At 43.0% G+C, this 128,016-nt stretch overlaps 1 protein-coding gene across 1 annotated transcript; it reads left to right on the top strand.

Annotated features, from left to right (window-relative positions):
- The first annotated feature begins 30,405 nt into the window (after positions 1-30,405).
- On the top strand, positions 30,406-107,741 carry TBC1D19 (TBC1 domain family member 19). The gene is made up of 21 exons (XM_083630531.1): positions 30,406-30,623; positions 35,507-35,579; positions 37,173-37,218; positions 38,515-38,590; positions 40,440-40,514; positions 40,686-40,749; positions 44,022-44,068; positions 46,694-46,804; positions 50,912-50,984; positions 53,893-53,931; positions 58,185-58,297; positions 72,183-72,257; positions 75,309-75,371; positions 82,557-82,641; positions 86,533-86,577; positions 88,802-88,834; positions 90,007-90,116; positions 95,098-95,189; positions 98,000-98,115; positions 98,977-99,047; positions 105,801-107,741. Exons 1-21 carry the CDS (start codon positions 30,525-30,527, stop codon positions 105,873-105,875), a joined length of 1,581 nt encoding a protein of 526 aa, XP_083486657.1. The 5' UTR covers positions 30,406-30,524; the 3' UTR covers positions 105,876-107,741.
- Positions 107,742-128,016: the final 20,275 nt, after the last annotated feature.

Raw genomic sequence — 128,016 nt, forward strand, 5'->3', positions numbered from 1 at the left:
ATTAAGTCTAGCATTTTTCATCCTCAGGATTCGCTCTGATCCCATGGAGACGTAGCACCAAAGTAAATGTTATAGATATAGATCATACGCATTAACAAGCTCCCATCATATTTTTTTCCTTTTAAACAAAAGGTTTAAGCTTCAGTTGGAGGTAAAAGGACATGGGTGGAGGGAGAGTTGTGTGATTCTCTCCTTTCCTGTCATTTCCGGCTCAAAATCACCACCCAGAAGCACTTCCTCACCTGTAGGGGGAAATATATCATTTGTCTAGGGATGCGGGTGGCACTGTGGGTTAAACCACAGAGCCTAGGGCTTGCCGATCAGAAGGTCGGCAGTTCAAATCCCCACGACGGGGTGAGCTCCCGTTGCTCGGTCACTGCTCCTGCCAAACTAGCAGTTCGAAAGCACGTCAAAGTGCAAGTAGATAAATAGGTACCGCTCTGGCGGGAAAGTAAATGGTGTTTCCGTGTGCTGCTCTGGTTTGCCAGAAGCGGCTTAGTCATGCTGGCCACATGACCCGGAAGCTGTACGCCGGCTCCCTCGGCCAATAAAGCGAGATGAGCGCCGCAACCCCAGAGTTGGTCACGACTGGACCTAATAGTCAGGGGTCCCTTTACCTTTATCATTTGTCTGCTGCAAAAAGCAAAGGAACATTTGAATTTGGTGAAATAGGATTAAGTGGTTCCTCCTTCTCACCTGCTGAAGTTATCTCACCTTTTTACCTGCTTTTCAGAGAGAGGGGGAGAGAGAGACTGTTGCTGCATTACATCCAAGTTGACCCTTAGAACTGCTCTTCACATTACACAGAGAACTAAGGTGATAAACTGATGTACAGTATTGGACTGTATCACTTCAGATTACAGGTGAGGGTTGATCATATGCAGTGCTTTTTTCCCTAAAAATATGTTTAGGGGTACTCTCATTTTGACTCAAGACAATCACCATTTTATAGTTCAAATCGGGGAAATAAATACAGTAAATGGACAAAAGTACAAAGATTCACAAAATATTTAGGGGTGCGCGTACCCCGCGTACCCCCAGAAAAAAGCACTGTTCATATGTCTGTATGTTGTCACATGTTGATTATATGTTTGTATGTTGCCACATGTAGTATGTTACCTTTATGAGATACTGAACAGCACTGTATCGCATGCAGTCTTTCTGCTGGGTGTATTAATTTACCATATACAGTACATGTCAGTCCCACTATCCTAACACTTTTGGCATACGAAATATTCACTTATCCAAACATGAGGAATTATTATCCAAACATTGTTATACCCACCACCAATTTAGACTGCAAGACCTGTGTGTAGTACTGAGAGAGACTGGATAAATAAATGTAGGTTTCTTTTCCTCGTTTGCCTTTTGTAAGGTTTTAGTAGGTCTTCTTGCTTCTTCCTTTTGTGTGTGTGTGTGTCATTTTGGGGTCAAAATTTCATGGTCAGGAATGCATTAAAACAGGGGTCAACAAACTTTTTCAGCAGGGGGCCAGTCCACTGTCCCTCAGACCTTGTGGGGGGCCGGACTATATTTTGAAAAAAATATATGAACGAATTCCTATGCCCCACAAATAACCCAGAGATGCATTTTAAATAAAAGCACACATTCTACTCATGTAAAAACACTCAGATTCCTGGACCGTCCGTGGGCCGAATTTAGAAGGCGATTGGGCCGGATCCGGCCCCTGGGCCTTAGTTTGCCTATCCATGCATTAGAATCTCCCTATAGGAATCAATGAAATTTGTCAAACTCATTATGCAAAGGGCTCCCCTAACGAATGATTCCCTGAGAACACATTGTGTTCAGATAGCGGGAGCTATGTGTATAAGGATTATTATTCTTTTGTAATAATAACCCAAAAACCATTCATTTAAAATCACCTGATTGTAAGGCAAGTGTTTAAGTCAGCAAGTGGCTCCTCCATCTTCATCTGGGCAGAAAACTGTAAAGTCTGTACTGGATCAAAGCTGCAAATGCTTTAATCAATTTAATTGGTGGATTAAGCTTGTAAAACTTTCATGGAGGCAAATTGCAATTAGGGTGGCTGAGACTGGAGGAAAAAACGAGATGGTTCATTTTGCTCTAAATGAAAATGCTAGACAGTGTTTGTGTCTGACAAGGAGATACAGATCTTTGTTTGTTATGTCAAATGTTAATTTTGCTTTAACAGAAAATACCAGACAGTGTTTGCTTCTAACAAGGAGATACAGGTCTTTGTTCGTGATGCAAAATGTTATCACCCATATTCTTCAGTGTCCATAAAAAGCGCTTGTATCAAAGATTTGGCAACATGCAAGGACATTTAAATTTAATTCATTCAGATGACTAATCAACTAAAAGACTTTGGGACAGCCTTAGAAATGTATTAACTGGCGCTTAGGGTGGTCACTTATGCATTGTCAAGAAAGAGGAAACATGCCACCAGAAAACAGGACAAATGAGGACACAAATTTACATGACAATGGCAATGTATAGATAGTTTTAAGACCCCTTCTTGTCTGTTTTGTGCTTTCATCCAGAATTCTATTAAAATCAAATGTCTCCAAATACAAGACTCAGCCTTTCAAAACACAGTTCTGTCTTCTGTAACGGATGTCACCAAGAAGTTCTTTTTTATAGTTTTTATAGTTTTTTTCTGATTTACATTTCAAGATATTCATTTGGACAACCTTAAATCAAGGACTTCCCTTCTTCTCTTTCTGTGATTCATTTTGCATACCGTACATCCCTGCGTATTTTACATGAACTAAACCATTCAGCATTCCATTATTACATCCATCAAAACTTATTTACACTCTTGAATTTATCTTCAAGCTACCAGCGTTTTAAAATCTACACAATGTTCACCCAAATAATCCATAAACATTTTCCGGTCTTCTTTAAATATATATTCTTCCTGTTCTCTTATTCTGTATGTTAAATCTGCAAGCTGCGCGTATTCCATCAGTTTAAGTTGCCATTCTTCTTTGGTTGGGACCTCACTCGTTTTCCATTGTTGGGCTAGCAAAATATGAGCCACAGTAGTAGCATACATAAATAATCTTTTTTGACACCGGGGAATTTCCCTCTGAATTATCCCCAACAAAAAGGACTCTGTGTTTTTTTTTGGAAACATTTTTTTCAGTTCATTATATATCATTTCCCTATACTCTTTTACCCTTTTACCACATATGATAAAACGTTAAACCACAGAGCCTAGGACTTGCCGATCAGAAGGTCAGCAGTTCGAATCCCCACGACGGGGAAGATCCCGTTGCTCGGTCCCTGCTCCTGCCCACCTAGCAGTTCGAAAGCACCTCAAAGTGCAAGTAGATAAATAGGTACCACTCCGGCGAGAAGGTAAACGGTGTTCCCGTGCACTGCTCTGGTTCGCTAGAAGCGGCTTAGTCATGCTGGCCACATGACCCGGAAGCTGTATGCCGGCTCCCTCGGCCAATAAAGCAAGATGAGCGCCGCAACCCCAGAGTTGGACACGACTGGACCTAACGGTCAGGGGTCCCATTATTTAATAATGATAATTTTATTATTTATACCCTTATCTGATTGGGTTGTCCCAGTCACTCTGGGCAGTTTCCAACATTCATAAAAACATAATTAAAAATTTAAAAACTTCTATTGAATATTTACAGATAAATTGTAGGCAGATAAAAATGTTGGCAGGATTATTGTAACAACCTGCAGTTTTATAAGAGTATATATTTAAATAAGATGGATAAATGAGTAAATTAAATTAATTAGGATATGCAGAAGATATTTTTTTTAAATTAAGGAGCCACAGAAAGAGGGAGAAGTCAAGTTTTGAAATATCAAAATGATTGTAAAATCAGTGAAATGTATAAATCTGAAAAGTATAAATAAAAATGTAAAATTAAAATTGAAAACTTCCCTATCAAGGGCTGCCTTCATATGTCTTCTGAAGGTTGTATAGTTACTTATCTCCTTGGCCCAGGGGTCACATAACTCCATATCCTCTAACATTTCTCTGATGAAAACAGGGACACCCTAAGGAAAAGTGGGGCATTCCAGGATCAAATCAGACACCAGGACAGCTTCTGTAAATCTGGGACTGTCCCTGGGAAATAGGGACACTTGGAGGGTCTGTATCTCCACATTATTCTGGATAGATCATATAGACCATTTAGTGGCCCTGTGAGTTCCCAGGCGCCATTGTGTGGGACACCTGGTTTCATGAACTGCCTCATTCTCTCTCTCTCTCTCTCTCTCTGAAATAATTTTTATTTGATTTTACAAGTATAGAATTACGATACAAAATACATATCCATATCTGGAGATTTCTCCGAATCTCTAGACCTCCCACCTTCCCCTCCTTGGGTCCTATTATAAACCTTTTCAACTGCATATTATTATTTCATCATCCAAATTTTATGTCTCTCCATTTTGTCCATGATATCTTCTCCATTACAACTGTTATTGCAATCCTGCTCATGTTTTCATCTGCTTACAGTGATCTCTCAAGTAAATTATAACGTTTCCCCATTCTTTATTGAAGCTTTGGTACTCTTAGTTCCTGAGCTTTTTGGACAGTTTTGCCATTTCGGCAGAACTGCCTCATTCTCTTCTCCTGCTCTGTTATCTCCTCTCTCTCTCCCTAAGTCATGGCCAAACTTGCCATTTGACCTTCTCCCTGACCTCTAGATAGACCTTGTTACCAGGCTGCTTTGCTGCCGATGTCCCTGGAAGGTCTCTACCATGGCTAGCTTTCCAAACAAAGACCTAGATACTTCTGGCAAGTCAATAAAGAGTCAAATCTTGCAAGACTAATTAACGGAAGATCCGTTTATAACAATCCTTTGGGTCGTCCCCTGCAGAATGTCTGCTTTCTTCTTAAGCCCAGCTTTTCTCTTGTCACTGACCGATGTCCATCTCACTTTGGCTGCTATTTAAAAAATGCCGAAACATAAATGAAGGCTTGCTAATGGGAACAAATATAACATTTACATCCTCCCGGTCCTACTTATTGCCTGCACAATATAATACTGTATAAACACAGAACACAGTCCAGATTACCTAGGGCTGCATTTTCTTAAGAATAATATTGACAAAAGCATTACTGTGGAGGCTGATAGTGTAATCTACAAAATTAATCCATAGCGAGAGTCTGGAAACTTTTGTTCTTGACAGCTGGTGGATCAAATTCTATTATGATGTTACGTGGAAATAATTTAGCCTGATTTATTTTATTTCTCTCCCTCCCACCCCCAATCCATGGGAACATGCACTGAGGTGGCCTGGAAATAGTGAAAAATTCCATCCTGAATATCTAGCCGTGAAGGTAAGACTGAAGCTGAGGGGGCAGGTAAACATTCGCCCCAACCTCAACTAACTTTACCACACATCCCTCCCCCCATAGCCCCTATTACCTCCCATTTTCTTCTCACTCTCTCCTTCCACTGCCCCATCACCATGGCGGGTTCATTAAGAATTCGGTAATGATGTAATGAGGTAGAGAGTAAAAGGTAAAGGTAACCCCTGACCATTAGGTCCAGTCATGGCTGACTCTGGGGTTGTGGCGCTCATCTCGCTTTATTGGCCGAGGGAGCCGGTGTACTGCTTCCGGGTCATGTGGCCAGCATGGCCACAGCGCCACCCACGTTCCATTATTAAATAGGACATCCCTATTTTTATCAGTAGTGATATATGGAAGTGAGAGCTGGACCATAAAGAAGGCTGATCGCCGAAGAATTGATGCTTTTGAATTATGGTGCTGGAGGAGACTGCAAGAAGATCAAACCTCTCCATTCTTAAGGAAATCAGCCCTGAGTGCTCACTGGAAGGACAGATCGTGAAGCAGAGGCTCCAATACTTTGGCCACCTCATGAGAAGAGAAGACTCCCTGGAAAAGACCCTGATGTTGGGAAAGATGAAGGGCACAAGGAGAAGGGGAAGACAGAGGACGAGATGGCTGGACAGTGTTCTCAAAGCTACCAGTATGAATTTGACCAAACTGCGGGAGGCAGTGGAGGACAGAAGTGCCTGGCGTGCTCTGGTCCATGGGGTCACGAAGAGTCGGACATGACTCAATGACTAAATAACAACAACATTTTCATCAGAGAAATGTTGGATGGTATGGAGGTATTTAGCACACTGGTGCCTCTAGGTAGAGTGACATGCCGCTGCCGCATTTTGTAGACTCATGCTAGTTTAAAAAACTGCTGCTGATACACTGAAGATGACACTGATGATGATGATGACTGTTTGTTGTTGACATGCAGAGGGCCAGGAGGCCAGCTGGCAAGCCCCAGCTGTGCTGTCTCCTTCCATCGGCCTGTGCTCCGACGTAAATCAGTGACCTGGACTTCAAAAGCCAGGGCACGCTATTAGCAGAGTGTACTGCACACACAGAATAGGCATGAGGTTTGTGAAGTCATGCAACAGCTACAGATTTATTAAACGTAAATCAGAACAAAGAAACATGTCGTATCTCTCTCGTGTCGTCTCAGAGAGAACAGCAAAAACAAAAGCTATACACAACGGAAGTTCCCAGCATGCTGTGCTGGAATGTAAACAGACATGTGACACGCAACAATTCCACATGTCTGATCCTTAAGGTGGACTGGAAATGTCAACACTCTTATTTGTCCTTTCCAGCTAAGTCAGGTGAGACAGAAGAAGTGTGGAAATGGTGCTGGAGAGTCCTAATGGACTTGAGCGATCAGCTTCAGAGATCATTGCACTTCCCTAAAGGACCGGGTGTGCATTCTGAGACTGCATTTCAGTTAATCTCTATGAATTAAAACTCAAGTAGTAGTCTTGGTGGCACAAAGGACTCTCAGTCTGTCAAGACTTACATGCTGACTGCAACCCTGACCTGGGCAGAGCTAGTCTGGCCACAGTTATCTATGCCCTGGTGTTTCTAAGTTGCAGATCTGCAAAGAGGTTGATGTGGATTTGCCACTGAAGGCAGTCCAGAAACGGCAGCTCGTCCCAGAACACTGCAGCTAAAGGCTAGTTATTCATTTATTCACTTATTCCATTTATCTTCCAAGGATCTCAAGGAGATCTACTTGGTTCTCTTCCTCCCCATTGATATTGATCCAGAGCAGATTCCAATGTATAGTTAGCAGAGTAAAAGCGTAGACACGTTGCAGGATTCCCCAAAAATAAGACCAGAGGCAATTCATATTTTATCCAGCAGAGCTTTACTGCTACTGAAGGCAAATGAGCATAATGGTCACAAATCCAATACACTCAGGATTGACACTGTCCAGTGATTTTTTTCCCCTTAAAAAATGTTTAGGAGTACAGTGGTACCTCGGGTTAAGTACTTAATTCGTTCTGGAGGTCCATACTTAACCTGAAACTGTTCTTAACCTGAAGACCACTTTAGCTAATGGGGCCTCCTGCTGCTGCCGCGCCGCTGGAGCACAATTTCTGTTCTCATCCTGAAGCAAAGTTCTTAACCTGAAGCACTATTTCTGGGTTAGCGGAGTCTGTAACCTGAAGCGTATGTAACCTGAAGCGTATGTAACCCGAGGTACCACTGTACTTTCATTTTCCTACTCATATTGAAATACTGCCCCTCAGTGAGGCCAAATTTAGATTTACAAAACGTTTAGGGGTATGCGTCCCTCCAGAAAAAAAACACAGGCACTGTCCGTAAGAAATCCAGTTGCAGCAGACTTAACTTAAATTCACAATAACTTATAATAAGATTAAACCTTAACACTATAGCGTACTATGTACAGAACACCACACCAGACGTAAAAGAGATAGAAAGAGAAAAGTGGAACCCAGGCTCCTTCTGGCCTCGTATTATAGTCAGCATGACCTTGACAGAAGAGATAACAGAACTACCGGTAGTTTAAGCCAGCTGTTAGTTTAAGCCAGTTTCTCTGAAGGAATAACCCAAACATCACGAACCTTCTGCTTCCACAGAGGAGCTTCCAGAACCCTCTTGAATTAATTAAAATAGGAAAGCTCTCTACACATCAGATCAATACTTTCTGCACTAAGAAATGCAAACTGACAAGGTTAAGAGACGGCGACTGGGCCAAGGTCGCCCAATGAGCTTCATGGCTGAGTGGGGATTCAAAACCTAGACTCCCAGGTCCCAGTCCAACTCATAATAAAACATCTCCCCTGTCTCCTGGTATGTTTCTGATTTCAGTTCCAAGGGTTGGTCTTAACCTTTAAGCAGCTTAGGGACCAAATTGGACTGCCTTCTCCCAAACCTCTTTTCACTTAAATAATTATGTGAGGCTGAAATACACTCGGAGTCGAGTGTGGATTTCATGCTCTTTATTCAGCTCAAGTAGTGAGGAATGAAAGTTCCCCCAAAATGTCTGCTTTATATACATTATTTACACAATGGGTCGCACGTGATTGGCTAATTCTGGGATTCTCCTGTAGGCCAATCAGGTTGCGGATTCACTTCCACCTGGAGCTGGATTGGGTGGCTCCTGAGGACCAATCATACTGCTGCATTGTACTAGGACCAATCAGACTGCTGCATTCTGAATCCTATTGTTCTAGGACCAATCAGACTGCTGCATTCTGAATCCTATTGTTCTAGGACCAATCAGACTGCTGCTTTTTGGATCCTATTCAACTCAGTACATAACAGAGGCCTTTCTCTGGGTGCCCTGCTATGAGATGTGGAGTCCAGAGAGAACCTTCTTGATGGTGGTTCCTTCCTAGGAGGTCCAGCTGGTTACGCCCTCATGGCTGCCAACAAAAACATCTCTTTTCCCCAGGCTTTTTAGAGCTGCTAATTTTAGATTTTTTCACACCTGGTTTTACCCTGTAGCTGAATGGAGTTGCTGCTTTAGTTTTACTTCTTATGCCTTGCACTATGATTTCCTGTTGTTGTTGCTGCTGCTGCTGCTGTTTTTAAATTGTGCTCTTATTGTTTCTTAATACAGTGGTACCTCTGGATGCGAACGGGATCCGTTCCGGAGCCCCGTTCGCATCCTGAAGCGAACGTAAGACACGAGTGCGCGTCTGCACATCGCGTTTCTCCGCTTCCGCGCATGCGCATGATGTCATTTTGAGCGTCTGTGCATGCACGAGCGGCAAAACGCGCTCCGTTACTTCTGGGTTGCCGCGGAGCGCAACCCGAAAACATTTAAGCTGAAGCATATTCATCCCGAGGTATGACTGTACTTAGCAGTGCTGGAAACTTTTTTTAAAAAAATTTTTTTATTGATTTTCTTTCCTCATAACAAATATCCAATATCATCACTTAGCATTCGTTTTCCAGTTTTTCCTCTCCCTGTTGACTTCCCCCAACTTCCATTTCTGGTTTGTTACACTAAATGTTACATTGTGCTGTTTATACATAATGTTCTGTTATCACCTGTTATATTTCTTGTTCTCTGTAAATAAAGTTGTAAATGTTTATTTAAATCCTGCCAATGAGTCCAAGGTGGTTTTTTTTTTTTTGTTTCTGAAAAGCAGTGCTGGAAACCTAAATCGATGTCAAAGGTGTGGGAAATAAATTATGTCACTAAATAAAGAAGAGTCGCCACAAAACTATAAATCACGCCAACTGCATGCCCGTTATTATCCCTTGGAGGGCACCGGTTCATACAGTTGGTGCCTCTGCATGATTCTGGCTGTATCTGGATGCTCCCAGAAGATTACTTCAGGTTGCCGCCAGCCGCAATTCTTCCTTTTCTTTTCCTCTATCGAACAGCTAAACACAATAAAACAAAACAGCCGTGAATGTTTGAAAATGAAGACAGGCTGAGAAGAGAACATCCTTTTTAGTTTGAGAGTTAATCACCTGAAAGTTATCATTCTGGCAGGCCAAATGCTACACAGAATCATAGAATTGTAGAGTCAAAAACAGCCATGAGGTTCATCAGTCTGACCCTCTGCGATTCAGGAATCTTTTTGCCCAATGTGTGGCTCAAACTCATGATGCTGAGATTAAGAGCTTCATGCTCTATTGACTGAGCTACCTTGCTGGAATAAAGGTATCGCAGCGTTGAGCCTCCCTTTTCACTGCGTGCATCGGATCACCCGCCCACCCTCCCTAATCTAGGGCTTGTGCATTTGACCTTGCTATGCCTGTCATGGGGTCGTCTGTTTTTGGGGCAGGGGTCTGGTAGGAATTTTCCTCACTTGGCTGATTGGCTGGTGCCATTTGGTTTTTGCCTACTGCGTAGCAAATCGTCACAACTTGTAAGGTTGCGGTTAGGCATTGGTTAAAAATTAGTTGGTGGAGGGGTAAGGATTGGCTGTGCCTGCCCCTCCAGTACTGCTGCTGCAAGGGTATTCCGTTAAAGGAATCCAGGGGCTCGCCCATAGCTGTCAACCGTCCCTTATTTGGGGGGAAACTCCCTTATCCTAGCGCCGTGTCCCGCTGCTGTCCCTTATTGATGATGTCCCTTAAATTTCCCGGGTTTCAAAGGAAGCAGCTCTTCTCCCTCCCTCCCTGCCGGCCAGGGAGGAGGGAGGCTCCAACTGTGTTGCTTGGCTGCGTTGCTCACCCAATAAGGAGTCTAAGAACGACTGGGGGGTGGAGCTTGCATGCCTTGTGCCGATCAAATCGGCCGCGTTGCCTGGGGATTCGCCTTTGCTCAGCGCTTCCCAGCAGAGAGGTGACGGTGGTTTTCCTTGCTGCATCCCCTTTGCTGGGTTGCTGCGCTGTGGGAACCACCGCTTGAGGCTTCGTTTGGCTGCTGGCTGGGCTTTCTGCCTTTGGCTCGGAGGGGCTCAGAAGCTGAACATACCTGTGCCCAGAAAATCCCTTATTTTGGCTGTTGATCCCTTATTTTCGAGGCTGCTGGTCCCTTATTTTGAAATCTGTAAGTTGACAGCTATGGGCTCGCCATGCTTTTGTCTGAACCCCTGGCATGGGGCTAAGGCCGTGCAAGAGCCCCTGGGAGCATTCGGGGAGAGGTGAGGGTCTGGTGCCCAGCTCCATTCTCTTCCAGAAATGTTTTCCCTTACTGACTTCCACAGGCGTGCGGATGTCAGTTCTGTCCCTGGGCGGGGACAGATAGTCGTAACCAATGCCTAAGCAACGACTCACATTATGTATTTTAATAAAGTTGTGGCCAAAATTATGCCATAAACCTTAAACAAAAATGTTGGTGTGAATTGTGATTTATTTAGGGGGTGGCTTGGGAACCTCAACACGCAACTGCTGCTGCTGGCGCAGCACGTCTTTGGTAAATGAGCACACAAAGTCAAAAGTCCTTTAGTGAAACAATAGATATACATTTTGGTAATACCTAGGTGTTAAGTTGTGGGTGAACATATCAGACGACACAACGATTCTTCAGACAGCTCTTGTTTATTCACAGGCCAGAACAGAACTGGGCTGAACGGTTCAGCCAGCCTGCTTATATAGAGCTCAACTACAAAGCAACAGTAACAACTTTCTGTAACTATCCAATCACTGAACGTCACTTTCAATTCCTTATTTGCATCTGTGGACCTGAGTGAAAACTATCTACAGTATCTCCATGCTGGCCCCGGGTGAGAACTTCAGTACATAACACTAGGTATATATGTATTTTGTTTTTCTAGCTTGAGCAAAATTACTTATTATTTCATGACAGGTAGATAGTTAAGAGCTTAGGCAGCTTCAGCGGTGGGCACCTGGCGCCCGCCAGAATTCGGCGCCCAGGTGCCCCACACCCCTTGCACTCCCGGGTAAAGACAGCCCTGGGAGGTAGAGCCCATGATAGGCAGCACCAACTAATTCTACTTTTGTTGTGTGTTGAGTCCCACAATGCCACCCCCCAAAAAAATCACACTTCACACATCAATTTTTGTTTAAGGTTTTTGGCATAATTTTGGCCACAACTTTATTCAAAATACAAAAAATGTGAGTGGTTGCTTAGGCATTGGTTATGACTATCTGTCCTTGCCCTCAAGGACAGAGCTGGCCTTCCGGACACCAACGGAAGCCAGCGTGGGAAACAAGTATTGGGTGAGAAAATGAAGCTGAGCCACAGACCCTCACTTCTCACCCTCATGTTCCTGTGGGGCTTGCACGGCCCAAGTCCGACTCCGGGGACAAGGACGAAAGGAATGGCAAGCCCCTGGATTCCTTTAACGGAATTCCCTTTCCGCATCATTTGGAGGGATAGGCACTTACCCCTCCAAGAACCAATTTAACCAATGCCTAACCGCCAACCTTACAAGTTGTGATGATTTGCTACGCAGTAGGCAAAAACCAAATGGCACCAGCCAATCAGCCAAATGGCAAAATTCCTACCAGGCCCCCGCTCCAAGGCGGACGACCCCATGACAGGCATAGCAAGGTCAAGCAATCAAGAAAAACCACCCTATAAAAGGGAGGGAGGGCGGGTGATCCGGTGCAAAACGGCCAAGAGGACGTCCAACGTCTGGCCCCTGTATTTAAAGACTCTGACCCCTCCTCCAAATTGGCAACAATCAAAACTCCCCAGCAACCCAAATTTAACCACTTAAAGGCTTGGGTTCCTTACCAAATTTGCCTAGTCACTGCAGGGTGGCCTGTTCCCCCAACCGCAACACGTGCTCTATGTTAGGGAGAACACGCTTTCTCATTTGTTCAGGAGGCAAGCTACAGCAGCCTCCAAAACAAGCCGAACAGCTCACTGGCTTCCCTCAATGATGAGTTACTGCATTTGTTGCCCAGCACTGAAGCATTTTCCCCAATAAGGGAAACAGAGCGCCTTCATGGAGGACTACTCTATTTAGTTATATTTCTGTTATTAAGTTTTACCTTTGAAGCAATCCTAATTCCCCTTTAAAAGATCGAGTGTAGCCCTAGATTTACAGCAGAGAATGTCTGGGAAATCTTGATTGCAGGAACAATTATTTTTGTTTTTGTCAGTGTTATATGACCTTTCAGACGTTTATGGAAGCTGGTCATTCTCCAAACTGCAGTGTGGAAATTGGAACTACCTAGAGAATCAATCAAGGTTCCTTTCTCGTCCACCAAAGGAGCATTAGAAATCCAGTGCTTGGCAAATATTTTGGTAGATTTTTTGAAATATACTCTGAGTCCTGTCGTGATTTCATACTCTTTATTGCAGCTTGTAAAACAGTGATTGAATTGCCCCCCTCCCAAACCTCAGGCTTTTATATACATTATTTACACAATGTGAAATATACTCGGAGTCGAGTGTGGATTTCATGCTCTTTATTCAGCTCATAGTAGTGAGGAATGAAAGTTTCCCCAAAATATCTGCTTTATATACATTATTTACACAATGGGCCGCACGTGATTGGCTAATTCCGGGATTCTCCCGTGGGCCAATCAGGTTGCGGATTCACTTCCACCTGGAGCTGGATTGGGTGGCTCCTGCGGACCAATCATACTGCTGCATTGTTCGAGGACCAATCAGACTACAGCATTTTGGATCCTATTGTTCTAGGACCAATCAGGCTGCTGCATTTTGGATCCTATTCAACTCACTACATAACACCATGAGTCCCGTCTGATTGGCTGATTCTGCTTCCCTCCTGGAGCCTGATTGGTCTTTTCCTGCAGGCCAATCAGTTGTTGCATTCTACAACCCTACCAGCCTAATAGGCTGATTAACTTCTTCCTGGAGCCTGATTGGTCTTTTCCTGCAAGCCAATCAGTTGTTGCATTGTCGGATCCTACTTGCCTATTGTTCTAGGATCCAAGCTTAGTACATAACATTATTATTCAGTAAAAATGGAAAGAAGGCAGACCCCTTGTCCCATTGAGTCCTGGTGTGACATTCACAGGGCCAAGCTAGACACAACAGTAAATGCATCTTTGTAATTAATGTTACATTAATGTATGTATGTATGTACATTAGTGTATGTTTGTACAGCTGCGTTGTTAAAAAAAAATGCAAATAGCTTCAGCTGCAGGAGAGGCAAAGGGGTAATTTAACTTTTTCCTCCCCTGCTCTTACTGGTGTTGTTGTAAACAAAAATTGCCCTTTTCCCTCATGGGGTATCCAAGAGCCCAATAGGTTCCCTATTGGTAGGAGAAACTAACAGAGGCCAGCCAGAGAAAATGGAGAAGCAAAGCAGCTAGTAAGCTTGATCTTTATTGATCTGTTGCAACAGGGTGCTCCCCTCACCCGCAGGAGAGAGAAGGAACCCCGAAAAATGGCGTGCAAGGCCTTATAAAGACTTTTGAAATTCCCACCCTGTAGATCAAGACCACCCCCAGAAACATCATACATACATCACAAAAAGGGCGTAACCTAAGACCACCCCTCAGATACATCACACCTACATCACAGAAAAGGCGGTCTAAACAGAAATTTGAATGTTGTTTTTCTCCTGTCTTTGTTTATCTCCTGTTTGGCAGGTTATTTGATTGGATTGCCTGGGTAGCCTGGCTAGTCTTTTGTAATGATAAATACTTAGTTCCTGGGCCATGTCACAGGCTCACACCCTATTCATATCTTAAATGTGGCCTTAAGACAGGATTTGTGAGGAAAGAGACAATGGGGAGGTTTCCCACTTTGACCTTGCAGAGAAAACAATTGGTCAGTTTAGGAATCAAAATGGTTCCAGGTTGGTCTTCCTGTGCTGATCTATGTACGTGCCTGGTTAGTACGTTTATGAACATTTCCATATATCTAAGACCTCAAAATTCCTATCACAATGTCGATGGGGAATTTCTCCCCAAAACAAACAGCAGCTTCAGAGAAGGGATGTTCCTCAGAACTGCAGCCAGGAAGGAAAGGATCACCTTTCCCCCTCTATTCTGATATTAATTATTTAATTCATTAATTACTTATTACCCTGCCTGTGATCAGTTGGGTTGCAAAATGGCAAGATGCATAAAACAAAGGGAATTAAAATGGGGGATGGGGCGGAATCCAATAAAAGCAGCCAGTTCAATCATTCAACATCAGTCCATCTCCGACCAAAACTGCAGCCAGGGTATACAGCTTGTAACAAATCAATCTGCAGAAAAAGCCTGGGGGGGGGGGGAATAGTGTTTTTAATTGGCATTGAAAGATGGCCAACTATGGGGGCAACTGGGTCTCAGGAGGGAGAAAGCTCCATAGCCAAAGTGCAGCATACCAAAAGCCTATGAACTGATGCTATTTGGAAATTTAAAAACCCGACAGTTTTTCGCTCTCTGATTCTGTTATTGTGACAGCACATTTATTCTTGTGGAAAAGATTCTGCTAATTGTCTTAAAAGGAGACCCAACACTTATTCCACTACAGTTTCTGCGATATTTTGAAAGCCCTGCTTGGTCAGAGAAGTTTTTGGAACTAAAAATGGGTGTTTGTGTGTGATAAACTTGGGGAGCAGGGAGCAGGGTTATTCTTCTAATTTCCTGCTTAATCGTCAATGGTTTTCTGAGGCAAACGAAATTCAATTAGCTGCCATCACTGCAGGATTTAAACAGGTAGCTGGAATTCACCTTATTAAAACCTTGATTATTTTTTATATGTTTTGGAAACAACAGTGGTGCTGATTGCGAGGCAACGAGATCGGCTGACTATGAAAATTGATTAAAATTAGTAAAAGGTTGAGAAGGTGATTAAAGAAGAAGAATGAAGCTGTAACTTCAGGAATGTAATGGACATATGCTTGTAGTGGGGGTGGGAAACCTTTTTTTTAAGTATTAAATTTAAATAATTTGGATGGATTTGTTAAAATTTGGAAAACTAATACACACACACCTTGATTCTTTGTCAAACATTCTAGTGGCATGTTTACAAAAGTGGGCTTGGGTGGACTTGGTATGAGAGGACTGAAGCTACTGGATTATAATAAAAAGGGCAATTTGAATTCATGTAGGTAAATCCAATTTATAGGGTGTTAAGAAAACCTTTTAATGAGGGTGAAAGAGGAGAGCGCAATATATGGTTTGAAGCTCAGCATCAAAAAAACAAAGATCATGGCCACTGGTCCCATCACCTCCTGGCAAATAGAAGGGGAAGAAATGGAGGCAGTGAGAGATTTTACTTTCTTGGGCTCCATGATCACTGCAGATGGTGACAGCAGTCATGAAATCAAAAGACGCCTGCTTCTTGGGAGAAAAGCAATGACAAACCTAGACAGCATCCTAAAAAGCAGAGACATCACCTTGCCAACAAAGGTCCGTATAGTTAAAGCTATGGTTTGCCCAGTAGTGATGTATGGAAGTGAGAGCTGGACCAAGGCTGATCGCCGAAGAATTGATGCTTTTGAATTATGGTGCTGGAGGAGACTCTTGAGAGTCCCATGGACTGCAAGAAGAACAAACCTATCCATCCTGAAGGAAATCAGCCCTGAGTGCTCACTGGAAGGACAGATCCTGAAGCTGAGGCTCCAATACTTTGGCCACCTCATGAGAAGAGAAGACTCCCTGGAAAAAACCCTGATGTTGGGAAAGATGGAGGGCACAAGGAGAAGGGGACGTCAGAGGACGAGATGATTGGACAGTGTTCTCGAAGCTACCAGCATGAGTTTGACCAAAGCTGCGGGAGGCAGTGGAAGACAGGAGTGCCTGGCGTGCTCTGGTCCATGGGGTCACGAAGAGTCGGACACAACTAAACAACAAAAAGGACAGAAAAACATTTTTACAAGATATAAGTAAGCTGCTTATTTGGCCTGTGATGCTCTATGGCCAGGGGGTTCCTCAGCTTACTTTGTTGCAATATATATATATATATATATATATATATATATATATATATATATGTATATAGTGCTTCCTTCTCACCTGCTTAGCCAACTTTCTTCCAGCCAGAAGGGCTTAATTGTTCCTGCTTGGCTGAAGCTTTCAAGTTGCACACACTGTCTTCTTAATGAAATTTTTATTATGTAATGCCTCTAACTTGCTTGAACATGCAAGCGTTCTACCTGGCACCTGGAGTAGAGCAGGCAAACGTGGGGTCAGAATGGAGCAGCCCAGTAGCAACAGAAGTCAGGGCCTTTTTGGTTGGGGCACCATAACTGAGGAGCATCCTCCCTCTGCCCCATTCCTTCAGCACTTCCTTCATAGTCTTTCTGCAACAGTTAAATCCATAGTTTATTTAAGCTTTTAAGGAATCTGAGGTTTTTTAGGCATTCACTTACAGGATTTGATACATCTTAAGGTTTTGAAGTATGCAGCTTCTGGTTTTGTTCTGTTATTATTTAGGGTAAAGGTAAAGGACTCCTGACCATTAGGTCCAGTCGTGGCCGAATCTGGGGTTGCGGCGCTCATCTCGCTTTACTGGTTGAGGGAGCTGGCGTACAGCTTCCGGGTCATGTGGCCATCATGACTAAGCTGCTTCTGGCGAACCAGAGCAGCACACAGAAACGCCGCTTACCTTCCCGCCGGAGCGGTACCTATTTATCTACTTGCACTTTGACTTGTTTTTGAACTGCTGGGTTGGCAGGAGAAGGGACCGAGCAACGGGAGCTCACCCCATCGCGGGGATTCGAACCGCCAACCTTCTGATCGGCAAGTCCTAGGCTCTGTGGTTTAACCCACAGCGCCACCCGCATCCCTATTATTTAGGGTAGTTTAGCAATAATAATAACACCAGTGCTTTCCCCCCCAAAAGAATGTTTAGGGTCTCATTTGGACTCAAGAAAATCACTATTTTCTCGTTCAAATTGGGGAAAGTAAGTACAGTAAATGGACCAAAGTACAAAGATTCACAAAATGTTTAGGGTATGCTTCCCCCCAGAAAAAAGCACTGATAACAACAACAAGACGATTATTTTATTATTTGTACCCCATTCTGGGCAGCTTCCAGAGTATCCAGAAACATTCTTTTGTTTTACTGGTATTACTTATTTTATAGATTTTTTTTTTTTAATTTTGTCAAAAGCTACCTTGAAAGCGAAGGTAGAGTGGTTTGATATACATATTTCAAATAACAAGTGATTCCAGTCCCTAGCTACAGGCACAGGTCTTGTGGAATGAGTCCAAAGCAGTTCTGCGTGGAGGCATAATAAGATGACACCTGATACTAAGAGTAATTACATTTCAAATCTGTGTCACAGTGACATTATTCCTGTTTCTTTCAGTGCTATTCTACTGGAGTATTTTGTGTGAGGCTGACCCAATTGCAATATCAGACAATGCACCTGTAGAGGTTATATTAACTTTGGCAAGTGAGTCTCTTACTAAATTAAACATCTGTGTTCTAAATAAGTATTTATAACTTGGAGAGATTATACAATTTCCTCCCTGCATCCAGAACTGAACTATTTTTGCCATAACCTGGTGCTCAGCTTCTACACTCAGTAGGGTTGCAATAAATGTGTAGCTGTTGAATCACTTATATTTAGTTTATAGCACTTAGCATGCATATTTAGTTGTGTGTCGAGGCCTGCCAGGACACCCCCAAATAAAGACACAGTTCACACAACATTTTTGTTTTGGTTTTTGGGATAATTTTGGCCACAACTTTATTGAATTACAGTATGTGAGTGGTTGCTTAGGCATTGGTTAGCGACTATCTGTTCCCACTTAGAGGTAGGAACAGAACTGACAACCGCAAGCCTGCGGAAGTCCGTAAGGGTAAACATTTTTGGGGAGAGAATAAAGCTGGGTGTCAGGCTTTCACCTCTCCCCAAATGCTCCCAGGGGCTCTTGCGTGGCCCAAGCCCCTTGCCAGGGATTCGGACAAAAGCATGGCTATTTCGAACTGCTAGGTTGGCAGGAGCAGGGACCAAGCAATGGGAGATCACCCCGTCACGGGGATTCGAACTGCAGACCTTCCGATCGGCAAGCCGTAGGCTTTGTGGTGTAGACAACTGTGGGATACAGGTGGCGCTGCGGTCTAAACCAGAGAGCCTAGGGCTTGCCGATTGGAAGGTCGGCAGTTTGAATCCCCGTGATGGGTTAAGCTTCCGTTGTTCAGTCCCAGCTCCTGCCCACCTAGCAGTTCGACAGCACATCAAAGTGCAAGTAGATAAATAGGTACTGCTCCGGCGGGAAGGTAAATGGCATTTTCGTGTGCTGCTCTGGTTCGCCAGAAGCGGCTTAGTCATGCTGGCCACATGACCTGGAAGCTGTACGCCGGCTCCCTCAACCTATAGAGCAAGATGAGCACAGCAACCCCAGAGTCGGCCACGACTGGACCTAATGGTCAGGGGTCCCTTTACCTTTTAGCCTACTGATACCCAGAGCTATAATTCATTCTCTGTTCTTATTCTGAGGTCCAGACTAGATGTGACAGGCAGTTTTGTTCTCTCTTCTCTCTGGAGATTTTTTTCTTAAATGAGCAACATCGATGACAACGACAGTCTACTTAACCCTTTCTTGTTCTTGTTGCTTACCTGCTAAAAATTGCACTCTCCAAATTGCTTTCTCCCTGTGTGATAAGAATTACAGAAAAGAAAGGAAGGAAGGAAGGAAGGAAGGAAGGAAGGAAGGAAGGAAGGAAGAAAGAAAGAAAGAAAGAAAGAAAGAAAGAAAGAAAGAAAGAAAAAGAAAGAAGCTCAATGCTGTTTTGGCCTTTGTTGATCCAAGGTTGTTACTCCAAATGAACAATTCTTGCTTATGCAGGCAGAGAATTGCAGTGTTTTATATATTTATAAATTGCTTTTTTATGCCACTTTGCCTCCTAAGAGCTCAAAGCCGTGTATGTTATTCTCGCCTGCCAGGTTTGATCATTGCAACAAACCTAGGCTGAAGGTGTGCAATAGGGACAAGGCTACTCAAACGATTCATAACTGACATTTGGCTTAGCCATGGTCACTTGGATAATTTTGAGTTATAAAATATATAGTGAATGTTAACTTCCAGAGAAGGGACGCAGGTGGCGCTGTGGATTAAACCACAGAGCCTAGGACTTGCTGATCAGAAGGTTGGCGGTTCGAATCCCTGCAACGGGGTGAGCTCCCATTGCTCGGTCCCAGCTCCTGCCAACCTAACAGTTCGAAAGCACGTCAAAGTGCAAGTAGATAAATAGGTACCGCTCCAGCGGGAAGGTAAACGGTGTTTCTGTGTGCTGCTCTGGTTTGCCAGAAGCGGCTTAGTCATGCTGGCCACATGACCCGGAAGCTGTACACCGGCTTCCTTGGCCAATAAAGCGAGATGAGCACCGCAACCTCAGAGTCGGTCACGACTGGACCTAATAGTCAGGGGTCCCTTTACCTTTACCTAACTTCCAGAGAGTGAAGATTCCACTCCTCAGACTAAATACGTTACATGCATTTCTGTTTATAAAGTACTAATTTATTCATGAGAGTTTCTAAAAAACTGGAAGTTTTTCATATAACGCCTGTTCAGATAAGTAAATGGTAACCCCAGGATCGGTTACCATTTTGTACTAACGTTAAAGAGGTACCTGGTGTACTGTCACGCGATCCCTTTTCCTGGACATTTCCCCACCTCTTTCTCTTAGGAGAGACCTTTCCTTTCCTTTCCAAATCAAAATCAACTTTCACCGTTCACCGAGATAACTCATTAATTGCTAATTAAGACTAGCAGACTTCTTCATTGCCTAGAGGCTGGATGCTTTCCTCTTTTGGACAAACTGGGCGAAATTTATGGACCTGTGTATGCGCAATGGTTCAAATTCAAGCATCTGTTAACACAGCGAAGGGGAAAACTGAAATGAATCGTGGCATGCCTTTGTGTTAGTCTGGAATGCTCCGCTGGCTGGCTTTGCAGATATTAGTGTCAGTAGGTAGTCCGTTAAGAAATATGTTTAGCAGGCTAGATACCCAACGCATTGCTAACTTTGGTCTGCTGCCCTTGTTGTACCATGCATTACCTTTTTAGTTATAGAACATGTTATTGGAACATTGTCACTCTGGTTATTTAGTACAGTAGCCATGCGGGGGGGGCGGGGGGAGGTCAAATTAAGCATCAAGGGGGCTGGCGGTTGCACAGGGGGTGAACTAGCGTTATCCGTTCCTCCAGATCCCAAGATATCAAGGCAGGGACCTGGAAGGGAATACCAGGGATGCTCCCACATCTGAACAGCTCATGAGGGAAACAGTACTGAATTCTTCAGATAAAAAATTCTACGTGAGAAAATCCAACAAACCGGTTGCTAGGCTACGCAATTAGGCAGTTAAGAATGTTTTCCCATGTTTCTTCTAGCCCGTGCATTTAATTATAATTTGACATTAAATGACTAGAATCCATTGAAATTTGTCCTAGTCATATTCTTAGCCTACGAGTTGTAAACAGGAGCTAAGCTATCATTGCGGGCCAGAACTAGTCATTTTGGCACCTGGGGCAAATATCATGCCCCCAAGCCAGCCCTATATTTTATGATGTGAAAAATTAACAGTTGTAATAAACAAGTAAGGTAAAGGGACCCCTGACCATTAGGTCTAGTCACGGTTGACTCTGGGTTGCAGCGCTCATCTCGCTTTATTGGCCGAGGGAGCTGGCGTACAGCTTCCGGGTCACGTGGCCAGCATGACTAAGCTGCTTCTGGTGAACCAGAGCAGCGCATGGAAACGCCGTTTACTTTCCCGCCGGAGTGGTACCTATTTATCTACTTGCACTTTGATGTGCTTTCGAACTGCTAGGTTGGCAGGAGCAGGGACCGAGCAACAGGAGCTCACCCCATCACAGGGATTTGAACCACCGACCTTCTGATCAGCAAGTCCTAGGCTCTGTGGTTTAACCCACAGTGCCACCCACGTCCCTATAATATATATATATATATATATATATATATATATATATATATATGTGTGTGTGTGTGTGTGTGTATATACACACACAATATAAATAAACAAGTACCTACCATTTAAATGTTTGCTTAAATTGTGGTAACACAACAATAACAACTAAATCAGGGACATGAGAAAATGAAGATTCTTCTAATGTTTATTATTTAGTAGAAAATTTGAAAAAATAATGTAGACTGTTTAATGGCATGCAATAATATTGATAGAATAAAGGATCCAAATTTTATTTATTTAAGTTCCACTTTTCCTCCAAGTAGCTTGATGGTGGGCATTGTTTTCGCCTTCCTCCCCCCTGCCATTTATTCTCCCAGCAACTCTGCATGGCTAGGTTGTGACGGGCTCAAGCTAACTCAGTGAGCTTCATGGCTTAGGGGGGATTTGAACCTAGGAATGCAGTTGGTCCATCTCCATCCTGACTCCATTCGATGACACTTGGTGCACAATATCTAACCTATTTGATCTGCAACCTGTGTAATCCAATTGAAGTCCATATTACGTTTTTTTAGAACAAGTAAGCAGACTGACAGCTGCAGTCACAAGATTACTTCTGTCAGAAAGCCAAATCCTTATCCTATTTCAAATATGAAATTAATACAATAATATCGCTAAAATCTAGAACTAAAGCCATATAATTCTATGAATACAAGTGCTGAGTTTTGAAGGCTTTGAGAGTGAAATTTAGTCTACAGATTCATTCATTGATTAATAAAAACTGGTGCTCTTCACAAAGAAATACCAGCAACGGCATATATTTTCTTCTGTGGTATGTCAGCATGCATTATCCATCCCCAACTATACTCTGAAGATTACGTCTGTAGCACAGGGATAAAAATCTCATTACGTTGATACCCGTTAACTGGTTCTTTTTTATAAAGAAGGTATTAAAATTTAGGAAGATACGATGCTGTGCTTTCCGCAACGAGATACATAGATATTATAGGGCATGTCTGTGGCTCTATACAAACAAATCAATAAAGCTTTGCAGTGACAAATAAGATTAGGGCTGCAGTTGTCAGCCTGATGTGAAGTTTAAGGCTCTAATGATAGCCTCGGTGCAGGTGATTTCCATTATACACTGAGCTGGTGTAACGCTAGTAGTAATTTACTGGCTTGTGGATGTAAATAAAGGTTGTAGCACAATGCAAACTGACCTGGGGTGTGGAATGTGCTAGGCCAGCCCTGTGCGCAGGGGGAAAAATGACATTTTCTTCTTGGTTGTGTTGGTCTTGGCCTCATAACTCTACCTGTTATGTTCTCACCCTGGGTACCACTCCCCGGCGGTCTGGCAGAGTTTCCAAGTGCCCAACTTATTTAAAGGACTATGTTGTTGGACATGTAATACTGTCGGTCTAATGGAAGTAGGTGAAATGTAACCGATATGCTTTTGTGCCTAATTGAACCATTACGTGTAGTGCTGTATATAAGGAAACCATTACAATTGTAACTAACGCCTTAGCTCGGTGGGGAGGGGTGTTATGTACTGAAGTTCTCACCCTGGGCCAGCAGGGGGATACTGTAGATAGTTCAGGTCCACATATGCAAATAAGGAATCAAAAGTGATGTTCAGTGATTGGATAGTTACAGAAAATGGTTACTGTTGCGTTCTAGTGGAGCTCTATATAAGCAGGCTGGCTGAACCCTTCAGTTCAGTTCTGTTCTGCCCTGTGAATAAACAAGAGCTGTTTGAAGAATCGCTGTGTCGTCTGATATGTTCACCCACAACTTAACACTACCCCTTCTCCTTTAATCATCCCCGTTCCTCCCATTGTTTTCACATGCATCTCTTGAGGTTGTTGGAGCAGAAAACTGAAAGGTCAAAGACATATTTTGCATTGACAACATTCCACCATGGCTATCTTGCATTTAGTTTTTTGGCCAAGTTTGATGTATTTCAGGCACAGTGGTTTCCTTTCTGTGAAATGTCTGTTTTGTTGGCTGCACCCACCACAGCAGCCGTTCTGTGAATCTTTTTCTTTGGTGATCGCTTGTAACCGAGTAAGATTGTCTTCCATAAACACGGTTTTAACAATGAGTCCGTAAGTGACTGTGGAGGCCAATTCTGGATCCACACGTCCTTCCACAGTGGGGACAGAGGTTTCCGGGCAGGAGTTGATCATGGTGAGGGTTTGCCAAGCATGCCTTCCTCTTAGTTCGTTCCTCCCTTTCATCCTGAGTTCCAGCATCTTCAAAGCCCACGGCACCTTTGGCAAAGGCTGTTCTCCAATTGGAGCACTCACAGGCCAGTGTTTCCCAGTTGTCGGTGTTTATACTACTTTTTTAAGATTTGCCTTGAGAGAGTCTTTAAACCTCTTTTAGAATCATAGAATCATAGAGTTGGAAGAGACCACAAGGACCATCGAGTCCAACCCCCTGCCAAGCAGGAAACACCATCAGAGCACTCCTGACATATGGTTGTCAAGCCTCTGCTTAAAGACCTCCAAAGAAGGAGGTCTTTGGAGACTCCACCACACTCCTTGGCAGCAAATTCCACTGTCGAACAGCTCTTACTGTCAGGAAGTTCCTCCTAATGTTTAGGTAGAATCTTCTTTCTTGTAGTTTGGATCCATTGCTCCGTGTCCGCTTCTCTGGAGCAGCAGAAAACAACCTTTCTCCCTCTTCTATGTGACATCCTTTTGCGGACTACCAGCACAACGCTTTTCTGAATTTTCTGAATGTGCCCGCAGCAGTTGGGATCCTCTGGCCTAACTGAATCCCTTAAACCCAGTACAGTGGTACCTCAGGTTAAGTACTTAATTCATTCCGGAGGTCTGTACTTAACCTGAAACTGTTCTTAACCTGAAGCACCACTTTAGCTAATGGGGCCTCCTGCTGCTGCTGCGCCGCTGAAGCACAATTTCTGTTCTTATCCTGAAGCAAAGTTCTTAACCTGAAGCACTATTTCTGGGTTAGCGGAGTCTGTAACCTGAAGCATATGTAACCTGAGGTACCACTGTACCATATCTGATTCAGACAATGATTACAATCCAGGAACTATTCATTCCTTTTTGAGTCAGTGGATTTCCTCCAGCAAGCATATCATGCCTTGATTACATCAAATTCATTCTTCTGTCTTTCTTGAAAAACATAAGTCCCCCTCTTTCAGCAAGGACAGATCTGGGGAGTACAAGATGAGACTGAAGACCTAGAACCCGCTAGTCCTTTTTTTAAAAAAAACAACACCTGCCACCATTGCAGTCCGTACTCCAACAGCACATCATGGAAACAAGCCCATATACAGAGTCCAGATGTCTAAATATTTGTCTTCCTATTGATGAAGCTTGCAACAGGCCACTTTCTCAAATGCTGCTAACTCATTAAGACTTGCAGCCCACTGCATAATTGGTGGTGCTGTTCTGCCTTTCCAATGTTGGAGCACAAACTGCTTTGCTATGGTGAGCTAGATTCCTTAGTATTGGTACATAATTCGTCAACATATTCTCCTGTTTTAACATTTCTACATCTCTCTGCCTTTCTTGTTTCGTGGATCTTCTCTGCTTGCAGACCTTTTTTTAGTCTGTTTTATTTGTTTAACATGTACAGTATGTACAAAAAGGGCATCAGTGCACAAAAATAACCGTACAGAAACAGAATGCAAAATCATTAAGAAGCAAAAGTACCGGTACTGAAAGGGTATCAACCACTAATACAAGTGAGACAGGAAAGTTTGAAGGACACAAGGAGGAGACAAAGGGCCAAATAAATTCAACATTTCATTCAAATAAAATCCCACTTGGTTGGAATTAGGCGATTCATCACGTGAGTGTTCATATAGGTCAAAAGAAAGGTCCTTGTTTGCAAATCCTGTGAGACCTGAAATCTAGTGTTTGCATGTGAACTCTTCCACTTCCTGGTTTTATTTCTCCATTGCTAAGGTTGGCTTCAATACTGTGTCTCGTATTCCAGTACTGTACTAAGTAGCTATATAAACTCTACTTTCTGTCTCCGCAATAGTAATATAATAGCCCGTGCAACCTTTAATTGTACTCTTCTTCGGTTCTGTACTCACAGTTCAAGCTACGGAGTTTTATTCCCTTTAAAGTCATTTTGTGAATAAATATTCTAACAATGGTGTTATTATTGCTAACTCCCTGAATCAAACTGTGGTCACATTGGCTTTTATGGGTCATTGCTAAAGTCATCACCAGTAAAGATCTCAAGAGTAGTATTGCTAATTTCCTCTAAATCAATGTTTATAGGACTACAGTGGTACCTCGGTTTAAGAACAGTCCTGTTTATGCATTAATCAGTTTACAAACTCCACAAAACCAGAAGCAGTGCCATGGTTTGCGAACTTTACCTCGGTCTAAGAATGGAATCCAAACAATGGAAGGGCACCGGCGGCGGGAGGCCTCATTAGGGAAAGCGCACCTCGGTTTAAGAATGGTTTTGGTTTAAGAACGGACTTCTGGAATGGATTGTTTGTAAACCGAGGTACCACTGTATAAGTGTAAGATATGGGTTCATAGTCACCTGTGCACTGGTGCCTGACAGATCCGGTAGTGATATCTAATTTTGTGTCAACAGGTCTGCTTGCACAGATCTGCTTTACAGTTCCTTCCTTCCCAGTGCAGCCCCTTAAAAAGGTAAAGGGACCCCTGACCATTAGGTCCAGTCATGGCCGACTCTGGGGTTGCGGCACTCATCTCACTTTATTGGCCGAGAGAGCCGGCATACAGCTTCCGGTCATGTGGCCAGCATGACTAAGCCGCTTCTGGCGAACCAGAGCAGCGCACGGAAACGCCGTTTACCTTCCCGCCGGAGTGGAACCTATTTATCTACTTGCACTGGTGTGCTTTCGAACTGCTAGGTTGGCAGGAGCTGGGACCGAACAATGGGAGCTCACCCCATTGCGGGGATTCGAACCACGACCTTCCGATCGACAAGCCCTAGGTTCTGTGGTTTAACCCACAGCGCCACCTGACCCCAGAAAAGCCTCTATGGGGTTTTCAGGGACCCCAGGAAACTCCCGGGATGTTACATGGAAGGGATTGCAGAAGGAGGAGAAATCACCCAAAATCAAGCAGGCAGGGTGCAGCTCACTTGATGTTAAATATTCGGGAAAAGTCAGAAGCCCAAGGCAGTACAGTGGTACCTTGGGTTACATACGCTTCAGGTTACGCTCCGCTAACCCAGAAATAGTACCTTGGGTTAAGAACTTTGCTTCAGGATGAGAACAGAAATTGTGCTGCCGCGGTGCGGCGGCAGCAGAAGGCTCCATTAGCTAAAGTGGTGCTTCAGGTTAAGAACAGTTTCAGGTTAAGAACGGACCTCCGGAACAAATTAAGTACTTAACCCGAGGTACCGCTGTATAAGTTCCTCAACTAAGTTTATCCAACATTTGTCAGTGACAACAGCTCACTCATAGGAAAACAAGAACCAAACTGACTGGACAAACTGACTGGACAACACAATAATATTCCGAGCATGAACTGACCGTTGACAGTTGACAGTTGAAAGTGCATGCGCTTACTTGCCATTAGAACATTCGACTACCAATGCTTCTACGATTGGTTAGAACGTGCCTTGTAACATAAAATGTGTTAAACCTAATACATAACACTTGAGCAGAAAGTGGTTGTAAAAACCATATTTTTTGCTCTATAAGACTCACTTTTTCCCTCCTAAAAAGTAAGGGGAAATGTGTGTCTTATGGAGCGAATGCAGGCTGTGCAGCTATCCCAGAAGCCAGAACAGCAAGAGGGATTGCTGCTTTCACTGCGCAGCAATCCCTCTTGCTGTTCTGGCTTCTGAGATTCAGAATATTTTTTTTTCTTGTTTTCCTCCTCCAAAAACCAGGTGTGTCTTGTGGTCTGGTGCGTCTTACAGAGTGAAAAATACGGTAAATAAATATTAGCATCATTTCCCAGTATCTTCCTGGTAAGGGCTTCACTTCACTGAACACTTTGCCTAAAATGAAAAACAGCAACTTTGGGGAGGGCAATTTATATCTGGAAAACAGGATTAAGTACCCAGTACCAGGTCCTCCTGGGACGCGGGTGGCGCTGTGGGTAAAACCGATTGCATGGTCGGCGGTTTGAATCCCCACGGCGGGGTGCGCTCCCGTCGTTCGGTCCCAGCACCTGCCAACCTAGCAGTTCGAAAGCACCCCCGGGTGCAAGTAGATAAATAGGGACCGCTTACTAGTGGGAAGGTAAACGGCGTTCCGTGTGCTGCACTGGCTCGCCAGATGCAGCTTGTCACGCTGGCCACGTGACCCGGAAGTGTCTGTGGACAGCGCTGGCTCCCGGCCTCTAGAGTGAGAAGAGCGCACAACCCTAGAGTCTGTCAAGACTGGCCCGTACGGGCAGGGGTACCTTTACCTTTAACTTTACCTTTACCTTTACCTTTACCTTTACCAGGTCCTCCTAACCCATGCCATTTTCCACCTTACAGCTGCTATTTGCCAAAGTGTAGAGATGGGAGGTGTAACTGATCTTGACCCAATTGTTTTAATTACCTTTTAAAAACTGTTTGGTTGTGATGTGGCAGTGGCTCAAAGGGCCACAATAAATGTGATAGTGTACCCCTGTAAATTCTTGAGTGTGCTTCTAATAGAGAAGTTATGATAGCCTGTTACTTTATGAAACTGATGATTTTGCAAGTAGCCGTCCCCCATTAGGGCAGAAATACAGCTAATATGTGAATCCCAAAGATACAGCTCAAAGCTAGAACATAAGTTGCTACATGATGCAAATGGCTACACGTAACTCAGGTTCCCAACATGCACACTAACACAATGTAACGCAAGATGGTGGGAATCAGAACTTAATCAGTAGAAAGTGCCAGTGCTTATTGCGTCTGTGTATTAAACATGAAATGAGGTAATGATGTATAAGATTGGTGGAAACTGAAATGCTTTGTTTGAAATTTTATAAATACCACTGCCTCAACCACTGGGCAGGGTTGCAGTTTTGCGGAACGATCCATCTGTAACCTATTACTTTGCAATAAACAACATTGGACTCCTAACTCCTCATGTTTCTGAATTTTATTGGCGTAAACTCAGGAGATAAGCTGTTTTCTGGCTTACAACAGTGATGCTTTTTCATGCGCTTGTTTTACTGTATATTTTAAGTATGGGTGTTTTTAATGTTCTGATAGTATTGGGTTTATTGTGCATTTTAATTACGTATGGATTTTATACTTGATTTCATGCTTGTAAACCTGCTAAAGTTACTTCTGACTAAACCCCACTAGAACCAATGGAGAAGGAAACCATGATGAATTTACAGCACAATCCTAATTCTGTCTACTCAGAAGTCAGTCCTATTTAGTTGCAGGTATTGCAGCTTAAATTCTATTGCTTTTGGTGGATCTGAGATGAAATGGAGACCAGCAATTATTATGGTTTAATTTATAAATCGCTTACATGCCATAATGTGCTCTTCCAGATAGACTGCAGCCATCTTTCATTGTGATCAGTCAGTTCAATAAGAGGAAATATGAGATAGTGAAAAGCCATGCAGTTCTAAAAATCAAATCGTAGAATCATAGAATTGTCGAGTTGGGAGACCGAGGGTCATCTAGTCCAACCCCTTGCAATGCAAGGAATCTCAACTAAAGCATAACAGAGTTATAAAAGGCACCCACCTGACAGCCATCTGCTTAAAAGTGCAATTAGATGTAGTGCACTTTAACTGAGGAAAATCTCATGCAGTTAATCTGCAAGGGAGGAATGGAGTAAATATGTGAGGAAAAGAATATATATATGGCTACAAACAGAAGGGCGTGATAGAGGCTTATAAAGTAATAAACTGGAGGGAATTAACAGAAAGGAATAGAGACTAATTTTCCATTCTCATAATATTAAAACTTGGGGCCATCCAATAAAATGGTAGCATCAGATGTAGGATATATAAAAAAGAAAGTGCTTATTCATACATCACATAATAGCTTTAAAAATTGATAACTGCAAGGCTCGCCGGTCATTAGCTATCTTTAAAAAAGTATTAGACTAATGATCTATGGAGAATGTATATGTCATTGAGTATTGGCTATACAGTGGTACCTCGGGTTAAGTACTTAATTCGTTCCGGAGGTCTGTACTTAACCTGAAACTGTTCTTAACCTGAAGCACCACTTTAGCTAATGGGGCCTCCTGCTGCTGCTGCGCCGCAAGAGCACGATTTCTGTTTTCATCCTGAAGCAAAGTTCTTAACCTGAAGCACTATTTCTGGGTTAGCGGAGTCTGTAACCTGAAACGTATGTAACCTGAAGCGTATGTAACCTGAGGTACCACTGTAGTAGCTTTAAAAATAATATATAGTAGCTTTAAAAATATAAAAAGAGTGTGTGTGTGTGTGCGCGTGCATGCATACACATAATCTGTTCCTCCATAAAACATTTTACAAGGACAGGATATATATATATATGGAAAACTATAACAGAATCCTAAAAGGCACCTGCCTGACAAGCATCTGCCTAAAAGTGCAATGAGATGTAGTGCACTTTAATTGAGGGAAATCTCATGCAGTTAATCTGCAAGGGGGGAACGGAGTAAATACGTGAAAAAAGAAAAAGCATATATATATATATGCTATTTCCATATATATATATAGATAGATAGATATGTGGATATATATATGGTATATATGGATATATATATGGATATATATGTATGGATATATATGTGTGTGTGTGCGTATATATGGATATATATATGGAGATAGATATATATGGATGCTTCGGATTGTAAGCCTGTACATATCACAAGGCAAAAGACCAGTGACTTTTGCTTCCGAGGACTTTTGCCAGCGGAACGTTTCTTTCCGGAGACGGCGTTTCCCACGGCACCTTTTTCCGCCGCGCCCCCGGCTCCCCTCCGTTGCTCGGCAACGCCTCGGCTTGAGACGGGGCGAGGCGCGTGTGCGTCGCTGAAACCCGTCCGCCCGCTGCGCCAACCCCACCTGCGGCGGCTGGAGGGGCGTCGAGGAGAGCGGAGCCCCCGTCCCCGGCTCCCGGGAAGGGGAACCATGCTCGGCCAGGACCGCGGCCTCTCGCTGACCATCGCCCAGATCGTGCAGAGGCTGAAGGGCTCCGGACTCCACGCCCAGCTGGAGCGACAGGCCCGGGTGAGCTGGCTGCCTCCTTTCTTCTCTCTCAGCATCCTTCCTGCCTCCTCGGTCCCCTCACGCTCTGCCCCTTCCTCGCCCTTCTCCTCTTCCTCCCCTCTAGCTCTTTTTTTATAATTTCAATTCTCTATTGAAAATATTTCAGTTAAAATAAAAGTGAGAAGGAAATAAAATAAGAAAGAAACAAAAGGCAGCTTGGGGGAAAACACCCCCACTGTCATTCCAACACAACAGTATGTAAATGAAATTATTGTTCTTTTTTTGTATATAATTTTTATTGAATTTCCTGTTTTACGCTCTAAAGTACTAATTTTTACGTCCATGAGATATTGATGACTTCCATTCTTCTCTTTCCATGGTTCATTTTACTTATTATAAATCCCTGCATATTTTACAAAAACAATACCATTCAGCATTCCATTATTACATCCATTGAAACTTATTTACACTGTTGAATTTATCAAAATGCTACCAGCATTTTTAAGTGTACACAATTTTCACCCAAATAATCCGTAAACATTTTCCAGTCTTCTTTACATATGGTTAATTTTACGTGGTTCATTTTATTTTATTTTATTTGCTCAACACACAGTAAAAAAACCCCAAAATAAACCATAGTGAAAGTACCATCAGTCACACCTTACATAGAAAAATAATAAAAGTTTCATAATCCTTGAACTGTAATGGTCTCTTCTTTATATTTCATTTTACATATCATAAATTCCTGCATATTTTACAAAAACTATACCATTCTATTATTACATCCATCAAAACTTATCTACACTGTTCAATTTATCTTAATGCTACCAGCGTTTTTTAATGTACAGTTTTCACCTAGATAATCTGTAAACATTTTCCAATCTTCTTTAAATGTATGTTCTTGTTCTCTTATTCCTTATGTTAAATCTGCAAGTTGGGCATATTCCATCAGTTTAAGTTGCCATTCTTCTTTGGTTAGGACCTCACTCGTTTTCCATTTTTGGGCTAACAAAACATGTGCCGCAGGAGTAGCATACATAAATAGTCTTTTTTGACACCTGGGAATTTCCATCTGAATTCTGACTCTGTTTTTGTTTTTTGTTTTGGAAAAGTACTTTTAAACATTTTTTTCAATTCATTATGGATTATTTCCCAATACTCTTTACCCTTTTACAAGTCCACCACATGAAAGAACACTCCCCTTCTTTGCAAATGAAATTATTGTTCTCATACATATACAATTATTTATAAATTACAATATTTTTTATAAATGCTTTCCATTTTCCTTTTTTATCTTTTTAAAATAAATTTTATTTTTGCATTTTCTGTTTTACAATTTCATCTGGTCCTTCGAGATCTCTAGTCCTATGATATCTAAAAGAAAAGCTTCTGGTTTCTTAGAAAAAGTTATTTTCAACATTTTTTCTAGTTCATTATATATCATTTCCCAAAAGGCTTTTATCATCTTACATGACCACCACATGTGATAAAAAGTACCCTTTCTTTACATATCCAGCACATTTTAGAGTTTGATTTGTACATCTTGGCTAATTTGCTTTCCAAATATCCTATTTGTCCATATACAGTCAAATGTCTATAAATTTTGCCATGCCTTGCCTTTCCCATTTTCTTCTCCCTCACGAAACCTTTTCTCATTACTCATTACTCATTTCTCTTTCCCCTGTTTTTCTTCTGTTTGCTCTACTCTGCCTCTTATCACTACCCAGGTTTCCCTTTCTTTATACCGTCAGGTAATTAATTAAGACATTAAATAAATTGATAGCAAATATCTACCATTTTTTTAACGCTTCCAAAGATTCAAAGTGCTCCAACATACATACTGTAGAGTTGAAGACAGACAGAGAGACACACATTCAAAATGTGGCGTAGACCAGCAGGGTTGATGAGTGCTGCTGGGCAGCTTGTGAAGGCCCCAGCACCTTTACCTTCTTACCATAAATGGGTAGGATTCGCTGCCCTTATCAGCAACACTTCCCTGCCCAGAGCCAGAAACAAGGGTCTTGGGTGCTTGTTTGCTCGCCTGTCCAAGTGGGGCAAGCAGAATATGAGCTGCACAGATAGACAACTTAGTTGGCTCATCTCTTCTCTGCTTTTGGGAGGTGCCTGTGTCTTACCTGTAATAGGAAAGGAAAAGAGAGGAAACAGGCAAGCAGTAGAAAGGAGGTGGCAACAGTTGCTGCAAGGATCAGCACCCTCTCATCATACTCTTTCTGGGCAGCATAGAAAATTACTGTTCCCTACTGCCATCAGAGACGTCACTTTGCTAACAAAGGTCCATATAGTTAAAGCTATGGTTTTCCCAGTAGTGATGTATGGAAGTGAGAGCTGGACCATAAAGAAGACTGATCGCCGAAGAATTGCTGCTTTTGAATTATGGTGCTGGAGGAGACTCTTGAGAGTCCCATGGACTGCAAGAAGATCAAACCTATCCATTCTTAAGGACATCAGCCCTGAGTGCTCACTGGAAGGACAGATCCTGAAGCTGAGGCTCCAATACTTGGTCCACCTCATGAGAAGAGAAGACTCCCTGGAAAAGACCCTGATGTTGGGAAAGATTGAGGGCCCAAGGAGAAGGGGACGACAGAGGACCAGATGGTTGGACAGTGTTCTCGAAGCTATCAGCATGAGTTTGACCAAACTGCAGGAGGCAGTGGAAGACAGGAGTGCCTGGCGTGCTCTGGTCCATGGGGTCACGAAGAGTCGGACATGACTAAACAACAACAACAACAACTGCCATCACAGCTTGCCTCCCCGCAATCATTTGCCTTCTCTCTCTCTGAGTGATGCTTGGTATTGGGCCTGCCTACCGCCAAGAAGGACCAAATAGGCAAGCAGAGGTGGTTGCTCCCTGCTTTTGTTGTTGCTCATCCAATGCATGTGAGCAAGTCGGGTGAGAGTGACAAGGACCAGGTATTGAGCCTTTATTGCTTGCTCACTTACTTGCCTCTCCTTCATCTAGACCCGTAACGGAAAAGCTGCTACTCTCCAGATTTGATTGGACTCCAAGTCCAATCTGCCCCAGCTGGCATGGTCAGGGATTCGACAATATCTGAAGGGTCACAGGTACCAGGGTTGGCATGTCCATGAGGCAGGTGAGGTGACTGCCTCAGGTGGCAAGATCTACAGGGGTACTACTGAGAGAGAGAGAGTAGCTGCAGATGGGTGTGCAGAGGCAGTGATTGCTACTTGCTCCTTTACATTTTCTCCAATGCATTTTCTGACCTGTTTTATACATGTTATATATTCTGTTTTATGTATGTTATATAGTCTTCCTGTAATTAAGGCCATTGATTAATTTGTGATAATTTTCCCTTATGTTAAAATTAGGAGATACTGTTCTTACTGAAGAATTTGTCTAGTTATAGTAGCTGGACCCAATTCTTCCTTTAATGTGTTTCTTCTTAGTTTACTTGTTATTAATGTTTCATAAACATTGTAACTTACAGATGGTAAACCTTTTGCTGATATCCCTGTAATTTTGTTTGCTATAGTTCACTACTTCCTTCTTTTAGTTTAGAGTGCTACCTGCTACCAATTTTAAGTCAGGGGGTATTTATTTACATGAGTTGCAATAAATACCTGTTATTGCTTTCCATTACTACAGCAGTAACTATTTACAGTCATTCCCTGCTCTCCCTCATTTGTCTCCTGAAGCATCTGCTATTAGAAGAATAATCTTTTCCTCAGATGAAATCTGCGGTGTAGAAAATGATAATATTTACAATACACCTTTATGTTGAAATTTATAGCAAATAACATACCCTGAAGCATAATACCTGATAAATTAAGAAATAAAGTAACATTGTTGTCTTTATTAGTTAGTTGCCAGCTGATAGATGCTATATGTTTACAGCACAAAACAAGTAACACTAAGTTGAGTACCAATTTGTGGTGCTTCAAAAGTATGTATAAGAAATGGCTATTAGTAATGTATATGTGAAATACTTTATATATTTGTTTCCTTATTGATAGTTAGCACCATGAAGGACTCCAGACACTTCAGATAATCTTTGAAGTTATTTCAATTTTCTGATACTCAAAATTATTTATGTATGAGTGAGAGAGCTAGCTTTAAATTTTCTTTTTTTTTTTTAGCTATTTTCCATTTCATCAACTTGAATGTTTTTCTTAAACATGAAAAGTGCTCCCTTCTGCCGCATCATTCTTTCCATAGCTAGGATGCATAATTTAATTGACAAATCAAATCAGATGTCCAAGACATTCAGTCCTTTATAATATCTAATATATCCTTGTGATGGTTCACAACATTCACTGTCCTGCACTTTGTTTTAGTAGCTTACCTACTTAGAAACAATTTTGTTTGGTAAAAAATTGTGGATTGCAAAATTAGAAGGAAAAGTCCTGGAAAGGAAACTGTTTAGATATTTCAGACATTTGATCACTTAACTTCAAATGGTCACAAAGATACAGACAGAAAAAATTATGGCCATAATTTCATAGGAGCCTTTCATTGCCGGTTCCCCTTCACACCTTTCAATGGATCAAAGTCAAAACATTCCTTTGACTTTGCTCATAGTGTCTGTGTTAGCATGTCATGTTAAGCCATAATTGATATTTAACTATAATTTAATGTGAATGAGCTGTGTGTGATGCTCAGAAGTCCCTGCTTCACTCTTACCTTGCTCCTAGCTCTGCTGCACAGACATTTACAAACCTCATGCCTAGGCTTGTGACATCTTGTGAAGTCGTTTGTGATGCAGCACAATACATTTTGCAGGTTTCAACATTTGCTATGCCTTAAGAATATTTAGGGTATTGTTTCCCAATATATCTATAGCCGTTTCTATTTAAAAAAATTAAAATTTTAATTTTTCTAAAGAATGCTTACGCTTCTGACTTTTTTTTTAAATCTTTTATGTTAGCTCAGTCTACACAATCCAGAAATTAAGCTAGAATCGTTGAAGGAAGATATTAAGGAATTTCTGAAGACATCAGGTTTGTTCTTTAGTTTGTTACCTTTTAAAGTCTTTTAAGCAAACCCAGCCAGACGGGCGGGGTATAAATAATAAAATTATTATTATTATTATTATTATTATTATTATTATTATTAAGCCTGCCTCACTGCTGAATATTGGGGCAGCATCCACGTACTTGAAGCTTGCTTTACCCCTGTATTGTAAATAAATTTGCCAGTGTTACTGGCACGCAGATCTTGGCTAGACACTTACAGCAAGAGTAAACACCTGAAAGGAAAAAACAAATAGCCAGTTCTTTTCCAGTTTCCAAGCTGCCAGTGGTGGACCTTGGGGTCTCAGATTTTAGCGGCAGCCTCTCACCTTCCAATCTACTTCATAGTTGTGGCACCCTCGAGGCTCTGTGCCCAGTGCGACCGAACCAGTCACATGCCCCTTAATTCGACTCTGGAGCTCCTCTGCCTGCCTGCTCACTTGTACAGTCTTCTAGCCATGTAGTCTTGTGCTGAGGCAGATTGTTTGCATGCTAACAGTATGCACTGATGTCATGTGCAGTGAGGGCCACAACCTTGACTTGGAATCCCATGCATTTACTTAGAAGTACCGTATTTTTTGCTCTATATGATGCACCGGACCATAGGAGGGGGAGAACGGGGGGGGGGAATTCTCCCCCTCTCTGCTCAGCGCCCTTTCAGTGAAGCGGCAGGAGAAGTGGAGCCCCTTCCATTTCTCCTCCCGCTTCACTGAAGGGGTGCTGCGCAGCTCTCCCTCTCTGTGCAGCGCCCCTTCAGCGAAGCGGTAGGAGAAACAGAGCCCCTTCCATTTCTCCTCCCCCTTCGCTGAAGGGCGCTGCGCAGAGAGGGAAAACTGCAGCGCCTCTCCAGCGAAGCGAAGCCTGGAGAGCAAGAGGGATCGGTGTGCACCGACCCCTCTCGCTCTCCAGGCTTCAGGTGGCTATCCGCAAGCCTTTGGAGCACAGTGGGAACTCCTGCTGTGCTCCAAAGGCTCGCGGATAGCTGCCTGAAGCCCCTGGAGTGCAGTGGGAGTTCGCGCTGTGCTTCTGGGGCTTCGGGCTTCAGGCGGCTATCCGCAAGCCTTTGGAGTGCAGCGAGAACTCCTGCTGCGCTCCGAAGGCTTGCGGATAGCTGCCTGAAGTCCCCGAAAGCAACGCGAAGCCTCCGGAGCGCAGGGGGAGCTCTCCCTCTGCGCTTCGGAGGCTTCGCGTTGCTATCGCTGAAGCCAAGGAGCCTGCATTCGCTCCATAAGACGCACACACATTTCCCCTTAATTTTTGAAGGGAAAAAGGTGCGTCTTATAGAGCGAAAAATACGGTAACTTCTGTGGGTGCAAGGGAACTTATCTGCTGAGCAAATGTGTTTAGGATTGGGGTTTTAGTCTGCAATCTATAAAACAAATACTATGGGGTAGTACTGTTAAACAATTTTGGAATAAATGAGCAGGGGGCTTGTGCTTTTAGAGTGCTTTTGGTAGTGGAACCTCTGTATGCTTACTTCACTTCAAAGGTTTTTACTCCCAAGTGCACATAGAAGTTTGATGGTATTTTTTATAATATGAGTTCCTCTAACTTTCATTTTCTAACCTCTTATTTTATCAGGATGGGAAAAGAAGCTGCAAAATGCTGTTTATAGTGAACTCAGTGTGTGAGTTTGTTTTTGTCTGCATTTTTAGAGATGGGGCATAGTCTTTCTTGTCTTCCTATCTGCATGCATTATTTGTAATATCACTTAATGTGTACATCAAAGAAGGCCCCGTCAGATACTTTTTCAATCTGCAATGGATTATAATTTTTGCTTTGTGTACAGAATGCCGCAGAAATGAATAGGGAAATGGCACAAAAGAGACATACTGCTTTTTTGTTTTAATCATCTTAATAAAAGTAGAGATGGTTTTGCTGGCGGATGAAAGGTTGGTCTCTAATTCAGTGTATTTTGATGAAGTCTGGCTGTAATAGTAGTGTCCAATCAGACTTTGTTTAGCCAATTTATTCCCTATTAAATGGCTCCTATTTTCTCACTCTATAGCTTTTATTTATGTAGACCAATTATAGCACCACAAGCTTCACTCTGAAGCTTGAAATGCTCTTAGTATTAAGTGAGTGGATACCTCAGAGGTTTCGGAGTTATCTTTCACTTAATGCTGGAAGAGTTTTTCAGCCTGGAGGGAGGGGTGGGGCTAGCTGAGAGTTGGGTGTAAGCAATGTTACAGTTGTTGTGGGGAGAAGAGGACAATTGAACCCTAACATCTTAGCTATGGGGGGATATGTTTACCAAGTCAAAGAACCTGGCAATCTCAGGTGTCTAGTGGCTTGGTACTATGGCTTGATGTGTTAGGAAATATATACTTGAACCAGGCATAGGCAAACTCGGACCTCCAGATGTTTTGGGACTACAACTCCCATCATCCCTAGCTAACAGGACCAGTGGTCAGGGATGGTGGGAATTGTAGTCTCAAAACATCTGGAGGGCCGAGTTTGCTTATGCCTGACTTGAACCATGGTATTAGACTTGCTTTGTTTGAACATAATTCTGACAGAGTACCAGGAGAATCTTTTAGTGATGGAGTAAGAAATAAATTCACTCCCTGCCTCTCCTCTCAAGTATGTTTTGCTCTTTTAAGTTTTTTTTAATGGATATGCAGTGTAAAAAAGGCTGAAATTATCTGGTATTATGACTGTGCATGTGTCTGAGTGGCCCATTGTGGGTTTGTTTTTCCAGTAAATTATTATATTTTGCTCAACGCAGAGTTAAGTAATGGGATGTAGTAATGTTTCACAAGGCTGGTGGCCGTGAATTGAGGATGATTGCTTGTTATCTCATTAGTGTCTCTGAAAATGATTGTGGTGGTGATGCACTCAATCTTTTAGCATTAACTCTGAAGAGAGAATCAAAGTAATAAATGGAGTAAAAACAAAACCTGTTGTTGATTTCTTCCTCAAGGTTCCCTTTACCATGCCACCCATCAGCCCCTCCTGAACACACCAAAGAATCTTTGGCTTACATGAGGAAAGCCCAGGTTTGCTGTGATTTAATTTTATTATTTGTATTTAAGTATTGTCATACATACTGTATTTGTATACAGTTTTAACAGGGATGTGGGTGGCGCTGTGGTCTAAACCACTGAGCCTCTTGGGTTTGCCGATCAGAAGGTCGGCGGTTCAAATCCCCACGATGGGGCAAGCTCCCTTTGCTCTGTCCCAGCTCCTGCCAACCTAGCAGTTTAAAAGCACGCCAGTGCAAGTAGATAAATGGGTACTACTGTGACGGAAAGGTGAACAGCATTTTCATGTGCTCTGGTTTCCGCCATGGTGCCCCGTTGCGCCAGAGGTGGTTTAGTCAATCTGGCCACATGTCCCGGAAAGCTGTCTGGACAAACGCCGGCTCCCTTGGCTTGATAGCAAGATGAGCACTGCAACCCCATAGTTGCCTTTGACTGGACTTAAGCATCCAGGGGTCCTTTACCTTTCCCTTTTTAATGGAAGTGTCTCTGTATGTCAGGGGTGGGAAACCTGTGGATTGCAGCTTCCATCACTACTGAGCATTGGCCAAGCTGGCTGGGCCTGATGGAAGTTGGAGGGCCATCGGTTGCCCACCTCTGCTATATGTCCTCAGAGTGGGACCTATAAGCAATATATTGCAATATGGAGCACTCCAGTTCTGGATTTTTAGAGGAAAAAGCCCCAGAGTAGTGCTGCCAAGCTAGCACGATTGCACCTCTCTGTTTTAAAGTGATGGTTCTGGGGCTGAAACTATATGTAACATGCAGCTGTATGCATGTGTTCTGTGACTTCTCCTTTTTAAAAAAAAATAATTTTTTTTTAGAAGGCTGTAATGTTGATCAGGGGACGCAGGTGGCACTGTGGGTTCAACCACAGAGCTAGGGCTTGCCGATCAGAAGGTCGGCGGTTCGAATCCCCGCAACGTGGTGAGCTCCCGTTGCTCAATCCCTGCTCCTGCCAACCTAGCAGTTCAAAAGCACGTCAAAGTGCAAGTAGATAAATAGGTACCGCTCTGGCGGGAAAGTAAATGGTGTTTCCGTGCGCTGCTCTGGTTCGCCAGAAGCGGCTTAGTCATGCTGGCCACAGGACCCGGAAGCTGTAAGCCGGCTCCCTCAGCCAATAAAGCGAGATGAGCGCCGCAACCCCAGAGTCGGCCACGACTGGACCATTAGGTCAGGGGTCCCTTTACCTTTATCATTTGTCTGCTGCAGAAAGCAAAGGAACATTTGAATTTGGTGAAATAGGATTAAGTGGTCCCTCCTTCTCACCTGCTGAAGTTATCTCACCTTTTTACCTGCTTTTCAGAGAGGGGGGGGACCTAATAGTTAGGGGTCCCTTTTCAGAGGGATGGAGCATCTTTCTCCTGCTCTGATCAAGGCTATAGTCTTCTTAATCCCCCTGATCTAAGCTATGGCTTTTTTAAAAAAAGTTATTGTTTATATAGAGAAAAATTCCAATCTCCTCCACAAATTACTCAATGGCTTTGGTGAACACCATGGTAAACCATATCAGTGGCAGTTGGGAACAGTAACTAGGCCAGGCCAACTTGCTGTCAGCCTGTGTGTTCCCCCTACAAGACAGTTTGGTGGCAGCTATTCAGTGGGTGCATTGCCTGTTTGAGGAAGTACCGCATATATCATATCATATATTTCGTTTTTCTTGGTGTTTCGTGTTAATTGACTCTGTTTCATATTTCATGGTGCTGCAAGTCAGTGCACTTTTTTGTATAAAATGTCAAATAAATGAAATGGTTATTGTCATTTTTTTATTTATTAAACACTTAAGCTAAAAAGCAAAACACCAATTAAAAATTTAAAATGGATGGAAAGATGGAAAGGTTATATTGATTTGTGTCATCTGTTGCAGGGAAACTGGGAAAAACGCATTCTGAAGAGCCTCAATAGTATGTGTACAGAACTCGGCATTCCATTAGCACAAAAGGTAGCTTTGTTAATTTATTTTACTGTGAATGCTGCACTTAGGCAAAGCTAGTCCTAATTTAATGGGGTGGAGGTGGATTTTTAATCCATGTTATTAAATGCTAACAGAAACTTTTGCTTTTTGTTCTTGGTTGGCTTATTGCAAAATACCTTTTTTTTTAATGATTTACAGAGATCTATCAATGAGCAAAAGGAACTTCTAAGTAAATGGAATGAAATGGGAACAGACGAGCCAGGTATATGAATCCTACTTTATGTAAACTTGATTTTATTTAGTTGTGCCCCACTGCTGATAGAGAGGCTTTTTATTATTTATCTGATCCATTTACATAACACTCTTAATTTAGAAAATGCCAGAGTGGTTCACAAATAGTAATATAAAATACAGAATCACATAACAAAATTAAAATATAAAAATCATTGCAATGTTAAATCAGCAGCAAGATAAAACATTCCTAGAAAGGTTCCCTGTGCCTGGTTTAACAGCGATTTCAAGAAGACCTGAAGGCCAGAGTAGAAAGTTAATTATCTAACATAACTGGATTGACCTCCTGTGAATCTATTGTGGTTGGCCTTAGGGTTCCATTGACCCTGAAGAAAGGTTGGAACCAACAGCCCCCTCGAAAGTGCAGCTCAAGGGCTTTCTTTGCCACTGCGAATGCCATCTGGTGGGCGTGATTATGTGCTTGCACCCACACTCTGTCATATTCACTGTAAGATTTCCACCGCCTGCATTCTAGTTATCATCTGCCCTTGCTTTCTTGCTCTCTGAGAAACCCAGGGACCTGCCCTGGCTCCATAGTGGCAGAGACGATGGAGGCTTCTGTAAGTAGAAAGGGAGGGGAAACACAAATTCCTCCTTTTCCCCCTGCATCCCTCAAGCCACTCCCCATCCTGTTCCAAAGGTTCCCCAACCCTTTGTAGGTGATGGGGTGTAGAGGGAATGGGAAAGAGTGAAAATAATAATTGTTGTTGTTGTTGTTGTTGTTGTTTTATTTATATCCCACACTCCCCAGCCGAAGCCGGACTCAGAGCGGCATGGTGTAGTGGTTAAGAGCGGTGGACTCGTAATCTGGGGAACCGGGTTTGCTTCCCCACTCCTCCACATGCAGCTGCTGGGTGACCTTGGGCTAGTCACACTTCTCTGAAGTCTCCCAGCCCCACTCACCTCACAGAGAGTTTGGTGTGGGGAAGGAAGGGAAAGGAGAATGTTAGCCGCTTTGAGACCCCTTCGGGTAGTGATAAAGCGGGATATCAAATCCAAACTCCTCTTTTTCTTCTAACAACAGTAAAGTAATACAGCATTCTAAAATCAATTCATTCTAAAATCAGTTCAAAATCAAATTAATGGCAACCATTGGGCTAGAGTTCTGTGAGGATTACCAAGGGGGTGGTGGTATAAAATTCCCCCACCTTTCCCATTTCTGCTCATGGAAGCCTCCACCAGTTCACAAAGCCTTCTGTCAGTGAATGTCAGGGACTGGGCAAAGGAGGAATGGTGGAGACCGCCTCTCCAGCCTGACCCTTCCAGAGGAGAAGACAGTTCAGAATTACAACAGGAGTTTGAGGGAGGTCACAGCTCAGAGGCAGATGAGGGGAAAAGCTGGGAAGTGATGGGAGGAGAGGAGGAGGAAGAAGCAACACCGGGGGGGGGGGGTGACAGCTGACAGACTCAGTGTCTTTAGAAAGCATTCCAGACCCCCCCTTCCCAGAATCTGGCGGGCCTTGAAAGTAGGAGAGCAAAGAGCTCAAAGGCAGAGGGCACTTTTCAGCACCCATAGTGATGACGCATGAGGAAGTGAGAGACAGAGAGGGTGGAGATTCACTCGGGACAACGCCATTATTTGGTGGATATTGAATAAAAGCAGATGGTAAGGACTTTCCCTTGTATTGTCCGTTCCTGGCAACCTGCCGTGGGGGTTGGTTCCTCTGCCGCCTGACAGTGAAGGGACACAAATTAATACATCTCATTGATATCATTCAGTACTTTGTACTTCAGCAGAGCCAGTGTGGTGTAGTGGTTAAGAGTGGTGGACTCGTAATCTGGGGAACCGGGTTCGCGTCTCCGCTCCTCCATATGCAGCTGCTGGGTGACCTTGGGCCAGTCACACTTCTCTGAAGTCTCTCAGCCCCACTCACCTCACAGAGTGTTTGTTGTGGGGGAGGAAGGGAAAGGAGAATGTTAGCCACTTTGAGACTCCTTCGGGTAGTGATAAAGCGGGATATCAAATCCAAACTCCATCCAAACTCCTCCTAGAGTGTAAATGTGCTTGTGTAAGCCTAACAAATGTTATAATAATACAGAAGTGCTCAGGCCATTGAAGCGCATTGCCTCCTGATCCACTCCCAAGAGACAGCCCAGAAGGATACCATGGCATCTAAAGCTGCTGAGAGGTCCAGCCCAGCTAATGGAGTTGCATTTCCCTTTTCCATCTTTGTGTGCAGGTTACCCTACAAGGGTGTTGCTTCAAATCTCAAACTCAGACTGGAAAGCAGTCTGTTGAAGGTCCATCTTGGCAGCCCTACAGCGACATGTGGCCTTCAGCTTAATTTCAAAAGCCTCTGGATCTTACTATCATAATAATAATAATTTCTTATTTATGCCCTGCCCATCTGGCTGGGTTTCCCCAGCCACTCTGGGCTGCTCCCAACAAAATATTAAAAACAATCAAACATCAAACATTAAAAACTTCCCTAAATAGGGCTGCCTTCAGAGGTCTTCTAAAAGTCAGATAATTGTCTATTTCCTTGACATCTGAGGGGAGGGCATTCCACAGGGTGGGCGCCACTACCAAGAAGGCCCTTTGCCTGGTTCCCTGTAACCTCATTTCTCTCAGTGAGGGAACCGCAAGAAGACCCTTGGAACTGGACCTCAGTGTCCGGGCTGAATGATGGGGGTGGAGACTCTCCTTCAGGTATGCTGGGCCAAGGCTCTTTTATACTTTCTCGGTGAGATGAAATTTATTAGGGATTCCAAAGTTCACCATTGAGCATTACTAAAACATCATAAAACAGTGAGCGAGCTTTTGAGTTTTTCAGAACACTTCATTAGACTAGATTCTCTAAAACAGGGTGGAGATTAAGCTGTAGTTAAATCCATGATATCTGCATTTAGTTTTGTACCCTAAGGTTGAGATTGCAGACTGCTTAGTGTCTCCTAGGTACTGGCAGAATTCTGGAAGGAAGTGGCAATATCTCATGTAGAATTGGATAACAACTGGCCTTTATGATAGCTTTCAACAGCAGTCTTTGCACTTCAGCTGATACTTGATGATAAGATTGCATGCTTCAGAATTTGGTTTGAATGTATATTCAAAATTTATGTTGATATGAACACATATTGCTGTAATTAGTATTAGGTGAATTTATCCATCAGTGGTTCATAACCGTTTTTTGGATCATGGACCCCTTTGAGAATCTGATGGAAGCTGTGGACCACTCCCGATATTTTTCCCCACAAAGACAATTCTTTTTAATCAAATAACTTTATGTATCTTATTAATTTCAGATCTAAGTCTCTTCAGGCCTGTATACGCACCTAAAGATTTTCTTGAGGTAATAAAAAAATAAAGTTAGATCTTCAGTTATGTATTTATAGATCTTTATACAATAAAATATGAAGGGTCTTATTGGAGTTATGAAGATCATATAGACTTTGCCAGTTCAAAGCAACGGCTTAAACTACAGGCATGGTTATGGAAGTAAAATGGGGAAACAAGGACTGGGAAATATCTAAAAGCCAAAAAGGTTTGTGGTGTTCCTCTATGGCAGGTGTAGGGAAACACAGGCTTGGGGGCTGAATTTCCTCTCTGACTGGCCTCAGCATTCTTGCCAGGCCACTTCCTGTTTCATAACCTCCTTGAGTGTTTTTGCCATAAATTCCATAAACTGGGCCGGATTCAGCTAACCTGGCATGCTAGCGGAAGACAGTGCAAGGCTTCCTTCTAGTTCAGTGGGTTTACTCGTCCCCTTCTCCTTCCCCACCCCGCAAAAAATAGCTCAGCCAGATCTGTTCTGGATGGGCCAGGAAAACACTCAGAACGGTGGGGGGGGGGGAGAGGGGAGATTGTTTCCTCTGGCAAGCAGAAACACTTGCACTCCTGGAACAATCAAATTAGTGCAAAGTTGAATTCCACCCAGTAAGCTTTAACTCGTAATTTGGGCACAGACGAAAGAAATGAAACAAACGTTTAGCGATTCAGTCAGCTTGTGTGTCGGCGTTCAAATTCTGCTCAGCTGTAAGAATCGCAGTTCAAGAGTCTGCTGCACAGTAGTCTGTCAATATAAGGACTGCATTTCATCAGATGGGAAAGTTGGCCGCAGAACATGGACAGAGGCCATTTTTGATGATCCTCCTTGCCCTCCAGTGTCCTGAACCCCCTCTGCAACATCCCCCAAATCTTCCCCAAACCCCTGAAACAGACTGAGATGGAATACAGTGGTACCTCGGGTTACAGATGCTTCAGGTTACAGACTCCGCTAACCCAGAAATAGTACCTTGGGTTAAGAACTTGGCTTCAGGATGAGAACAGAATTCGTGCAATGGCTGCACAGCAGCAGCGGAAAGCCCCATTAGCTAAAGTGGTACCTCAGGTTAAGAACAGTTTCAGGTTAAAAATGGATCTCCAGAACGAATTAAGTTCTTAACCCGAGGTACCACTGTATGGGCAATTTCTCCCCTGTATGGCCAACAGATTCCTTTCTGAGGACAGTCACCACTGGATCCCACCCATTGCATCTTGTATCTCTGTTCTCACTTGTGTTACTTCATTGTATCCTAGGTCAGTAGTTTCACACTTTCTCTGTTCATTAAACCCCATTCATATTGCCAAGGCAAATTCCCAAACAACATTTGGCTAATGCATAGCAGTGGCCAAGCTTTCTGGAGCCCACCATAACACTGCATATATTGCATTGTTCTACATTGTAGCTACACACTGCAGGGAGAAGATCAATAGTGATGGCGAAATGCTTTTCACGAAAGCTTCCCTGTCATTACGAATCTTCTTAGCGGTTAGCTCTTAAAGTTTCCAGGGGACTTTCATGGCTCCCAGAACAGTTTGACAATCCATGTCCTCAATCTTTTGGTTTAGCTAGAGGACAACACTAGGGGACCCCCCTCCCATGTGTTTGCCCTGCCCCCATATTTAAGGTCATGCATGCTCGTTTTACCGTGTGGCTTTAGAAGTGAGAGAGGTCTAAATCCACTTGTGCAAGGAAGAGAGCGACATATTTTAATGAGAAGAGAAGGAAACAACTACTAAAATCCAAAATGAAAAGCATGAGCAGAAGAAACCTGAACCAGTGGCTACAAAATTGATTGATAGATCTTTTGAACCTGAAAATAGTATGGTATCTTATTTTCCAAGAACTATTTCCGTATGGCAGTGTAAATCTGCATTAGCTTGCCTAATAAAAACAACAGAACAGAAAGCAAGCATATGGATATGCCGTTTGTGAAGGTAAATGAAAGTCTCATATTTGAAAAATTCCCTTGTGTAAAAAGGAATTTCTTTCCACTTTAGCATTGCAAATGCCATTAGTTTGGTTGACTCGTATCATAGCTTAATTTGCATATATTAATGAACATTCTATTGCACTCATGCAAATGTAGATAGAAGGCTTACGTTGCGAGCCTGAACTATTGAACTTTATATGTTCTTGGGTTGTTTTTTATTTTGCTGGTGGCTTGAATTATAATGTAACTATAGCATTTATCTGCAATTAAGGCTAATTAAATCTGTGTCAGTTTAACCTTATGAAAACACTTTGCATGAGTAAACAGTATTTTGTTATGTCTCTTGTGTTTTCTATTGTTTCTTGACATCTCTTGACATTCTTTGAATGTTAACCTTTTAGTGCTTGGCCTGCATCTACAAATTTATATTCAGTCCATAATCCTGTATTAACTCGGAGAAATTATTCATGTACAAGCTGGAGTGATTCATATAAACAAAAGAGACCAGATGAAAAACCTACAGCAGACTCTTCTTGTCTCTTTAACCTTGTCTTTACACAGCATAAGTCCAGAGATGCATGAACACTAAGCTTCCTAGGACCATAGCATGCAATCAGAAATATTTGGCAGTGGCTTACTGTGATGAATCAACATGAGAACATAAGAACAGCCTGCTTGATCAGGCCAATAGAAAACCCTAACTTGTATTGCTTTTCTTAAAGGTATTGATGAACCTTCGCAATCCGAATTATGAAAACAGTGAGCAGCCTAGTTTTAGAAACCACCTGGGATTAATTCAGGTGCCACTGAAAGTGAAGGACATCCCTGAACTGGTAATAATAATTATCTTTAAATATCATTCATCATTCAAAAGCATTTCTAAAATAGTAGAAATAAGTATATATGAACAAAAGAGCTAGATTTTCTTAACTGTGAGATACTGAACATTCACAGTTCCTGTTTGGGCCTTCAGATAGGTTGCATTGTTTTCAGTGGGTGTTCTTGTCATTTGCTTTATTGTGACCACTGCTTGCTTAGTGCTCTGAACAACATTTTGGAGGGGAGAATGTGTTGGAAGGTGGGGGAAGAATTTGAGTTTACTGAGCTCTGGCCGAGCAAAGGACCCAAGTCCTTGTGTTGAAGGAAGAAGCAGAGTGAGCAATATACATCCAGGGGCAATGTGAGTTTCCTGGTGGGAATTTCCCCACTACTTTATATGTTTAAATAATGCCCTACAGCAGCGGTTCCCAATTAACTAATTATTGAGGACCTCCTATTTTTCAAAAGCCAAGCCAAGGACCCCCTACTTTTTAAAATAACTTTATGGTTGTGACCTCTGCAAAGCAATTTTTGGAACAAAATGTGGGGTAACCCAAAATATGCAAAGGATTTTGGTATGCTAAAAAACAGACTAGGGCTGAGTTGAGCTGTCAGGGAATCAGGAGCAGGAGCAATGGGGGGAGAGCGAAGGGGAAGAATCCGAGGGCAGCGTAGGGGAGTATGACAGTGGCCCGAGAGATTCCATGAGCTTCTCCAGCGAATCAGAAGATTCCCAGAAGGGGGCGCCGATGGTCAGGGCAAGGGGGGTCCCAGGGAGGATGCACCAGAAACAAGGAGCCAGAGGGGAACCCCAAAACAGCAGTGGAGGATCGGGACCAGTTTCCCCACCAGAGCGTAGTGGGGGGGAAGAGTCACATGTGTCAGGGCCAGCGTCTCCTCCAGAGAGGGAGTCAGGGCTGACCACGCCTCCATCGGAGAGTGGAGGAACGGAAGGGAGGTCAGTTGCAGCTAGCCCCCCCCCGAAGGGGGAAGCAGTGACAGCAGCAGTGAAACGGTCAGGAGGAAAGCTGCTGGCTGGGCGCGCGCGCCAAGTTCAAATGTGCAGGCGCGGGGGACAGCAGGAGACCCGGATGGGGAACCAGCTCCTAAAGCCCGCCAGAGGGAGGGAGACGGCTCAGGGGAATCAGCCTCAAAGGAGGCTAGAAGGGGCGAGACCCCGGCGGGCAGGCGGACCCAGAGGAGGAAAGAGCAGCGGAAAAGGTGGAGCAAGGCTAGAATCTTAAATTGGTGTCAAGGGGGAGGAGACTCAGACGGAGCATCAGCGGTCTGACAGTTGAGACGTAGAGCTGCGCGCTGCGGCTCTGGAAGTGAAACTGAACTTCAATAAAGACTTTTGTACTTAACAACGAAGCAGCGTTGGTCCTTTGTGAGCTGGGACCTAGGGTAGCTCTGACATGAGCGATATCTGGTTTTCAGCATTATGATATATCAGTAGCTAAACATCGCGATATTCCGATATATCACGATGTCTGAAATGGGAGATCAGGTGTGGGCATGAGGGAAGGAGCAGTCACAGAGATCAGGCGGGTAGGGTACGTGCAGCTCAGGCGAGGGAATAAGAGAAAGGGCAGCCACGGAGATTGGATGGTTGGGGGGAGGAGAGGAAGTGGAGTCACCTCACTGCATGGTTTGAGTGGGAGGGGATGGGGATAGCCACCGTCAGTGGAGCAGCTAGCAATGTCCACTGCGGCTGCCACTGCTTTCCTGCTGACTGAGAACAGCTGATCCACCTCAGTGCCAGGGGAAGGTAATAATAATAATAATAATAATAATAATAATAATAATAATTTATTATTTATACCCCGCCCATCTGGCTGGGCCTCCCCAGCCACTCTGGGCGGCTTCCATAAAAACCAAAAATACAATAAAATATCACACGTTAAAAACTTCCCTGAACAGGGCTGCCTTAAGATGTCTTCTGAATGTCAGGTAGTTGTTTATCGCTTTGACATCTGTTGGAAGGGCGTTCCACAGGGCGGGTGCCACTACCGAGAAGGCCCTCTGCCTGGTTCCCTGTAGCTTTGCTTCTCGCAATGAGGGAACCGCCAGAAGGCCCTCGGCGCTGGACCTCAGCGTCCGGGCAGAATGATGGGGGTGGAGACGCTCCTTCAGGTATACTGGACCGAGGCCGTTTAGGGCTTTAAAGGTCAGCACCAACACTTTGAATTGTGCTCGGAAACGTACTGGGAGCCAATGTAGGTCTTTCAAGACTGGTGTTATATGGTCTCGGCGGCCGCCCCCAGTCACCAGTCTAGCTGCCGCATTCTGGATTAGTTGTAGTTTCCGAGTCACCTTCAAAGGTAGCCCCACGTAGAGTGCATTGCAGTAGTCCAAGCGGGAGATAACCAGAGCATGCACCACTCTGGCGAGACAGTCCGCAGGCAGATAGGGTCTCAGCCAACGTACCAGATGGAGCTGGTAAACAGCTGCCCTGGACACAGATTTGACCTGTGCCTCCATGGACAGCTGTGAGTCCAAAATGACTCCCAGGCTGCGCACCTGGTCCTTCAGGGGCACAGTTACCCCATTCAGGACCAGGGAATCCTCCACACCTGCCCGCCTCCTGTCCCCCAAAAACAGTACTTCTGTCTTGTCAGGATTCAACCTCAATCTGTTAGCCGCCATCCATCCTCCAACCGCTTCCAGACACTCACACAGGACCTTCACCGCCCTCACTGGTTCTGATTTAAAAGAGAGGTAGAGCTGGGTATCATCCGCATACTGATGAACACCCAGCCCAAACCTCCTGATGATCTCTCCCAGCGGCTGCATGTAAATGTTGAAAAGCATGGGGGAGAGGACAGAACCCTGAGGCACCCCACAAGTGAGAGCCCAGGGGTCTGAACACTCATCCCCCACCACCACTTTCTGAACACGGCCCAGGAGGAAGGAGCGGAACCACTGTATGACAGTGCCTCCAGCTCCCAGCCCCTGAAGGTAGTGCCACGATGCCTTGAAGTGAGGATGATCAGCTGCCCTGGTCTCCATCAGCACGAGGGGAAGGCAGTGCCTTGCAATTGGCTACGCTGGTCTCCTTTAGTATGAGGGAAGGCAGCTCAGATTGGCAGCATCATCAGCGGAGATTATTAGTGGTGCCTTGAAATTAGCTGCCCTGCTCTCCCCTCGCACAAGGAGCTACATACTGCTGCGCATTGCTGGGTGTCAGGGACTGTGCTGCGAAGGGCTGCATTGAGAAGGTATGGTGGGAGCCTCCCCCTCCCCCTGGTCCAGATCCTGAATCTCCCCAGGAGCAGGAGGACAATATAGATTTGGAACAGCGGTTTGCAGAGGGACATAGTTCAGAAGGCAGAAGCTGGGATATACTGGATGGGGAACAGCTAGGAGAAGAAACACTGGAAGAGAGAAGGTTAATAGATTCACAGACAGCATTCCTCCACCACCCTCCCCAAAGTCGAGAAGGGCTCAGAAAGTGGCAGAACAGAAACCACAGAGGGGATAAGCTCAGATTACGAGACGTAGAAGTGACGTAGGTTCATAGGGACCGAAGCGGGTGGGCTCTTTAATTGGGAGCACCGCCATTAGTAGAAGATGTGTTCTTTGTTCTCTCGCTGTGATTATTAAAGTTTCTAACTGGTAAGAAGACTCATTTTCCTTTGTTCTGCTTATCTACAGCCACAAGGGAAGGAGCTGACTCCCCAAAGCCTGACACTGGGTCAAAATCGTTATTGCGGTGTGATTTCAAAACTGATTTTGGCCAATATATTGGAAAATTGCACAGCACTAAAACAAACCATAACATTTGTGATATTACCCCTAATTGGCAACCACTGCCCTACAGAATACTAGGTGACATATTGCTTGGGATGTGGCTGAAATCAAGTTGGGAGTCCTGCTTACAACATGCTGTGCCCACTGCAGTACGGCTCATAAGAAATCTTAACAGGATACCCACATAGTTGAGCCTCTCTGCTTTTAATTCTTGCCTCATTCCTAAGTCAGAGGACTGGGCTAGATGACAGTTGTAGTATAAATCATATAATGGATAGCAATTTGGAGTTTTGTTGACAACTAATTAAAATTTAAAGAAATATCCTTTGCTGATAAAATATTTGTGGGCTTTTTGTACATTTTTTCTCAAGAAAGAATATTTCAATGAGCTAGACTTGAACACAGGCCAGCTGGATATTGATGATTCTGCACATGTGCCTCCAGGTTAGTGCCTTTGTTTAAAGTAGTAAAATTGTTCTTGGTTCTTACAAGGATTCGTGTGAGATATAGATGCTAACGTCTGTTCCAGTGACAATTCTTGTGTCTTTATTTGCACTGTGGTAGGAAGAGATTTGGCAAGTATAACTTGTATGGTAATGATAGCAGGAAAAGCCAAAACTTACTGAGTACAGTATCTTCATTCCTGGAGCCCTCTCTTGGTTGGAATTTGGCAAAATTTTAAAACACTACTTTTATTAAAGCAAATGTGAGAAGCCTGATTTGGAAAATAGCAGATCCTAGACTGAATGTAAATCTTTTAGTCCAAAAAAGTTAGGACTAATTGTTACTAAGGTAGTGAGCTTTGGTCCTACTACCTTGAATTATTACTTTGAATTATGGTGCTGGAGGAGACTCTTGAGAGTCCCATGGACTGCAAGAAGATCAAACCTCTCCATTCTGAAGGAAATCAGCCCTAAGTGCTCACTGGAAGGACAGATTGTGAAGCTGAGGCTCCAATACTTTGGCCACCTCATGAGAAGAGAAGACTCCCTGGAAAAGACCCTGATGTTGGCGGCCACCAGGTGGCGCGTTGGAAGATGGCCGACAATAACATCTCTCTGACCCATACGAGGTAATTAAGGGGCTGCTATGGGAAGTAGGCAGCCTTCCCTTCCCCCTAGGATGTAGGAGGAATCTGTCCTGCCAGCGGTGTTCATAATGCACCCCCTGATCCGAGAGATGGGGGTGCCGAACACTTGGCATGAGCCCTTGGTGAAGTCAGCTCTTCCTGACGCCGATTCCAATCAGCGCGTGCTGGTTGCTTCAGCTCGGAATTATAATTGGAAACACACGATTGGAAATGAAGCTGAAGCACATATATCAAGTAAAGCTCGACAGATAAGGCTGCTGAGTAATGGATCTCTGTGACCGGGAGCGACGGATGGATAAGTAAATCTTTTGATGAGTCACCACCAGGAGACTGTATGTTTGGGACGAAGGGGGGGTGGAGGAAAAACGATGTGATAATAATAACCCTCCACCCCAGAAAGAAATAAGATCGTCGCGTTTTTAAGAATCATAAGCAGGATTTTAAGAACTGTGTGGGGATGGATTACAACAGGAGAGAAGATTGATGAACGGTGAGAAAGTGGAAAATTTTTATGACGCAGTTAAAAAATGGCGTCTCGTCAAGACAGGCTTGCCGGAGAAAGAAGGACGGGGGAGGAGAATCAGGATTGTTGGAAAGAGAAGGAGTGTTGGAATTGAAAGTTTGACCTGACATAGCCCCCTGATCTATTTGATTTATTTGGCTAGCCTGGAAAAATAAAGGACAGACCAAAGATTAACTTTGTTTATGGAAGCGTTGAACAGAGGCTGTCCCAGAGTGATATAGCTTTTGAAGAGTACAAAACCCACACAGAGACGCCAGCTTTCAGTCTGCTTGTGAGAATCATCAGAGATCGTAAAAAAAGGAATATATGACTACAACAAGATGAGAAAGAAAGTAATAAAGGACTATCCGGATCGAACTGGATAGAACTGATTAATTAATGCAGTAAAATGAGTGATGTCTGGACTTATCCAGAATTTTGGACTCGTGCGGAGCTTGATGTATGGGTACCCTCAAAAAAATTTAAAATTTGGCTGTGTAATTCGGAACCAATGTGATTTGAATAATGTGATGTGATTGGCCTGTTAATAAAAATTATTAAAAAAAAAAAAGGAAAAGACCCTGATGTTGGGAAAGATGGAGGGCACAAGGAGAAGGGGATGACAGAGGACGAGATGGTTGGACAGTGTTCTCGAAGCTACCAGCATGAGTTTGACCAAACTGCGGGAGGCAGTGGAAGACAGGAGTGCCTGGCGTGCTCTGGTCCATGGGGTCACGAAGAGTCGGACACGACTAAACGACTAAACAACAACAACAAAGCTTTGGTCTGCACTTCAGAGTGCAGGTGTGGGATCACATGACTAGCAATTTCTTCAAACAAAATCCCTGCATATTGAAAACCAGCTGTCAGGCAGAATGGTTCTAGTAGTTTAGAACTACAGATTAATCCAGAATAGCAAGAGGAAAAGTGTTGCGATGCTTTAGAGATGAACAATGTTATTGCGGCTAGGGCTTTTATCTCCAGCAGCATTCATACTGTGTATAGAATACTCCGTATACCTAACATTATCTTGATTTATCTTTATTCAACTGATGAAGGATAAAACTTGTGCTACAGCAAAGTAGTTAGAGCCTCAAGGCATCTTTTTGTGTTCTATTTATTATCTAACTAGATTAGCATATGCCCTCTTCAGCTCCATTTCTAAATTACAGGAAGCTCTCCTTGCTGGTAATGCATTCACCACTTGGAAATAATACCTGTCTCATGATGGGAATGAGCAGATAGCCATCAAAATTTAAATGGGTGGAAATTAATAACTCTGCTGATGTTCTATAACTATAGTTGAAGCATCTGTCTCATGAATGAGAAATAGCACATTTGAAGAACATTGTTTATTTTAGAAAAAAAAAAATTGGACCTTAATTTCCCCCCCTAAGGTAGCTTACAAAAGGAGTATAGCGTTCTGATCACCGTATCCTCAAACTGCCCTCTAATCCTTTTAGAGTAGAGAGAGAGAGAACCAGCATTGTTTTCCTTTAAAAAAAACCAAACTCTTGCTTCAAATTACATTTTGAACGAAAAGGGTAAGGGTTTAAAAAGTAGTTTGGAGGCAAACGGGTGCCATTTTTCGGAGAGAAATGTTGCACATGTGGATTATGAATGCATGTTCCTTGGAATTCTGGTGCACGTATGGTGCCGTGCTTTCAGATAAGATGTTTTGATAGTTAAATCAAACGTCCTTCTGTAAAGTTTAAATAATTTGGAACTCTTTGCACTCTTTTCTTGCTTTACTGTTTTAGAACTCTTTGAAAATGAACATGTACGTATTGGTCAGAAAGGTAAGAATTGGATACTGACTGTAAACAAATTGCAAGTGTTTTAGGTTTTTCTGTGGGTTTTCTTTGTTTTGTCTGGTATGAAGCGTAATAAGGCTACAATTCTAAATACTAGAAATTAAGTACCACTGGATGCATTGGGATTTCCCTCAGAGTAAACATCCATAGAATTGCACTGTAAATGATGTAAAATAAAATGTAACTTGTACCTTTTTAACGTGATGGAACTGCTAAAGATTTATGGGTTCTAGATAAAGAGTGTCACAGCTGGCAGATTAAAAACAAAGTTTGTGTGTGTGTGTGTGTGTGTGTGTTTATGACAGCTTTATTCCAAATTGCTGAATTCCTGGTTTGAATTCTATTTTAAAATCACCAGAGTTGCTTCTGTGCACAAAGAACTCTCATTAGTGTTAATGGAGTTTATGTCCCTGCATCAAATAAGAATATAACTTTAATTCTTCCAGGTGGTTAGTTGCTAGTGCAAAACCTAATGAAACACGTAGCACTAAGTCAGCTTGCAGGATGGTTATGCCCTTTCAAATAAGGTCATTATTCTACCAGTTGAAAGGAAATCAACCCTACGCCTTAATTAAAAGAAATCAAACTCACATGGAACAAATTATTTTTTCTCTGCCTTTCCTTTCACAAGAGTGACTGTGAAAGGAATTAGGCCATGCCCATGTCACATTCTGCTCTTCTAAATTATATTAAAAGACAGCATGACAGCTATGATAATTTGGGGTGGGAAGGGAGAAAACCCAAAATGACATGCTTTTGATCGGGCAACCACTTAAATTAATAGAATATTATTAATATTATGTTGGGAGCCTCCCAGAGTGGCTGGGGAAACCCAGCCAGCTGGGTGGGGTATAAATTATTGATGATGATGATGATGATGATGATGATGATGATGAAAGTAACCTAGACATCCGTGACCTCCTTGATTTAATAGCATCATTTCAGATCTGTACAAAGCCATTTTTTTAAAAAAAATAGTTTGTTTCAATTCCTCAAAAAACTGAATTTGGACATTATACAAATATTGGATAATCTCTTTTCACTGAATATTAAATGCAAAAAAGGAAGGGAAAGGGGATGAAATGTGTGGATGCAGGAGGTAGGTGGACAGCAGAAAAATAGGAAGTGTGATTTGTGTTGAGTCATAATCTCACTGTGTGACTCATGCACTGCATGCTTGACCAAACTAGTCATCAAAGGTGTTAATCTTCACTTTTAAACTTCTTAAGCAGGCCTTCTGTTTGGTTTGTTTTGTTTTATTTGTTTTGTTTTTCCAGCAGTGTCCTAATTACTGGGGGCTGGCATCAAACTTCATACTGAACAGAAGCTCTTCCATGGTCCCGGATAGCCTTTAAGCAAGGCATCTGTTACTAACTGAGTTATCTTTGACTTGCTGCTAATTGGGTAGCCTTAATATTCGTGCCACTTGCTTAGCCAGGAAATGCCATGTATTATCTTGGCCGACAGCCCCAGGAAATTATTTCTGGTTTATGTATACCTTGCCAAGAAGCAGAAAAGCATAAGCATACCCGTGTTAGCATTTTCACCAGTGCTATCCCTATCTATTGCCAGGTGTAGCATTGTCTCTTTCAAACCTTTACTTTGTGGGTCAATACTCAGTTTCTCTTTTGCAATTCAGATATTAGGAAGAAACAAGTTAAGTGGCTCAAAGGTACCTTCAGGAGTAGAGATCTGCAAAACCAAACTAAATCATATATGCACCAGTATGTTGCATTCCTCTTGTAGCAAGCTGACTTACATTGAGTTGAATTTTTGGTCTTTGTAGCTCAGTATTGTTTGCCATAACTTGCAGTTGCTATCTACGTTTTCAGACAGGACATTCTCCGCCACTGAATTTCAGCACTTCCCCCAAAGTCCTTTAGCATGTTCAATTTCCTTTATGTCCTTGGTTTCTTTAATTGCCTGTCATGTCCTGCTGTAAGCTTGTTGTCAAGTGCTGCTGTATTCCCATTTAGCAGACTTTGAGCACTTTGAATTGGATGGCCCCCAGTTCCTTTTGTCTTCCCTCTAGAAATAAATTTTAAAGCTGTTCTGCCACCTTTTTGACCTTAAGTGACAGCAGTTTGCTCTGCACCAGAACCCACAGTCTGCTCTTGTTGTTCTGGGTATAAATTAATAGTTTCCCTTGTTAACTGATCACTGTCAACTGCTTTTCCCTTTGTATAAATGTCCATTCTCTGACATACTGTATACCAAGCTTAAACTATGGATTCTTCGTCTCTCAAGATAAGAGCTCACTCACCTTCTCTCTTTGTTAAATATTTCTCAACTTCATCCGGGTAAAGATCAGAAAGGCAGTTCTTTTCCGTTTTCTTCACTGTGAACTATCTGCTGATACTTAATTATCAAATTTCTTCTTCCTAAATACTTTACAATCTCCTTTGTAAAATGTGAGGAAGACTTATGAACAATTATCCGTCCCCATAATTGTTAAGGTGCTTCATTAGAGAACAAATACTCTTCATACTTGATTCTAGGGATGTTTTGAGGTGTGAAAAGAACACAACAAAAAAAGCTGGTACTGTGTTCATGCTAATATATATTTCTTGAATACAGGCAATCGCATCTGCTATTCATTTCAGCCACTTATAAGTGAGCTGAGCCCCTCAGTTTAGGAGATAATATGCAAACTGGGCATACATGTGATGACTCCATGCACATCTGTTTTGGTGTATATGGCACATGCTGTTGAAAGGTGGCATTAATAAAACTCCACACCTCTATTTAAAACTCCTTTGGCCTAACATAAAGGACAAAAGCGATTCCAAACTGAAAAGGCTCCCTTTAATTAGCCAACCAGACCCAATAAGTATTTCAGAAATCTTATGATCAGTTGTTTGAATCCTAAATTGCACAATTAGTTGCCTCGACAGTTTTTCACACATACCACCTGCAGCCTAACACACCTCATATAGTATGGATATGGAAGATTTGGAGATTCTTGAAAGTGACTTTTCAGAGGGTTCAGGGACTTGCAGATGGTAGAGAATTGGTGAGCTGCAGAAATACCTGCCATTCACACAATGGAATATTTGTACAAAACAAATGGATAAGAGTATTATTCAATTTGAAAAATTTATAGGTCTCTTTTCAGGGTGGAGGGATGTGGGTGGCGCTGTGGTCTAAACCACAGAGCCTAGGGCTTGCCGATCAGAAGGTCGTGGTTCGAATCCCTGTGATGGGGTGAGCTCCCGTTGCTTGGTCCCAGCTCCTGCCCACCTAGCAGTTTGAAAGCACGTCAAGTGCAAGTAGATAAATAGGTACCACTCTGGTGGGAAGGTAAACGGTGTTTCCGTGTGCTGCTCTGGTTCGCCAGAAGCAGCTTAGTCATGCTGGCCACATGAGTCAGAAGCTGTCTGCGGACAAATGCCGGCTTCCTCGGCTTATAGAGCGAGATGAGCACGCAACTCCAGAGTCATCCGCGACTGGACCTAACGATCGGGGTACCTTTAACTTTACCTTTTTCAGGGTGGAAGTAACAAAAACCTCAAAACAGTAAAACATAGCACTAAAATAAACAATAATAGAACCAGCCATAATACTAAAAAGCATTCAGCCCAGTAAAATAGCAAACTCCAATAGATAAATAAAACTAAATCAAATTCAGTTCTACAGCCCCCAAATAGGTTTTTTAAGCATTTTCTAAAGGCGAGCAGTAATGAGGCACTATGTACCACAGTTGGCAACAGGTTCTATAGCTGTAGTGCCACTGTTGGAAAAGGTTTGAAAAATAGTGTGAACATGCCAGAAGTGAAGAGAACACACAGAATTTATTTTTAGAAATACTAAATAATATCTGAAACTAGTATTACTAATCCATGGCAATCAGCTTGGTGATTCAAGACATTTATTATCGTTACCTTAACTGAGAGTACAGTCCTACATATTAACCATAGTAAGTCTCCCAAAACGCAGTGTGATTTACTTCTGAGTAGATGTGTATAGAACCATGCTGTAAATGTGACTTCTAACCAAATATGATATTCTTAGCTTTAAAATCCCCTTAATTTTTAAAACTTGCTTTGTGTGATTCAGCCTCCAATTCTGCACAGGCTTCATATTCATATTTGTGGAATAGCCCAAAAAATGATAGGTTTTCCCCCCCGCCATCTTAAATTGTCTTGGAGGAACACTTAAGTGAAATGCTAATAAAATATAAAACTGAAATGTGTTTGTATGTCTTTTGTGTGTATTATTAACACCTGCATTTCTTGTAGTTTTAATGGAGCAGGATAGTGCAGCAGCTCAGCAATATGTCCGGCAGGGATGTCCAAATTTGCTACGAGCCGAGTTGTGGGCACTGATTCTGAACGTTTCCAGTCAACCCGAGGTAAGTAGCAAAAGTGTAGTAAAAATGTAGACTTGCAGCAACTACAAACCCAATAGCTAAATTAGAAACAACGTTTGGCTGCGTTATTAAGCGTGATGCTGGTTTTTGTGGCACTGTGGTCTAAACCACAGAGCCTACGGCTTGCCGATCAGAAGGACGGCGGTTCAAATCCCCACAGCGGGGTGAGCTCCCGTTGCTCGGTCCCAGCTCCTGCCCACCTAGCAGTTTGAAAGCACGTCAAGTGCAAGTAGATAAATAGGTACCGCTCTGGCGGGAAGGTAAACGGCGTTTCCGTGCGCTAAGAAGCAGCTTAGTCATGTTGGCCACATGACCTGGAAGCTGTCTGCGGACAAATGCCGGCTCCCTCGGCCTATAGAGCGAGCTGAGCGCTGCAACCCCAGAGTTGTCCATGACTGGACCTTTACCTTTTAGTTTTGGTTTATTGTGCAAGGTCACACAAGGGTGTTTGTGCTCATTTAACAGTGTTTTTCTGACCTTTTTTATCTGAACCTCCCTTTCCCTAGTTTATTTTGCGTGCCCAGGTGGAGACCCCTGCGCCCCCAAGAGACAGCCCGAGAGCAATGAAACACACATGACAACGTGTTTGGGGATTTAAAATGGCCACAACTTTATTATCAGTTTCAAATTTAGGAAACCTTGGCTTAGGCATTGGGCGTGTATCCCTCTCAGTCCTCCAGCCCGGGGGCTGAGGCACAGCAGGGTTAATCGGATAGGAGGGGGCACTGCAAAACACATATTTACACAGCAAGCCCCCCACCCTGCAGAACTGGTTTATTGACAACCTATCACCGTAGGGCCAGTGACGCCCTTCACACAAAACCCTTTAACGGGGAACCCTGAAATGCCACCGCGGGGTGTGTGTGTGTTTAGGAATGACAGATGAAAAGATTCCGCCCAAGGCCTAAAACCACCACCCGAGACCACAAAATTGCGGTCTCGCCACCAAGACAACCTATAGCTGAAAAAAAACCCCTCAGCATCCTGACAACCAATCCTGCAGGCAACACCTGATACCGTCCAACCAGAGTTCATTCCCTAAGGTGGTCAGGTGCACCCCGTCAGGTCTGAATAATTCTACCTTGCTGGGTTTGATGTCCTCATGGTGAACCACTTGGCTGCCAAGACATATAATCGCAGAGCGGACGGCCCGGTTGATTTTTACCACCGCGTAGTTCAGCCTGGAAGGTTTAAGGGCACCCTGCCATTGCAAGCGCGGAAGACGTTTGGACCACATATCACTGTACTGTGAAGTTGGCGTGGCAGTCCTGCAGGTGCTCATCCACTTCCTAGAGCTCCCATGACTATGCCCTGCCTCGTTCCCATCCTCCCAAGTGCAGAGGCTCTGCAAGGATGCTGAGGCTGCTTTCGCTGCCCCCACGCCTCGCTCCCCATAGGCCACGGCTGCTGTGTTACGCTTTCCGTGTGTGTCCTGTCTCTACAAAAGTCGCAGACCTTGCTGCTGTTTGGTTTTTTTGTATATTTATTTTAGATTTTGTTGCGATCGCATAGAAATTATTCAGTTTGGTTTTGTATTTTTTTAATCTTTTATTTAGTGTTTATGACTTTTGTTGTATTGTTTTTATGTATTGTTTCCATGTTGCAAGCCGTCTTGAGCACAGTTTGAACTGTGGAAAGGCAGCATACAAATAAAATTATGTCTGTGTGTATGTAGAACTGTGTACAGTGGTACCTCGGGTTACATACGCTTCAGGTTACATACGCTTCAGGTTACAGACTCCGCTAACCCAGAAATAGTGCTTCAGGTTAAGAACTTTGCTTCAGGATGAGAACGGAAATTGTGCTCTGGTGATGCGGCAGCAGCGGGAGGCCCCATTAGCTAAAGTGGTTCTTCAGGTTAAGAACAGTTTCAGGTTAAGTACAGACCTCCGGAACGAATTAAGTACTTAACCTGAGGTACCACTGTAAGTTGAACATTTCAAATAAGAGAAACCTATTCCTTGCTGTAAAAAATTGGCATGCCATGGAATGACATAAATGACCTCCCCTCTGGAGTAACACCACTTCTCTTGCCTCCCCAATACTTTTTCAGCTTCTGTTCTTGTCTCTGCTGCCCAACTTTTTGCTTCAGTATTTTTTCTGAACATGCCACCTAGACTGTGCTTCTTTCATTTGCCTTGCTTTCTTCCTCTACTGCTCCAGATAATTTTCCAAGCCTTCTTGCCACATCACGCCTTCTTCCTATTGGAAATGGGCTTCTCCATAGGTCTTCTTTCCTTTCTTTCTACAGCACTGTGGAGTAGCTGCTTCCTTCTGCTTTTGAATATGTGCAGGTCTTCCTCATATGTTCCTGTACTCACGCGGCCTCCCTGCACAGATTAGGCAGTGGCATAGGTATCACATTCAGCTATCTGGTAGGGCCTGTGACATCATTACTGATAAGCCACACAACTCCCCTTCTTGCATATTCTGTTTCGTGTGTGTGTGTGTGTGTGTGTGTGTGTGTGTGTGTGTATCTTCTTCTTCTTCTTTGGTGATCACTCGTAGCCTAGTAAGATTGTCTTCCATAAACACGGTTTTAACAGTGAGTCTGTAAGTGACTGTGGAGGCCAATTCTGGATCCACACGTCCTTCCACAGTGGGGACAGAGGTTTTCGGGTGAGAGTTGATCACAATGAGGGTTTGGCAAGCATGCTTTCCTCTTAGCACGTTTCTCTCTTTCATCCTGAGTTCAAGCGTCTTCAAAACCCATGACACATTTGGTAAAGGCTGTTCTCCAATTGGAGCACTCCCAGGCCAGTGTTTCCCAGTTGTCGGTGTTTATACTACTTTTTTAAGATTTGCCTGGAGAGAGTCTTCAAACCTCTTTTGTTGACCACCAGCATTACACTTTCCATTTTTAAGTTCGGAATAGAGTAGTTACTTTGGAAGACGATAATCAGGCATCCGCACAGTATGACCATGTATTTAATTGATTTCCTCATTTTACTTTATACTTGCTCATTTTGCTTTATGTTTACTATTTGGTTAATGTGCTGCTCTACCTCTCCGCTGCAGTAAACGTTGCCTTAATTTTTCTTTAAAATGCCCAACACATCCTAGCTAAAGAGATCATGACTTTATTAGTCTTCCTTTTAATAGAGACAGAGTATCGTGCTACAAGCTTGATACTGTAGATATGAAGATATTATTTTCAGTTAATTAAAATTAAGAGTACTGTAAGGGATGGACAGATGATGAATAAGTGGCATGCATGGGTGCATGAGAGAGAGAGAGAATTTATATTATTCCTTGTTATACAGTACATGATTGGGAGTGGATTGACAATAAGATGATAGCTGTATCTAACGATGAAAACAGACTTCAGTATTTTAAAAGCACTATTGGAAAAGATTTTGCTAAGCTTAGGGGAAAATGTTTGGCTTTTTGGTGCATATACTTAAATCAGACCATCAAGAATAAATAATCCAAAAAGTAACGCATTATACATTGTTGAAAGAGAAAGCACTGCTTTTGTCATAACGAAAAACATTGTACCAATGTTGTGATGGTTAATTAACTCTGAATTGTTCCAAATTATTCTGACAGTTAAAGCCTTGCTTATTTCCTCTTTTCTAATAGTAAATGGATAAGAGAGATTAATTGTAATTGGCTGACTTCACTACATACCACAGTAGTGGTACCATATTTGTGGTATTTTTGTCTTAATTTGACAAGTAAAATATCTAAAGAAATGGTCAGTTCGGACTGCCACACAGCAACTACTTGAAACTGCTCCAACAGTGCCCTAGCTCACTGCCATGCAGTTCTGTATTATCAGATGATCTGCCCTTACTTAATCTTGCCAATCATAGCTAGAAGCTGTTTACAGTGTTGTGTAGACAAGCAACCAAGTATGAACCTTGCCCATAGCAAGAAATGTTACGGGGTAGGGAGCTAACGGTTATGGTGGAGTCATTGTAAGTCAATGTGAAACTCCCAAAACCCAATATGTCAGCTCGCAAACTGTTTATTCTGTGGACCAGTTGAAAATTGCCAGAGTCTAGGCCATGTAATATATTTTTTTTTCTTTGCTGAACATATTAAAGTACATATCTAGGTTACCATAGTCTTTTAGGGGAAATAAGTCAACTGTTCCAGCATTTATATTATGAAGATCATTTCCCCAAGACTAAAGCCGCCTTAGCCTGTTTGATAATCTTGCTCTGATTTTAAAAAATAAATTGTGTCAGATGGGATGAAGATATTCTCAACTACAGTCGTACCTAGGTTTTTGACTAAAGGTTTCCCCAAGACTAAAGCCACCTTAGCCTGTTTGATAATCTTGCTCTGATTTTAAAAAATAAATTGTGTCAGATGGGATGAAGATATTCTCAACTACAGTCGAACCTAGGTTTTTGAACAGCTTAGTTCTCGAACATTTTGGCTCGTGAATGCCACAAACCCAGAAGTGACTGTTCCGGTTTGTGAACTATTTTTGGAAGCCGAACGTCCGACGGGGCTTCCACTGCTTCTGATTGGTTGCAGGAGCTTCCTGCAGCCAATCAGAAGCCGCGCTTTGGTTTCCAAATGTTTTGGAAGTCGAATGGACTTCCGGAACGGATTCCGTTCGACTTCCAAGGTACGACTGTACTGTGAAGCCTTTTCACAGACTACTGAATGGAACTTGCATACCTCCAGTGGTCCATAGTTTGAGAACTTCTGGCATGGCTAATCTGATAACACAAGAAGAATCTATTTGGATTAAGACCAAAACCCTTTCTAATCCCATCAGTCTGTTTCCCACAGGAGATAACCAGAAGCCAATGGGAACCTCAAAATCAAGACATGGGGGTAGCAGTAGACTCCTGCTTGTGTTTTCCAGCAATTGGCAATCAGAGGATCTGTGATCCTCGCAGAAGCATATAGCCACCATGACCTTGATCGACTTATCCTCCATGACTTTTTCTAATGCCCCTTGAAAGCCTCCTAAACTGTGTCACCACATCTTGAGGGAGCCAGAGAAAGAAATATTTTGTTTAATCTGTCCTGAATCTTCCACCATTCCTCTTTATTGACTGAGCTGGATTCTAGTATTATGAGGAAGGGTGAGTCACTCCTTGCATAATTTTACAAAACTCTTTCGCTTACTCAACTCCCCTCCCCATCCTAAAATATTCAAATCGCACTAGCTATGGATATCAAGTATATTTTAGTATAACTTTGACTGTCATAGACATGTATATTTATTGCACAACTATTAAAAATATATATTTATAGTGTAATTTTTAGAAGCAGTTAAATCAGAAACTACCGTATTTTTCGCACCATAGGACGCACTTTTTCCCCTCCAAAAATGAAGGGGAAATGTGTGTGCGTCCTATGGTGCGAATGCAGGCTTTCGCTGAAGCCTGGAGAGTGAGAGAGGTCGGTGCGCACCGACCCCTCACGCTCTCCAGGCTTCGCACACCTCTCTGCAAGCAGCGGGAGCCCAGCGCTGGGCTCCCGCTGCTTGCGGAGAGTTGCCAGCATGCCGAAGCCTGCGCGCGCTGAACTCAGCGCGTCCAGGCTTCGCGGACCTCTCCGCAAACAGCGGGAGCGCTCCCGCTGCTTGCGGAGAGTTGCCAGCATGCCGAAGCCTGCGCGCGCTGAGATCAGCGCGCCCAGGCTTCGCGGACCTCTCCGCAAACAGCGGGAGCGCTCCCGCTGCTTGCGGAGAGTTGCCAGCATGCCGAAGCCTGCGCGCGCTGAGATCAGCGCGCCCAGGCTTCGCAGACCTCTCCGCAAACAGCGGGAGCGCTCCCGCTGCTTGCGGAGAGTTGCCAGCATGCCGAAGCCTGCGCGCGCTGAGATCAGCGCGCCCAGGCTTCGCGGACCTCTCCGCAAACAGCGGGAGCGCTCCCGCTGCTTGCGGAGAGTTGCCAGCATGCCGAAGCCTGCGCGCGCTGAGATCAGCGCGCCCAGGCTTCGCGGACCTCTCCGCAAACAGCGGGAGCGCTCCCGCTGCTTGCGGAGAGTTGCCAGCATGCCGAAGCCTGCGTGCGCTGAGATCAGCGCGCCCAGGCTTCGCGGACCTCTCCGCAAACAGCGGGAGCGGTCCCACTGCTTGCAGAGAGTTGCCAGCATGCCGAAGCCTGTGCGCGCTGAGATCAGCGCGCCCAGGCTTCGCGGACCTCTCCGCAAGCAGTGGGAGCGCTCCCACGGCTTGCAGAGAGCTGCCTGTTTGGGGGCTGGGGTCGGGGGAAGCTCGAGCTTCCCCCGCCCCAGCCCCGCGCCTGGGGGGGGGGGAAATAAATTTTCCCCTTTATTTCCCCCCCAAAAAACTGGGTGCGCCCTATGGTCCGGTGCGCCCTATGGTGCGAAAAATACGGTATGTCTTTCTGATTCAGCCATGCTGTTAAGTTTTGGTCCTAGAATTCTCCCTTGTGCCATTTGTAACTGACTAAGTGGCTGAGCTACTTTTTCTTCGTTAATGTATGTCAATTTCCATTTATCCCTCTCCGTATTTACAAACTGAAGACTTTTTGAACCTCTAAATCTTTTTTAGAGAAATAGATTTTGTTAAGACACTGAAAGGTACAGCAGAAGCTTTTTGGGAGAAGTGTGTGAACATTCAAATACACTCATTTCAGAGGAGAACATCTAATTTGAACCAATTTGTGTTCCACGAAGTTTAGGTACAGATGCCAATTTGCAGTTTAGAATAACATTATACAAATAGGTTGTTTACAGGGGCACAAATATAAAAATAAGCAAAAGTCTAACTTACTCATGCTACAGACTTCTTTGGATATATGAACACAAGTTCATAGGACACGTTGGTGATGTATTTGAAAGGCAGGAAGTACCGTATGTATATTAAAATCACATGGAGCTCTAGAATCTATTAGGCTTTTTCTCTATGTCTAATAATAGAAAATGTGTCCACATTCCAAGAAGCTCAATATTCAGTTGAACCAGTCAGTTTGTCACTGAAATTAACAACAGAACACTGAAAGCACCAGATGTATTGTTCTCAAAGAATTATAGCATTTCAGGGAGTTTGTGCATGTACACCTGCTGGCAGTATTGCAAATCTTAGCCTGATAGGAAAACACTAAAAGTGCATATTATGTTGTTAGGTATGACTGAATGCCTAGAATAAGGAGCACTCTCTGGTTTGTTCCTTTCAGATTTCAGGTCATACTGTCTCTCGAAGAATTGATGCTCACTAGGGCAGCTTTGAGGCAGGGTGGTTGAAAGCAGTCTCCCCTTCTGTGGCTATTATGAGATAAAAATAACCACAACAAATAGTGTGTTGTTAAAATAGACACATTTTATTTTTAAATTTTATTTATGCTTTTCAGATTTATACATTTCATTAATTTAACAATCATTTTGAACATTTCAAAACTTGACTTCCTTCCCCCTCTTTCTGCAGTTCCTTAAATTTGTTTTTAATATCTTCTGCGTATCCCAACTAACTTAATTTGTTCATTTATTTCTCTACGTTTACTCTTATAAAACTGCAGGTTATTTCAATAATCCTGCCAGTGTTCTTATCTGTTTACAGTTTATCTGTAAATATTCAATAAACCATTTGCATTCTTTTTTAAAAAAAGTTTGTTATCTTGTTTTCTTATTCTTCCGGTAAGTTTTGCCATTTCTGCATATTCCATAAGTTTTTGTATCCGTTCTTCCTTTGCTGGGACTTCTGCTTCTTTCCAATTTGGGGCGAGTAACATTCTTGCGGCTGTAGTTGCATAAATGAATAAGTTTCTATACAGTTTAGGTCGTTCTATCCCTATAATTCCCAAAAGAAAAGCTTCTGGGTTTTGTTTTATTACAAATGTTATTTTAAACATCCTTTTCAATTCATTATATATCATTTTTGTACAATAGTCAGGATGATTTATTTGCTAGAAGCAACCGTTTATCCAGTCGTACCCCTTGCCAAATTTCCCAGATGTATCTATTTTATAAATATTTACAAGCCACACATAAAGTGTATCAATTTGGCTTACATAATACAAAATACAGTGGTACATCTACTTATGAACCCGATCCATTTTGGGGTGCCGTTCACATCCTGAAAAGTCCGTAAGTAGAGCGCCACTACTGCACATGCACGAAGCGCGATAGAGTGCTTCTACACATGCGCAAAGCGTGCAGATCGCTTCTGCGCATGTGGCGAACCCAGAAGTGTACTTCTGGGTTTGCCGCATTCGTAACCTGAAAAGCCGCAACGTGAAGCAAACGTAACACGAGGTATGGCTGTAGAATAAAAGGTAAATGGACCCCTGACCATTAGGTCCAGTCGTGGCCGACTCTGGGGTTGCGGCGCTCATCTCGCTTTATTGGCCATGGGAGCAGGCGTACAGCTTCCGGGTCATGTGGCCAGCATGACTAAGCCGCTTCTGGCGAACCAGAGCAGTGCACGGAAACACCATTTACCTTCCCGCCAGAGCGGTACCTATTTATCTACTTGCACTTGGACGTGCTTTGAACTACTAGGTTGTCAGGAGCAGGGACCGAACAACGGGAGCTCACTCCGTCGTGGGGATTCAAACCGCTGACCTTCTGATCGGCAAGTCCTAGGCTCTGTGGTTTAACCCACAGCGCCACCCGCATCCCTTGCTGTAAATGGCCTTGCGGGTATGTGGTTCCTGTGTCTAGGAGATAGGTCAACTGGATGGAGCTGTATTCTCCAAAGGAGCAGGTACACAGTCTGGCATCCTCCTTGATCTGCCTCTGTCACCAGAGGCCCACGTGACTTCTGTGGCCAGGAGTGGTCTGACCATGACAGTGGATACCCAGAGACCCCTCTATTTCCAGATTACCTCCCGCCCCACTTGAAGCAAAGACCAAATCATGGGTATGTCGTGCTCTGTGCATTCAGCCGGGAACAATCTGAGATGGTCCTATGTTGCCATGGAGCCATGAAATCCCGAGCTAATCCAACAGCAGCCTCAGCTTGGCATGGATGTCGAAATCACCCAGAGTTATTGTTCGGGATTCCTCCAACACCACATTTGGGATACCTCAGCCAGCCCAGTAAGGGAAGCTGTTGAGCAATGGTAATATCATTGCATGTACTTTCATTAAGAATATCTATTTTATTTTCTGAGAGGATGCCCCTGTTTTTATTTTTATTTTAGTTTCAGTGAAAAGTAGAATTCAAGCGAAGGAGCTATGGATCTGCTGTAACTGAATTTCACAGACCTTTAAATGATTGAAAACACACACAGTATAACAAGATATTTGTCATGGTAATTAATAATTCAAATTTAGTTTCTGGAAACCTGATGAGATTAGATTTGTATTTCTACTGTACTATAGACTGACTAGTCACCATGAAGGACTTCTTTGGGTTGTTATCTATACCGTAATTTATTTATAATTGTGTTTGCTGTGCTTCTTCAGTTTGAAATTAATAATAAAAGCTTCCTTCATGTGATAAGCAGATAATAAATATTTATATAACTTTTTTGTTTGCCTTTTGCCACGTGATGCCACCAAAAGTGACATTGAAACTGTGAAACTCCTGGCATTATTTTATGTTATTTTTGGGAAACAAAGTAAGGTGTGTGTTTGGGGTTTTTAAAGGTTTCAGGGAAAAGCTTTAGTTTTTTGGCCAGCATTCCTTTTGTACAACAGTGCCATTGCATGAGTAAAGCTCCCCAGTGATTCTATGTTAACTGAAAAGTGGGACAGCCTATTCAATTTTTAAAAAAATTAATATATCAAGAATTGAAAGATTATGAGTCTAGGAAGGAAATTATATTGTAGTTGTTATTGGAATGACTTGCTTAAGAGAACTGTTGTCAGTCAGTGATGAATTGAATGGACCAATGATGTAACTCATATAGGTAAAGATAAAGGACCTCTGGACAGTTACGTCCAGTCAAAGGTGACTATGGGGTTGCGACGCGGGTGGCACTGTGGTCTAAACCACTGAGCCTCTTGGGCTTGCCAATAAGAAGGTCGGCGGTTCGAATCCCTGCAACGGAGTGAGCTCCCGTTGCTCGGTCCCAGCTCCTGCCAACCTAGCAATTTGAAAGCACACCAAAAGTGCAAGTAGATAAATAGGTACCGGTCTGGTGGGAAGGTAAATGGCGTTTCCATGCACTGCTCTGGTTTCGTTGTTCCGTTGCGCCAGAAGTGGCTTAGTCATGCTGGCCACATGACCCGGAAAAACTGTCTGTGGACAAACACCGGCTCCCTCGGCCTGTAAAGCAAGATGAGCAACCCTAGAGTCGTCTGTGACTGGACTTAACTTTCAGGGATCCTTTACCTTTACCTTTTAAAGGACCCCTGGACAGTTAAGTCCAGTCAAAGGTGACGATGGGCTTGCTGCGTTCAGCTTGCTTTCAGGCCGAGGGAGCCGAAGTTTGTCCACAGACAGATTTCTGGGTTATGTGGCCAGCAGGACTAAACCGCTTCTGGCGGAACACCGTAATGCAAACCAGAGTGCACGGAAACACCATTTACCTTCCTGCCGCAGCGGTACCTATTTATCTACTTGCACTGGTGTGCTTTCGAACTGCTAGGTTGGCAGGAGCTGGGACAGAGCAACAGGAGCTCACCCCATCATGGGGATTCGAACCGCTGACCTTCTGATCGCAAGCCCAAGAGGCTCAGTGCTTTAGACCACAGCGCCACCCGCTCCCTATAACTCATATAAGGCAGTTTAGTATATTGACTAGTTAAAAGTGCACACACATCAGACCTTATCTGAAGTATTTCACTTGTGTGATTTCATCAGCAGCTGATAATTGGTTCTGCCCCTTAACCCAATACTTAGCATTTTGCTTTTCCTCTACCCATCCACTATTCTGCACCCGACTCCAGTTGGTGGGTTTGGGGTTTCTTGTAAGCAAACCAAATATGGCCAGTGTCATAGAATAGGGCCTCAGAAGCTGTCGGTGTAATAGCCCCCCAGTGCACAAAATAAATGCCCCTAGTTTTGGACGCTATGCTGAGAGAGGTAGAACTTGCCACAAAGATGCTGGTGTTTTTGTTTTTTTGCAACATTTCTACCAATGTAGTATGTAGACATTGTTCTTAATTATGAAGCTTGTATAATATTATGTTATAGGTTCATATTTTGGATCTTGGCTCTTTCCCGTTAATGCAGGGTTGCCATAACATCCAACGTCTCACCACCACACATTCTTAGAACTTTATTTTTTAAAAAACTTGTAAATTTAGCCATGTCTATAGGGCACCGACATAGTGTTGCTTATTCATGTGATATGCTATATAAATAACAAATCCACTTTCACATTCATGTGAAAACTTTTTAAATTTCAAAAACAGGAGATCAGTTCTTCATAGTTCAACATACGTAACTTGTATTCTACTTATACAAACCCCCATTCTATGGACAGGTTACTGTGTTTGGGAGAAAGGCTTGTATACCTGATAAGTAGATTATTTATAAATATTCTGAATGTATCTAGTTCGCATTCCTTTTCATCGTTAAGTCTTGTCCTTTGCACTGTTGAATTTTTTACATCTTCTTCCATCTGTGGAATGATGTGCAATTGCCTATCATCAACTTCAAAATCCTAAAATAGAACAAAATGTGTTTATGGAAAAAGCAGATAATTTAATACAATAAACACAGTTGTGATGTGTATATTTTACAACTATTATATTTTCATATGCTGCCTTAAAAGGAGAACCAAGTTACTATTATCTTTCTCTTCCCCCCCCCCTCTTTATGCCAAAGTGCTTGCAGTGACCACCTCCAAAACTATGCTAGCCATCATGACATTTGTATGCCAAGTCATTAATTGTATTCTTCCAGCTGTGGCTTCTGTCTCCCTGATAGGATCCATGTGAGCTGTGTTTATGGCTGTATCTCTGCTTCTAGGTTTTGCTTGGCTAGAGTCTGCTTCTAGCCAGCTATGTTTGTGAAGCGGCTATAGCTTTGCATAAATTATTTAGAGGAATACCACTGACGTTCTTGGGAAAAATTGTTAACTGTTACCCTCCAGTTTCTTGCCTCATGAATTTAGCAGAATTCCTTTTCCCCTGCAGTTTTATTTTATAGGCTCTTTAAGTTTCACCCTCTTCTGTTGTATACTTAGAATATTATTGATTGATTGATGGAGGGATGGAGGGATGGATGGATTGCTACCCCAATGTATGCTGACTTTCAGAGCAAAGCCCTCCAGGGCGGCTCACGTAAAAAATAATGATTAGTTATTTAGAAAATCTCTATTTTGCTGGCTGGCAATAATGCATTTATAACTACACGGGTTGCAAAATTTGCCTTGGCTGCAAGTAAGTTGAGAGCTAGGCACCAAGACAAATATCATAAGGGGGAGTGTGAGACGTGGAGTGCTTAACTTATGCAAGAATGATTTTTGCATTTTTGCATGTTTGCTTTGCTGCTGTTGCTGCTGCTGTTCAGTTTTAAATCAGTTATTTGTATCCTACGCATTGTTTGTATCCTAAGCTTATAGCTTTATTTGTATCCTAAGCTTATAGCTTTTAGCAATAAATATTCATTCATTCATTCAACTGAGAATATTTAGAAAATATATAAAACCATTATACAGATCCAAAACTATCAATAGCACGTTAAAACAATGTAGAGCTTAACACATGTTGTTGTTGTTGTTTAGTCGTTTAGTCGTGTCCAACTCTTCGTGACCCCATGGACCAGAGCACGCCAGGCACTTCTGTCCTCCACTGCCTCCCGCAATTTGCTCAAACTCATGCTGGTAGCTTCGAGAACACTATCCAACCATCTTGTCCTCTGTCGTCCCCTTCTCCTTGTGCCCTCCATCTTTCCCAACATCAGGGTCTTTTCCAGGGAGTCTTCTCTTCTCGTGAGGTGGCCAAAGTATTAGAGCCTCAGCTTCAGGATCTGTCTTTCCAGTGAGCACTCAGGGCTGATTTCCTTCAGAATGGATAGGTTTGATCTTCTTGCAGTCCATGGGACTCTCAAGAGTCTCCTCCAGCACCATAATTCAAAAGCATCAATTCTTAACACATAGCATCCTAATTAAATGCATCTTGAAATAAAAATGCTTTTTAAGATCCATTTAAAAACTTGCAAAGATGGAGCCATATTTTTTTTCTTTGTAAAGCAATTTTATATTGTCCTTTGGCTCCAGGAGGAATTAGTTACTAGAGTTACCACACTTCATGAAGACTTGATAATTTTCATTGCCTGGTTGTGCGGAAGGAAGCGACTTGAGGAAGTATCATATTTGGATGTTTGAAAAAGATTTTAGTTTTTGATCGACGTATACACAAAGTATATCCCATTTGTTTTATTTTTATTTTTTTATAATAATATTTTATTAGGTTTAACAATAAAAGAATACAACCAAACATAATACAATAACACACACAAAATATAAGACACAACAGTACAATCTTTCACAAAAAGAAAAAAGACAATCAACACACAACAAATAAAATAAGGCAAACACAAGTCGCTCTTTTCTAGTTATTCATCTTTGATTAACTTATTTTCCTGACTTCCTCACACCTCCCCTTTTTGTATCCCTCTTTAGCAATTAGCTCAGCAAATTCATATCGTACTACTTTGTCCTTAAATATTTTATCTCCCAAATTTATAGTTTCAAATTTTTATCTCTTGTTACTAGAACCTCTTCATTTTATTTCAATGTCATCCACATTCATACATTTTACAATACTTCTGTAAATAAATTTTAAATTTCCTCCAATCTTCTTCCACCAACTCTTCTCCCTGGTCTCGGATTCTGCCGTATATCCCATTTATTTTAATGGGATATACTCAACAGTATCTTTCTGATTGTGTCCTGATATCCTTCTTTTTAAGCTGTTTACTCCATTTTCAACTTTAACATCATATGGTCTTAAAATAAGCAAAACACCACTATGAAGTGTGTCATTTGTTTTAAGTCTCACACAACGAATAATATTTAGCATTATTTCGTTCTAGGATGTTTTGTACTATGAACAACTGAAGTCTAATGTGATTCAGCATGACCTTTTGGTGGACAATTTGATTTATAAAGTGAGTATTTCTAATTTATATATCGCTATCTGTTGTTGATGTGGTTTGTATCATCATCATCATCAATTTTTACTTTCCATGTCTCTTTCCATGAGGCATCAGGAAACAATTTGCCCAATGCAGATACCAACTGGGATAATGATCTCCATTTAGAAGGTTTCTCTCTCTGTCTCTGTACAGTGGTACCTCAGGTTAAATACTTTATTCGTTCCGGAGGTCCGTACTTAACCTGAAACTGTTCTTAACCTGAAGCACCACTTTAGCTAATGGGGCCTCCTGCTGCTGCCGCGCCGCCAGAGCACGATTTCTGTTCTCATCCTGAAGCAAAGTTCTTAACCTGAAGCACTATTTCTGGGTTAGCCGAGTCTGTAACCTGAAGTGTATGTAACCTGAAGCATATGTAACCCGAGGTACCACTGTATCTGTATCTATTTGCTGACCGACCACAGTGTCAGAATCTCTATTTTACTACAATGGTACCTCGGGTTACATACACTTCAGGTTACAGACTCGGCTAACCCAGAAATAGTGCTTCAGGTTAAGAACTTTGCTTCAGGATGAGAACAGAAATTGTGCTCTGGCGGCGCAGCAGCAGCAGGAGGCCCCATTACCTAAAGTGGTGCTTCAGGTTAAAAACAGTTTCAGGTTAAGTACGGACCTCCGGAACGAATTAAGTACTTAACCCGAGGTACCACTGTACTTTCAAATGAAAAACAACTGTTATAGTTTGTGAAAGGTTTCATCTAAAGTTGCATGTATCTGAAGTATATCTGCAGTGGTTCAGTGCAATAGTTAATATTTCTGCTGCTCCCCCCGCCCCCATTGAATTATTTTGGAAAGGAAAAGAAAGAACAGGCAGGGGTTCCTTTTTGGGACACCATTAGCAGCGGCATTAGCCCAGCTTCTTCCATTTTTCCCTTAGGCTATCGCAGGTTGTTTTTATCTTGCAAGTGTGGTGGCAGCCTGGCCAATATTTTGCATCCTTCACAATGTCCTGTTTCACAGTGTTTGCGGGTGGGTTGATCAGCCACATCAATAAATGGTGGAGAAACTTCTGCAAAGTGGACGGATTTTTCTGATGCGGAGAGAGGATATTCAGACAATTTCTCCGGAAATAAATGTTGCCTCAACTCTTCCAGCATAACAATTATATGCACAACTTGCTCAGGAGGAAGCTGAGAGTCGATTTCTATAAGCATGTGAGAAGATAATAATAATAATAATAATAATAATAATAATAATAATAATAATAATTTATTTATTTATTTATACCCCGCCCATCTAAACAGGGCTGCCTTCAGATGTCTTTTAAAGATAGGATAGCTTCTTATTTCCTTCACGTCTGAAAGGAGGGTGTTCCACAGGGTCGGTGCCACTACCGAGAAGGCCCTCTGTCTGGTTCCCTGTAACCTCACTTCTCGCAATGAGGGAACCGCCAGAAGGCCCTCGGCGCTGGATCTCAGATTTGGATTTGGGGTTGAATAGAGAGAGGGTCTGTCTTAAATGTCATCCTTCAATACAGCCCTGATTTATGAGAGTCCTTCTGAAGCTACTTTTTTTAAATGCAAAGCCTGCCTTAATTTACAACCAACAATAACAGCATCCATGGACTCCTATACATTGTCTACTTTGGCTGTTAGTTGGACATCTGTACTTTTGTCATGAATGGATAGGAAAAGCATGGCGAATAGAGTGGGGAAATGGTTTTTGGCTCTCTGCTGAGTTCAGAGTGTTTTAGTGTAGATCATCTCTTTTTCTATCATATTACTTTGGGATGGGATATAAACTTTCTGAGTCTGACTCCTCCCCTGATATGCTCCTTTGCTGTGTCTCTGGTGGTGTTGTACCAGTGTGACATTCTGCCACAGCAGTGTTACATTAGAACAAACTGTGATGTGTCTTCACAATTCACTGGCTCAGACTATTTAGGTGGTTTCCTGTGATTTTCCAGAGAAATGGCATCTGGATCATAGGTTTGTGTAGCTATTTTATTCAGTACACACACACACACACACACACACACACACACACGTATACACACACACACACACACACACACAGTGGTACCTTGGGTTAAGTACTTAATTTGTTCCGGAGATCTGTTCTTAACCTGAAACTGTTCTTAACCTGAAGCACCACTTTAGCTAATGGGGCCTCCTGCTGCTGCTGCGCCGCTGGAGCACAATTTCTGTTCTCATCCTGAAGCAAAGTTCTAAACCTGAAGCACTATTTCTGGGTTAGCGGAGTCTGTAACCTGAAGCGTATGTAACCTGAAGCGTATGTAACCCGAGGTACCACTGTACACACATATACATACATATACATACATACATATATATATACATATATATAAATTAGACACTGTAAGACACATACACTGTAACAATTTACAAACCACCAAGAACAGATTCCTTGGCCTCTTCGTGTGTCAGGTGTGATAGGAAGGGCATACAGAAATGCAAACTGTTTTAGAAATGCATAGTTTTACTGTTGTTTTTCAGCTGGGATCCACAAGCATTTTTGGTATGGCATTGCAGGGGGCTGGACTAGATGACCCTCGGGTCCCTTCCAGCTCTAAAATTCTTTGATTCCATGCATTGTCTCAAACTTCTTCAAAACCATTCCTCAGTTCTCAGAGAGATTGCCACGTGCCATGGCAAAGGAAAGCTTATTGTCTGAGAAATACAAACCTAGAACTCTCAAAGGGGTGCATGATTAGTTTTTCAGTTCTTTGATGACTGTGGAATGCAGTTTAAATGTTAATTGGGAGATAATTTGCATTCCCTCTCCCATGAAAGAGTGGGGAAACTCCCATTGATGAAAACTAATTAGAAGTGACGTGATCAAATATAGCATGTGGATATCAGTATGATGATACTAATAGATTTTTTCTGTGTGCAGGAAATGTGAAGTTGACAACAGGTGGAGTGAATAGTTATTAACTCTGTAGCATGACAACAATAATATCTTGTTATGCTGATGCACCACAGGAGCTTCCCAGCTGGAAAATATACTTCTCAGCTTCAAATTTTTATGGTTTTTCATTTGCAGGATGTGAAGCTGACAGCCAGCAATGATGACTACTACTTCGTGTTTGAGGATTATTTATATCAGGTAAGTAATTACTGTTATTGCAGCAGCCTGTCAGTGGAAAAAAGTGACATGCAAATTAGGTACAATTTGTTCCAGGTATCTTTTAAGCCCAGTAAAACTGGTAGTGAATTACAGTTGCACTAAGCTGACCAGCGGGGACGCGGGTGGCGCTGTGGGTTAAACCACAGAGCCTAGGACTTGCCAATCAGAAGGTTGGCAGTTCGAATCCCCGAGATGGGGTGAGCTCCCGTTGTTCGGTCCCTGCTCCTGCCAACCTAGCAGTTTGAAAGCACAAAGTGCAAGTAGATAAATAGATACCGCTCCGGCGGGAAGGTAAACGGCGTTTCCGTGCGCTGCTCTGGTTCACCAGAAGCAGCTTAGTCATGCTGGCCACATGACCCGGAAGCTGTCTGCGGACAAACGCCAGCTCCCTCAGCCAATAAAGCGAGATGAGCGCCGCAACCCCAGAGTTGGTCACGACTGGACCTAATGGTCAGGGGTCCTTTAAAGCTGACCAGCAGCGGAATCCTATACATGCCTACTCAGAAGTTCTACTATGTTTGGTGGGGCTTTCATTCAAGGAAGTGTGTATATGATTACAGCCTGGATGACTTAGTGCCTCAATTAAATGGATCCATCAGTCACTGTCCAGAATCACTCATCTATGCCTGTGCATGGCTAACCTTTACCATAAACAACCTTCAGCCAGCAAAGTTAAAGATAACTAGCAGGCTAAGTCAAACTCCTATTCCAATTGTCATTTTGTGCAGCCACAATCTTTGGATGACTGGTTTCACTAAGTTAGCCCTAGCTGAAAAGGATCTAAGACTCTCTGAAAATTGAATCCGCTGGGAAGGGTTACACTTTGAGATGCTAGATTTTTCTGTACTGTCCGTTGATGTGCACTGGCGAATACTTATAGCAGTAATTCTGGACCTCTATTGATTTCCCGTTGGCCATACGGCATACTCTTTCAGAACACTGTGAATTTTCTCATACCTTCTCTTCTTCGGAGTATCCCTGGTATAAGAAAAGCCAGATTGAGGGAGTGGAAAGTAGAAAGGCAGTAATTTGTAAGAGAATGTGATGTGTACAACTGAGACTCAAAGGAGGTACAGGAATGATAATATAATAATAATTTATTTATACCCCACCCATCTGGCTGGGTTTCTCCAGCCACTCTGAGCAGCTCCCAACAGAATATTAAAAACACAATAAAACATTGAATATTAAAAACTTCCCTAAACAGGGCTGCCTTCAGAGGTCTTCTAAACGTGGAGATGCTCCTTCAGGTATACTGGACCGAGGCCATTTAGGGCTTTAAAGGTCAGCACCAAAACTTTGAATTGTGCTCAGAAACTTACCAGGAGCCAATGTAGGTCTTTCAGGACCTGTGTTACATGGTCTCGGCGGACACCCCCAGCTTGCTATCCACATTAAACAACAGTATAGATGAGCCCTAAGCTATGTAGGTTATTAAGAGCAACTGTGGAGAGATATTGAAAGATATTGGGGCAGATTCCGCATGCCGAAACAATGTACACATTGGAGTCCTATGGGACTTGCAGGAGAAAAGTAGTATTGTTGATCATCATTTATATAGAGACTTGCAGATATATATGGTGCTACACAGAATGACATGAGCAAAAGGGGTTGGTGGACTACCCCAAGGACCTAGCAACCTAGATTTTGTCACTGATGGCATCATAAACAGAAAGAAGGAAGGGAAATGGGAGGGTAAAAAATGTGATCAAATGCAGTTAGATGTGCTAAAACCATGTTTCAGCTGGAGATGAAGATTAAAAGGCAAAGAAAAGGTGAGTTTTGAGAAAGGTGTGAGATAAGAGTTTAGGGAGGAACTCCCAGGAAAAAAATGTTTAAAAGGTAAATACCACTTAAATATAATAGTATTAAGCAGTCTCTTGTCCTAAAGCTCTGCACAGGAAATGTTGTATTCTTATATTTATACAATACTGTTTCCGACCTTGAACACTTAGGATGGGGAAGTGCTAGTCTTAAGTAAACAAGCATCCGTAATTTATTACCTTTGCTTCTAGTAAAGGAGAGCCAACTAATTTGTGTGGACTTGCATATATTGTTTCTTTTTAGTCTTCTTAAATGGAAGCTTATTACGTTTGCAAATTTCCTAATGTGTATTTGATTGCAGTGTCTACATAAATGTCATGGGGGAGGCTTCACATTTTCGTGGCACTTTCAACTCGATTAGTCACAGCTGTTAGGGTGGGCTTGTCATTTTGTCGATTATAGCTACATAAAACAAGCTGAAATATATTGGTGGCTGAATGTATCCCTCCTTAGAGGACAGACTGATTTGTTTAGTCCTCTGAATGCTAGAAATTAACAAAAATTAGGACTCCTGTTTTGTGTGTGATATGTATGATGCTGTTTTTTTAATATTAAAAATCTACAGCAGAATTTATACCTCCCTATCCATCTTTACTAGTAATGCTAATGTACTAATTGAAAACTCATGATCTGAGCATGAGTCCTTATCTAGTCAAAGCAGCAGCACCTATATACAAGTATTAGCAGGTTCAGGGGAAGCCTGCAGTTTGCAGAAATACAAAAAACGTTAGTTAAAAAATAACCTTAATGTGGGGAAGAACCTCAAAAATAGCCCAGTGTGTCCCCATATAGATGTTTTGATAGGCTTGCCTAAACAAGAATGTTTTGATCATGTGCCAAAAAAATACAGCAAAAGCACTTCTCTAAATGTCTATTAACAGGCAGTATCAAAGTGTAGGTACCACAACACTAAAAGACAGATTTGAACAGGTCCCAAGTTACCGGTTTTATATACCTACAGTAACGTTACTGTTGGTACGTGGGTGGCACTGTGATCTAAACCACTGAGCCTCTTGGGCTTGCTGATTGGAAGGTCGGTGGTTCGAATCCCCACGGCAGGGTGAGCTCCCATTGCTCTGTCCCAGCTCCTGCCAACCTAGCAGTTCGAAAGCACGCCAGTGCAAGTAGATCAATAGGTACCGCTGCAGTGGGAAGGTAAACAGCATTTCCGTGCCCTCTGGTTTCCATCACTGCGTTCCGTTGCGCCAGAAGCGGTTTAGTCCTGCTGGCCACAGGACCTGGAAAGCTGTCTGTGGACAAACGCCGGCTCCCTCAGCCTGAAAGCGAGATGAGCACTGCAACCCCAGAGTCGCCTTTGACTGGACTGAACCATCCAGGGGTCCTTTACCTTTTTTTTAACCTTTACCAACAGTAACACCTGGAACTTGGTTTGGTAGCAAACTGGCAACCAATGAATAGCTATGAGCAGAGGTGTTATATGGTGACAGAGTCCCACAGCTGTCAGCACCTGTATTCTACAAAAAAAATGCAGTTTCCGGGTCAAGTGGAAGGGAAGCCCCACACAGAGTGCATGGCAGTAATGCCTAAACTGCTGTGATCAAGTTATCCTGGTTGTAGCTGTTGTACCCAGTGCAGCTGGTAAAAGGCACTTCAACCACTGAGGCTGCCTATGCTCCCAGTGACAAAGGTGGAAAAAGAAGTACCCCCATACTCTGGACCTGCTATTTCAGGGGAAGCGCAGCCCAGTCCTGGGCAGGCAAAATTAATCCAAAAATCTGTTTCATAATCAAAAGGAGCTTCTGGACTGGCAGGTAGAATGAAAAATATTTTCCAGTCAGTGGTCGCTTGACAGTTTTGACTGAAGGAAGTCTAAAACGCCACTTTCTGAATCAGTTAGCTCTGAAATGCTAACGACAGTGCAAACTCTTCTCTGTCAGAGTAAATAATCTGATGTCATTCAAAATCCTGGCGATAAATATAGATAGGTCAGTTACCCGTAAATTGCTCTCTGCAGGGCAGTACTAAGTTATCATTTTGCAAAAATGGTGTGTTTCCTTGTTCATCTAATTCATCAACGAAAACACTGACCAGTGCAGAGAACAAACGAATGGACAGGAATGAACAGAATTAAACTTTCTTGTAGGTGTGATCACTCCTATACCTCATAGCAGGCAGCTATCTAAGAGTAAAAATTCATATTAGAAAGTGAAAACTGGGGCTCTAGCTGCATATGCCTTGTGGGGAGGGACACATCACATAGAATACAGTGTCATTTGCTGGGAGGGGTTGCTGAATGCTTCCCCCCCCCCCAATTCCCCTGGAAATGTTACTCTGTCCTTGGAGACATGTTGTTGTTTTTTGCTCTTTTTCATTAAGCCAGGCCTGCCTATGGAGAAAACGGCCTAGTGGAATTTTCAGGGAACTATTGGCTGGTACAGCAAGTACAGTCGTACCTTGGTTCTCAAACGCCTTGTGACTCGAACATTTTGGCTCCCAAGCACTGCAAACCTGGAAGTGAGTGTTCTGGTTTGCGGACATTTTTTGGAACCCGAAAGTCTTCCGCGGCTTCCGATTGAGTGCAGGAAGCTCCTGCAGCCAATCAGAACCCGTGATTTGGTTTTTGAACGTTTTCCAAAGTCAAACGGACTTTCGGAACGGATTCCACTCAAGAACCAAGGTACCTTCCTCCTGCCTAATTGATTCTCCTTTGCAAATCTGCTTCCCACGTTCACCTTAGCCGTCAGAGGACACATGTTTAATGTATAAGTTCTGTTGGGAGAATGAAGGGACTTTTCTTTCCCATCTCATTTTGGCTAAATACAGACATTTGTGGTACTACAGCATTAGGTTTGATTCAGCACAAACACCTTGATAACTATACAAATGTAATGAAGTGTGCGTGTGTGCGTGCGTGTTTTAGCTGCAAAGGAAGCATCCCCCAGTTTTCTTAATGTCTCATTACAGATGTTTCTCTGTGTCTCATACAAGCAAATGCAGTGATGAGGTTGGGGAGAATGGATTGCATGCGACGTCTGGACTGATCAAGTCATATCCTCCTCAGCTTTTTAAAACTAAGTCATTGCTTAGTAGGAGAGGTAGCCTTGCACTGCTGACTGTTGTTCAGATTCATTCATTTATTTATTTATAGGTGCCATCCGACTATCACAAAGCAAGGGAGTTATATATCGGTTGTAAAACCTACCAGCCAATAGCAATGGACACAAACCAAAATAAAACACAAACTTCACATTTTGAATTTCCTTGGTGAACGGCAGTATTCTCTGATGGGTCCCTATCTGAACAAGTGCTAACGTAAAATGAAATTTACACGAAACACGAAACATAAATAAAGTGACGTAAAACCTGACTATTCTTGTTTAAAGAGTTACAGTGTTCTTGCTAAAGAGCTATTCTTGAATTGGCAGGACTTTGTGGCTTGCCCAGGCCTTTCTGCCCAGGGATGGGTCATCTCAGCTTTGCTTATTGCTAGAAATATAAGGCTTTCACTGTTCTTAGGGAAATCTGAGAATGTAAATGGCAGGAAACAGGACAGGAAGCAAAAGTGTGTGCATCTGCATTCTGAACAACAGCCAGAACTTCACTTTTCTCTTTGTATTCACCCCAGTTGTTATAAATTAGCTTTTAATTTTTCCTGTTTATTAGTACTTTGTTGAGTGTACTATGTTTTGACAGTTCAGATAAGATCAAAAGCTGGTAATGAATAGTGTTGGTTGTAAAGTGTGTGTTTAAGATAAAGGCCCTTTGTCATCTGAAAAAATGTTAATCTGCAAAATAGTAAGCTGCTCAAGGAGGTAAAAACCATATCTCAGCCAGAAAATTATTAGGTCCTCTGTCAGAAGCGCAGACATTTTCCCAAGACATTTTTGCTTTTGACAAATATAATTATCAAAAGGCTGTGTTTACAAAAATATTAAACAAAAAGGATCTGTGTGAGTGGATGATGCACAGGGAGACATTGCCATGGCACTGAAAGCATTCTAGGTAGAATGCAGATCCGTATACTTTTGCTTCCTGTCTGCTATGCAGCTGCATAGATTTGTCCATACTTTTACAGCAAAATTAAATGTAATGCAAGAGAGCCATGATCAGATCTCCCAGTTTCCTGGTTTTCTTAAAAGCAGCTAGCAGGGAACCTCAAATTGCAGAAGCGGGGTTGATATTTTCCATCCATGTCTCTGTCCGTCTGCCTCTCCCTCTCCCTCCCCCCCCCCCACCTGTTATTTGTCCAGCTGGGGAAAACACAGGTGAAAACAGAATTAGATTTCCAGGAATGCTTCCATCTCTTCAAAATCTAAACAAAAGAACTGTTCTTTTAGACAACTAATGCAATTTTGAGGAGGAAACACAGTTTATCTTGCCTTCATTCTACCTAGAATGCCGTGGTAATGTTTCACTGTACATCATCCACTCAGACAGCTCCTTTTTGTTTAATATTTTTGTAAACGCACCCTTTTGATAATTATATTTGTCAAAAGCAAAAATGTCTTGGGAAAATGTCTGCGCTTCTGACAGAGGACATAATAATTTTCTGGCTTTTACCTCCTTGAGCAGCTTACTATTTTGCAGATTAACATTTTTTTCGGATGACAAAGGGCCTTTATCTTAAACACACACTTTACAACCAACATTATTCATTACCAGCTTTTGATCCTATCTAAAACTATCAAAACATGGTACACTCAACAAAGTACTAATAAATAGTAAAAATTAAAAGCTAATTTATAACAACAGAGGTGAATACAAAGAGAAAAGTGAAGTTCTGGCTGTTGTTCAGAATGAAGGCAAGATAAACTGTGTTTCCTCCTCAAAATTGCATTAGTTGTCTAAAAGACCAGTTCTTTTGTTTAGATTTTGAAGAGATGGAAGCACTCCTGGAAATGTAATTCTGTTCTCACCTGTGTTTTCCACAGCTGGACAAATAGCAGAGGGGTGTGGGTGTGTGTGTGTGAGAGAGAGAGAGAGGGAGAGAGAGAGAGACATGGATGGAAAATACTAACCCCCCTCTTCAATTTGAGGTTCCCTGTTAGCTGCTTTTAAGAAAACCAAGAAAATGGGAGGTCTGATCATGGATCTCTTGCATTACATTTAGTTTTGCTGTAAAAGTACGGACAAATCTATTGTCTGAATTAGATATACCTTGCTCTGAGTTGGCGAGACAATTTGCATGTTATAGAGAAACTCAAGGATTTAACTCACCTTTCTCAAAGTGACCAGTACAACCTGAGAGGATGAAGAGGCTATGCTAGTTATTTTATTTGCCTGTATTTTTATTTTGCAGGAAATGACATTTTAATGTCAAACTTCAAGGTGATTTTATTCATTGAACAGTTTCTCATATTCCTGTTGTTGTTTTTACAGGTATTACTTTGTTTTTCACGAGACACTTCAGTGTTGGAACACTTTGCTTACAATAGTGCTACTCCACCCAAGTCATATGTTCGAGGTAAAGAAACAAATATTTATTGATGGTATTTATAAAAGATTATTGTTGGTGACTTCCACTAGTGATCGTCAACAGCTGAGCAGGATTCAGAACCAGATTTCTCTGGTCCAGGTCTTAACACTACAATGCAAACTGTATTTGTGGCTCACCACAAATAACCTACTTTTGTGCTGCCTCCAAAAACATGTGGATTTTTTAATTCGCTTTTTTGTTGCGGGGGTTGAGCACTTGGCAGCATAGCCAGTAGGCTACATTTGGGGTGGCAAGTCTTGTGTTGCGCAAGTCTGACAAAGAGCGGAACTAGACATTATGTGTAGTTCTGTGTTTCTTTCTCCAGGCTTTGCCTCCTTCTATATACTGAGGCTGCAATTTGAAGCTGAAGACCAGGGGAAAAGGGTCATTCTAATCGTTCCCTCTTGCAGTGCTTTTCTCCTGACAAGTCTCACCCACTGATACTGTTATCCCTGTGGAGGGAAAAAATAACATGTACGCATACTGTTTTTGATGGTGACTGTAAAGGCAGCTGGCTGTGTGTTTGTGCTTTCTTTTCAATTGCCTACATGTGAGACAGTTCAATACTTTAAACAGCTGTACTGTATAATAGGATTTCTCTCCCTGCCATAAAAGTAGGAAGTCTACAAATGTATATTCCCTGGCCAACAGAATGATTGTGACTTTGTGCCCAACTGTTACTGCATTTTAAAAATGCTAATTATGTTTTATAATACAGCTTAAAAAAAAATCCTACAGGATTCAATGGTGCAGATTGGATTTTCACTGCTAAACATTCTGCACATGAACAGTATTTATGAAAGATTAATTGGTTGATTGATTGATTGAATTTATATCCCCAGAGGTCTCAGGGCGGTTGACAGAAAAGACGAAAACAGATCAAAAGCACCACTAGAGAGCATTTTCATCTACCATAAAACCAACCATGACTGTCATCTTTTACATTCTCTCCAGATCGCATCATAGGTCCGTGCTTAACTTCAGAGAGAGAAAATGACCCTATTTTAAAATTCATGTAGGCATATGCTAAAACAGCAGTTTCGCTCAAATGATACTTCTGCTCTCTAGATTTAAATAATGGGTTTGATCCTCTCAAAGCAAAGCACTTTTTAAGTCCTGCTAATTTCTTTTAAGCCTTACTGATACTAGGCAGAAGGGATGGGGGAGAGGGAATGACGCTTGGCTTTGTCATGGAAATCTGTCTTCACAGAAGGTGAAGGCAGGAAGGCAGTTTTGTATTGTGCTGGGTAGAACAGCCTAAGATCCTCTTCTCCTTCCAGTAGAAGGTCTCAGCTGATCCCCCCCAAAAAACCATGGTGTGCTCTGTTCCTCTAGATGTCCTGAGAGGAAAAGTGGTGGCCCTTTAACTGAATGGGCAGCAGAGTTTTCATCACTTTTTATTCCCTTCCCGTCCTCTGCCTGATGTGACCCAGGGCATAAGTGATCAGGACCTCACACTTCCTTTCCCTGTCATAACATCTGCATGGAACTTTAATTTGACCAGGGAAATGGTGTTGTGATTCGAAGACTCGTCCCCCGCTTGGGAATAATAAAGACACGTGGACACAGGATATTAGGTTAATGGGCTAGAAAAGGCCACAACTTTATTGATTACAGCATGTGAGAAGATATTGGCTTAGGCATTGGACAACAGCAAATCTGACTCCACCCACTCGGAGAGGGGTGAGTCTGTCAGAGGGTTAACCACCAGTAGGGGGAGCCTGTTGATGCAAATACAACTATAAGCTCTCCAATGATGTCACCGGGGGTCGTGCCATGGCCCCCCGCCACACAGGGCATCAGACAGGATCCACGACCGCCAGATTCCTTTAACGGAATACCCATAAGTGAAGGGGTAGGCGATGGCCACACCTTGCCCTTCCATACACCAACAACACATTCCAATGCCTAACCGCCAAATACCAAGAAAGTTGTGACAATTGCTACGAGGTTGGTGAAAAAAACCAAGAGGCCAGTGCCAATTTGCCAATTGGAAAAAACTCCTACCAGGCCCCCTGGGCAACCAGGGCGACCAACCTTGGGTCCATAGCAAGGTCCAGCGAGAAACTACACTCTAAAGGGAGTGATGGGTGGGAGACTTGTGGAAATCGGCGGTGCAATGGTGGGGAGAGCTGGCGCATCCGCATTTGAGCGGCCAGACCACACCCCCGTGGTGTCACCCGATTGGGTGCCCAACTGGGGAGCTGTGGCGCGCCAGCTATGATGTCAGGGCAGGGGGCAGAGCCCCCTGTGTGACGCGGGAATCGGCTCCCGCTCACAACCCCACCCCTCCGGAAGGAGGAGAGGCTTTGCAAAGAGGGCTTAGTCCTTTTCTTCTTAGCCCTGATATATGGCATTTTCCTTCAGAAGCTCATCTGGGTGAAGAGGGGAATGGAGGCAGGTTTGGGTCCCGTATCTCTGCGCCACCCTGGAGAGAGCATGCCAAAAGGAGTCAGCTTTTCCCTTTACTTAACGCTGAGCAACGGCAGGTTCAAATCCTGAGCCACAAAGGAAATGTGATGGGAAAGATCCGTGGTGAGGATTTCCCAGAGACATTTTTACTCCAAAGTTGCTGCATCAGCTGCTAGTTTAAGTGTGATAGTGGGTGGGATGTTTAACTCCCTTCCCTTCACCGAAATAGATATGAAGAAGGATAATTACAGCAGGGAAATGCCATAGAAAGAAAGGGTTAAGCACCCAGTGATAGTTTGCCAGTCAAACTACCAGCCTCACGCGACTGTTTTAAATTAAATCTACCTATCTATGAGAGTACCGAACCATCAATCACATCCGCTTTGGTGCTCAGTATTTGAACTGTTGTTGCTAAATAGCAAGTGAAGTGAGAAAACCACTCACTCACTTGGTCTGTGAGCTGCCCTGAGACCTCCAGGTACAGTGGTACCTCGGGTTACATACGCTTCAGGTTACAGACTCAGAAAGTTCTTAACCCAGAAATAGTACCTTGGGTTAAGAACTTTGCTTCAGGATGAGAACAGAAATTGTGCAATGGTGGCACAGCAGCAGCGGGAGGCCCCATTAGCTAAAGTGGTACCTCAGGTTAAGAACAGTTTCAGGTTAAGAACGGACCTTCGGAACGAATTAAGTACTTAACCCGAGGTACCACTGTATAGGGTGGTATATAAAATCAATCAATCAATCAATCAATCAATCAATCAATCCTGTCCAACTTGCTTGTCTGCATGCAAAGTCAGAAATGGAGAGCAGGATTGTTCCCCAAAATTCATATTAAGAAATCCAATAGGTGGCTATTAAAAGTTTGAGTAAGACATGTTTCACGTATTTGCATAGATCTCATTCATTGTTCGTTCTTTTAGAAGATTATTTCATAGATTGGTCTGTTTTACAGCTCTGTAGCGTTACACCATAGGAACGCGGGTGGCGCTGTGGGTTAAACCACAGAGCCTAGGACTTGCCGATCAGAAGGTCGGCGGTTCGAATCCCTGCGACGGGGTGTGCTCCCGTTGCTTGGTCCCTGCTCCTGCCAACCTAGCAGTTCGAGAGCACGTCAAAGTCCAAGTAGATAAATAGGTACCGCTCCGGTGGGAAGGTAAACGGCGTTTCCGTGCGCTGCTCTGGTTTGCCAGAAGCGGCTTAGTCATGCTGGCCACATGACTGTACGCAGGCTCCCTTGGCCAATAAAGCGAGATGAGCGCCGCAACCCCAGAGTCGGCCACGACTGGACCTTATGTTCAGGGGTCCCTTTACCTTTACTAGCGTTACACCATAATCATTCCTAACTTCCCACTGCCGTTTCACTTTCTCAACTGTATCAGATCTACATTTTCAATTTGGAAAAGTCTGTGTTCTCTTCCGGTACGTCTGTTACTTACTCTTTTCCATTAACTGTTCTTTTCACAGGGAAACTTGGCATGGAAGAATATGCTGTCTTTTATCCGCCAAATGGTAAAGCAGTTATCCTGTTGCCTCCTCTAGTGGGGAAAGGGGAAACTGCAGTAATTTCTAAGACCACAAATTCTCCTGATTTATGTAACGGACAACTGGAAACACAACAGGGTTAGACAGGAAGAGATTTCCCTCTTTTCTTAGAGAGTTGACAATGTTTTATCAACTTCTAGCCACTGTTTGGGCATGCTTAATCCCACCGTTGTCTTTGCCTGAGCATATTTTGCATATGCTGTAGTACAATTTTTACAGCACGAGCTGGCCTTTCTGCCACTAGCTCATGGTCTGGAGTTGGAAGTCTGTGGGAGCAGGCTTGCTGAACCCTTTCCCAACTCACCATGTGATTTGCAATTGTGCAAGTGAGTTGCACAATTTGCAAACTGGGCCCCCCGTATTTGGGGGACTGGAATATGGCAGCCCTGCGCTAAGACCTTCTAGCAGTTGGTCCCTTACCTTTCCCGCCCTGACCTGGCCACAGTGATCCATGCGATGGTCACCTCCAGGCTTGACTACTGTAATTCGCTCTATGCAGGGCTGCCCTTGAAGCTGTCCCAGAAACTCCAGCGGGTGCAGAGTGCTGCAGCCGAGGTTCCTCACAGGGTCTCTGCCATGGGAGCGTATTCACCCAGTGCTTTTCCAGCTGCATTGACTCCCGGTGGGGTACAGGGTCAGATTTAAGGTGCTGGTTTTGACTTTTAAAGCCCTTCACGGCCTAAGACCCTCGTACCTATGGGATCGGCTCTCCTCGTATGCCCCACGGAGGACCTTAAGGTCCATATATAGCAACACCCTAGAGGTCCCGGGCCCTAAGGAAGTTAGATTAGCCTCAACCAGAGCCAGGGCCTTTTCAACACTGGCTCCGGCCTGGTGGAACGCTCTGTCTCTTGACACCAGGGCCCTGCGGGATCTGATCTCTTTCTGCAGGGCCTGTAAGACAGAGTTGTTCCACCTGGCCTTTGGCTCAGAATCAGTTTGATTCCCTCCCCCTTTTTCTTTTTCCTTTCTCTTCTTATGATGAGATTGCTCCCTAATTGTTTTAATATTGTATCTTAATCTTTTAAATTGTATTTTAATCAACTTGTTTTTATTATTGGTTGTTAGCCGCCCTGAGCCCGGTCTTGGCTGGGGAGGGAGGGGTATAAATAAATTATTATTATTATTATTATTATTAGCAATGGTGCTGCACCAGAAGGAGAAGAGGTGTATTTGCAAGACAGTATAATACAACCCCAGACAAATAGCACCAACACATCCTTAGAACTCCTTCACAGTTGAACTGTCACAAGTGGCTCTGCTTCTGAGTTTTCAGTAGGAAACCAGGCAGAGGGTCGTCTTGGTGGTGGCACCCTCCCTGTGGAACGCCCTCCCATAAGATGTCAGGCAGGTAAAGAATTACACCACTTGTAGAATACATCTGAAGGCAGCCCTGTTCAGAGAAGTTTCTAATGTCTGACATTTTATTATTTTTTATATTTTGCTGGAAGCCTCCCAGAATGGCTGGGGAAACCCAGACAGATGGGCGGAGTGTAAACAATAAAATTATTATTATTATTATTATTCCTAATCACAGTGGGAAGTTACAGTTAGGTAGCCGTGTTGGTCTGCCATAGTCAAAACAAAACAAAAAAAATTTATTTTCCTTCCAGTAGCACCTTAAAGACCACCTAAGTTAGCAGTGGGAAGTGCAAGACACAGAGAGAACACTGTGTGTCTGCATGTGTAGCGAGTGTATGCGGTGAACATATATGTGCAATGATTGTGTGCACATTGTGGACATGCAGCACTTAGGGGGGTGGCCAACTTTAAATTTGGCTCAAAAAAAGCCATCAACTAAAAGAAGCCTGCGGAATTTCTGACCCTTTACACTGAACGCAGCTCGCCAACCATCTGTTGTTAGGCTTGTTAGGCCTTCTGTTTTTGGCATTTGAAGAAGGAGATTTTATTGAGCCACTGGTTAGCAATCATAAGTCAGAGGTGGACGGCATTCTCCTAGCTGGGTCACAAGTTCATTGATCCTCATCTCCAGTTTCCAGGAGAGCAGTTATTAGTTCAGTCTCTAGAGGTAAAGATATGTTTATGCATATGAAAAGAATCAAGTTCTGAAATATTTTGTGGAATTCTCCCTGGGTGTACTTTTGTCTGTGGTTTTTCCCCCTACAAAGCTTAAAGAACTGTGGAATCATGAACAGTCCTCACAGTAAACTGGAACGTCTCTGTTTTGCAGGTGTAATCCCTTTCCATGGCTTTTCGATGTACGGTAAGTGACTCTTCAATACTAGCACTGGAGCTAAAAAATGGAAGTTTGATTAATTGAATAAGTAAGTCAGTTTATATTGTTGCAATATAATATCTGTCTGTGTTTATCATAGCTATCATACCTAGAGGTTTGGTGGGGATTAAGTTGGATTGCTGGTCTTAGTTCCAGCACTTCAGTAGGTGGGATTTCTGGAGAATGGGGCCAGGGAGTTGTTTGAGCTGTCGGGCTCCTATGTTTGGCTTGCATCTCATAGCCTTAGGATTCGGGGAATCTTTGGCAAGCGATGGGGCCTCTTGTTCATTGTTGGAGGAAGAAGAGTCTTCTTCCACAGTCTGCCCCTGCTCAGGAGGCTAATTCTGATTTTTTATTAATTTTTCTATTGTTGCTGTTCTTGTTATTATTATTAATTAAATGTTAGTCACTTTATTTTGCCCAAGATAACTCAAAGCAACCTACAACCAACCAAGTAACCAACCAAACATCCCCACCACATAGATACATTAAAATGAAGGTTAAAAAATACATTTAAAACACCCAACCAACTTCTAAAAGGCCACAGATAGTTAAAGGCCACAGGCCTAGTTATAGAAGAAAGTTCTTGTCTGGTGTGTAAAGAGATATAATGATGGTGTCAGGCGAGCCTCCCTGGAGAGAACAGTCCACAAACAGGGAGCCACCACAGAAAAGGTCCATTCTTGTGTTGCCGCCCTTGGGATCTCTCATGGAGGGAGCACACAAAGAAGGGCTTCAGGTGATGATCGCAGGTTCTGGGCTGGTTCATATTTTGCAACCAGGTTGGGGTTGCATGGAAGTACTTACCTATGGAATAGTATTTATGTGGCTACCCCAGTTTCTTCACTGGTTATTTTACCAAATAAATAAAATTCAAGCAAATCTGTCTCAGCTGTGAGGCTGGCATTCCCAAAGTAATCACATGTTTAAAGTGGCCTGTTGTTATTCCACTTGTCAATAAAAAGGCAATACTTGAATGACTGTTAAGAAAATACATGATTATTCCATAGCTGCGGCTACATTAACATACGTATTGTTCTTATTTCTACCTCCACAAAGAACTGGTGTTCGTTCAGAATATGCAGGTTTTGTTTGACATGCAATCTTGTGATTTTAACAAGTAGTGGTGGTGTGATAACAAATGTCTTTTATCCTTTCAGTCGCTCCACTTTGTTTCCTGTATAATGAACCTTCCAAGTTGTATCAGATGTTTCGCGAAATATACGTGCGCTATTTCTTCCGACTTCATTCCATCTCTTCTCACCCGTCCGTAAGTTTGCTTTGAACAAATCTGAACATGCAAAATGCAACGAACTAAAATATGCCTGTCTCTTTTTACCGTGCCTGTTCTAAAAACTCAGGACCGCTGTCTATGCAAACCTTCGCTTTGTTTGACTTGTACAAAAATATTTTAAAATGTAGAACTCTGTGTTGATAAAATCTCTTGTGTATTACATATGAACGTACAAGACAGCTTTATACTGTCAGTTTATTGGCCTGTTTCATAGGGATAATAGAATCACAAGTGTTGGAAGAGACCCTGAGGATCATCTAGTCCAACCTCCTGCAAAGCAGGAACATTGTGATAGGAATTTTGAGGTCTTAGATATATGTTAAATGTTCATAAGTGTACCAACCAAGCACATACATAGATCAGCACAGGAAGACCGACCTGGAACCATTTTGATTTTCAAACTGTCCCAAACTGACCAAATGTTTTTTCTGCAATGTCAAAGGAAAATGGAAAAGCCTCCCCATTGTCTTTTCCTTCACAAATCCTGTCTTAAGGGTATGTCTGTGTTTGAATAGGGTGTGAGCCTGTGACCTGGCCCAGGAACTAAGTATTTATCATTACAAAAGACTGGCCAGGCTCCCCGGGCAATCCAATCAAGTAACCTGCCAGACAGGAGATAAACAACGACAGGAGAAAAACAACATTCAAATTTCTGTTTTAAGACCGCCTTTTCTGTGATGTAGGTATGATGTATCTGAGGGGTGGTCTTAGGTTACACCCCTGTGATGTATGTATGATGTTTCTGGGGGTGGTCTTGATCTACAGGGTGGCAATTTCAAAAGTCTTTATAAGGCCTTGCACGCCATTTTTCTTGGTCCCTCCTCTCTCCTGTGGGTGAGGGGAGCACCCTGTTGCAACAGATCAACACAGATCAAGCTTACTAGCTGCTTTGCTTCTCAATATTCTCTGGTTGGCCTCTGTTATTCTCTCCTACCAATAGGGAACCTATGTAAGGACTCTATATGGGCTCTTGGATACCCCATAAAGGAAAAGGGCAATTTTTGTTTACAACAACATGCAGGTGTCCCTTTTAGGGATCTAACCTGCAACCCCAGTGTAAACCACACCCTATCCCCAGCCACTCTGGGCGGCTTCCAGCAGAATACTAAAATACAATCTATCATGTCATTTTGCATGCAAAACTATGCTACCATGTGTCGGTTTAAAAGGCAAACACATTTCTTGCGGCCTGAGCTTTTTTTGAGCTAGGGTCCACTTTGTGAGATTTGTAAAGCATTGTAAAAAAAATTGACAGATGTATACGTACAGGGATAGAAAGGAATTTCAGAAATGGGAGTGAGTTTGGAAACGAAGTCTCACAGTCCTTGGGTCATGTTCAACCGCGGCTAACATACTGAGCCTTCAGTGACAACATCCTCTTCAGTTTGAGATTGTAATTTAATTACCTGGTGCAAAATTACCCAGGTTAATTTTATCCAGGGTTAACAGGAGTTGCTTCCAACTTAAAACCTAGGCAGAGAAAAAGGTGTTATGCCTGAATCGGGCCAGAGTGTTTCCCACGCGTTATATAATAATAATAATAATAATTTATTATTTATACCCAGCCCATCTGGCTGGGCCTCCCCAGCCACTCTGGGCGGCTTCCATAAAAACCAAAAATACAGTAAAATATCACACGTTAAAAACTTCCCTGAACAGGGCTGCCTTAAGATGTCTTCTGAATGTCAGGTAGTAGTTTATCGCTTTGACATCTGCTGGAAGGGCGTTCCACAGGGTGGGCGCCACTACCGAGAAGGCCCTCTGCCTGGTTCCCTGTAGCTTTGCTTCTCGCAATGAGGGAACCGCCAGAAGGCCCTCGGCACTGGACCTCAGCGTCCGGGCAGAATGATGGGGGTGGAGACGCTCCTTCAGGTATACTGGACCGAGGCCGTTTAGGGCTTTAAAGGTCAGCACCAACACTTTGAATTGTGCTCGGAAACGTACTGGGAGCCAATGTAGGTCTTTCAAGACCGGTGTTATATGGTCTCGGCGGCCGCCCCCAGTCACCAGTCTAGCTGCCGCATTCTGGATTAGTTGTAGTTTCCGAGTCACCTTCAAAGGTAGCCCCACGTAGAGTTAAATGTTCTGGAGAAGTTTGATATTTTCTATCCAGGGGATTACCGTATTTTTCCCTCTATAACACGCAGATTTTTTCTCCTAAAAAGGAAGGGGAAATGTCTGTGCGTGTTATTGAGCGAATGTGTGGTCCCTGGAGCCAAATGGCAAAAAAAATCAGGCAAAAATCAAATCGCGCGTCTCGGAGAAGGGAAACCTGAAAAGAGGAAGTGGCTGCTTTCCTGCATTCTGCCTCAGGGTCTTACTGCCCACCCTTCTCTGTTTCCTTGCTGTGTTTGCTCAAACGGAACAAAGAGCAGGGAAAGCCCCTCCCCTCCAGGCAAGCAGAGTGTCGTCTCTGTGCTCCGGTGCTGCTGAAAACATGCAGGAGGGAGAGAGAGAGAGAGAGAGAGAGAGAGAGAGAGCTGGCTGGCTTGGGTGGGTAGGTGAGGGAAAACTTTTGCCTTCCTTTCCTCCCTCCCGTTATACCCCTCTCCTGCATTCTTAGCCAGCTGCTTCTCTGCACACCCCTCTCGTGCTCCTTGTCCATTCTGTATTTTTCCTTCCTTCCCCACTTAAAATGTGGTTAAAAAGCATGGATCCACATGGATCCTCAGGATCTTTGCATTGGGTCACCCCAAATTCACCATCAGATCACATAGCATGTCCATGGCTACAGCCTGCCCCCCAAAAATCACACACGCACTGTTGCCTGGGGCTGCAATGGTGCAAAAATGTGGTTAAAAAGCATGGATCCACATGGATCCTCAGGATCTTTGCATTGGGTCACCCCAAATTCACCATCAGATCACATAGCATGTCCATGGCTACAGCCTGCCCCCCCCCCCCAAATCACGCACCCACTGTTGCCTGGGGCTGCAATGGTGCAAAAACGTGGTTACAAAACATGGATCCTCAGGATCTTTGCATTGGGTCACCCCAAATTCACCATCAGAGCACATAGCATGTCCATGGCTACAGCCTGCCCCCCCCCCAAAATCACACACCCACTGTTGCCTGGGGCTGCAATGGTGCAAAAACGTGGTTACAAAGCATGGATCCACAGGGATTCTCAGGATTTTTGCATTGGGTCACCCCAAATTCACCATCAGATCACATGTCTGTGGCCACAGCATGAAGCACAAAAATGATACATCCACTGTTTCATTCAGAATGTTTTTTCCCTTGTTTTCCTCCTCTAAAAACGATGTGCGTGTTATGGTCAGGTGCGTGTTATCGAGCGAAAAATACGGTAACTTAGGTTGGCTCTGGGAGGGATTCAAATGAGTTTTTGCATTCATGAAACAAGATTTCCTTTGTGTGTTGCCACAACCCCTAAATCTGCTCTGGAGCATTGGGAGAATTTCCAGCACAGGTTTATGGGGTACACAGTGAGAAGATAGGGAGGGAAAGCCCTATGGGGGGGGGGAGATTATTAAGTTGTTTTTGTTTTTGTTATGTATTTTATGTTTTTATATTGTGATTTTATGTTGTAGATGCCCTGAGACCTGCAGGTATAGGGTGCAAGGCTATGTAAATACTGTGATTTCACAGGGACTCAGAAAAAGCATTAGGTACTAAATTTGGCTCCCTAAAAATCCTTTAGCTTTCATTTAAAAAAAACAAAAACAAAACAAGAACATAATTCTCATGCTTTTGGTTGCAAATAAATGCTGGAAGATGTAATGTCTACTTAATCCTAGGAAGTAGGGTGGAATCCCAACTTCCTCATGACAAACAACACCAGGATAAATTATGTAAAACAGTAAAAATGGCAAAATAACAGGAAAAAATGGAAGCTTTGGTATTCTGTAAAACTACCGTATTTTTCGCTCTATAGGACGCACTTTTTCCCCTCCAAAAATGAAGGGGAAATGTGTGTGCGTCCTATAGGGCGAATGCAGGCTTTCGCTGAAGCCTGCAGAGTGAGAGGGGAGAGCCCCAGCGCCAGCCCCACAAGGTCGGGGGACAGAGGGAGGCGGAACGCCGCCATCCCGCTGTCTCCCGAAGTGGTTTGGAGGCTGACGGCGGGGAGACCCCGCCGCCAGCCCCGCAAGCTCCGGGGACAGTGGGGAGGCGCAGCGTGTCTCCCCGCTGTCCCCGGACCTGGTCTGAAGGCGGGCGGCGGGGAGAAGAGCGCTTCTCCCCGCTGCCTGTCTCGCAAGCTCCGGGGACAGCTGGGAGGCGCAGCGCGTCTCCCCGCTGTCCCCGGACCTGGTCTGAGGGCGGGCGGCAGGGAGAAGAGCGCTTCTCCCCGCTGCCTGCCCCGCAAGCTCCGGGGACAGCAGGGAGGCGCAGCGCGTCTTCCCGCTGTCCCCGGACTTGGTCTGAAGGCGGGCGGCAGGGAGAAGAGCGCTTCTCCCCGCTGCCTGCCCCGCAAGCTCCGGGGACAGCAGGGAGGTGCAGCGCGTCTTCCCGCTGTCCCCGGACCTGGTCTGAAGGCGGGCTGCGGGGAGAAGAGCGCTTCTCCCCGCTGCCGGCACCACAAGCGCCTGGGGGGGAAGAGTTTTTCTCATTTTAGTGTGGAGTGCATGTAGTGCTGATTTTGTGGTTTAAACCTATTTTTAAGAAAACTCATGCTGAAATCAAGATTATCTTTATACATTAATTTTGTTGGCCTTAAATTCTGTTTCGTAGCCCTTCATTGCATGTATCTAGGAAAGAAAATGTTGTCTGTGTCTGCAACCGACAATGTTTTAATGTGAAAAATTCCACAAGCTCACTTTATCAAATCTTACTGTACTACTTTGACTTGTTATATGTATGTTTTCAATCTATGCATGAACTACATTGGGTATTTTTTCACTATCTATCTTTAAAACTCAGTAGTAGTAAGAGGTACACTTGTTGTATAGTTGTGCTTTTTTAAAAAGTGAATTATTATACTCTTTCTTTTTTAAAGGGCATTGTATCATTATGTTTGCTGTTTGAAACCCTTCTCCAAACCCATCTACCACAGCTGTTTTATCACCTTCGAGAAATTGGAGCACAACCGTAAGTATTTAAAAACTTATATTTAAAAACTGACACCATCGTCATCATTGTATTTTCATGCCACCTTTCTGTAGTTAAAACCATGCTCGTGGCAGCTTACAACTTGAAAAGGTTTACTAAATTACAAATACAGTGGTACCTTGGTTCTCAAACTTAATCCGTTCCGGAAGTCCGTTCCAAAACCAAAGTGTTCCAAAACCAAGGCACACTTTCCCATAGAAAGTAATGCAAAATGGATTAATCCGTTCCAGACTTTTAAAAACAACCCCTAAAACAGAAATTTAACATGAATTTTACTATCTAACGAGACCATTGATCCATAAAATGAAAGCAATAAACAATGTGCTGTACTATAAAATAAATGAGACAATATTGTAGATGATAAAAATAAAAATTATTTTTTCCCCTTACCTGCACTGATGATAGTCATTGTTTGGATGGAGGGCTTTTATCCATTTCTGCAGGTGCACAATCAATCAATCAATCAGTAGCTGAACTGGGTTCCACATGCTCACAAAAACAAATGAACCGAAAAAGCCTCAAAAACAAAAAATGCAAAATAAATAGCAAAAACAAAAGCACCAAATATAAGCTCCAAATATCACCTCAGAACACTGCAATTGGAAACAGATGGCTTGAATTACAATGGGGGGACACAAATTAGCAGCGCAACAGTTAAAAACGGAAATGGAAGGTTTCAATTATAATGGAGGACACAAATTAGCAGTGCGACGGTAGAAACAGAAGCTCAGGACTCAAAACGGAGCACGTTCGACTTTTGAAGCAGAGTTTGCAAACTAAGCTGTTCGAAAACCGAGGTACCACTGTATAACATAGCTAGTCATAAACAATAAATAAAACACATAAAAAGTACACAACCAAACTGAACAATTTCCACACCAATCATAAGTTATAAAGATGAAAAAATAGTAGCAATAATAGCAAGAAAAGCCCCTAATAAAACTCCCTAAACAATACCTCAACAGCCTCAGCTTTTGCACTTGGAGCCCTGTCCTCTCAAGCCAGGAGGGAAAAGGTCTGCAAGGTCTCCCAGGACTCATGGAGGGTCATGAGACATACTGAAATTTTAAACGTCCATAAAATTAAGTATCTTTTATTTTGACACCAACATGGGAAAACTCATTTAGCGACTGTATACGCCTGTAGCAATTTAGCTGCTGTTGTTGTTTAGTCGTTTAGTCGTGGCCGACTCTTTGTGACCCCATGGACCAGAGCACGCCAGGCACTCCTGTCTTACACTGCCTCCCGCAGTTTGGTCAAACTCATGCTGGTAGCTTCAAGAACACTGTCCAATCATCTCGTCCTCTGTCATCGCCTTCTCCTTGTGCCCTCCATCTTTCCCAACATCAGGGTCTTTTCCGGGGAGTCTTCTCTTCTCATGAGGTGGCCAAAGTATTGGAGCCTCAGCTTCAGGATCTGTCCTTCCAGTGAGCACTCAGGGCTGATTTCCTTCAGAATGGAGAGGTTTGATCTTCTTGCAGTCCATGGGACTCTCAAGAGTCTCCTCCAGCACCATAATTCAAAAGCATCAATTCTTCGGCGTTAAATACAGTCAAACCTCGGATCCCGAACGCCTCCGTTTTGGAACATTTTGGCTCCCAAACGCCAAAAACCCAGAAGTAAATGTTCCTGTTTTCGAATGTTTTTTGGAAGCCGAATGTCCGACGCGGTTTTTGCTTGAGAGCAGGAAGCACCTGCACCCAATCAGAAGCCATGCCTCGGTTGTCGAACATTTCAGAAGCTGAACAGGCTTCTGGAACGGATTATGTTCGACAACTGAGGTTTGACTGTATCCGGAATGTCGTAAAAATTATTGTTCCTCCCTTATTTAGGAGACTACTGTAAGCAGATGAAAACACCGGCAGAATTCTAATAACACTTGTAATGTAACAAACACTTTGGACAGATACGAAATATAGGTTATGAAATAATATGCAGTTGAAAATGTTGACAGTAGGACCTAGGGAGGGGATGGTGGGAAATCTTGAGATTCAGAGAAATCTCATTATATGGATATGTATTTGGTATTGTTATAACTTTACACTTGTAAAATCAAATAAAAACGATATACTGTACCATATTTTTCCATGTATAAGATGTCCCCTATTTTTGGAGACTCAGAATTAAGAAAATGGTTTCCCCCATGTATAAGACTACTCATCTTTTTAACATTATTTTTAGTTAAAGAAAAACCTAGTCTTATACATGGAAAAGTACAGTATATCATTCCTCCCAGCGGTGTCTAACTCGTTGGGATCCACTACTGAATTAGAGTCTAATGTAGGTAGGAACACCAGAAATATCACAATTCAAATACAGGCTAAAAAAATTAAGAAGCAGGTCCCAAAACACGTTTTTGGGTTAAAGATGTTTTTTCAGGTCTGAAAAGGTTAAAGACTCCTGCTTCAAGGTACAAACTCAGAGTAACAAAAATCAAGGTTGACATCTTTGCTTACCTGCATGGAGACACATAACATTTGCTGTTACCCTAAGGAGAATGCATTTACAATTGATGCTAAACAGTACTTTCTTTTTTTATTTTGAATATTGAAATACTGTTCAGCTCAAGAAGCAGATAGCAAATAGATTCTGAATGAGTGAACTGAGTGTATCGTGCCAGATTTAGCATTAAGAAGAATTACTTTCTTTAGTTGGCTTTGGCTTTAGCTGTGCTCTTTTCCGTTTAAGGCTCAGAAATCCACATAAGCACATCTAAGGCAAAAGGCAAATCCACTGTGATTGTATGTTATGGGGAAATATAATAGTGTGTGTGTTTTTCCCACTCATAGTCTAAGGATATCATTTAAATGGATGGTACGAGCATTCTCCGGCTACTTAGCTACAGATCAGCTTCTGCTTTTGTGGGACAGAGTTCTGGGATACAACTCTCTGGAAATTCTTGCCGGTAATGAAAACATATTTTGTTGATGGTATTGACATTCTCCCTTTTTAAAGAAAAATGATACCAACACAAGAGGCTTCAGTTTCCTCATGTGCAATTGCACTGTTTCAGTAGCTATTCATTGTGTGACCTCCAACTCAGCTTCCGGGTCATGTGGCCAGCATGACTAAGCCGCTTCTGGGGAACCAGAGCAGCACACGGAAACGCCATTTAGCTTCCCACCGGAGCTGTACCTATTTATCTACTTGCACTTTGACATGCTTTTGAACTGCTTGGTTGGCAGGAGCAGGGACCAAAGAATGAGCTCACCCCGTTGCGGGGATTCGAACTGCCAACCTTCTGATCAACAAGCCCTAGGCTCTGTGGTTTAGACCACAACGCCACCCGTGTCCCATTTATAATACAATACCGATCATTCAAATAGTGCATTATATAATTTAGGTAGTCCCCTGCGTGCTAGATTTAATGGTGTGATGATTTTCTTTATTTCTGCATTTTAGAAGCTTATTCATTTCAATTATATTCTGGTCAAAATAATAATCCCTTTTACAACAGCTGCAATATTAATAACTTCTATTCATGTTGACACATGATTTATAGAACTACAAGTAAGGCAAAGATCACGTTTAACTTAAGAAATTCTTAATATATTTATTTTGTTGTGCACTTTAAATGACTTTCTCGTACGTCTTTTCTTTAAAACGAAACTGTCACAAATTGACTAGAATGGCGCATTTAAGCTGGCTATATAGTATTTCCCAAACTAAGTGATTACTGAATTGAACCTAAAGAATAGCTAGACCAAAATATCTGTAGCAACTAATTAGTAGGCCGCCAGTCTAAATATTGTGCATTCTTTTTCAGTCCTGGCAGCTGCTGTGTTTGCTTTCCGAGCTGTGAATCTAATGGAGGTGACATCACTGGCTGCAGCTGAAGTAAGGATAAGTTTCAGTGGGAGAAAATGGAAATAGTTTGTGACATCTTGCCAAACACAGTAATTTAAGCTTCGTGTGCACATAGCATGCAATGTGAGGCTCTCTGCTGAAATTCTTATCTCGGCTAAATATTCAAAGGAAGTTATGAAAATATATGGATGAAGCTCATGATACTCCTATGACAAATACAAAGAAGAATGTTTAAACTGGGTTATAAACACTATGAAATAATTGAATTATTTTTTTCAATTACACTTAGGGCCTTTCATATACTTTGAGTGTACACTTTTTAAAATGTGCACCACTGTTCTGAGAAGAATGATAGAATACCTAGAGAAATTCCTAAATCTACTTTAGGGCAATACTTTTATTAGGCCAACCAAAGTGTGGAAGTTTTTGAGTCCTCCTGAACTTCAGCCAGGGCAGAGGCTGAACAAGGCAAGTGCAGAGGATAGAAATTGGCTGGTGGTGAAGCTCTGAATCTTCATCTGCTAAGAGACTTCCAGAATATTGGAGGAAGTAGCAAGTATTCAAATGAGGCTTTCTCCCTTGTTGCTTTGTTTTACCATCTAGCCTGATAAAGGCTATTTTGGGACATGTTAGTTTCCTTAATAAATGGTAAAGGGACCCCTGACCATTAGGTCCATTCGTGGCCGACTCTGGGGTTGTGGCGCTCATCTCGCTTTATTGGCCGAGGGAGCCGGCGTACAGCTTCCGGGTCATGTGGCCAGCATGACTAAGCCGCTTCTGGTGAACTAGAGCAGTGCACGGAAACGCTGTTTACCTTCCCACCGGAGCGGGACCTATTTATCTACTTGCACTTGACGTGCTTTCAAACTGCTAGGTTGACAGGAGCAGGGACCGAGCAACGGGAGCTCACCCCGTCGTGGGGATTTGAACCGCCGCCCTTCTGATCGGCAAGTCCTATGCTCTCTGGTTTAACCCACAGTGCCACCTGCGTCCCTTAATAAATGGTACTGCCCTAATAATGGATTTTGGAACCCTTTTCCTGGGCCGGCCAACATGACTACTTTTTAACTTTTTTGGAAAAAAATATGTTTACTACGAACCATTTCTGCTATGTGTAGATTTTCAAAAGACGCTCTCACGGTGCAGTTGTAAACACCTGCTCAGAAGTAATCTCACTTCTCGCAGGGAAGGAACCACCAGAAGGCCCTCGGAGCTGGACCTCAGTGTCCAGATTGAACAATGGGGGTGAAGACGCTCCTTCAGGTATACTGGGCTGAGGCTGTTTAGGGCTTTAAAAGTTAGCACCAACACTTTGAATTGTGCTCGGAAACGTACTGGGAGCCAATGTAGATCTTTCAGGACAGGTGTTATATGGTCTTGGCGGCCACTCACAGTCACCAGTCTAGCTGCCGCATTCTGGATTAGTTGTAGTTTCCGGGCCACCTTTAAAGGTAGCCCAAGTTAGAGTACATCACAGTAGTCCAAGCGGGAGATAACCAGAGCATGCACCACTCTGGCGAGACATTCTGCGGGCAGGTAGGGTCTCAGCCTGCGTACCAGATGGAGATGGTAGACCGCTGCCCTGGACACAGAATTGACCATGCATAATTTTACACATCAAAATTATGTGCAAATGTTGTAACCTCTTATTGTAGGGGAGTTTTTCCAGCTTCCTTAGCATTTCGGTTGCCACTTTCCATGTCTCCAATATCCTGGTGATAGTTATTACGAGTTTGGTCACACCATTGTTTTCTTCTGCTTTCCTAATGATCCATAGTGTAGAATCCACCTTCTTCATAGCTGCTGCAATACCATGTGGACTTCTTCACTTAGCTATAACCATGACCCTAAGATCTCATTCCTGCCAGTCACTGCTGGCTCAGTGTATATTATTATTATTTATTGAATTCATATACCACCTTATGCCTGGAGGTCTCAGGGCGGTTCACAGAACAAAATCCAAGTATAAAACCACAAAATTTATAATCAAAATAACAACAATAACCCCCCAACCCCCACATTTTAAAAGGACAGGGGTGCCCAAACTTTTTTCAAAGAGGGCCAGATTTGATGAAGTGAACATGCATGAGGGCCGACCAAAGTTGTTGACTTTTTTTAGGACTGAAGTTTTTTTGGGGGGATTTTACCCCAGGAAATAAACTGCCGGGGCAGGATTAAACTGACTGGCAGGCCGGATTAGGCCCCCGAAACGCACTTTGGATATGCCTGGCATAGGATATCTATCAAATCAACCAAAGGCCCAGTTAAAAAGGAACATTTTCCCCTGGCGCCTAAAGGTTTATAATGAAGTTAGGGCCTTCTCAGTAGTGGCGCCCTCCCTGTGGAACGCCCTCCCACCAGATGTCAAAGAGAACAACAACTATCAGACTTTTAGAAGACATCTGAAGGCAGCCCTGTTTAGGGAAGCTTTTAATGTTTGATGTATTACAGTATTTTAATATTTTTTTGGAAGCCGCCCAGAGTGGCTGGGGAAACCCAGCCAGATGGGCAGGGTATAAAAAATATTATTATTATTATTATTATTATTATTATTATTATTATTATTATTATTATTTTGTTGTTGTTGTTGTTGTTGTTGTTGTTGTTGTTGTTGTTGTTGTTGTTGTTGTTATTTTGCCCCAGTGTATGACACTTTATACATACTTGCACTCAATCACATTTTCCCATTTTATTCCCCATTTGTCCAAACCCTAATTCTCTCTAAGAGCAGCGGAACTACCAACAGGAAACTGGCATTTCCTTACTGTATCATTAAAGGTCTCCCTTTCTGTTTCTCTCATCTTATCTGTATTAGTCACCTTGCCTTCAAAGGAATGAACTTTGTCCTGAAGAGCTAGTTTTTCAGTTATTGCATCATGTCAACACAAGTTGTACCCAACAGGCAGATAGTTGTACATGTGGCAATCTGGGTGACATTCTAATTTCGGATTTTCCTTTTTGGGATTTTTTTTTTAAGCTGAGTCCAGTGCTGTGAGGTTTGGTGAGGTTTTCTGAAAAGCTTCCTGGCCCCACTGTGTTGGCAAACTTGCAAAAGTTCTTAACTTTCCCAACTCCTTAATTCAATGCTTCATCTCTAGGGGTCCAGCTCATCTGCAGAGCTCTCTCCAGACTTTTACTAAATATGGCTAGCTTTCCCCCAGTTAGGTAAAATGACTGGCCTTCAAAAAAGGGGTGGCGCTGTGGGTTAAACCACAGAGCCCAGGACTTGCCAATCGGAAGGTTGGCGGTTCGAATCACTGCGACAGGGTGTGCTCCCATTGCTCGGTCCTAGCTCCTGCCAACCTAGCAGTTCAAAAGGACGTCAAAGTGCAAGCAGATAAATAGGTGCCACTCTGGCAGGAAGGTAAAAGGCATTTCCGTGCACTGCTCTGGTTCGCCAGAAGCGGCTTAGTCAAGCTGGCCACATGACCCGGAAGCTGTACACCGGCTCCCTCGGCCAGTAAAGCAAGATGAGCACCGCAACCCCAGAGTCGATCATGACTGGACCTAATGGTCAGGGGTCCTTTTACTTGGCTAGTTTACAGCCGCAAAGCTATTCAGGTGGCTTGGCTGCTATGAAGCTCAACAGGCATGAACAAGATTACAGCTAAAGATGATTAAGGTCATATCCAAACACATTCAGTCCCATGGAAGAATGGGGCAGATTTTATTGTGAATGCCTTTGGCTACATGCAATAAATTGATTGATTATGACTTAAGAGTAGACATACATAGGTTTGTACTGCACCCGTGTAGGAGCCCAGAAATATGGCTCTCTTTCACCTTCGCTAAACTTACAGTTTTAGTTTTCAGTTTTTTAAATCTCCCAGGAATTCAGCTAAACTATATTCTACTGCTGAACTAAATCTGTACTTGGAGCTTTTCCCTTCAAATATGCTAGCTTTACTCTTTCCAGACTTTGCTTCCGTTAAGGCTTATCTGTAGTTAATCTGTCTTAATTGCTAGAGTACAGGTAAAAAATTGCAAATTGCTGCAGGATTACCTTCTTAGGGCTTTGTTCTTGAATCTATTCTAACCCTGGTTTAACTTTAATGTAAAGGTAAAGGGACCCCTGACCGTTAGGTCCAGTCACGAATGACTCTGGGGTTGTGGCGCTCATTTCGCTTTACTGGCTGAGGGAGCTGGTGTACAGCTTCCGGGTCATGTGGCCAGCATGACTTAAGCCGCTTCTGGTGAACCAGAGCAGCGCACGGAAACGCCATTTACCTTCCCACCGCAGCGGTACCTCTACTTGCACTTTGACGTGGAGTGTGATATTACAAACAAATATAACTTGAGGTAGGGACGTGGGTGGCGCTGTGGGTTAAACCACAGAGCCTAGGACTTGCCGATCAGAAGGTCGGCGGTTCGAATCCCTGCGACGGGGTGAGCTCCCGTTGCTCAGTCCCTGCTCCTGCCAACCTAGCAGTTCAAAAGCACGGCTTCCGGTTGGCTGCAGGAGCTTTCCTGCAGCCAATCAGAAGCCACGCTTTGGTTTCTGAACTTTTTGGAAGTCGAATGGACTTCCAGAACGGATTCTGTTCGACTTCCAAGGTACGACTGTACTACGGCCCCATTCACACATAACATGGCAGATTTCTAACTTACTGTGGTTTTCCGAGAATCAGTTCTGTGTTTATATGGGGTGCCAGGTGGCTCTCACTTCGCTCCTCCCCTGGCAAGAACAAGACAAACCTTGGCTTTGTGTTATCTCTGAGCCAGGGATCATGCTCGGCTCTCGTAACAGGCAACAATTTCTAGCCAAGCTACAGCCGTGCTTTGTTGTTGGCTTGCTGTTCATGATTTATTAAGGGGCAAAAAAACTCCACAATATGTGCTTTGGAAATATCCCCTGGTTTATCCCACGCATATTGAGAGGCAGGGGGAAATGAAATGGGAGTGATCAGGCTGTACACAAGAATGCTGTTGTTCTCAGTTAACAGTGATAAGCCAGAAAACCTCTGTGTGTGTGTGTGTGTGTGTGAGAGAGAGAGAGAGAGAGAGAGAGAGAGACAGAGACAGAGACAGAGAGAGAGAGAGACTCTTTAAAACATTACTAAATAATAGTGGATCATCCTGAACCCCTGAGCAAGATAATATTAAAGAAAATGCAAAACCAGTTCATAACCAATCACCTTCTTTCTGTGTTCAATGCTTCAAGAGTTATCCACACATCCGCTATTTGCCTAACTCAATTAAGGGAGCTATATTTAAAAGGTTCATCCATACTCGTTCTGCAGGACATAAGTCGTGCCCTTATGCAATTTAAAACTTTGAGCTGATGAGTACACTTTCCAGTATTTGCATCGTCATATATTTTCAGAAACCACAGATGCTCATGGTGTTTGGTTCTTCCTCCCCCCTCCCCTTGCTAGTTTTGTACTATTGCTTTTTTGTTGTTGTTACTACTACATTTTAAAGCCTTTTTAGTCCCCAAGTGGCCCACATTTGATTAGGTTTATTAGAACATTTTTAAAAACAGCAGGTTTTTTCATCTACTTTATGATTAGAAAAAACTGTTGTCCGAAAAATAAATAAATGGCATGGTATCAATACAGAAACAGAAACTCCCTATCTGAGGCAGACAATCTAAAGTTCTGCTGAGGGGGATCTATGGCCATCCTACAACCTTTGGCTCATATATTTCTAATGGAGGGAAATATCATTACCATGGAGCCACCACAGAAAAGTCCCTAATATCAGTAGTGATCATCTCTATTTCAGATGGTGATGCCACCTGCGAAAAGGCCATATTCCAAAACTAAAAAAATGGGGAGACAAATGTCAGAGGATATGGTTACTTAAATATCCAAGACTTGGGCTCTAAAGCTGTAAAGATTAACACCTTTGTTGCCATGAGAAGATTAACTATGATTTATTATGTTTCCATAAATGATCCTTCCATTCATCTCTACCCCCCACCTCTGTCCCACTACTTAACAGTTTCATCATATTATGTAGATTGCATGGTATAACCTTTTCTGTCCAGGCATCATTTTCGTCTGAACAAAATGTCCCTCAAAATATTTGGACTGGGGAGAGTGATCTTTGCATTTTGCTGCCTTTATGAAAGTGGGTCATCTGTACGTGATTATGCTAAGCACTCTTACTTTAAAATAAGATTTTGAAAAATAAATGTCACTCTCACTGAGAAGGCTCACTGTGAAGCATTCTTACAAATCAAGACTTATTCCGCAAGTACTACTCCAGACAAGCAGGATAAGGGTTCCTAACGTACAATTATTTTTAGATACAAGGTGAAATGTTAGACTGTCTTCCGCACCCATGATACCGCATATATTTGAATGAGGCCTAAATCCTAAAATAAGGATTCAGTGTACTTGATCCCACTATGTATAGGACTCTCATAGTACAGTTCAGAATTAAAGAGAATTTCTGTAGATAAAAGCAAAAGCAAGTACCGTATTTTTTGCTCTATAAGACTCACTTTTTTCCCTCATAAAAAGTAAGGGGAAATGTGTGTGCGTCTTATGGAGCGAATGCAGGCTGCGCAGCTATCCCAGAAGCCAGAACAGCAAGAGGGATTGCTGCTTTCACTGCTCAGTGATCCTTCTTGCTAATCTGGCTTCTGAGATTCAGAATATTTTTTTTCTTCTTTTCCTCCTCCAAAAACTAGGTGCATCTTGTGGTCTGATGCGTCTTATAGAGCGAAAAATACGGTAAATTAAGGAGATGTCATTAGTTAATGGTGCAGAAATTTTTTAAAGCGACAATTATTTCTTAATTATAAACATAACATGATATTTTCCCCTTTTATTCCAGGCTGTACTTGCTGATCTTTCGACTCTGAAAGTTATGCCTCTTCTTCAGATTTTTCTGTTCGCCACCGGCACTTGATGTTCCTCAGAGCTGCTGTGCTGCACTGCTAGACTTTCATCAGACGCTAATAATAAACTATGCAACACTTTCATTAAAATCGAGCTCAAATGTTAATGGGCGGAATTCTGCAAGAGTTAAAACTGCACTTCTCACATGGGAAACCCCCCCCCCCCAATGCTTTTTGCATATCAAGTTAGCGCTGCTGCATGCTGCTGAATTTTAGCCAAACTGCAGTACCTGGATGTAATGCAAATCACATAACAGCCAATCCACCTAAGTGATAACCTCCAAATGCATGTACAATTAAATGCACCAAAAAGGAAATAGCGTTTAATCATTCTAGAGTTCAATTCTGCCTTTCTGACGCTGTAAGGTGGGGAAAGGATGTCTTCAGTTATAATCTGTTATCCAGTCACACCATCCGTCATCTTAAAAGTCCTGTAGTACTTGAAAAAAAGTATTTCTGTAAAGTATTTAACTTTAAAAGTGTAATAATAACGCTTCCTTTGAAAAATCGCAGCAATACCTCTCTTAGCAACCTTTCTATAGCATTCCTGATGGAAGAAGCATCTCGTTTTATTGTTCTTGGCTGGAGGCCGAGGACGAGTTTAGAGTTGAAGGTGGTATGATGGAGGCATCCTTTTTCTGTGACATACTCCCTTTCCCCTGCTGTTCTCTTTGAACCAACAGGTCTTGTAAGTTTTTGAAATGCCTCCAAAAACCTCCAAGACCTGTTGGTTTTGGAGCTGACAGCAGAACCGATCGGCAACAATTGTCCTTATCATAGAACCTTCCGTGCCGTGAAAGAAACTAATCTTTCTCCTCCAGCCCTTACCAACTTATTCTCAACCCTTTATCCGTGGTGATTCTGCTTTGCAAAGCTTTATATTACAGATAAAAATGCCTCGGCGCAGCTTTCTTCAGAACCTATCAAAGCCTTTCTGAACGTGAGCCAAAGCAGTTGCTTGTGAATGACGTCAATAGTTTTCTCCCCCCTAGCTCCCACCTCCTCTTCAGGAGCTGAATGTGCTGCATCTGCCATTTCCCTAGCCCCTGCTGGTCCAGGAACTTGTGTATCAACTCGCTGAGTCTAAGCTCGTATTGCTGCGTGACTTGAGTCGCGCTGCCGTCGGGACAGACAGTCTTTTACCGATGATGATTCCTTGCCCCCCCCCTTTTCTCCAGGGATTCCAGTAAGCCTCCCTAAAATCCTAATTGATTACCAGGTTGTTCTAATTTAACCACATACAGCTGTTGGCCAAGATTGGATGTCGAGACCTCATTCGCGGTAAAGCTGTATCATTGATATGCTGCGTTACTTTGGGCCAATTTGTTTCACGAGGTCCACTTTGCTCTTGCAATTCCCAGCGGCCTAAAGACGTAACTTGTAATACTTTTTTTTCCCCATCGGAAGGAAGTTTTATGAACGTTCCTCAGCTCCAAGTTGTTGTCTGTCATTTGCAGTATTCAAATCTTTGTAGAAAAGAGAACGGCGTGGCTTTTGAGCAGATCCACAAAATGTGTTTTTTTCCAGCATAGACCTTACTGCTTGCACCAGGGACTTGAGAGTCACTTGTCCACCTGATACGTGTGGCACTCTCATCATCCAGATTTTGAGCTGTCAGCAAAGCTGAAAAATGATTTCAAGTCCAAATTTAAATTTATACTCTGTTGCATGTAAGATGGTGGCAACCTACAATGATATTTGCCCATTTCCCGAAAGTGTATTTTAAAAGGTTGAGTTGAATAATTTAAAAGTATTTTATTTATTGTACTGTACACAGCCATTCTGTTGTTGTGAGGTTTCCATTGCATTGACCTTGGAGCTTAATTTCTCCTTTTGTTAACTGAAATAATAAAAATGGTGTTTTCTTTCATAATATATATGCTGGCTGCAGAATCCGTTGTTCGGTTTTGGGATACTTACAGACCACTGTGAAGCATTCCCCATTTTTACACCTTCCATGGATAAAACCTAATCTGTGAGGTGAAAATACATCTCTCTCTCTCTCTACAACTAAACAGTTCTGCATGCAAGCAGGTTTTAAATTGGGATGTTGTGTACTACAGCATCCATCATCCCTAGCCGTTGGCCAGGCTAGCAAAGGCTAATGGGAGTTGGGATCCACACAGCACAAGTTCCACACCATTGCTTTAAATTCTGTTAGAATGCAGTCAGTCCCAAAAGTGTACAGTGGTACCTCTGGTTAAGAACTTAATTCATTCTGGAGGTCCGTTCTTAACCTGAAACTGTTCTTAACCTGAAGCACCACTTTAGCTAATGGGGCCTCCTGCTGCTGCCGCGCCGCCGGAGCACGATTTCTGTTCTCATCCTGAAGCAAAGTTCTTAACCTGAAGCACTATTTCTGGGTTAGCGGAGTATGTAACCTGAAGCGTATGTAACCTGAGGTACCACTGTATGTGCCATATAGCACTTTTTTTAGCCAATGTCACCAATGGTGGAGTGGCAAAGTTTGAAATCCAGGAGCTCATCACAACAGTCTCCAGACTGGTAACCTTCTTGGTAACCTGGAGAGTCCAGAGATGAGGAGCAGCATGACTGCAATTCTTAGATTACTGCAATGCCCTCTACGTGGGGCTACCTTTGAAGGTGACCCGGAAACTGCAATTAATCCAGAATACGGCAGCTAGACTGGTGACTGGGAGCGGCCGCCGAGACCATATAACACCGGTCCTGAAAGACCTACATTAGCTCCCAGTATGTTTCCAAGCAAAATTCAAAGTGTTGGTGCTGACCTTTAAAGCCCCAAACAGCCTCGAGCCAGAATACCTGAAGGAGCATCTCCACCCCCATCGTTCTGCCCGGACACTGAGGTCCAGCTCCGAGGGCCTTCTGGCGGTTCCCTCACTGCGAGAAGTGAGGTTACAGGGAACCAGGCAGAGGACCTTCTCAGTCGTGGCACCCACCCTGTGGAACGCCCTCCCATCAGACGTCAAGTCAATAAACAACTACCTGACTTTTAGAAGACATCTGAAGGCAGCCCTGGTTAGGGAAGTTTTTAATGTTTGATGTTTTATCGTGTTTTTAATATTCTATTGGAAGCCGCCCAGAGTGGCTGGGGAAACCCAGCCAGATGGGCGGGCTATGAATTTATTATTACAATGGTAAAAGGTAAAGGTAAAGGTACCCCTGCCCGTACGGGCCAGTCATAACTGACTCTGGGGTTGTGCGCCCATCTCGCTTAAGAGGCCGGGGGCCAGCGATGTCCGAGGACACTTCCGGGTCACGTGGCCAGCGTGACGAAGCTGCTCTGGCGAGCCTGCACCAGCGCAGCACACAGAAACGCCGTTTACCTTCCCGCCATAAAGCGCCTAGGACTTGCTGATCAGAAGGTCGGCAGTTCGAATCCCTGTGACGGGGTGAGCTCCTGTTGCTTGGTCCCTGCTCCTGCCAACCTAGCAGTTCAAAAGCATATCAAAGTGCAAGTAGATAAATAGGTACCGCTCCGGCGGGAAGGTAAACGGCGTTTCCGTGCGCTGCTCTGGTTCGCCAGAAGCAGCTTAGTCATGCTGGCCACATGACCCGGAAGCTGTACACCTGCTCCCATGGCCAATAAAGCGAGAAATTACATCTCTCTCTCTTCTCTCTCTCTACAACTAAACAGTTCTGCATACAAGCAGGTTTTAAATTGGGATGATGTTGTACTACAGCATCCATCGGACCTCCAGAATGAATTAAGTACTTAACCCGAGGTACCACTGTACTATCTTCGTATGGAAGTTGGGGGCTGGAGATACAATCACGCATGCAGATAACATCACTTGGTTTCTCATCACTTGACTTCCTCAACACCTGAAGTCTCAAAGCTGAATGTGTGAGCTGCAAAAGGTTTGTGAGATGTTATAAATGTTTGACCCGTGAGGACTCATTCGTACAAGCAAGCTATCACAAATTGTATACTGCTTAATAAAAAAATCTAAGTCAACATTGTAGCAACAGCAACCCAGGGTTTCCCGCCTAAAATAACTGACGTGGACCTGAGTGAAAACTATATGCACGATACTCCTGGTGGCCAGGGTGAGAACTTCAATGCATAACAATAATAATAATAATAAATCAATCTCTGACTTTTGTCTTCTGGGTTTCTGGGGGGTTTCCTGTTGTTATTCTGTCTCTCACAGCTACAATAAACCTACCATTAAAATTATGGACTGGTCATTTCTTTGTCAGAGGGCAAACGGGCAAATTTAGCAGGGGATCAAATACTTTCCCCCCTCACTGTAATAATAATAATAATAATTTATTATTTATACCCTGTCCATCTGGCTGGGTTTCCCCAGCCACTCTGGGTGTCTCAAAGCACATTAAAAAATTGTAAAAACTTTAGATGTTAAAAACTTCCCGATACAGTGGTACCTTGGACTAAGTACTTAATTCGTTCCGGAGGTCTGTTCTTAACCTGAAACTGTTCTTAACCTGAAGCACCACTTTAGCTAATAGGGCCTCCTGCTGCTGTTGCGCCGCCGCTGCACGATTTCTGTTATTATCCTGAAGCAAAGTTCTTAACCTGAGGTACTATTTCTGGGTTAGTGGAGTCTGTAACCTGAAGCGTATGTAACCTGAAGCGTATGTAACCCGAGGTACCACTGTACATGGCTGCCTTCAGATGTCTTGTAAAAGTTAGACAATTGTTTATTTCCTTGACATCTGTTGGGAGAGCTACAGGGTGGGCAATTTCAAGAGTCTATATATTGGCTTGCGCACCATTGTTCAGGGTTCTCCCTCCTGCGTGTGTTGAGTGGGGACCCTGTTGCAACAGTTTTCCTTGAATAAAGATCAGGCTTGCTAGCCGCTTTGCTTCTCAATTTACTCTGGTTGGCCTCTGTTATTTCTCCTACCGATAGCGAACCCACTTACGGACTCTATACAGGCTTTGGAATACCCCATAAGCAGTTCTTCTTATAATACAGCCTAAGGGGGTCATTGCTCCTGTTCTTTGAATAGAGGCGTGGAAGAGAAAAGCTTCCTTTGCTAAAATTCCTTCTTCTGCGCAACTACTGATGGCACAAGCCCACTCATTTTACCGGCAGAAAGCTTCAGACTAGTTTCCTCTAAAAAGGAGCAGTTAGGGATGCTTTTCGTTCCTGTTTTATTTGCATCATGAATCAAGGGCAAAATTCAGAGATTTCCTTCCAGCATGCCCCAAAAGGGGCTTCAGGCAATGTGTGTGTACAGTATGTGGTGTAGAGAAAGAATGGTTTCTGCTCAGAGGAAAATAATTAAGAATCCCACGGGCTTTCAGCAAAGCTAAAATGGACATCCTCGGGATGGCAGCCGGTGGCCATCCCATAATTTGTCCATGAGGTTTTATGGTCGATTGGGAAGTGTAGCACGGCTAACATTTACAAATGGTACATATACAAATACGAATAAAGGTTCTGTAAGCATAGATGCAAATTCCTAGATGCTACTATTGGGCTGGAGTGTTTGAGAGTTATTTTGTTTTGTTTGAGGGTGGGGGGGTTGTTGCTGTTGGGGTTTTTTTGGATTTTTATGCTAGATCTTGTGAATTATGTGCAAATAGTTCCATTTGGTTGTCCATTTTTAAATTTATTGTTTATGACTGCTTTTGTCGTGTCGCAGTTAAGTATTTTTTTTCATGTTGTAAGCCGCCTTTAAGCATGGTTTGAAAAGCTGGCACACTAATAAAATTATGTATGTGTGTATGTATGTACTTCAGATTCTCCTTTCTGCCAGGCTAAATCAAGTATCCTATTATTCATTATTCATCATTTATTTATTTAATTATTTATTTTGTTGTTGTTGTTGTTGTTGTTGTTGTTGTTGTTGTTATGAATTATTCATCAAACCTTTTATCGGCATCACATACAAACATCCAAAACAAATCAATACTGAAGTACCACTTCCCCAGTGGCACTGGGGCATTTGCTAAAAGAAAGGAGGCAGAGCAGTCTGTCGTCACCTCTCCAGGGAGATCAGACGTCTGCAGTGTATTTCGATGACAAAAAAACAAATAGAGATATTTAGCCACTAACTTGGTGAGCTCCTGATCATTCCCCAGTAATAGAAAATGTATATGACCTCTGACTCTGGTTTCCATTTGGGGATACAGAGTTGATCTAGAAATTGCTGACGGAGATCAGCATATAGTTTACAAATGAGAACCATACGTGTAAGGGTTTCCACCAGGTGGTCTTCACATGGGCAAGTTCTTTCTCCTTCCATCCTGCCTGAGAACCTTCCCCAAAGGAGGTTTGATGGATTTGAATTAAACCTGGCCAGTGAAAATGCCCTTCTTTCTTGAGGGTTAAGCAGAAATTCAAGGTAATTGTGGTTAGTTTCATGTGCCCAAGAAAGTTGAAAATAAAGAGGGGAACATATTTATTTAATTTAGATACCACCTTATACCCGGAGGTCTCAGGGCGGTTGACAGAATAAAATCAAAATATAAAACCACAAAATACATAATTAAAATAAAAACAACAACCCAATAACTGCCCCCCTCCCATCTCAGGTGGCAATGGAATTCCTACAGCTGTCAAGTGCCTAAAAATTGCATGATGAAATTGAACTCCTTATTTCCATTCCAAATTTCAGGTAGAGACCACAGGTTTTTTTGTGTGTGTACAGTTGCATACTATTTTGAGGTACAAATTACAGTAGTAGCAGGGCCCAGCTGGGCACCTTAAAGATTAAACTGCAAAAAGGGGAAAAGGAAGGTATTTCAAAAGCAGTTGTAGGTATTTTATTTTTAAAGTACTCCATAAGAACTATAGCAATGTTGACACGGGGGAAACAGAACACCCTCTTTTATGGAAGCAGAGGCCCAGTTAATATGAAATAATTGGCATTCCATCTGGCTAGATACCAGAGATACACTTCCTTGTGAGCCATAATTGCATATAATCTAGGATATTGGGTTGGGGCCTGGCTGATCCTGCTGTCATTCTTAAATGACATAAAAAAACAAAAAAAATTTATGCTTTTCAGGTTTATACATTTCACAAATTTTACAATCATTTTAACGTTTCAAAACTTGACTTCCCCCTCTTTCTGCAGTTCCCTAAATTTATTTTTAATATCTTCTGCATATCCAAATTAACTTAATTTGCTCACTTATTCATCTTCTTTAAATATATACTCTTATGAAACTGCAGGTTATTACACTAATCCTGCCAGTGTTCTTATCTGTAAATATTCAATAAACCATTTCCATTCTTTTATAAAAAGTTTGTTATTTTGATTTCTTATTCTTCCAGTAAGTTTCACCATTCCTAAATGACATTAGAACCCCTGTCCATCAGAATATTTATAGCCAAAAGACATCAGGGGGGAAAAAGAGATTCTTTCCACCTTGCTTATTTTTAGACCACTTTTGCACAAAATTGTGACCGATTGTGGTTCGCAATATATCCAACAAACAACAGCAATGAAAACAACTTTTTAAAAACAATTAGAAATAATATCAGTACTGTAAGTGAATACAAAAGAAAAAAAATCAATCCATACAACATTGTTCAAAAGGGTACATATAAACCAACCTCGTTTCATAGCTTAAATGAAACAGAAGAGAGAGTAATACCAACAAACAAACACTATAAAATCACAGTAGTATACAAAATGTTATGTACTGAAGTTCTCACCCTGGGCCAGCAGAGGGATACTGTAGATAGTTATGCAGATAAGAGATTGAAAGTGATGTTCAGTGATTGGATAGTTTTAGAAAGTTGCTACAGTTACGTTGTACTGGAGCTCTATATAAGCAGGCTGACTGAACCCTTCAGCTCAGTTCTGTTCTGGCATCTGAATAAACAAGAGCTGTTTGAAGAATCGCTGTGTCGTCTGATATGTTCACCCACAACTTAACAAATAAGATTGTGGCGTCTTTATTCTTTTAAGAGGGATTCAAGGGAACTTACCAGGAACGTACAATTCAATCTCAGACTGAACTGTACAATAGTGAGAGGCTTATACAAGCCTGCAACCAGCTATCTGCTGTGCATGTAAAAAGGGGAATGTAAACCCTGCTAAGTAAAGGAACTTGCTAGCGCAAGGTGGGAAGAATATTAATACACAATATATCCTCTCCTGTTACCCTGAACATTCCCACACCACCAACCTCATTCTGCTCGCAGACAGTCTCTCATCCATCTGCCTTCTTACTTACAACATACTGCCTCTCAGGATCCTCTTAGCAGAACTCAGAAGAGAGACAGAAGGGACAAAATCAATATTAGTTGGTTCTGGCTCAACTTGCTGTTGGAATATTTGAGAGCCAGTGTGGTGTAGTGGTTAAGAGCGGGAGTCTCGTAATCTGGTGAACTGGGTTCACTTCCCCGCTCCTCCACATGCAGCTGCTGGGTGACCTTGGGCTAGTCACACTTCCTTGAAGTCTCTCAGCCCCACTCACCTCACAGAGTGTTTGGTGTGGGGAAGGAAGGGAAAGGAGAATGTTAGCCACTTTGAGACTCCTGAAGGGGAGTGAAAGGCGGGATATCAAATCCAAACTCTTCTTCTTCTTCTTCTGGTCACCCAGCTTGGTCACCCCATCAGATCCAACCAGCAGAATATTTGCATAGAGAAAAATCAGAATTATTTGCAGTTTTATACTGCACTAAAACGCAAGACTTGGTTGGGGCCACTGTCATCTTTGGAAATTTACTCAGCAGTATGCAAAAAGGAGAGAGAGAGACTTAGTCTAAAAATTGCCCTCTATCCGATAAGAACAGATATGACACTTGATCTTAGCCGAAAGGCCGAGGAGCGAGAATGTTACTCGCCCCAAAATGGAAAGAAGCAGAAGTCCCAGCAAAGGAAGAATGGATACAAAAACTTATGGAATATGCAGAAGTGGCGAAACTTACCAGAGGAATAAGAAATCAAGATAACAGACGTTTTATAAAAGAGTGGAAATGTTTTGTTGAATATTTACAGATAAATCGCAAACATAAAAACGATGGCAGGATTATTGTAATAACCTGCAGTTTCGTAAGAGTATATATTTAAAGTAGATAATTAAATGAGCAGATTAAATGAATTTGGATATGCAGAAGACATTAAAAGATAAATATAAGGCACCGCAGAAAGAGGGGGACAGAGGTCAATGGATCGGAACCATCCTCTGCTACCAAAGACCGGACGTAAACAGAGCAAGATGCTTGCAGGTGGCCAGGAGCAGGGGGGCAAGTTGCAAAAGCCCACGCCAGTGGAAAACAAGGCTATGTTTGCTGGCACAGCTCCACCAAAGGCTAAAGGCAAGTCTGATGGCCAGGAGCAGGGGGGCAAGTTGCAAAAGCCCTCGCCAGTGGAAAACACGGCTATGTTTGCTGGCACAGCTTCACCAAAGGCTAAAGGCAAGCTGCAAAAGCCCACGCTGGTGGAAAACAAGGTTTTGTTTGCCAGCAAATCTGCTTCGAAGGGGAAGGCCAGGTTTATTGTGGATTCAGGATGCACGCGCCATCTCAGCAAAGACCGCCATCTGTTTGTCTCCTTCACACCTCAAGATGGAGAGGTCCAGCTGGCTGATGGAAGGACTTTGCAAGCTACAGGAGTTGGAACTGTGAAACTTGCAAGTCTGAATACGACCATTAGCAATGTACTTTTTGTTCCAGGAGCTGCGGACAATTTGCTTAGTGTCCCACAGCTAAATCGGCGTGGTTTTGAAATTACCTTCAAGAGAACTGTCTGTGTCATCAGAAAAGGCAAAGAGGACATTTTGCATGCAAAGTTGTTGGATGGTTTGTTCTGTCTAACTTATGATGATGCTGCTATATCTAATGCTGATTCTTGTTGTGTTGCACAAACTAACAAGGTTCTTCATGCAGGTTGCATTCATGATGCACATCGAAGGTTTTGTCACCTCTCTTGGCAAGCACTAGCCAAGATGCCTGAGTTGGTTGAAGGTTTGGACATCAAACCTTGCAAATTTCACATGAAATGTGTCTCTTGTGCAGAGAACAAGGTGAAGGTTGCTCCAAAAGGCAAGGAGTCTAGCAGGCAGGCTTCCAAACCCTACCAGCTAGTTCACGCAGACCTGGTAGGTCCTCTAGCGCCCTCTTTGGGAGGAGCAAGGTACTTCATGGTTCTAATTGATTCTTTTTCCAGGTACATTCATGTGTTTATGCTCGAGCAGAAATCGCAAGCATTTCCTAAGTTCAAGGCATTCTGTGCTTGGTTGGAGAATGCTCATGGTAAACGTATTGGCTGTCTGTTTACTGATCGGGGCGGGGAGTTCACTTCTCAGCAGTTTGAAGCTTTCCTGACTGAGAAGGGAATCCAGCATGACTTGTCAACGCCTAGATCGCCATGGATGAATGGGCTTGCGGAGAGAGCAAATCAAACGTTGCTGCAAGGTATAAAAACCTTGTTGCATGATGCCAACCTCCCTGAGAAGTTTTGGGGGGAGGCTCTCTCGAATTTTGTTTACAGTTTTAATCGCAGACTGTCATCACCTATTGGTTGCACTCCCTATGAGAAAATGTTTGGGAGGAAACCAAATGTCAAGCACTTGAGAATCTTTGGTTCTGACATGTGGGTACACACCCCACAAAGCAACAAGCTTGGGAAGCGTGGGGCACATGGTTTGTTCATGGGGTACGAAAAAGGTGCATACAGAGTATGGATGACTAACTCTAAATCCATAAAGTTCACAAGGAGTGTTGAGTACAATCCTAAGTGGGGGGAAAATGTGGGAATTTTCCAGAGTTACCCAGAGGAGGATGAAGGTGATGTGAAGAAAGCAGATCAAGCTGAGGAAACTGATGATGATGATGATGATGATCAGAGTTCGGATTCCAGTTCAGTGGGCGGCGCTGCTGCTGCTGTCAGTGACAGTGATGACACAGCAGACTACAAGAGCGCAAAAGCCTCAGTCAGACCATCTGATGAGTCTGACAATGAACTGGAAGAACCACTGTTCACCATTGGTCACTTTTCTCCTAAGAAGGAGGAGATGAGTCCAGAAGACTTGCGTCTGGTTCGCAGGTCTGAAAGGGCGACCAAAGGCAAACCTCCAAAGAGATTTGCTGATGAGTTTGCTAAGATGGCAACTGCTGTTCTTAGTAGCTCGGAGAAGGTGTGGGAACCTTCAAGCTTCAAAGAGGTCCAGGAGTTAACCTCTAAAGATGCTGAGCCTTGGCTTAATGCCATGAAGGCTGAAGTTGATTCCTTGAACAGGAACCAAACTTGGGAGCTGGTACCGGTAGTCCCAGGAATGAGACTGGTTGGCAGCAAATGGGTCTTCAAGGCCAAGACAGACCAGAATGGCAAGGTTGTCAGACACAAAGCCAGATTGGTTGCCAGAGGTTTTTCACAGGTACCAGGGCAGGATTACCACGAGACCTACTCGCCCACCGTCAAATATGAGAGCATTCGGCTGATGCTCAAGATCGCTGCGGAGGAGAAACTGCATGTTTCCCATCATGACATAAATACAGCTTTTTTGTACGGAATTTTGGCGGAGGAGCTGTACATGCTTCCACCTGACGGGATGCAGATACAGAAGGGAATGGTCTGTAAACTGCGGAAATCCTTATATGGTCTCAAGCAGAGTGCCAGGTGTTGGAACACAAAACTCACTGAAACGTTGCTTTCTCTAGGTTTTCACCAGGGCAAAGCTGATCCGTGTGTGTTTGTCAAGGAGGAGGGGCAAAACAAACTGTATTGTTTATGTTTTGTTGATGATCTTCTGATGTTTTGGAAGAATCAGGCTTTCTACCAAAGCACCCTAGCTCAGCTGAAGGAGCACTTTGACATGAAGGATCTTGGTGAGGTATCCAACTATCTTTCTCTGCAGGTGGAGAGGGACCAAGCAGGTAATTTTCTGGTACACCAAACACAGAAAATTGCTGATGTATTAACCAGGTTGAATTTGGTTGATGCAAACCCAGCAGACACACCGATGGTGACAGGTTACCAGGTAGACAGTACTGCTGAAGCGTTTTCTGACACAACGCTGTACAGATGCATTCTAGGCAAGTTGAATTTCATTGCTAGATGTTCAAGACCTGACATTGCTGTAAGCACTAACCTGCTTAGCAGACATGCTAACAATCCTACTGTTCAGGATTGGAAAGCTCTGAAGCGCATAGCCCGGTATTTGAAAGGGACTATGCACTACAGGCTGAGGTTCACCAGTCAGAAGACTGGAGGTCTTGAAATCTTTGCAGATGCAAGTTTTGGAAGTGACACCACGGATGGTACAAGCACGTCTGGAGTATGCTACATGTACAACCACTGCCTGTTTGACTGGTTGTGCAAAAAGCAGACGACAGTTAGCCTAAGTTCCTGTGAAGCAGGACTCAATGCTCTGTCATTTTCACTCATGGATTGTGAATGGTTGATGCAACTGTTTAAGGACATTGGGGTTTCTGTGAAATGTCCTATACAAGTGTATCAAGACAATAGATCTTGTTTGGCTTTGCTGAACTCGGAGAGTTGCAAGCAAAGGACCAAGTACTTGCAGATTAAGCTACATCGTGCAAGAGAGTGTATTCAGAAAGGACTTATTCAGGTGTCCTACATGCCAGGAAATGAAATTCCTGCTGATCTGTTGTCTAAGGTTGTTAACAGAGAACAACTTAAGGTTTACGCACAAAGGTTGCAATTGGGTTGAACCACAGGTACTACAGGTTACACGGAAAGGGGGAGGATGTTAGGATATTTCCGTTCCACCTTAAAAGGGTGCAGGATGTTTGTATAACACCCTGCGTAAGTTCCTGTCTCACAGGATGTTTATGCTATATGTTCCTTTCGATTTTGTCTGTCTTGCCTGAGCAGTCGAAGGAGACGGTCATGATTTCTTTGTTCTGACCTACGCTGAATAAAACTGTAAATATGCATGTTCTGCTCTCTGCTTGTGCAACTTCCTGCTGTGTGAATTCTGCTGATATAGTGTGCACTAAGCCTGAGGTTTAGTGTCACTGAATTGCTGATATTGCCTGACTACGGGAGGTCGATGGATCGTCCGGCACCGTGCTTGAGGGCCAAGATGGACTTTATCTCCCTGGCAGTATCCCAACAGAAACAAGTCAAACCTTGAAATGTTAAAACGATTGTAAAATCAATGAAATGTAATTTGAAAAGTATAAATAAAAATATAAATAAATAAATAAAAATTGACCTCTATCTTGCAGGATGTGAATGAGTTCCACCGCTGTTCTTAAAAAGTAAACACAAAAAACATAGGAAGCAGATATGCAAATTGGAAATTCAGGTGTCTGACAACATGAGAGGAAATTCACTGAAGCTGATTCACAAATGGTATCAGACTCCAGTTTAGCTATCCAAAATGTTTTCTTCTAGACCACCAATATTTATGAAGGGATGTGGAAAAGTTCCGAGAAGTGATTTATGTGGAACAGCAGTGTGGTGTGGTGGTTAAGAGCGGTAGATTTGTAATCTGGGGAACCGGGTTCGATTTCCCGCTCCTCCACATGCAGCTGCTGGGTGACCTTGGGCTAGTCACACTTCTCTGAAGTCTCTCAGCCCCACTCATCTCACAGAGTGTTTGTTGTGGGGGAGGAAGGGAAAGGAGAACGTTAGCCGCTTTGAGACTCCTTAGGGTAGTGATAAAGCGGGATATCAAATCCAAACTCTTCTTCTTCTTATATTTTGTCCACAACTGTCGTAGCTAAATATGTCTGAAGATGAGAACAAGGATATATTGTTGAAGGAACTGATTATACATATAGCGCTGGTAGATTCATTAGTTATGGGAAACTGCTAAGGACCTTTCACTGCAGAGTTCGTATCAATTTAAGTGGAAGATAACTTTCATAGAAAAGATCACTCATCAGCTGAAGCTTTGTCAATGTCAAGACACACCGGACTCTCTTTATATGATTTGGCAATCTTTTTTGACCTTATGTCATGACTTGCATATCTCAAACATCCTGCACTTCAGGGGTGGCACATTTGGCAATACTTCTGGCAGTTATAGCTGGACAGCAAACACCATTAATAGTTATAGTCTTCTCTGTGCAATTGTGGAGAGCAAAAAAATTAAGAACTCTAAGAAGGCGAATGCATAAGATGTTGCATTATTCTGTTTGTTCTCTATTCTGGTTTTTATTGTTCATCCCAGTACTGGATAAAATAAGAAAAGCAATAAAAATGCTTATAACAAAGTAAAAATCAGAATAATTTCACAGGTACCTAATGTAAGAGGGTGATAAGTTTATTAGTGCCAGGCACTTCCTAACTCCTACATGGACTAAACTAAAAACAAGAAATAGTGTGAAACACGGAAGCAGTTCCTAACTGGACTAAACTAAAAACAAGAAATAATGTGAAACTAGACAACAGCAGTTCCTTTGCCTCCATAGAGTTCTCTGAGAATTCATGTCACAATAATGTCAGCAGGGAATACCCCCCAAGATCCCCATGATATGACACAGTGGGTATTTGTGAGTTAAATGGGATCAACCATTCCATTGTGTTGCAGAGGGTTATGCGATCTTCTTTAGAGGAACCGACGGACTGGAGAAGCGCACATCCTTTTGCATTAGTTGCCAATACAGTGGTACCTTGGCTCTCAAACTTTACCCGTTTCGGAAGTCCGTTCCAAAACCAAAGCATTCCAACACCAAGGCGAGCCTTCCCATTGAAAGTAATGCAAAACGGATTAATCCGTTCCCGACTTTTAAAAGCAACCCCTAAAACAGCAGTTTAACATGAATTTTACTCTCTAAAGAGACCATTGATCCATAAAACGAAAGCAATAAAAATGTAAGGTAAAGGGACCCGACCGTTAGGTCCAGTCGTGGATGACTCTGTGGTTGCGGCGCTCATCTCGCTTTACTGGCTGAGGGAGCCGGCGTTTGTCTGCAGACAGCTTCCAGGTCATGTGCCCAACATGACTAAGCCACTTCTGGCAAACCAGAGCAGCGCACGGAAACGCCGTTTACCTTTCCGCCAGAGCAGTACCTATTTATCTACTTGCACTTTGACGTGCTTTTGAACTGCTAGGTTGGCAGGAGCTGGGACTGAACAACGGGAGCTCACCCCGTCACGGGGATTTGAACTGCTGACCTTCTGATTGGCAAGCCTTAGGCTCTGCGGTTTAGACCACAGCACCATTCGTGTCCTCTAATAAACAATGTACTCTACTATAAAATAAATAAGACAGTATTGTAAAGGTAAAGGGACCCCTGACCATTAGGTCCAGTCGTGACCAACTCTAGGGTTGCGGCGCTCATCTCGCTTTACTGGCCGAGGGAGCCGGCGTACAGCTTCCGGGTCATGTGGCCAGCATGACTAAGCCGCTTCTGGCAAACCAGAGCAGCGCACGGAAACGCCGTTTACCTTCCCACCGGAGCGGTACCTATTTATCTAATTGCACTTTGATGTGCTTTCAAACTGCTAGGTTGGCAGGAGCAGGGACCGAGCAATGGGAGCTCACCCTGTTGCGGGGATTCGAACCGCCAACCTTCTGATCGGCAAGTCCTAGGCTCTGTGGTTTAAACCAAAGCGCCACCTGCTGTATTGTAGATGATAAAAATAAAAATTAAATTTTTTTTTTCTTACCTGCACTGATGATAGTCATTGTTTGGATGCAGGGCTTTTATCCATTTCCGCAGCCACACAATCAATCAATCACTCAGTAGCTGAACTGGGTTCCACACAGTAACAAAAACAAATGAACCGAAAAAGCCTCAGAAACAAAAACGCAAAATAAATAGCAAAAACAAAAGCACCAAACTTCATCAGTTCCAGAAGTCTGTTTGACTTTTGAAATGTTCAAAAACCAAAGCGCAGCTTCTGATTGGTGCAGGCGCCCTGGAAAAAATAGCCGACCTTCAGCTTCCGAGAAACGTTCGAAAACTGGAACACTTAGGTCCGGGTTTTCGGCGTTTAAGTACCAAGGCATTTGAGAACCAAGGTACCACTGTATTCCTTAAGGCATAAAGGCCAGGTCTTTCACTGTGGCACCCCCATCCCCATAATTCCTAGACCTGTATCTAGGAGATGAGTGCAACAAAACAATCATACGGGAGCGAGTGATTTCAGAGAGCCAGTGTTCCTGAATGTTTAAAGGTAAAGGTAAAGGGACCCCTGACCGTTAGGTCCAGTCGTGGACAACCCTGGGGTTGCGGCGCTCATCTCGCTTTACTGGTTGAGGGAGCTGGCGTACAGCTTCCGGGTCATGTGGCCCGCGTGACTAAGCCGCTTCTGGCGAACCAGAGCAGCGCACGGAAACGCTGTTTACCTTCCCGTCGGAGCGGTACCTATTTATCTACTTGCACTTTGACGTGCTTTCAAACTGCTAGGTTGGCAGGAGCAGGGACCTAACAATGGGAGCTCACCCCGTCACGGGGATTTGAACTGCCGACCTTCTGATCGGCAAGCCCTAGGCTCTGTGGTTTAACCCACAGTGCCACCCGTGTCCCTGAATGTTTGGCCCGCTGCAAAAGATGCAGCTATATATGTTTGTGCCCAAACAGCATTGGCTTTGGCCATTGAGAAAGGCTCCCTTTCTAGCCTCCAAACTTCTCTGGATTTCTAGCTAATCATTGCTACAGAAAAAACTTGCTCCTTTTCCCTTATGGGGTACCCAGGAGCCTGTATAGAGTCCTTAAGTGGGTTCTCTATTGGTAGGAGGAAATAACAGAGGCCTGGAATGTTAGAAGGATGTTGGAATGAAGTTATGTGGCTTTAGCAGAAATGTTATAAAGGATTAAGTAAAAATAGACTGTTAATTGGTGAAAAGAGGGAAAGTAAAGTTACATTATATTAAGATAAATTATAGGACAAAAACTGGGAAAGATGGAAAGGATTTGCTGAAATAGCTAACCAAACTAGAATACAAAAAAGGGAGGTGTGAGGAGGTCAAGGAAACAAGCAAATGAAAGATAAGTTACGGGAAGGTTCATTGTGTTTTTTAATTGTTTCTATTTTTCTGTTTTTTCTTTCTTTTTCTTTTTTTTCTTTTTCCTTATTGTGATGTGTTGTTTTTGCTTAATTTGGTGTTTTTTTTCTTTTTTCTTTTTGTAACCTTTAAAACTTTAATAAATATTACTTTTTTAAAAAAAGGAAATAACAGAGGCCAACCAGAGAATATTGAGAAGCAAAGCAGCTAGTAAGCCTGATCTTTATTATACTGTTGCAATAGGGTTCTCACTCACCACATGCAGGAGGGAAGAGGAACTCAGAACAATGGTGCGCAAGCCCTTACATAGACTTTTAAAACTGCCCACCCTGTAGCTCAAGACCACCACTCCAAAACATCATACATACATCACAGAAGGATGATGTATGTCTACAGCAGAAATACATCACAGGAGGTGGTCTGCAGCAGAAATCCTGTCTGCCAGGATACCTGACAATGGCCAGTGATTGCTTAATTGGGCGGCCTGGCCATTCTTTTGTGATGGTAAATAGTTTAATTCCTGAATCCAGGTCACAGGCTCACCCTATTCATACACAAAGATGCCTTAAAGACAGGTAAGCAAAAGACAACGGAGAAGCTTCCCCATTTCCTTCCTCCTTGCAGATGAATATTTGAGGTCAATTTGGGAGAGTCAAAATGGTTTGGGAGAGTCAAAATTGCTTCAGGATTGCTATCCTGTACTATTTCAGACACATGGTTTATATACTTACTGGTATGTATGTGTTTGCCTTGTACATTTATGAACGTTTATTTTATATTTGGGACCTTAGAATTCTTATACAGTGGTACCTCAGGTTAAGTACTTAATTCATTCTGGAGGTCCGTTCTTAACCTGAAACTGTTCTTAACCTGAAGCACCACTTTAGCTAATGGGGCCTCCTGCTGCTGCCGCGCAGCCGGAGCATGATTTCTGTTCTCATCCTTAACCTGAAGCACTATTTCTGGGTTAGCAGAATCTGTAACCTGAAGTGTATGTAACCTGAAGCGTATGTAACCCGAGGTACCACTGTAACATCATTTATCGTCTCCGTTTCAAGAGTGCTTTCTGGAAGGATCGGCTGACAGTGTGAGTTGCTTTAAACTGCTGGGATGAACAAACCAGAGTGCCAAACCCCATAGTTAAGATGGAGTGAATAGTGTACAAGGAAATGAATGAGATGATAGTGCAAGACAGAGAGAGATAGAGAGTCACCCTTCATGTTCTAAGATGCTGCAGCAATTTGGGGGCCAGGGTATGTCCTGGATAGAAAGCATATAACATTTTACGCATTTGGACACTGAAAACTGCAAGAAAGAGCTTACTGTTTTGCGGGATATCAATTCTCCACGTCGTTTATCTCCAGATTTGTCTGGTTTGACCCTACCCCTCAACCAGCATCTGATATGTTGGTCAAGGCATGACATTCTCACAGAAAGCATTCCCTTAATATATTTTTTTATACTTTTCAAATTTATACATTCACTGATTATACAATAATTTAGACATTTCAAAGCTTGACTTCCTTCCCCCTCTTTCTGTGGTTCCTTAAATTTGTTTTTAATATCTTCTGCATATCCAAATTAACTTAATATTTAAATATTAAACTTAATATTTAAAGAAGATGACTCAATGAACAAATATATGCTCTTATAAAACGGCAGGTTATTATGATAATCCTCCCAATGTTTTTATCTGTTTGTCTGCAAATATTCAATAAACCATTTCCATTCGTTTATAAAAAGTTTGATTTCTTATTTTTCCGGTAAGTTTCGCCATTTCTGTATATTCCGTAAGTTTTTGTATCCATTCTTCCTTTGCTGGGACTTCTGCTTCTTTCCATTTTGGGGCAAGTAACGTTCTTGCTACTGTAGTAGGATACATGAATAAGTTTCTATACATTTTAGGTATCTCTATACATTTTATATACATTTCCAAATATTTTCTTCTTTAAGAGACATGCGCCCTCTTCCTATTTCTAGAGAACATGTTGATTTAGATATCATAGTTGAAAATAACAGCTTCCCATCTTCCCCTGATGTGGGTTTTATATGTTTTGAAGTGGGAATTCTTCCCTGCTTGCAAAAAATTCTAGGCCTCTTTTATAGGTTGTCTGGCGTAAATCAAATAATAAAATTTCCTATAGGAGCTCACAATGTAAAAGGATTACAGTTCTAGTAGGAAAACTGAAGCAGGAAACCCCAGGCAGATGTTTGGGGATTAGCAGTGTTTACTTTAACTATCATGCAGCCGCAGATTGTTCCAACGTCTCCCATTCCCCATAATTCTATAAATGTTTGTTGAATGATAAAGAATTGGTCAAAGGATAAAAATTCTGACATGATTTGGACAGTTGATTTCACTTTGTTCACAGGATGGAATTTTAATCAGGGTGATCAGATATCTATCAGGCTGTGGGTAATTTCCTGTAATAGTGTTTTCTATCATCTATGTGGGACAAGAAGCTACAGTTAAAACTGTATATGGAACAACTGATTGGTTCAAAATTGGGAAAGGAATATGACAAGGCTGTGTATTGTCTCCCTGCTTATTTAACTTATATGCAGAATTCATCATGCAAAACGCTGGACTGGATGAATCCAAACCGGAAGTAAGATTGAATCCAAACCGGAAGTAAGAAATATCAACAACCTCAGATATGCAGATGACACAACTTTGATGGCAGAAAGTGAAGAGGAATTAAAGAATCTCTTAATGAGGGTGAAAGAGGAGAGCGCCAAACATGGTCTGAAGCTCAACCAGTGGCGTAGCGTGGGGGGTGCAGGGGGGGCCGGCCGCACCGGGTGCAACATCTGGGGATTAGTGGGTGCAAATCCACGGGTTAGGGGGCACAAATCCACGGGTTAGGGGGCACAAATTACTTGCCTTGCCCCGGGTGCTGACAACCCACGCTACGCCACTGAGCTCAACATAAAAAAAAAACGAAGATCATGGCCACTGCGCCCATCACCTCCTGGCAAATAGAAGGGGAAGAAATGGAGGCAGTGAGAGATTTTACTTTCTTGGGCTCCGTGATCGCTGCAGATGGTGACAGCGGTCATGAAATTAAAAGATGCCTGCTTCTTGGGAGAAAAGCGATGACAAACCTAGACAGCATCTTAAAAAGCAGAGACATCACCTTGCCAACAAAGGTCCGTATATTTAAAGTTGTGGTTTTCCCAGTAGTGATGTATGGAAATGAGAGCTGGACCATAAAGAAGGCTGATTGTTGAAGAATTGATGCTTTTGAATTATGGTGCTGGAGGAGACTCTTGAGAGTCCCATGGACTGCAAGAAGATCAAACCTATCCATTCTGAAGGAAATCAGCCCTGAGTGCTCACTGGAAGGACAGATCCTGAAGCTGAGGCTCCAATACTTTGGCCACCTCATGAGAAGAGAAGACTCCCTGGAAAAGACCCTGATGTTGGGAAAGAGTGAGGGCACAAGGAGAAGGGGATGACAGAGGTCAAGATGTTTGGACAGTGTTCTCGGAGCTACCAACAGGAGTTTGACCAAACTGCAGGAGGCAGCGGAAGCCTGGTGTGCTCTGGTCCATGGGGTCACGAAGAGTCAGACACAACTAAACAACTAAACAACAACAACAAATCATCTGGATATTCAAATGCAGAGGTACCTCCCTCCTTTTGCATACTTGGTTAGAGGGAATAGACTGAAATGCAGCAATCAGCCACTACAGGTGAGATTTTAAGTCTGATTGCAAGACTGATTTAAAAGCCCAATGTGCTGTGTACTCAGCAGAAGGCATCTTTCTTTAAAATGTACATAGTAAAGGTAAAGGTACCCCTGCCCGTACGGGCCAGTCGTGTCCGACTCTAGGGTTGTGCGCCCATCTCACTTAAGAGGCCGGGGGCCAGCGCTGTCCGAAGACACTTCCGGGTCACGTGGCCAGCGTGACAAGCTGCATCTGGCGAACCAGCGCAGCACACGGAAACGCCGTTTACCTTCCCGCTAGTAAGCGGTCCCTATTTATCTACTTGCACCCGGGGGTGCTTTCGAACTGCTAGGTTGGCAGGCGCTGGGACCGAGCAATGGGAGCGCACCCCGCCGTGGGGATTCGAACCGCCGACCTGACGATCGGCAAGTCCTACGTGCTGAGGTATTACCCACAGCGCCACCCGCGTCCCTAAAATGTACATAGTATATAAAAATTTCTAGTCCTTTATGTTTAAACTAATATATTATCATTGCTGGAAGGATGAATGGATACAAAAATTTATGGAATACAGTGGTACCTCAGGTTAAGTACTTAATTCGTTCCGGAGGTCCGTACTTAACCTGAAACTGTTCTTAACCTGAAGCACCACTTTAGCTAATGGGGCCTCCTGCTGCTGCCGCGCCACCGGAGCACGATTTCTGTTCTTATCCTGAAGTAAAGTTCTTAATCTGAAGCACTATTTCTGGGGTAGCGGAGTCTGTAACCTGAAGCGTATGTAACCCGAGGTACCACTGTATGCAGAAATGGCAAAACTTACTGGAAGAATAAGAAAAGAAGAAAACAAACTTCTTATAAAAGAATGGAAATGGTTTATTGAATATTTACAGATAAATTGTAAACAGATAAAAACACTGGCAGGATTGTAATAACCAGGAGCTATATATAAGAGAGAGAGAGAGAGAGAGTATACACACACACACACACACACACACACACACACACATATATATACACACATACACACACACACATATGATAAATAAAAGAGTAAGTTAAGTTAATTTGGATATGCAGAAGATATTAAAAATAAATTTAAGGGACCGCAGAAAGAGGGGGAAGGAAGTCAAGATTTAAAATGTCAAAATGAATGTAAAATCAGTGAAATGTATATATCTGAAAAGTATAAATAATTGGTAAATAAATACCGATAGTTCTGATTTTGCTATGTAATAGTTAGAACCATCTGGATTTATAAGATTCCTTAAGTAAGCCGGAGAGCAGACTCGATGGCTGGCAACAAAAATAGAGATGCAACCAGTAATTTATAGGGCTAGTGGGAGAATGGAAAACACACACCACACATTTGATTCTATTGCTTCATATATCCCAAGGTTGCCTTGCATACAGAAGGTACTCAATAACAAGGCATCAGTTTTAGCAGCCCTTTGTTTTCTTTTTAAAAAACTTCTGATTAGCTTGATTGCATTTTGATCACAATGTCTCCAGTAAACGACGATCTTACACGCAGTAAATAGAATACACAGTCTGTTTCAAAGGGATGGATGGATGATTTTGCAGTTCTCCATTCTCCATTCATTTGAAAACTGACCGCAGTTCGATGCACACCTTTATTT

Source organism: Podarcis filfolensis (assembly GCF_964270895.1).
Source record: "Podarcis filfolensis genome assembly, chromosome: 9".
NCBI classification, from domain to species: domain Eukaryota; kingdom Metazoa; phylum Chordata; class Lepidosauria; order Squamata; family Lacertidae; genus Podarcis; species Podarcis filfolensis.

Excerpts from the sequence above, each read along its gene's own strand:
- TBC1D19 (XM_083630531.1), top strand. The coding sequence starts at position 30,525 with ATGCTCGGCCAGGACCGCGGCCTCTCGCTGACCATCGCCCAGATCGTG. Across the intron at positions 30,624-35,506 it reads AGCTGGAGCGACAGGCCCGG|CTCAGTCTACACAATCCAGA; the intron begins GTGAGCTGGCTG and ends CTTTTATGTTAG. Across the intron at positions 35,580-37,172 it reads GGAATTTCTGAAGACATCAG|GATGGGAAAAGAAGCTGCAA; the intron begins GTTTGTTCTTTA and ends TTATTTTATCAG.